General features: G+C 43.0%; 1 protein-coding gene across 1 annotated transcript; it reads right to left on the bottom strand.

The window, feature by feature from the left end:
* Positions 1-86,232: 86,232 nt before the first annotated feature.
* Positions 86,233-141,539, bottom strand: CRLF2 (cytokine receptor like factor 2; the record flags this gene model as incomplete). Its single annotated transcript, XM_083362558.1, has 13 exons — positions 141,409-141,539; positions 140,238-140,291; positions 132,697-132,823; positions 129,580-129,746; positions 127,669-127,802; positions 126,741-126,894; positions 124,952-125,069; positions 121,789-121,873; positions 107,723-107,843; positions 104,724-105,092; positions 102,512-102,636; positions 86,626-86,782; positions 86,233-86,273 (listed from the first exon to the last, which is right to left on the bottom strand). The coding sequence occupies exons 1-13, from the start codon at positions 141,482-141,484 to the stop codon at positions 86,233-86,235; spliced, it is 1,728 nt and encodes a 575-aa protein (XP_083218684.1). The 5' UTR covers positions 141,485-141,539.
* Positions 141,540-144,179: the final 2,640 nt, after the last annotated feature.

The raw sequence follows: 144,179 nt of genomic DNA, 5'->3' as shown, positions 1-144,179 counted from the left end.
GGACCAAGATTCCCTACGCACAGTCACCCATGCGCTCGTGACCTTCCGGTTGGACTACTGCAATGCCCTCTATATGGGGCTGCCCTCAAGGACCACTCGGAGGCTTCAGCTGGTGCAGAATGCTGCTGCGCGAGTTGTGATGGGGGTTTCCCGATACTCCCATGTAACACCTCTACTCTGTGAGCTACATTGGCTTCCGGTTGCCCTCCGGGTGAGATTCAAGGTGCTGGTGATGACCTATAAAGCCCTAAATGGCTTGGGTCTGAGATATCTGAGGGAACACCTGCTGCCAGCATCAAGTTCCCTTCGTCCTGTGCGCTCCCACTAGGAGGGCCTTCTCAGGGTGCCGCCGGTAAAAGACTGCCGGGGGAGTCACGAGGGGGAGGGCCTTCTCAGTGGGTGCGCCTGCCTTTTGGAACCAGCTGCCCATGGAGCTTAGGACTTCCCCTGACCTTCAGTCATTCCGCCGGGACCTGAAGACCTGGCTCTTTGAGCTTTCCAGCCCAGGCTGAGAGTTTTTTAATTGGGGTTTTATATTTTTCAGGAATCAAATTTAATTATTTGTAACTGTTTTTAACTCTTGTATTGTATTGACGTTTTAAAATACTTTGTAAACCGCCCTGAGTCCTATGGGGAAAGGGCAGTATATAAATTCAATAAACTTAAACTTAAACATGTTCCATGTATATGCTTATGCCCAAAGACCACCCAAATTATACATTCATTAAATGTAAATTATGTGAACTACTAGAGGAAAAAGTAAGGGACTTTTTGGAAGCTCTAGCCCAACTCCAACCTACTCAGGAAAACTATACCCAAACCGAACCAAATAATGAACAAATAACTCCCAGAGGATTTAACCCTAGTGATAAACCCTTGGAGGAAAACAAATGGAGGTATGTCACACATAGAAGGAAACACAAAAATCAAAGAGAGAATCAGCATACATCTAATAAACCCCTACTGCCCAATCTAACTCAATCAAAAGCAGCCCCATTAAAACTGAGCAATCACAACCTCCCCCTTAAAGAAAACATGTGGACACCTAGCAAAGAAACAACACCAAATATCCCTTAAAAGGTCACATCAACACACATACCTTAGAAAACAGAAAAGTGCCCCAGACTCCACCCCCCCTAAAAAAGGAAGGCAAGTGTTAGTAATAGGAGATTCTATCCTCAAAGGAACAGAATCAGCCATCTTCAGACTGGACATATAATCCAGGGAGTTATGTTGTCTCCCTGGAGCAAAAATCAAAGATGTGGCCAAGAACCAAAATAATTAGGCTCACAGATTACTACCCTTTCCTCCTCCTTCACATTGGGACAAATGACACAACAAAGAACCTGAGTACAATATTGAGAGATTATAAGCAACTAGGCAATAAAGTTAAGGAACTAGGAGCACAAGTAGTGTTCTCATCAACACTCCCAATGAAAGGTCAACACCCACTGAGGGAAAAAAGAATTCTAGAAATAAACCACTGTCTACAGAGTTGGTGTCGGCAAGAAAAATTTGGTTTCCTGGACCATGGATTGCATTTCCTATGCAACAGACTCTTGGCAAGGAATGGGCTGCACCCCACAAAAATAGGGAAAATGTACTTGGGAAAAGATTGGCCCAACTCATCAGGAGGGCTTTAAACTAAAAGTGAGGGGGAAGGGTGACCAATCTCTAGAATCTCTAGAACACAAAACCAATCATAAATCCCAGAAAACTAATCAAACAATGAGGTAGGGAGTGATGAGAAAAAAGAAAAACTCAAACAACAATCAGGAGATGGAAAAAATATACTCATAAAGCATAAAAGTCTTCAATGCTTATATACAATGCTCAAAGGGTGAACTAGAAGCAATAGTACATGAGGGTGGGTATGATATAGTTGGCCTTACAGAAACCTGGTGGGACGAAACCCATGACTGGAATGTATTGATGGAATGATACAAATTGTTCAAAAGAAATAGATCTACAAACAGAGAAAGAGGAGTTGCAATTTATGTAAGAGAACACTACATATCTACAGAAATGCACATGATCAAAGATAAAATCCCTCCAGAATGTATATGGGTCAATATAAAAGGGGGGAAAAGTGACATTGCCATACGTGTGTATTACAGGTCATCCAACCAATCAGAAGAAATAGATGAATTCTTTGACAACCAGTTAACAAATGTTGTAGGGAGCATACAACAGTAATAATGGGAGATTTCAACTATCCAGATATCAACTGGGAGACCAACTCTTCAGCGAGTGGGAAATCAAACAGATTCCTAACCAACCTAGCTGATAACTTCATCATCCAAAAAGTGGAGGAGGGAACTAGAAGTAAAGCTATACTGGACCTAATTCTTACTAATAGAGAAGAAGTGATAGAAGGAAAAGTGACCATGTCATACTGGAATTCAATATAACGCAAACACAAGCAATAGAAAATAATACAACCAGTGTCTTAAACTTCAAAAGAACTAATTTTAACAAACTCAGAGAGAAGCTAGGAAAGATTCAATGGATGAAAATCCTAAAGGGGAAAACAAAAAGCATGGAAAACACTAAAAAATGCAATCATAAATGACTAATCCAGCACAATACCACTGAAAAAGAAAAACAAGACATTCAAGAAGAAGCCAGCATGGCTGCACAAAATCTCTCTGACAAACTGAATGATAAAAAGTACACATACAAAAAAATAGAAAAAGGGACAAATAACTAAAGCTGATTATCAGCAGACAGCCAGAACATGCAAAAATGAATTCAGGAAAGAAAACCTCAGAATGAAAAAAAGACTTGCAGCAGAAATCAAGGACAATAAAAAAAGTTTCTTTCAATATATTAATAACAAGAAAAAAATCAAGGAAATTGTAGGTCCACTAAAGAGAGAATATAGCAAGGAAATAACAGACAGTTAGGAAAAAGCAGAGTTGCTTAACTCATTCTTTGCATCAGTCTTCACACAAAAAGAAATTACAGGTAATCCCCAAGTTACGAGCGTTCACATAATGCTTGTTCGAAGTTACATAAGTGCCCCCTAGTGCTTATGAGCAAGTCCCAAAATTACAAATATTGCAGCACCAAGACAGTCATTCGTCCTTACGAGTGACCACAGAGGCTCTGCAACATGCAACCTGGTTATTCCCTCCCTCCCAACCCCCGCCCCAGCTCCCCCTAGGCACCAGGCCTTTAATACTCACACTGCAAAGATTAAGATCCTTTGTTTTCTTGGCTATTTTAGGCTTTCAAGTGCATTTGCAGAGAATGAAGGCCTAAAGTAATGCAAGATCACACAAGATCACTGGGGCAAGATCTCACACTACTGATCTTGTGTGAACTCATGGTACTTTTGGCCTCTGTTCTCTGCAATAGAGAATTGAACTGAAGCTGGGAGATGCTTCTGCATGCCTCCAAGGCTGTTATGCACTCCTGGCTACTTTCCTTTGTGACCAGAGGCAAGCTCGTCTGACCAATAACCAGCCAAGACACAGTGAAGGCCTTTTGTTTCATTTATTGCAATAAGCAGGGAGAAAAGCTATCAAAGCTTGGTTCTCTCCAAAGTTCCAACCCAAAATATTTCCTTCTTTATACATCCCTGTCCCGGCTGCCACATCCCTCCTCTTTCCCCATTGGCTGAGGTACTATGAGGTTACACCGCCTCCTACATATTTCCTGCTACATACTAAATCATACATCACATGTACATTAAAATTAAAAGTTAATTTATGCAAGGTGTGTCAGTTAATATTAATCAACTAATTGCACATGCTCAGTTGCCTGAGTTCTGCTCCCCATTTTTATGACTTCTTAGAAAAATAGATATTTTCCTGATTTACTAGTTATCTTCTCTTACATCTGTTTTTATAGCTTGTCTTCTTCCTTTCCTACTCTAAGACCCAGCTAATTTTTGCCTACGTGTTTCTCTTACATCCTTTTTTATGCTCTCCTTTCCTGGTTCCCATATATTATAGTTGCTTCTCCACTCAGTAAATTTCTACTGCAACAAATTCAATTTTAAATTTCTCTTTCAGTATTAAATTTTTGAAGACCTTTCCTTTACTTCTATCAATAGAGACAGGTCCATGCTCCTTTAGGATGCCACAATAAATTAAAAAACCTAAGACAGAGAAAATACTTAGCTATTCCATAAAATGATAAAAATGCATACATGTACCTTCTGAACAAGTGGTAATGAAGAACAACTAATAATTTGATAAACCTTTACAATATGTGTTGTATGAAGGAACCATGGAAAAATCACGTAATGAGCCATTTTGATACAAAATAAATAAAGTGTCAGAATCCATTTATATTCCATTCCTAAATCCCTATCTGTGGACCCCTAAATCTCACCCCTCACTGGATTCTGCCATTCCCAAGGAGGAGAAGAGAAGATGTTAATTGGCCATCCCTATCCATTAGATAGGGACGCGGTGGCTCAGTGGGTTAGGATGCTGAGCTTGTTGATCAGAAGATTGGCAGTTTGGAGGGGCGAATCCCGAATGCTGCGTAGCAGAGTGAGCACCTGTTACTCATCCCAGCTTCTGCCAACCTAGCAGTTCGAAAGCACGTAAAAATGTAAGTAGAAAAATAGGGACCACTACGGTGGGAAGGTAACAGCGTTCCGTGCGCCTTTGGCATCTAGTCATGCCAGCCACATGACCACGGAGATGTCCTCGGACAAGCGCTAGCTCTTCGGCTTTGAAACGGAGATGAGCACCGGCCCCTAGAGTTGGAAACAACTAGCACGCATGTGCGGGGAAACCTTTACCTTTACCTTTATCCATTAGATGCAAGGTTGTTTATTCAGCCTGCCTGGAGGCCATCATCAAAGACCAAGGGAAGAATCTTTGAACTGAGAAGAACAAAGAAAGAGGGGGGGGACAGATTCTGGTTTGTATCTTCAATTGGATTCTGAAGGGGAGGAAGTAAATGTCGTAAAGGCATGGAAGATCTGTTTTCCCATGGAAGGTTTTGACACCTGAACCTTAATTGATCTGGGACTGACCAAATGGACTGAGGGGAGGTTTTTTTACTTGGGGACACTTTAAAGGTATCAATCTGCAACACAGTTTCCAGATCCTGTCTAGATTATCCACTGACAATCATGTTTTAGTAAAAGTTCCTGCTTGGACAATCCTGTCTCCAAGAGTTCTTTTTTCCTAAGACATGGATTGGGGTGGGTCCTGACTTTAGACAGGATCTCCAGTAAGAGTCAACCTAGAAGGAAAAACCTTACCGGGGGACTTTGCAAAAAATACAATGTCTAACGATGAAGCAAAGGAGGAGGAAAGCCCCATAGAAAGGGAGTTTTACCCCCAAACAAAACCCCACCAACGATCTGAAGCTGAAGCATCATATTCCTCCGGGGAAGAGGTGGTGGAGACGCACAACTGCAAACCGTGGTGGTCAATGGGCGTTGGAATGAAAAGCAAGTGGGAAAAGGCATGAAGGAAAGTGAGCCTGAGGTGGGGCAGCCCCCAAACTGAATGGAGGCAAGAGATGGAGAGATCCCTGCACGTCAGTGAAGAGGAGCGGATCCTAGAGAAAGCTATTGATGTGATGAAGAAAACCCTTAGCTCACTAAGAGAGGAGAAAGCTGAATACTGCAGCCACAGCAGCACCTGGGGCTGCAACTGGAGAGACAGTGGGGGAGATCCGGTACCTGCAACACTGGGGCCATTTGCTGGACCAGGAGCTGCTGCCTCAGTAGCACCCATCCACCCCCAAAACCACAGACAAGGATCAGGATGAGTTGCAATACTGCCTACTACACAGACAATGATCCATTCAAAGACTACTGCCCCTGGAAGCAAAATTCAGGGGAGAGCCACCACACTTGGGGTTTTTCCTAACCCAAGTCCTCAGCTATATGGAAGAATATGGATGGGACATCCCCAGTGACAAAGCCCACATCTGTATTGTGCAATCCACCCTGGACGGACCGGTTGCAGACTGGGTGGTGAACCTGCATTACTCCAATGCCCCAGAACTCAACAACTTCAACCATTTCATGTCATCCTTGAGGAGGTGGTTCGAGGACCCTTTGGCTGATCGTAAGGCCCGGGAGAGAATCAAAATGGTGAGGCAGGGCAGATGGCCAGTGGCTAAATATACCGAAGAATTCTGAGCCATTGCCAGCAAGCTGAACTGGCCGGAAGACATCCTCCTTAGCCATTTCAAAGACGGGCTAAACTACGACCTGTATGATGCTTGCCTGCCTCAAGGAGACCCACGCCATCTTGACGACTGGTATGTCCTGGCAGAGGAGGCAGAGATAGACCTACTGAAGAGGCACTGCCAGGGAAACCCATGGGGCCGCCCGCCACCCGAGCAAACATGCGAGGGGGAATAACCACCATCCACAGCTAAGAAATCAACAGGCTGTTTCAAATGCAGGAGAGAGGGCCACCGCGCCACTCAAATGCTGCTCAAAAGCCCCTCAGCGTAAACCAGAGGCATCACGCTCTGGGAGACCAGGGAAGTCCCAAGGCAACCCAAAAGAATCTTTCATGAAGGGGACAGAGGCTGTAGAGTCCACAACCCCTGCCAATGACTGGGATTGGATTCTGGCCTACACCGCAGGGGCAGTGGACACCTCAGAAGACAGTTTGGATGGAGAACCATTGGTAAGTGGATCCATTCTACCCATCCTTAAGACAGTGACTATATAAGATTCCTCTATGCCTGAAGCCATCAAAGTAAAAGCACTAATAGAATCTGGTTGCACCCGCTGCCTCAACAGCCAGACGCTGGTGGGGAATTTGGGCATCCCAGTGAGGAGACTAAAACAACCAATCTCCTTTGGCCAATTAGATGGGTCAATAGCAGGGGGGGTCCCAGCTACCCTAGCCACTTTACCAAATCACCTGTCCCTGGGGACTCACAAGGAAGACATAACGTTTGTAGTGGCCCCAGGCATGGAATGCCCAATGATTTTAAGACTGGAATGGCTGAAGAAATGGAATCTCAGGATAAATTGGAGGACAGCAGAACTCAACTTTCCATAGGGGAAGCATAGGAGCTTAAAGCCCCAAAGCATCCCCCCAACCCAAAGAGAGGAGTCAGCATCAGTGGGGGAAGAGAAGGGGCTACCAGAAATACCGAAGGAATACAGGGATCTTGCTGAAGTTTTCAGTGAGGAACGAGCAGATGAGTTCCCCCCCCCACACCGCCTCACAGACTGTGCTATAGAATTCAAAGCCAGGGGAAAACTCCCAAAGTCCAGGATGTATGCCATGAGCCCAAAGGAAACAGCAGAGATGGAAAGATTCATAAAGAAAAACTTAGAAAGAGGATTTACTGAGCCTGCCAAATCCAAAGTGGCCACCCCGGTCCTGTTCAGGGAGAAGAAGGATGGTTCTTTTCACTTGTGCATGGACTATAGGTCCCTTAATGTAATTAGTGAATGTAATCTGTATCCCCTACCCCTAATGAAGGATATGCTATCCCACGTATCGAAAGGAAAGATTTTTACCAAACTAGACCTGAGAGAAGCATACTACCGCATTAGGATTAAGGAAGGAGACGAATGGAAGGGTGTGTTCAATTGCCCAATGGGTTGCTACCAGTTCAGAGTACTGCCATTTGGACTGCAAGGGCCCCCCCCACAGTTTTTATGCAATTAATTAATGAAGTGGTAAGAGAGCACCTGTATAAGGGGGTCCTGGTTTACCTAGATGACATCCTTATCTTCACTGAGACCAAAGAGGAACATATTAACCTAGTCAGAGCAGTCCTGAAAAAGTTGCGGGCTGCCCACCTATATGCTAAACTATTGAAATGTGAATTCCACAAGGAAAGAATAGACTATCTGGGGTATCGCATATACCCAGAGGGCATCAAAATGGACCCTGAGAAAGTCATGGAAAAAAATAGCCATGGATTTTATAGTGGAATTACCAGAAAGCAATGGGAACACTGTAGTCTGGATGGTCTCAGATTTGTTTTGTAAACAGGTGCACTTCATACCTTGCCAAAAGATCCCCACCGCAAAAGCCTTAGCAAAACTTTTCGTGCAGCATATTTACAGATTGCATGGGGCACTACAACACATCATATCTGATAGGGGGGTGCAGTTTACATCAGCATTTTGGAAGGAATTTCTGTCCCTCTTAGGAACCACCCAAGGACTGTCATCTAGTCATCATCCTCAGACAGATGAATCGGCTGAATGGTTGAACTCAGTACTTGTGCAATATTTAAGATGCTTTATTAATTTCCAGCAAACAAATTGGATGGACCTACTGCCTTTCGCAGAAGTAGCATATAATAATGCAGTCCACTCCAGCACAGGTTACACTCCTTTTCAAGTAGCTACCGGTCAATGTTTCAACCCCATGCGAGAACTAACCCCAAATGAACCGGTCATTCCCGAACTGAAGAAATGGATTGCTCAATTACAAAACATCTGGCCAATCATTAGGAAAGCTTTAGATGAAGCTAGACAAGCATACAAGACACAGGCGGACAAAAAAAGAGTTGATCCCAAACCATTCAGGGTGGGAGAGATGGTATATTTATCCACAAAATACCTTAAATCAATAAAACCCTGTAAAAAACTCAGACCAAAATATATTGGACCTTTTCCAATTAAAAAAAATCATAAACCCAGTAACAGTTGAATTAGAACTACCCAAAAATCTTAGGCAGATACACCCAATTTTTCACTGCAGTTTACTAAAAAGAGAACAGTCACCCCTACGAACAAAAACCATACCACCACCACCTCCCATCATGGTGGAAGGAGAACAACACTTTGAGGTGAAGGAAATCCTAGATTCCAGGAAACCCCATGGAGCAATTCAATATCTAGTAGCTTGGAAACACTTCCCCTCCTCAGAAAATGAGTGGGTCAATAAATACCACATTAGAGCACCAAAGTTGCTTAAGAGGTTTTATACAGAATATCCTAACAAACCGGGCTAACATTTACATTTTATTTCCTCTACAGATGGGCCTATCTTTCTTTTAAGGAGAGCAGATTGTCAGAATCCATTTATATTCCATTCCTAAATCCCTATCTGTGCACCCCCAAATCTCACCCCTCACTGGATTCTGCCATTCCCAAGGAGGAGAAGAGAAGATGTTAATTGGCCATCCCTATCCATTAGATGCAAGGTTGTTTATTCAGCCTGCCTGGAGGCCATCATCAAAGACCAGGGAAAGAACCTCTGAACTGAGAAGAACAAACAAAGAGGTGGGGGGGGACAGATTCTGGTTTGTATCTCTGATTGGATTCTGAAGGGGAGGAAATAAATGTCGTAAAGGCATGGAAGTTCCCTTTTCCCATGGAAGGTTTTGACATCTGAACCTTAATTGATCCGGGACTGACCAAATGGACTGAAGGGAGGGGTTTTTACTCAGGGACACTTTAAAAGTATCAATCTGCAACACAGTTTCCAGATCCTGTCTAGATTCTTCACTGACAATCATGTTTTAGTAAAAGTTCCTGCTTGGACAATCCTGTCTCCAAGAGTTCTTCTTTCCTAGGATGTGGATTGGGGTGGGTCCTGAGATAAGGTCACCCAGCTGGTTTCTATATCCAAGGTAATACATATCCTGCCCCAAACTGGCTCTCTGCTGCATTAATGGCCAAACAGTAGAATGTAACATCTTTAAGAGGCAAATCTGCAAGGGCTTAACTTCTCTTTCTCAGGTGTACTAAGCTGTATTTTTAGAAGGATATCTCGAGAAGTTTTACCAGCAGCAGCAATTCAAGGAAAGATACTAGCAAAGCCATAAGTCAAAGTCTATTAGTCTTTATGATATGCAAACTCTTAAGATTGTCTTACAGTCTTACATATGAAAATAATACCCTTTGCCAAACAGGAGAACTGCTTAAAGAAGTATGTAGTAGCATATCCAGAATTAACCCTAATTGATTAGCCATTTCTGTGCACTTGCTTCATGATGAAGAAATGGGGGTCTAACTCCTTAATCATGAAAGGAATAAAAGTATTATTCAGAAATTTCTAATGAGTCTAAAGGTTGAGGCAGAAGCCAACTGAAGATCAGAAATAATATTTTATCTAAGTACAAATACAAAAAAACAGAAGTTACAAATTGTAAGGGGCAGCCTGTGGTAACAGAAAATCAGATGGTAAAAGTTAGGCTATGGACAAAGGGGCTTCCTGGGACATGGGAGGGACAATGGGTTTAGGCGGTCTGGAAAGTTTATCAGATGATTAGGGAAGGGGTGTTGAGTGCGATAGGGGAGGTGGAATCTGTGTCGGGGATAAGATATAAAAATGTGTTAAACAGCTCTGTAAGGTGTGGCTGAACTCCTGTATGTATTTCAGTCCACCAAGCCTTTGCAAACACATTTTTTGTTTGTTTGTTTGTTTGTTTGTTTGTTTGTTTTTGAAATAAAAAACTTTGTTGCTGGAATTCCAAGTGAGTTTGTTTTGTTTTGGATCTTGAGCCATGTTCCAAACAGCTTGGGGGCTCATCCGGGATATTCAAACAGTCCCTGGATAACCGGGAGTGGCCACCGCTAAGGGGACAGGCACCACGTCTATTTTGACAGTTTCCTGAAAGGTGACCACCCCCAGCCCAGTACTCGTGAAGAACCGGGCGCTAAATAGTGGATTCCAGGAACAAAGGAAGTCAGGTCAAATTTTTTTTTGGATGTCCCAACGGTCTGAAGGACTGACAAGGCAGGAAGGTGGGTGAAGTACCAACTGCTGGGAAACTCTGTGCACAGTCCCAGGTAAGAAAATCAGGGCATTTTTAGTTACCTGGGTGGCTGGGTGGGTAGGCTGGTGTGAATCTGAGACCTGTGAGAGTGTGACTGAGACACCCTGAGAGCTATAAGGGCTGGCAAGGTGAAGTGAGTGCAGACTCTTGAGTACCTGATTTCCATACCTCCGCGAGGAGATTGGTGGGGAAAAAGAGGAAGTGACTTGGTGGAGCATAAGGTGGTCTCATTAGGTTGGTAAGGATAAGAGAACCAGACAGTAACCACTGATGGGTAATAGATTTTCCAAGAGGCCACAAAAGGATCAAAGACGGGACTCCCAAGACCAGGGAAAAGGAGATAAAGATGTGGGAAAGGGAGATAATGTTTTCATCCCTCCTCACAGTCCCCTGGGAAAGATCCTGGCTGGATGGAATCATCCTCCTTATAGTAGAATGGTAAAAGATTTAGATAAAGACCTGATGATTCAATAGTGTTATTTTACTTGGGGACAAGAACAAATAGATGAGGGAACTCAGTGGCCACAGTTAGGTAGTTTTAATTATTTTATGTGCCAATCCTTATATGAATATGTATTTGCCAAAAAGGAAAAAGGCCCTAGAGAAATGGAATATGTTGTGATCTGGACACCAGATAAATGGCCTCCAGAGAAACTCAATCATTCCTTAGTTTTGATGAAAACCAAACAGAAAATAAAATTCCATTTATTGAGGAGGAGGAGAGGGAAAGAGAAAAAAATAAATATAATCTACCACCTCCCTATAATCCTCAAATGAATCAACCCCCTGTTAATCAATATGGGAGATTGAGGAGAGAACTTGAACAATGTAGACAAGATCTGTCGCGGAACAATTAACAGTCCGACCAGAGGTGGATGGACCGTGGTTCATCTGCATGGTCAATATCAAAGAAAAGAAATCCAAGACATATTCTATAGTAAAACTTTTAATGAGAAAACAAAAGACCTAGACTGACCACATTCTCACATCAGGCAGAAGGAGGAAAGTAAAACTGAAACTGAACCTTATTTTAGGCCTGCGCACAAAACAGTTTAAAACCAAAACATTGGCTGGACATAGCTGGAGTCACTATGGTTACAAGATAAGATAAGGTGCAGAGCAGAAAGAGATGTACAATTAGAAATAAGCGAAGCTGGCAAAACTAAAAAACATGCAGTGACAAGATCTAGTTAATTTGCCTCTGAGAGATGGTAAAATAGAAACTGAATGAGATCACAGGCAACAACGAAGAGAAAATCTAAAAGAAATAGAACAGGAAAAAGAAGAAGATAAATTATTCCCTCTAAGAGAGGTAGCAAGTGGCTTGGGGGCAGGCAATGTTCCCATATTGGGATATGCGCAAGACCCCCTAAGGAGTAGTGAAGTAAGAACATTTTCAAAAAAACCTCAAGAAATTAATAGAAGATCCCATAGGGGTATCAGAAAAACTAGATCACTTGTTGGGACCAAATATTTACACCTGGGATGAAATAAACTCTATCATGACCACATTATTTATTATTATTATTATTATTATTATTATTATTATTATTATTATTATTATTATTATTATTATTATTATTATTATTATTATTATTATTATTATTATTGTAATTCCAGGAACCACTTTAATACAATATGTGGATGACCTTTTGGTGTCAGGAGAAAAGAAAGATGAGGTAAAACAGGCCACTGATAACTTACTACAATTTTTGTGTGATAATGGATTAAGAGTATCTAAAAATAAATTACAATATGTAGAACAAGAGGTGAAATATTTAGGACATTTAATAAGTAAAGGTAAAAAGAGAATCACTCCAGAAAGAATTGAAGGAATCATAACCACTCCTTTGCCCCAAACCAAAAGGGAACTAAGGAAATTCTTAGGTCTCATAGGATATTGTAGGCTATGGATAGATAATTATGTACAACAAACTAAGTCCTTGTATAGTAAATTATTAGATGAACAACCATGGAAAATAGTCTGGACATCAGAAGAGGAACAAACTTTTCAGAGACTAAAAGAAAATTTGGCTAAATCACCAGTTCTGGCTCTGCCAGAACTGAACAAACCCTTTCATTTATATGTAAATATAGATGAAGGTACAGCACTGGGTGTATTAACTCAAAGAAAACGGGGACAACAACAACCAGTAGCCTTCCTATCTAAACTAATGGACCCTATAATTAGAGGATGGCCAGTTTGTATCCAAGCCATAGCAGCCACTGCTATTTTAGTGCAAGAAAGTAGGAAATTGACTTTTGGAGGCGCCTTGATTGTCAGCACACCTCATCAGGTAAAAGCAAAGAGCTGAAAGATGGCTCACTGATTCTAGAATCTTAAAATATGAAGCAATATTGCTGGAACAATCAGACCTAGTTTTAACTACAGATTCAAATTTGAATCCTGCGCAATTTTTAGAAGGGAAAAAAGATTCAAATGTAGAAATAGAACATTTCTGCATAGATATTATAGACTTACAAACTAAAATAAGAAGTGATTTGCAGGATTCTCCACTAGAAAAAGGACTACATTGGTTTATAGATGGATCATCTCGAGTAATACAAGGAAAGAGGCAAAATGGCTATGCAATTGTGGATGGGATTAACAAGACTCTGGTGGAGGCTGGAAGCCTGCCTAAATCTTGGTCGGCTCAAGCCTGTGAATTATACGCCCTTAGACAAAGTTTGAAATTATTGAAAGGAATATCTGGCACTGTTTACACTGACTCTAAATATGCCTGTGGAGTGGTCCATATATTTGGAAAAATTTGGTTAGAAAGAGGATTGGTGAATTCAAAAGGAAAAGGATTAATACATGAGGATTTAGTTAAAGAAGTAATGGAAGCTTTAAAACAGACATGTCAAACACAAGGCCCGGGGGCCAGATCCGGCCCTCAAAGTGGTTTCATGTGGCCCACGAAGCCATCCTGGAAACAGTGAGGGAACGGCCCCCACTGCCTTGGCCCTGGCCCAGAGACCCTCCTCCTGCCAGAGACCCCCAGATCTGTCCCACTCCAGCCCAGGCCCCCATAGGCACCCTTGATGCGAACGATGTAGAGCTGGCCACGCCCACCCAGTAAGCCATACGCACTCTAGCCACGCCCACCCAGTAGGCCACGCCCACCCTGGCCACACCCACCCGGCCCCCTGAGGGCAACCGCAATGCTGATGCGGCCCTCAATGAAATTGAGTTTGACACCCCTGCTTTAAAACTACCTAAACACATTGCTGTAGTACATGTAGCTGGACATCAGACAAGGGCAAGCTTCGAAGCTACAGGAAACAATTTGGCTGACCACGAGGCTAAGGCAGCAGGAAGCCAAAAGCTAGAAAAGTTTCTAGTTACAATTCCAATTTTAAAAGGAGAATTAGCCCCAATTTTTAGTGAAGATGAAGAAAAGGTGTTGTCAGAAATGGGGGCAGAAAGGAATACAGAAGGAAAATGGATATTACCTAATGGAAGGCAGATGTTGAATAAAGCCATAACACGTGAAGTAATCCAAAGTCTCCATGAAGGATCTCATTGGGGAGCTCAGGCTTTAGTGGATGTGTTTCTAAAGAAGTATGGGTGTAGGGGAGTTTACACTGTTGCAAAGCAAGTAATGGCCAGATGTCTCATTTGCAAGAAAGTTAATAGGCAAGCTCTGAGAGCAACGGAAATGGGGGGGAGGCCTCCTGCATTAAGACCCTTTGAACACATACAAATAGATTATACTGAGTTACCACCTAGTGGACAAATGAGGTATTTACTGGTCATACTTGACCACTTAACTGGATGGCTGGAGGCTTATCCAACTTCAGTAGCCACAGCCAACACAGTGATCAGAATCTTATTGGAACATATTATACCCAGATATGGGGTAGTAAATGTGATTGACAGTGATCAAGGCACACATTTCACAGCTAAGATACTACAAGGGTAATGAGAACATTAGGAATAAGATGGGAACATCACGTTCCATGGAAACCTATATCATCGGGCTGCGTGGAATCCCGGAATGGCTTATTAAAAGAACTAACCAAGTTAATGATTGAGTTAAAACTCCCTTGGACCAAATGTCTAACCCTTGCACTTCTTAGATTATGAACAAAACCTAGGAAGGATATAGGTTTATCACCCTATGAGATGTTGTTTGGACTACCCTACCTGGGCAGTCTGGAAAAAGAGGAAGGAATAGAATTAAGGGACAGAAATGTGAGAAATATGTCAGTGATCTGTCCAGATATTTATCCATTCTCAGGACAAAAGGACTGTTGGCACAACGCCCTCCACTTGACTTTGTGGTTCATCCTTTCCAACCAGGGCAGTGGGTGTTGATCAAAACCTGGAAAGAGGAAAAACTCCAACCCAAGTGGGAAGGACCATTCCAAGTACTACTTATCACAGAAACTGCAGTCCGCACAAAAGAGAAGGGGTGGACTCACCATACCAGAGTGAAAGCCAGTACTGAACCAGTTTGGACTATTGAACCCAGTGAGAACCCTCTGAAATTCAAAATTTACCAGTGTTCTAATTAATATTAACTGCAATTGAAATAGTAAGATGTATGGTCACTGGAGGAGTATTTGTTGTATGGTTGTTTGTAATGTTCTTCTTTTGCAGGGAAAATTGAATGTCTATACTGATATTTGGTATCCCACAGCCAGAGGAAATTGAAGTATCAATTCAGAAGACTAAACAACTACCTGATGTGTTGGTTATGTAATTGTAGGTGTTGGTATAATTGCTGTTGTTGTACAAATTGTTGTGATTGTGCCCCAGTTCATGGAAATTGTGTAGAAGAGTGTGATATAGTTATAATTGAGGATATCTTAGGATAGTCTAGTGAAGAAGAGGAGGATTGGGATGACCCCTGGGATAACTTGGTAATAATTGAGTGGTACTGTCAGTACTCTTACTGAGGAATACAGTTTGTTTATCCATATTACTGAATATATTGTCTTATACAATAACTGTCAGAAGAACATTGGGGTTGGGTATTTTGGGCATCTCTGATAATCTTTAGAATCCTGGGATATATCCTACTTAACAGGAAACTGTATTGTGAAAAATCTCATCCCAACACAGGACCCCAACCAATATCACATGTGTAAAATCTGTGATTGCCTTACTCAAATTGTTGTTGTAACCACTGCCATAATTGTAGGCACACCCATGATTTTTGTGCCTTTTTCAATGGGTTGTATGATGATACCCCCAAGCATAAAGAAATTGCCAATCCTCTTGAAGGTGATATGTGTTTTGATGATGAGATCAGGGACAGCTCATAGTGGAGACCTCCAATGCTGTAGGCCAATAACTAGGCACCTTAAGTATTCTGAAGTCCCACAGATTATACCATCCATAGTCTCTATAGGAATCCCAGCCTCAAAAATTGGTGGACCAATGATAAAAGGAACTTGTAATGGTGTTAGAGTTTATCAAGTTATACTGACAGAAGATCATAGACAGCATGAGAAAGGTGAGAAAGTTTGTATTCAGGGACTTCCCAGCAATGTAGCCTTATGGCAACAAATGGAAAAGGAAAGAATAAGGCAGGCAGTGCAACCACCTAAATCTAAACCAGCACCTAAAACAACCTTTACAAAATCACATAGAACAACTCCCAAAGTGACAAAACCAGTTATCCCAAGACATAGAAAAAAGGTATCTAAATACTTGGTTAGAATGGGTCAAATATACAGTCAGAAGTTTAAATCAATCTGATTGTTAGGGAGGCCTATAGGGAATGTAATACCTCCTCCATTGGAACAAGTAACCTGGGAATGTTTTCTAGCTTTATTCCAGCACAAAACTGCATGGGAACAACCTGGATGTCAAAGAGCTGTCCATCGATTTCCCTGGAAAAGAGGACATACCTTCCTGGAAGCCCCTTATTTTAGTGGGCCAGGGAATATAACCTTTCCCTATTGTTTAAGTAAACCTGGGAATAAATATATGGGGACAGTGAAACAGTGCAAAGAGACTATCAGTTGTAATAACACTGATAGCTTGTTCATTAACTTGACAAGGCTAAGCATTCCCAGAGTAGAAATCTGGTGGTACTGTGGGACTGATATCCCTACTTTACCAGCAGATTGGGCGGGGACATGCACAATAGTTATGTTAGGAACCCCAGTCTTAATTGCCTCCCTACGATCCCCTAGTACAAACGTCTCTAGCCCAAGAAGGATGAAAAGAGCACTGGAAACCTCCTTTGATGATAGAATATACTGTATAGATTCCATTGGAGTTCCTAGGGGAGTGCCTAGGATAGAATATAGTGTATAGATTCCATTGGAGTTCCTAGGGGAGTGCCAGATGAATACAAAGCAAGAAACCAGGTGCTAGCTGGTTTTGAGTCCTTTTTCTTTTGGTGTGTAACTATAAATAAGAATGTGGATTGGATCAATTACATTTATTACAACCAACAAAGATTCATAAACTATACTAGAGATGCAGTTAAGGGCATAGCTGAACAACTGGATGCTACAAGTTGAATGGCCTGGGAGAACCGATTAGCATTAGACATGCTGTTGGCAGAAAAAGGAGGGGTGTGTGTAATGTTGGCAGAAAAAGGATGCTCTACTTTCATTCCCAATAACACAGCTCCTGATGGAACCATAACTAGGGCTTTACAAGGGTTAACTACTTTATCAGATGAATTGGCTACCAATTCTGGAGTGGACACTTCAATAACAGGAATCTTAGTATTATGGTTTGGGAAATGGAAGAATATACTGGTGCCACTTATCACTTTGGAGTTTTAGTAGCTTTGGGCTGTTGCATAATCCCTTGTATCAGAGGACTGGTGCAAAGATTAATAGAAACTGCCATTACTAAAAGAATGCCTTTAAGAGAACCCGCACCATATAAAAATGAGGAAATGATGTGTTTGAGGGATAATGAGGAGAAAGAACATCATTCCAGAGAAGTAGAACAAGAACTACCAGAATGGATGTGAAATTTTCTTTATAACCTGAATCATTATAGCTTAAGCTTGCTTGCTAACATATAAGTATATAACATAGCTCGTATATACAAAGTGTATTTTTGTTTGTTTGTTTGTTTATAAATTTCTGAAAGGATAAAGAAAAGAAAGGGTGGATTGAAAGGAATAAAAGTATTCAGAAATTTCTAATGAGTCTAAAGGTTGAAGCAGAAGCCAACTGAAGATCAGAAATAATATTTTATCTAAGTAAAAATACAAAAAAAACAGAAGTTACAAATTGTAAGGGGCGGCCTGTGGTAACAGAAAATCAGATGGTGAAAGTTAGGCTATGGACAAAGGGGCTTCCTGGAACATGGGAGGGACAATGGGTTTAGGCGGTCTGGAAAGTTTATCAGATGATTAGGGAAGGGGTGTTGAGGTGATAGGGGAGGTGGAATCTGTGTCGGGGATAGGGTATAAAAATGTGTTAAACAGCTCTGTAAGGTGTGGCTGAACTCCTGTGTGTGTTTCAGTCCACCAAGCCTTTGCAAACATTTTTGTTGTTGTTTGTTTGTTTTTGAAATAAAAAACTTTGTTGCTGGAATGGGCCTCTGAAGCCTAGAACGGAGTTCCGAAAGTGGCATCATGCACTTCCAGTGGGCTGTTCTAGGCCTGGGAGGCCTCCTCCAGGCCTCCGACGCCTAGAACGGACTTTTGGAAGTGGTATCCATGCACTTCCAGTGGGCCATTCTAGGCCTGGGAGGTCTCCAAGGCCTAGACTGGACTTCCAGAAGCCAACCGGTTCTCTGAATTCAGGTAAATTTAGGTACTGGTTCTCCCGAACTGGTGTGAATCAGCTGAATCCCACCACTGATCAAATCTGATGGTTTGTGAGTTGAAAATGGAGAATGCCAATCTTCCTTTATCAGTGGGTATTCAGACATATTGATAGGCCTTCATTCTTGAAGAACCAGGAATTTAGCTTTTTATCCCTAGTGCTTATAAGATCCAATGTGTCCATGGTTGTTTCATTACTGCCACAGAAGCTTCCAGAGTCATCATTTAAAAAAATATTAATTTTAGAAAACTGCCATTCTGCAAAATGGCAGCATTCAGCATTCTTTCTAGTAATGGAAATGTTGTTGCAGGCTATGAGTACCTTAGACATCTTTAGAAAAACTTTTTCTTAAAATAAAATGGATGCACTCCAGTGCTTTGTTTGGTCCAATTACTTTCCTATATAGATGCACAAAGGGCAAATGGTAAGTTGTAATAATAAGTCTTTATTGATTAGCCCTTGGGCCATATTAAAGTGCAAAGTTCCAGCAACAAATTGTTACTAAAATTTGATAAAAGCAATTTAAAATGTAATTTGATAAAATACAATTTAAAATGGAATTAGAATAAAATACGATTTAAAATGAAATCGGAATAAAATACAATCTAAAATGGAATTGTAATAGTGTACAATAATTTAAAATATAGATAAAATATGATAAAATTATATTTTGGAGTTGCCCTTGCAATCTACCCCAATCAGTCCCACATATGCAGATCTCAACCAAACCATTTTGTTAAAGTACTGTGCTGTGTTAAATGTTATTTTCAAGTTCTGGCCGGACATTAGGTAAGTTGTTTTGATATGGGGATCCCAATGGGTCATTTGTTTGGTATATAGACCAAGATACCTATCTCTCACCCTCTTATACAGGCAACAGTCAAATAGGATGTGAGCCTCTGCCTCTACCTCTGCCACTCAGAGACGCTCATTGTAGGGTATACATGAAATCTCCCATATCTGATCATTGTGTCAAGTTGTTCGAATCTCGCTCATGTAAATATCTCCCTAAGATGTATTGGCAGTTGTAACTTCAAATAACTGTCTACTTGAAAAGTACATTTGTATTTACTCAGCCATTTGAAGTTACCCACCTTACCAAGGATAGCTATATCATTTTGTGCTTCTATATCCTTAATTCTTTGGACAACTCTTCTTTTGGGTTGTTCTCCTGTTACACAAGAGACAGGAAGGCCACAGCTTCTTACCAAATTTGTTAGTGATCCAGGAGATTTGTGATTGTAGTTTTATTTGCTCTAGTAGGCATAACTTGGGAAGTCTATCAGTCTCTATTTCATTAACTTTGCACCAGTAGTTATAAGCTCTAATTTTGGATAATGCATGAATTGTATCAATTCCCAATTCAGCTCTAACTGCTGCAGCAGATGTTCTTGGATCTACACCCAAAATACATCTTAAATGCTGGGACTGTGTTTGTTCTAGGACTGTGGTTGAGTAAAGACCCCAAATTTCTGCTCCATACAAGAGCATTGTGGTAACCTTAGCCTTATAAATCTTAATTAATTGGGCTATGGACCCTGGGTAACTATGGTTCTTTAGTTTGAGCAGTAAATTCAAACAGGCTTTTGCTCTAAAAGTACTCCGTTGATGATGGCAGGCCCAAGATCCAGTCTTGGAAAAAGTTACGCCCAAATATACAAAGGTGTTAACCTGTTAAATTGGTTCACTATCTAATTGCCGCTTATGTCTCTGATGGTGTCTTCCAAACACCATTATTTTTTATTTAGATTTGCTAATGATTAGGGAGTTATCCTGGCAATAAGAGCTGAATCTTCTTAATAACCTATGTAATCCTACTTGTGAGTATGATAATAAAATCATATCATCAGCATAAAGCAAGCTGCTACAGTAAGAATTTAGGATCATTGGCATGTGTACCATGGGATCATTAACCCTGGCAAGTCATTGATATATAAACTAAATAACAATGGGGCCAGGATACACCCTTGCCTTATATCTTTATTTGTGTGAATCCTGTTAGTCAGAGCCCCATTAACCCCATACCGCACCCTCAAACAGGTACTTGTGTAAAGGGCTTTAATCAAAGCCAGGAGTCTGGGTTCTATTTTAAGAGATGTCAATTTACTCCATAGTACTTCTCTATTTACCATATCAAATACTGCTGTAAGGTCTATGAAAGCAGCAAACAGGGGTCTCCTCTTATAGGCATATTTGGCAATTAGATGGTTCAAGACAAAGCAGTTATCAATAGTAGATCTGCTTTGTCTAAAACCTGCTTGTTCTTCTGTGAGGATATTGTTTTCCTCTACCAAGATTTCACTTCTGTCCAAAAGGTACCTAGCATATGTTTTTGCTACAATGTCAATCAGGCTGATGGGCCTTCTAATTACTAGGATCCTTTTTATTCCCTGTTTTATATATGGGGACAACTATTCCCATCTTCCACCCATCTGGTATATAGCAGGTGTTATTTACGTGTGTAAAAAGACCTGCTAATACAATGCCCCACCAATTAGGAAATTTCTTGAATAATTCTGCTGGTAAAAAATCCTTACCTGGGGCTTTATTGCTCTTTAAGCTTTTAATGATGGACTGTATCTCCTTTTCTGAGACTGGTGGCCAAGGGTGGGGAGAGTTCTAGGATTTATTAAATCACTATTTAAAGACAGTTTCTTTACCGGTTCCATGGGAGCAAACAAGCACTGATAATAATTCTCCCAGTCCTCAGCAGAGATTGGTATGTCAAATGCAAATCTCCATTCCTTCAGGATACCTGCTACAGAGTGCCAAAATAACACTGAGTTATGACTTCTGGCAGCCAACTCAAGTTCTAACGAGACTGAAATGGCAAAACTTTTTTTCTTTAATGTTATAGGTTTTTTTATATATTCCCTTCTTGTGTGCAGCATAGACTTGTATATGAGCAGTAGGATTCCTCTGGGCAAGCCTCATGGCTGCCTTCAATTTCTTTTTCAGTTGCTGGCAATCAGGATCAAACCAGCAAAGTCTACCCACTCGGGCTCTTTTTGTAGCAGGTTTAGCTGTTACGTGTTTCTTCAGTATATTACAGAGATTGGAGAGTGCATTGAAGGCTGACATCCAGTCAGTAGTAGATGACTGGATTGTTCTAGCCCACTTAGTAGCATTCTCTGTTTCAAGGCAATCTAATATTGCCTTAGTATCAACTTTGGCCCAAATTAACCTTTTATTTTGGGTCACCTCTACCTTTTTGGTGAGCCATCTGTCAGCCATGTTTTATGGTCTTAAATCTGAGCGGGCTCGCAATGTCACGCTTACAGGCTGATAGTTGCTATTGTCGCTAAGGTGTACTGTGACCTCCAAAAAGAGGTCAGCTTTATCTTTAGACACACAAAAGAGATCCAGTATGCTGCTTGAATTGGCTGAGTGGTATGTAATGTGGTATGTGTAATTCTTATCCTTACCTCCCAGAATTTGGAGATTACCCTTAAAAATGAAGGAGACTAGGAGCAGGCCAGTGGCATTACTTTCGCAGTCTCTCGAGCACTGAGGATGGTTATCAAAGAACTCCCCTGGAATTCCCTTCTTCTGGGCAAGCTCATACAAAGAGGGACCCAGCCTAACCTTCAGATCTTCTAGTAATACCATTATGGACTGAGGCTACAGTACAGATATATCTTTTAGGATAACTTCCAAGCCCATCCAGTATTATAGTGCTGGGATGTGATTGGAGGAATATACACATTTATCAATATTAACTCAAACTGGTTATATTCAAATTTGACAGCTAGGAAGTACAGATACTTATCTTTGTTATATAGTTTCTCCCCCTGCCATTGCAACTCTTGCTTTATAAGAATGCATAGCCCACCAGAGGGTCTTCCTTTGTTCTTTGTTTTTTGGGCTGGGGAAGCCCATCCCTGAAAGCCTGGCAGTTGTACTGGTTCATCCACTTAGGTTAACCAGGTTTCTTGAAAGGCTATTACGTCAAATCTAGAGAGAAAGCTCATTAGTCCACTATCAACCATCCCTTTCCAGCCAGCTACATTCCAGGTCCTCATCTGTATGGGGTTCTCGGAGGCAAGGTGGTCTGGCTTGGTTGGTTGGCTAGATGGTAAAAATGCCAGATGTCAACTTGACGTTGAAGCTGGGTCGATATCATCTATGCTTCCCATATAAACACAGTTGTTGTGAGGTTTGATATTTCTCCTCGTAGGTTGCAGAACTTGTTGTTGCTCCTCTATATCTCGGTTGCCAATGTTCCTCTGCTCTTGCTCCAAGAATGATTTTTTTCCCAATGGGCAGGTACTCTGGCTTAAGTCTATAAATGTAGGTTTATGTCCATTTTGGGAGGGGCCTAGCTGAGGATATAATAGCTTCTATTTCCTTCAAACACTGGAAGTTTTTAAGAAGAGACTGGACAGCCATTTGTCTGAAATAGTATAGGGTTTCCTGCCTGAGCAGGGGGTTGGACTAGATGACCTCCAAGGTCCCCTCCAACTTTATTATTATAAAACTTTCATTCATAAAACATGAAACTCAGTCAACTGAACACTCAAATTGACTGGCACTAACGGTTGACACAGGTTGCTGCCATCATCCTAGGTATCAACCAGGTATCTCTTTAAAATGTAAGATGTTCCGAGTAGCACAGTTTTTTGTAGCTTTGCTGGAGTTATTGCAGGAAGCTGCAATTTCTTGATGTATTTTGCAGTTTTTGGACATAGTTTCCAGTGCCCCGATGACAATGGGTATCACTGTTACACGTTTCATCCATAATTGCTCAGTTTCAATGGCCAGTTCTTTTTCTTCGACTCTGGCATCTCCTGGTACAGCAATATCAATCAACTGTACACTTTGGTTCTCTATGACTGTGATATCTGGCATGTTGTGTTCCAAATGGCGATCTGTCTGTAATCGGAAGTCCCCCAAGATCTTCACCCTCTCATTCTCGACAACTTTTTCCACCCTATGTTCCCATGACTTTTCGAACACAGGCAAGTTGTATTTTTTACACAATACCCAGTGGATTAGTTTAGCAACTCGGTCATGTCTAGCTTTGTAATCAGTTTGCGCGATTTTGCTGCACTCACATATTAAATGTAAAACAGTTTCAACTTTGTCATTGCAAAGTCGGCAATTTGGATTGTCAGTAGATTTTTGTATCTTCACTTTCATGGAATTAGTTTATTTATTTATTTATTTTATTAAATTTCTATACCGCCCTTCTCCCAAAGGACTCAGGGCGGTGTACAGGGCAATAAAATGCAACATACAAAGTTTAAAAAGAAAATTAAATTAATTAGCCCTAACTATAAATAGTTAAAATAAACTCAAAACCTTAGTCCAGGCCGGCCTGTTCAAACAACCAAGTATTCAGGTCACGGCGGAAAGAGCGAAGGTCGGGAGCCATCCGGAGCTCAACAGGCAGTTGATTCCAAAAGACTGGTGTGCTCACAGAGAATTTCCCCCTGGGGGCCGCCAGCCGGCAATCACTGACCAATGGCACCCTGAGGAGGCCCTCTCTGTGGGAGCGCACAGGACGAAGGGAAGTTGATGCCGGCAGCAGGTGCTCCCGTAGGTAGTCCAGACCCATGCCATTTAGGGCTTTATAGGTCATCACCAGCATCTTGAATCTCACCCGGAGGGCAACTGGAAGCCAATGCAGCTCACGGAGGAGAGGTGTTACATGGGAGTATCGGGAAACCCCCATCACAACTCGCGCGGCTGCATTCTGCACCAGTTGAAGCCTCTGAGTGGTCCTCAAGGGCAGCCCCATGTAGAGAGCATTGCAGTAGTCTATTCAAGAGGTCACAAGTGCATGAGTGACTATACGCAGGGCATCCCGGTCCAGATAGGGCCGCAACTGGTGCACCAGGCGAACCTGGGCAAAAGCACCCCTGGCCACAGCTCCTACATGGTCTTCCAAACTGAGCTGTGAGCCAAGGAGGACACCCAAGTTGTGAGCCCTATCTACGGGGGGTAACACCTCACCCCCCCCATAGTTAAAGATGGAATGAACTGAATTTCCCGAGATGCCGGTACATACAACCACTCAGTCTTGTTGGGATTAAGCTGAAGCCTGTTCCTCTCCATCCAGACCCAGACCGCCTCCAGGCAATGGGACATCACATCGAGGGCATCACTGGGGTGGATTGGGGTAGAGATAAAAAGCTGGGTATCATCAGCATACTGATGATACCCCACTTCAAAACCATGAATGATCTCACCCAGTGGCTTCATATAGATGTTGAACAGGAGAGGCAAGAGGACCGACCCCTGAGGAATTCCACAAATGAGAGGCCTCGGGGCCGACCTCTGCCCTCCTGCCAACACCGACTGTGAACGACCCAGGAGGTAGGAGGAGAACCACTGCAAGACAGTGCCACCCACTCCCAATCCCCTGAGGCGCCGCAGTAAGATACCATGGTCGATGGTATCAAAAGCCGCTGAGAGATCTAATAGGACTAGGACAGAGGAGCAACCCCTGTCCCGAGCCCGCCAGAGATCATTCACCAGCGTGACCAATGCTGTCTCCATGCTGTACCCGGGCCTAAAGCCCGATTGGTACAGGTCCAAGTAATCAGCTTCCTCCAGGAACAGAGGGAGCTGATGCTCCACCACGCTCTCAACAACCTTCGCAAGAAAGTGAAGGTTGGAGACCGGACAGTAGTTGTTTAAAATAGCCGGGTCCAGAGCAGGCTTCTTGAGGAGGGGCCTCACCACCGCCTCCTTCAAGGCGGCAGGAAAGCTACCCTCCCTCAAAGAAGCAGTTATTACTGCCTGGAGCCATCCTCGTGTCCCCTCCTGAGCCGCATACACCAGCCAGGAGGGGCACGGGTCCAATAAACACGTGGTGGAGCTCAGCCTCCCCATGATCCTGTCCACATCTTCCGGAGTCACAGGGTCAAACTCTTCCCAGATAAGATCACCAAGACCGCTCGTGTCTCCTCTGTCAGACTCTGCCCAGTCAGAGTCCAGACCGGCCCGAATCCAAGCGATTTTGTCTGCCAGATGTTGGCTAAACTCCTCAGCACGACCCTGCAAGGGCTCCCCCCTCACCTCCTGATTAAGGAGTGAGAGGGTCACCCTAAACAGGGCGGCCGGGAGATTATCTGTGGACGCGATGAGGGCAGCAAAGTGGTTAGACTTCGCCATCCTCATCGCCACAAAATAAGACCTGGTGAAGGTTCTTAATCGCAATCGGTCAGATTCAGACCAGCTGGATCTCCAACAGCTCTCTAGGCCCTGTCTATGACGCTTCATCTCCCGGAGCTCCGCGGAAAACCACGGAGCCCACTGGGATCTGCACTGGGTCAGGGGCTGCATGGGCACAATGCGGTCAAGTGCCTCTGTGGCTGCCCTTTCCCAGGCTTCCAGCAAGGCATTGGCTGGGCTGTGAGCAAAGGCGGCAGGAGGAGACCCAAGTGCCACCTGAAACCGCTCTGGGTCCATTAGGCGCCTAGGATGGAACCATCTGGTTGGTTCCATGGCCCGATGATGGGGGGTGGCAAAATGGAAGGCCAGCCACAGGAGATGATGATCGGTCCATGACAGGGGCATAATAGTTGGAAATCCCCCACCCAGATCATCTAACCACCGTCCAGATAAAAAAACAAAATCGAGCGTGTGACCCCCCCATGAGTCAGGCCCTGAATAACTTGCATCAGGTCCATGGCCATCATGGAAGCCATGAACTCCTGAGCCAACTCTGATGATCCCCCCAGGGATGGCAGATTAAAGTCCCCCAAAATCATAAGCTTGGGGAACTCAATCACCAACCCCGAGAGGACGTTGAGAAGTTCAGGCAGGGCTGCTGCTACACGACTAGGCGAAAGGTACACCAGCAGCAAGCCCAACTGAGCCCTAGGGCAACATCTCAGGAGGAGTGACTCACACCCGAGTATCTGGACAACAGTGGCCTCCCGTGGACATAAGGCCTCCCTCACAATCACCGCCACACCCCCGCCCCAACCCTGAGCCCGAGGCCGGTGGAGCACCCGGAAACCTGGTGTGCAGAGTTCAGTCAGAGGAACACCGCCCTCTAGGCCCAACCAGGTCTCTGTAATGCAAGCCAGGTCCGCACGCTCCTCCTCAACCAAATCTCGGATGAGAGGAGCCTTATTAACTATGGACCTAGCATTAAAATACACAAGCCTAAGCTCAGGTGACTGCTCACCCTCGCTCCCGGAACCACGGGTCGAAACCGGAGAGTCAGAGCACATCACCACTTGAAGATAGTGGGGACATGCTCCTGGATGTCGATGCGGCCCTCTGTAGAAGCGCCTGCTACCATTCCCAAACGTTGTAGGGATCTGCAATGCCACACCCTGCTCCGGAGCTCCGGAGGCACCCGACCTAGGCCCCATCCCACCGTGATCTGTCCCAAGCCTGGACTGAACAGCGGTTGGTGGACACCCCCCAAGTTCCAACCAAGACCGCGATCTCTCCCCCCTCTCTAACCCTTTAAAATATATGGATAAAAAACAAACCAGGGGCCTCTTCCTAAATTTATACCAGAGGCTCCTATCCCTGCCCAACCATCTCTCAGGGTCCCAACAATTGGGCCTGCCATCAAGAGGAGAGGTGAAAAAGAAGGCAGGTCGCACCCAGGAAGGGGGGGCACCCCTGAGAGTGAATAAATCCATGCTAGAATAAGATAGGTGAACCATAATTGTCCATGTGAGTCCAGCAAAGGCAGTCCCATGATCGATAAAGATGGTCCAGAATCAGAAGGTAGATAGACATCCAATCTGCCAAACCAGCTCCACTCTCACTCGAGCTGGATAACCTCTGAAGCAGGTCAGCCACTGTCCTTTCACAACCGTAACAGGCCTGATTGGGGAAGCAGAACGGAATAAACGTCCAGGGGAAGGCATACCCCCCATAGAACTCTCACCTCCAGGGAGGGTAGCGATGGTAGTGATGGTACATCTGAGCCACCCTCTCACAGTGACTCAGCTCCCGGGTCCTTCAGAATCCCTTGGGGTCGCGGAAGACAGAGGCACTAAGCAGCAATTGGCATAAAAGCCATCTGATAACATAATAGAAAAGATGTCCCGGCTGCAAAAAGTCCTTCTCCGTAGCAGGAAAAGGGTCAGGCAACAAGCGGGTCCAACACTGGCCAATGGAATACAACAGGCCTGAATCCAGCATAACACACCACACCAAGGGGAGCCATGGAAAACCATAGCTCCAAAACGCAATTGAATCTTCCGCAGGCCACAAACTTGGTCTGGCTGGCTTCACAGAATGCAGGCAACACGAAGATGGTCTGTGCCGCCCAAAAGCCAGCAACACAGACCGTTAACAATCCAACTCCAGGCCATAGGTCCCCATGCCGGAACGGCCGTGGGACTCCGACTCACCTCCCTGCCGGCCGTTCCTGCTGTTCCTGCCATTCTTCCGTTCTTGCCGTTCCTGCCATTCTTCCACCATCCTTAGATAAGCAATTTTAAGCCGTGGCTCTATCAGCTCCGAAAATCAGCTGGTCGGAGCCATGCAAGCCGCGGCTCTTCCGGCCTCAGCCGGGGCCTCTCAGACAGTCGCAGGAACACAGGAACACAGGACCCGTTTTCTGATACGGAGGGTGTCAAGGTATAAATCACCTTAGTAGAGGGCGAAGGACCGTGCTTCAGAGGATGCATGATGTGCATGAAGGAAGGAAATAAAACACGACGCATAATCTTACTAAATACCTTTTAATTACGAAAACTAAATATATATTATAAAGAAAGCTAGCTGACTACATCCTAACATAACAGACAGTAACAGCAAAGTGAAAGACAATAAAAGAATAACTGTGAGAAACTTTTTCTAGGCATGCGCACAAAACAGTCTGAAACCATAACATAGCTGGACATATAAGAGTCACTATGGTTACCAGATAAGCTATCACCACAGGTGCAGAGAGCAGGGGAAATGTACAGTTAGAAATGAACTTTTCTGACGAACTAAAAAAACAACGTGCAGTGACATTCCCCTTCTTTCGTCAGCAAAGTGAAGACTCAGGTAAGGCACATCTTCTCATACAGATACTCATGCTGGACCACAGGTAGTGGTTTGTTCAACATATCAACAATTTGATCATGTGTAGGCACATACTGTAATGTCACAAAACCTTGTTTAACCAGTTGCCTTATGTTTTGATATCGGATGTCAATGTGTCTGGACCTTGAACCTGTAAAATGTGTTTCAGAAATATAAACCACAGATTCATTATCTTCCACCACAGCGATCAGTCGAATCAGATGTGACTAAAGCATGACTAAAGATGTGACTAAAGATGTGACTAAAGCATCAAACCAGGTTAAAGAATTGCATGCATCAGACACACAAGCATACTCAGCTTCTGTGGAGGAACAAGAAACAAAATTCTGTTTACGCACATGCCAGTAAACAGGACATCCATTTAAGAACATCATGTAACCTGAAGTACTTTTCCGTGACTTCTTATCACTCGCCCAATCTGAATCTGCATAACAACATAACACTGCATAATCAGTATGTGTTGGTTCCAACAACAACTTCATGTCTTTTGTGTGTTTTAGATACCTCAATAACTTCTTAACACATGTCCAATGAAACTGTTTTGCCTTACCTACATGTCGCGATAAAAGATTAACGCTAAGTGTAATGTCGGGTCTAGTCCAACTACTAATAAACAGCAGTGACCCAATGACTGAGCGATATAGTGTTTGATCTTTGAACTCAGGACTTGGTTCATGTGCCAAATTGTGAAAATTGGTTTTCATGGGTATACTCACAGGCTTAGCGTCCTCCATGTTGCAGTGATGTAACAGTTGTTCAATCTTCTCTTCTTGTGTGAGACTAAACCCCTTCTGAGTTTTGACAACTTGAACACCTAAATAAGTGTTAATACATCCTAAAGACTTCAATGTGAAAAACATTTGTAAAGCTTTAGCAAAAAAACTCACTCATCTGCTTATTTGGACCAATATAAACAATATCATTGACATAAACAAGAATTATCTCATACCTATTACCGGATCTTTTAGTAAACATGCATTCATCTGTTTCGGACTTAATAAAGCCCATTGAATATAGTTTGTTAGAAAGCCATAAGTACCACATTAAACCAGACTGTTTCAGACCATAAAGACTTTTGTGTAGAAACCAGGTATCACCTTCTTGCTGTCGAAAACCTGGAGGACCTTTGACATAAATTTCTTCATCTAGATCAGCGTGTAGATAAGCCGTTTCAACGTTGAACTGGAAAACCTCTAAATCAAGGATGGTTGCAGTGGCTAAAGCAATTTTCACACTCTCAGTCCGTACTGTGGGTGAGTATGTATTTTTATAGTCCTCAGGATAACGTTGAGCGAAACCCTGGGCTACAAGTCTAGCCTTGTACAACGACTCACCATTCGGCTTCTTTTTGATCCTGTAGACCCATCGAGTACCAATAACGTTCTTGTTTGCTGGAGGGCTTGCAGGCATAAACACTTGAAGTTTCTTTAGACTGTCCATTTCAGCCTGCATTGCCTCAAACCATTTATCTTGCTCTGATTCAGGAAGATGTTTGATCTGTGTGAACTTCTCAGGTGGAAGTGTAACATTACAAATCAAAGGTACAGGTGTTTTTGTTACTTGCCACGAATAACGTTTTGGAGGGATTCCCTTTGTGGACCTCTTGGAACATCTCGGAACAACCGTCCATTCTTCTTCCGTGTCGTCCTCGTCTTCATTATCGTCGCCAGCGGCAGCATCGGCAGCTTCCGAAGACGGAAGAGTAGGTTGAGAAGAACTCGTGGGAGGGACAACCTCCTGTGGATCTTGATCATCAGGCTGCATGGCATCAGCAGCATTATCTCTAGGAAAATAAACTCCAGAATCGTTAGAATGAATCCTGGACCAGTCAGCGTCTTCCTCAAAAGTAGCACATTGTGAAACTACAATAACATGATGAGAGTCAATGTATTTGCTCCATTTTGAATTATCATCAATACCCATAAATCTCATCCTTTTTGCTGCAGGACCCCCTTTCTTTCTTTGGGCTAAGGGAATATTCACCATAGCATATGAACCAAAAATATGGAGATGTGAGAGATCAGGCTTGTGTCCATAGAACATGAAATAAGGGGTCTGATTTATCACACTACTCCAAATACGGTTGATGATATGGTTAGCATATTTGACAGCTTCACCCCAGTATGGAAGACCAAGTTTGGCATCTTCAAGAAGGCAACGCATCATGGTTTGCAAAACCCCATTTCTGCATTCTGCCACTCCATTTTCAGGTGGAGTATAAGGAGCAGATGTCTGATGTACTATCCCATTCTCACGCATCCAGTCCTGGAAACGCTGAGACATGAATTCAGCACCGCGATCACTCTGGATTCTGGCAATGTTGACCTCAAATTGGGTATAGACAAGACTAGCAAAGTCTTTAAAGATCTGAAAGGTCTCAGATTTTTTTTTCATAGGATATACATATCCATATCTAGAATAATTATCAACGATTGTCAAGAAATATCTTTTACCACCAAGGGTTGGTGCAAAAGGACCCACTATGTCAGTGTGTACCAAATCAAAAATGCGTGTTGACAGGCGTGTAGCGCGTTTTGGAATTGCTGCTGCTTTGGATTTGGCTTTCTTGCAGACAGCACAGTCCAAGAACACCTTACACCCCTTTAGATCCAAACCTCTTGCGAACTCTGGCATCTTCTTCAGAACACGGAAACTGGCATGACCCAATCTTCTATGCCACTTATGGATACACCTGGAATGCAAAGGTTTTCCTCTTAGTGAATTCTCAACATTAGCATTTTTATCAGGAACCCCAGGCTTGTCATGAGCAACCTGTGTCTTTTTTGTATTTTTATTATCTTTAGGGACCTTTGGAGTAGCAACAGGATCTTTCTCTGTGGCATCTCTCTCTGGGCCTGTGCTTTTTGGAACGTGTATACCTGCCTGCTCTTGCTGCTTAGACTTTGGTTTTATGTAATAAACACCACCAATCACCATGGTTTCAGCAACAATTTCTCCATCTTTGACTATATAACTTGCTTTTTCCAGATGATGGACCTGAAAATGAGAAAACCTAGACAAATGACTCTGACTAAGCAAATTACTTCTGGCAGACGGAACGTAGTAAACATCATGAATGAGAGCACCGAGCTCTTCAATATAAACAGTTCCTTTTCCCATGACCTGAACAGGATGATTTGAAAAAGAGTAAAGTTCACGAAGTTCAGGTTCAGGCTTGTGCATCTCTGTATAAAGCTCTTTTCTGTAGGTAACATGTAATGCTGCTCCACTGTCCAAAGTCCAAAGTAGTTGTCTGTCGTACTCTGGTTGAGACTGTGGATCGTTGGTCACAACCAATGTGACAAGTGGAGCTTGTGGATCACGCCTGGAACCATGACCATGACCTTGTCGTCCGCCTCTACCTCTGCCTCCTCTGGAATCTGTTCCTCTGGGCTTGTACGTGACAGGCGCTGGAACTCATTGGGGACAATCCTGGCTGGCATGTCCCACACGATTGCAGATGTAGCATCTTGGCATCCTTGGAACGTAGGCCCTTCCACAGAAGGTACGCCTCACTGGAGCTCTTGATGCTGGTGGTCCCCTTAAATGTGGCGCAGCTTGCATAAGTGCCTCTTCTTCAGTTAAAATTCTGCATACATGATCCACTGTGCATTGAGCAATAGGCACTTGATTAATCTTGGAAATAGCATCTTTCCACTCATGATTCAAAGAATTGATGATAATGCTGATCATTTGAAAATCATCAATAGGATAGCCTTTTTCACCCAGTTCTTTTCTAATACCTTTCATTTTAGTCAAATGTGCTCCAATATGTTCACCAGGTTTTAATCTGGAACCATGGAACTTAGACAAAAGTAAACAAGTAGACTCAATTGATGTAGGACGATAACATGTCTCTAACTGAGTCCAAATTTGTTGGGCAGTTGCATCTTGAGAAAACATGAGCTGCAATTCAGTGTCCATTGACATCAATAATGTTGTGCATGCTCTATTATCCAAGTCCAATATGTCAGGAGTCCATGGCTGGGCAGGAGGATTAAACACCATCATGTGAGTACCTTCTCTGCGTAGCAAAAGTCAAACCTCACTGACCCATGCCCTGTAATTCTGTCCTGACTTCTTTAATTTTGAGTCACCAGCCAGTGGTACAATAGAAGGTGTTTGATGAGGAATATACAATTGAGGTACTGGCTGTGCAGGTTGTGCTATCCGACCATAACCTGCAAGGGGCACCAGTGGCTTCTGTGCCTGTGCCTGGACATGCAGCAGTTGCATTGAAGCTGCTGGTAGTATTGGTGCTGGCTGTGACTGTCTTTGAGCTGCTATTCCACCCTGGCCAGCAGGAGGCGCTGGTGCTGGTGCATTAGCATAACCTGCACTGGCCTTCGTATATGAGAACCCAGTGGCAATTGCATGTGGGCTAAATATGGCTGTGCTCTGTCAGGTAAAGGGACATGCATAGAAGCAATACTAACAGGAATTGTATCACCATCAGGGGCTGGAGCCTCAGACAACGGCAGAAATCTTGCATCTCTGAGAAAAGATTCCTGCATGGACAATTGCGAGAGTGAGAGATCTAATTCATGTCTTAATGCAGCTTCACCAGTAGATGGTGCTATAACATTTGCTTCAGGCATCACTGTGGCTCTGTATGTCCTTTGGAACAGCCCATAATCATGTGACATAGGAGCCTCCAGTTCCCATTCGTCTGGCATGGCACTCAATGATGGGCGTGACTTTGGCTTTGGGAAAGAAGGATGCAATATGGCTTCTTCTTGTGGGTGTGGCAATATGGCCGGTTCTTGCTCATAACTCCTCTCATATTGCTGAACCATTAATACATATTCCTTTGCATGCTGCAAACGCTTTTCAAACACCCCAATTTGTTCACAGTAGCCTTGCACAGCCCTATCTCGCATAGTTCGCTTGGGACTTGAAGGAGCAGAAGGAATTTTCTTCAGCTGAACTTTAGGTTTCACTCCAAGCCTTTGAAATTCATCTTGAGCCCCTGGAGTGTGAACATTTTCATGGGCAGCTGCCAGGGAGCTTGGAAAAATAGAAAAAAGAGTGACTGACCTTGCATCGTAGACAGGAGCAGGTGCGTCTTCTCCAAGGCGTGTGGCTGAAGCGATCGGAGTTTGTAAAGTTGAAGGGAGATGCCCCACAGACAGGCTGCTAGCCTCCCTTTTCATCCATGGCTTCCTTCCTGACATGTTTCAGCAATTAATCACTGCCGCCTCGCTAGAACTAACTGATAACAGCCGCAGAAACATGCATCTCTAAAAACATAAATCAAACCATCCTCTGCTACCAAATGTCAAGGTATAAATCACCTTAGTAGAGGGCGAAGGACCGTGCTTCAGAGGATGCATGATGTGCATGAAGGAAGGAAATAAAACAGGGCGCATAATCTTACTAAATACCTTTTAATTACAAAAAGTAAATATATATTATAAAGAGAGCAAGCAGACTACAACCTAACATAACAGACAGTAACAGCAAAGTGAAAGAATAACTGTGAGAAACTTTTTCTAGGCATGCGCACAAAACAGTCTGAAACCATAACATAGCTGGACATATAAGAGTCACTATGGTTACCAGATAAGCTATCACCACAGGTGCAGAGAGCAGGGGAAATGTACAGTTAGAAATGAACTTTTCTGATGAACTAAAATAAACGTGCAGTGACAGAGGGCTATGCCACCACAAGAAAACGACGACATGGAGCCATCCGTCCGTCCCAGCCCTAACATGGAGAGCAAAAACGCTGCCGTAGGGCTCCCAGGGCTGCAACAATAGCTGGAACTCCTCACAGAGCTCAACCGAGCACATCCACCATCTTGGGCATGCGCATTTGTAGTGCTACTTCCTGAGCAGCCAGAATTAAGCCTTCCATTTCTTTCTTGATGGTTCCCATCTTAAGCCATGCCCATGTCAAGTTGTTATCACATTTTCCTTCAATATTTTTCAAATGTTGTCCATGCAAACCTTTGGTTTTCCATCTGTTTAATCTGTCATCCAGCTGTTATTCCTTATATTCTGCCTTTGTTTCTGTTATTTTTATAATGCTCTCTGTTTTCAGAGCCTTCAGCAATTTTTCAGTACTTTGATTTACATATTCATTCAAACTTCGTTTTTCTTCTTCTACAGTTTAGTGTATTTGCAGTAGCACTCTGCCCCCTATTCTTCTTGGTAGGTACAACCTGTCAATGTCACTTCGTGGATGTAAAGCGTGGTGCATATTCAAAAGTTTACACGTTTTCTGGTCTAGGTGTTCCAATTCAGCCAAAGTCCAGTTGATAATTCCAGCTGGGTAGCGTATCACTGGGACTGCCCATGTATTAATGGCTTTAATTATATTTCCAGCATTCAGCTTTGATTTTAGTATTTTGCGGACTCTCCTGATGTATTCCTTTTGTGTTGACTCTGACTTTTCCATTCAAGATGTTATCTGCTTCCAATATGTCTAGGTATTTGTAACCGTCATCCTTTGCTAGTGCTTTCATAATACTTCCATTTCCCAGTTCTGTTCCTTCTATTTTTCCCATTTTTCATCGCTGCATGGATAATATAGCAACCTCCAACTTTATTATTATTATTATTATTATTATTATTATTATTATTATTATTATTATTATTATTATTATTATTATTATTATTATTATTCATCGCACAGTCAGCCAAATGTTCACACTGGATTTCGCATTTTTGTCTACCTATCGAGTCCTTAGAAAGGACCTGGGATAGGCAGATGTGGATGTTTGATGGTATTATAGATATTGTCGCAGGATGGAAGCAGTTCCTAGTGAGGCCGCCTTTTGCAATTGACTAATGGTGAATTTGTCAATGCCAATGGTGTTCATGTGGTGCTCCAGTTGTTTTGGGATTGCACCCAAGGCGCCTATTACTATTGGTACTACCCTTGCTTGCCTTTGCTATTTCTATTTGTAGGTCTTTGTATTTTGTTATCTTCTCCAGTTCTTTCTCGTATATTCTGCTGTCTCCAGGCACTGCCATGTCCACTATCCAGACTTTTTGGCTTTCTTATCGACAATTGTTAAGTCTGGGATGTTATGTTACAGGTGCTTGTCTGTTTGAATTCTGAAGTCCCAGAGCAGTTTAACTTTATCATTTTCTATGACTTTCTCTATTTTATTATCCCACCAGTTCTCGCTTACAGGCAAATGATATTTCTTGCAGATCTTCCAGTGCACCATTGTTGCTACTTTGTCATTGTGCTGTTTGTAGTCAGTCTGTGCGATCTTATTGCAGCAGCTTAACAGGTGGTCCACTGTTTCTTCAGCTTCTTTGCATAGGTGGCACTTACTGTCTGTTGCTGTCTTCTCAATTTTGACTTTGTATGCATTTGTCCTTAAGGCTTGGTCTTGTGCAGCCAGAATTAGTCCCTCAGTCATTTTCTTCAACTTTCCTGCTCTTAGCTATTGCCAGTTCTTGTTATTATCTGCTTTCCCAGATATTTTTTAAAGTACTGGCCATGTAGTGCTTTGTCTTCCCATGCCTCTATTCTGTTCTTAATTTGATCTTTCTTGTAGGCCAGTTTGGTCTCTCCAGTAGTCAATAAGCCTTCCTGATATACTAATTTCAGTGCATCTTCATAATTATCCTTCAGATATTCTTTCAAAGCCATTTTTTCTTCTTCAACCATCTGATGTACTTGCAGCATTCCACATACACCTATTTGCCTTTGTAGATAAAGTCTGTCAATATCACTGCGTGGATGAAGGGCATGGTGCCTTGTCATTATTTTTCTGGTATTCCTATCCATTGCTTTTAGTTCTGCTTGAGTCCAGTCCACTATTATTATTATTATTATTATTATTATTATTATTATTATTATTATTATTATTATTATTATTATTATTATTATTGTTGTTGTTGTTGTTGTTGTTGTTGTTGTTGTTGTTGTTGTTGTTGCTGTTGTTGTTGCTGCTGCTGCTGCTGCTGCTGTTGTGATAAATGGGAATTTGTAACTGATTCATTGTTGTTGTCCAAATTCTAGGACAATACAGAGAACATGCTTTCAAAACTCCAAACCTGACCATTGGGATTGGGCCCAAAGCAGTGGAGATGCCCAAATAATAAGAAAGAAAGCTTGGACATCATTGTTGTTGTTGTTAGCTGCGAAGTCGTGTCCAACCCATCACGACCTATGGACAACGTTCCTCCAGGCCTTCCTGTCCTCTGCCATTTTCTGGAGTCCATTTAAGCTCACGCCTACTGCTTCAGTGACTCCATCCAGCCACCTCATTCTCTGTCGTCCCCTTCTTCTATTGCCCTCAATCTTCCCCAGCATTAGGCTCTTCTCCAATGAGTCCTTCCTTCTCACTAGGTGGCCAAAGTATTTGAGTTTTAGCTTCAGGATCTGGCCTTCTAAAAAGCAGTCAGGGTTGATCTCCTCTGGGACTGACCGGTTTGATCGCCTTGCAGTCCAAGGGACTCGCAGGAGTCTTCTCCAGCACCACAGTTCAAAGGCCTCAATTCTTTGGCACTCAGCTTTTTTAATGGTCCAACTTTCACTGCCATACATTGCAACTGGGAAGACCATAGCCTTGACTATATGCACTTTTGTTGACAGGGTGATATCTCTGCTTTTTAGTGTGCTGTCTAGATTTGCCATGGCTTTCCTCCCCAGGAGCAAATGTCTTTTAATTTCTTGGCTACAGTCCCCATCTGCAGTGATCTTGGAGCCCAGGAAAATAAAATCTGTCACTACCTCCATTTCTTCCCCATCTATTTGCCAGGAATTGAGAGGGCCAGATGCCATGATCTTGATTTTCTTAATGTTTAGTTTCAACCCAAGTTTTGCACTCTCCTTCTTAACCCGCAACAAGAGGCTCTTTAGTTCTTCTTCACTTTCTGACATTAGAGTGGTATCATCTGCATATCTTTAGTTGTTGATATTTCTTCCTGCAATCTTAATTCCAACTTTTGATTCATCTAGCCCTGCCTTTCTCATGATGTGCTCTGCATATAAGTTAAATAGGCAGGGCGACAGTATACAGCCTTGCCGGACTCCTTTCCCAATTTTGAACCAATCAGTGGTTTTGTGTCCAGTTCTCACTGTTGCCTCTTGGCCCACATATAGGTTTCTTCAAGAGACAAATAAGATGGTCTGGTACGCCCATTTCTTTAAGAATTTGCCACAGTTTGTTATGATCCACACAATCAAAGGCTTTAGCATAGTCAATGAAGCACAAGTAGATGTTTTTCTGGAACTCTGTAGCTTTCTCCATGATCCAGCATATGTTGGCAATTTGATCTCTAGTTCCTCTGCCTCTTCAAAATCCTGCCTGTACTTCTGGTAGTTCTCGATCCACATGCTTCTGGAGTCTAGCTTGTAGGATTTTAATCATAACTTTACTAGCATTAGAAATGAGTGCAATGGTGCGATAGTTTGAACATTCTTTGGCGCTGCCTTTCTTTGGACTTGGAATGTAAACTCATATTTTCCAATCCTGTGGCCACTGTTGAGTTTTCCAAATTTGCTGGCAAATTGAGTGTAGCACTTTTACTGCATCATCTTTTAAGATTTTGAATAGCTCAGCTGGAATACTTTCACCTCCACTAGCTTTGTTGTTGCTCAACTTTTCTAAGGCCCACTTCACTTCACATTCTAGGATGTCTGGCTCAAGGTCAGTGACCACCTCACTGTGGTTATCAGGGATGTTAAGCTCATTCTTGTATAGTTCTTCTGTGTAATTTTGCCACCTCTTAATCTCTTCTGCCTCTGTTAGATCCCTGCCATTTTGGTCTTTTATCATGCCCATTTTTGCATTAAACGTTCCCTTCAACTCTCCAATTTTCTTGAAAAGATCTCTGGTCCTCCCTATTCTATTGTTTTCTTCTATTTCTTTGCACTGTTCATTTAAGAAGGCATTCTTCCCTCTTCTAGCTATTCTCTGGATTTCTGCATTCAGTTGGGCATAGCTTTCTTTTTCTCCCTTGCCTTTCACTTCCCCCCTGTCCTCAGCTATTTGCAAAGCTTCATCAGACAGCCATTTTGCTTTTTTGTATATGTTTTTCTTTGGGATGGTTTTGGTTGCTACATGTTCTACAATGTTGCGAACCTCTGTCCATAGTTCTTCAGGCACTCTGTCTATCAGATCTAATTCCTTAAATCTATTTGTCACCTCTACTGTATATTCAACAGTGATATGATTTAATTCATACCTGACTGGCCTAGTGCTTTTCCCTACTTTCTTTAATTTAAGCCTAAACTTTGCAACAAGCTCATGGTCTGAGCCACAGTCAGCTCCTGGTCTTGTTTTTACTGACTGTATAGAGCTTTTCCATCTTTGGCTGCAGAGCATATAGTCAATCTGATTTCTGTGTTGACCGTCTGGTGATGTCCTTGTGTAAAGCCATCTCTTGGGTTGTTGGAAAAGAATGTTTGCTATGACCATCGTATTCTCTTGACAAAATTCTATCAGCCTGTGCCCTGCTTCATTTTGTACTCCAAGGCCAAACTTGCCTGTTATTCCGGTTATCTTTTGGCTTCCTACTTTAGCATTCCAATCCCCCATGATGATAAGGACATCATTTTTTTGGTGTTAGTTCTATAAGGTGCTGTAGGGCTTCATAGAACCAGTTAATTTCATCCTCTTCACCACCGGTGGTTGGGGCATAGACTTGGACTACTGTGATATTGAATGGTTTGCCTTGCATTCGAACTGAGATCATTCTGTCATTTTGAGGATTGTATCCCAGTATTGCTTTTCCTACTCTTTTATTGACAATGAAGGCTACTCCATTTCTTCTGAGGGATTCTTGCCGGCAGTAGTATACCTGATGGTCATCTGAATTAAATTCACCCATTCCTGTCCATTTTAGTTCGCTGATACCTAAGATGTCGATGTTCAGTCTTGTCATCTCTTTTTTGACCATGTCCAGCTTTCCTTGATTCATGGATCTTACATTCCAGGTTCCTATGGAGAAAAAATCTTTACAACATCGGACTTTCCTTTTACCACCAGACACATCCACAGCTGAGCGTCCTTTTGGCTTTGGCCCAGTCGCTTCATTCTTTCTGGCGCTACTAGTACTAGCCCTCTGCTCTTCCCCAGTAGCATATTGGACACCTTCCGACCTGAGGGGCTCAACTTCCTGCGTCATATCGTTTTGCCTTTTGGTACTGTCCATAGGGTTTTCATGGCAAAGATACTGGAGTGGGTTGCCATTTCCTTCACCAGTGGATCACGTTTTGTCAGAACTCTCTGCTATGACCTTTCCGTCTTGGGTGGCCCTGCACGGCATAGCTCATAGCTTCATTGAATTGTGCAAGCCCCTTCGCCACGACAAGGCATTAATCCATGAAGGGGATCATTACATCATTATTCATTTCTAAACAACAAAATGAAGGTGGATCCAAAGTTCATTCTTAATTTTCAAAAATATTGAAGCTTCCCAAAGTCAATAAAGTAGGGAAAGTATACAGTAGTCCAATATCCTTAGAATGAAGCAGCTAATTTTTATATTAGCACTTTTATATTAGCAAGAAAAATAATAATAATTCCAGCTAGCAATGAACCATTGTGGGATTGCATACAGAAGGAAATAAAATATATTTGTATCTCATTATGTGAAATGGGAGTGAAATATTGTAATCAAAAGGAAAAGCTCGAGAACATATTCACTAGAGACAAGATTCCTAAAATTCAGTGGTTTCCAGGGGTGGTTTGCTTTTGCTTTTTTTTTTTTTTTGTATTCATGAAACTTGCTTTAAATATATCAGTATAACATTTTAATGTCACGACTTTCCTGAATAATATTGGCTCTGCTGGGTGCCATGAGGCTTTTTGTCATCATTTTGGCCCCCGTTCAGTCGGTGGAGCTGCTGGCGGAGCGTTAGCTCCCTCCCCTGTCGGTATATGTCTTGGAATGGCTGAGGACGGGGGAGGAGAAGCTGGAGAAGCCGACTTTCTAACTCACTGGTGAGAGGACGCTGGTGGCTTGGCAGGGCTGACTCGACTGTTTCCCTGCTCATCCAAGCCTAGCAGAGCTGTGAAAAGTGATCTTTGTTGGAATTTCTGGGCTCTGCTTGTGCCTGTTTGTTTTATCAAGACCAGGGTTGTGGCAGGGGGAAGGGAGCTTCGATGTTGTTTTCCCCCTCCCCCTCTGCCACTCGATGAGTTCGGCTCCATGAGTGCAGTGGACCTGGTCCTGCTGGTGCTGTGGCTGTGGCTGTGGGGTCTGTTGTTGTTGCTGCTTTCCCTGCCGCTGCAGAGGTTGCAGCCGCCCTTTATGGCTGTCTTTGAATCTTGCTGTTTTGGGTTCTTTGCCATTGTCATCAGGCCGCCCTCCCTCCTTTTTTTGGACCTGTCATCACCACCTGTTATGGCTTTTCCTGTTGCCACCATAGACTACTCCACTGTTACCATGATTGTGGCTTTGGGACCTGCCACATGTCAACTGAATTTTCCATTGACTTCATCTGCTCACCCTTCATTGTCGGATACCACCGCTTTCCTTTGTATGCCAGCGTACACCTTTGGAGATCTTTACTTGCTGCGAGATTCCCCCCTCTCACAGGAATGCCCATCTGTCCTACATAAGAACTTTCTTGATGACAGGTTGTGGGACCATGAGAGATGGCATGCTTCAAAGAAGAGGCTGAGGGGATTTTTATTAAGATTTTTATATAAAATTTTAAGGGGACCCGGGAGGGGGGAGGCTCTAGGGATCCGGAATGAACTTGGGGGTGTTTGACCTGGACAGCAGTCCAGACCATCAGATGGTCATGGAGGGGGGAGTAGGGGTTTGGGGGCAGACTCAGCTCTGAGTGCGGAGGGTCTCCCTATCCTGATGGTGATTGGGAGGGGCAGAGAGTGTGGGAGCAAAGGGCTCTATCACTATCGGGGAACAGGCCACTGCTGTCTTCAAGCGGTTCCTGTTCTCACCCTCGTTGCTCTTCTCGCCTCCCTGGGGGCATTGGATTGCAGGACCCTGGGCTCAGGTTGGTTTATTTCAACGCCAGGTCTGTGGTGAACAAGGCTCCCCTCATACATGATTGTATTGAGGAGGAGAACGCGGACCTGGCCTGCATCATGGAGACCTGGTTGGGCCAAGAGGGGGGTGTGCCCCTCTCAGAACTATGCCCACCGGGCTTCCGGGTGCTTCACCAGCCGTGGACCCAGGGCAGGAGTGGGGGGTGGCGGTTATTATTAGGGAGAGTCTTTGTCTGTGAGTGGCCAATGTCCCTCAGATAGGCAGGTGTGAGTCTCTCCTTTTGAAGTTGGGTCTTAGAGTTCAGTTGGGCCTATTGATTACGTACCTGTCTCCCAGATGCGTGTCATTGGCCCTGCACAAGCTCCTCGATGTCTTGCCCAGGTTGGCGATTGAGTTCCCCAAGCTTATAGTTCTGGGGGATTTCAATCTGCCCTCCACGGGTGAGGCATCTGAGTTGGCCCAGCAGTTCATGGCCTCCATGATGGCCATGGACCTGACTCAAATAATTCAAGACCCGGCCCATAATGGAGGGCACACACTCGACCTGGTTTTTATCTCTGGGCAGTAGATTAATGATCTGGTTAGGGGGGATTTAACTATCCAACCCCTGTCATGGTCCGATCATTTTCTTCTCTGGCTAGACTTTCTGTATGCCACCCCCTGCCACTGGAAGGCGGAACCGACCAGGTGGTTCCACCCCAGGTGCCTGATGGACCCTGAGAGGTTCCAGATGGAGCTTGGGACATTTCCTGCTTCCCTTGCCCACGACTCTGCCGAGGCCCTAGTGGTAGCCTGGGATAGGGCTGCTGCTGGGGCCGTGGATCGAGTTGTGCCTTTGCAGCCTCTGACCCAGCGCAATTTCTGGGTGGCCCCCTGGTTTACTGAGGGACTCCGAGAGATGAAGCGCCAGAAAAGATGCCTAGAGAGCTGTTGGAGGTCCAGCAGATCCGAATCTGATCAAACATGGCTAAGAACTTATCTTAAGTCTTACCTAGTGGCAATGGAAGCAGCAAAGCATGCTTACTTTTCCACTCTCATTGCGTCTGCAGATAACCACCCAGCCACCCTGTTTAGAGTGACCTGCTCACTGCTCAACCAGTGACGGAGGGATGACCCCTTGCAGGGTAGGGCTGAGGAATTTGTACAGTATCTGCAGGACAAAATAGCTCAGATCCGGACTGGTTTGGACTCCGACTGGGCAGAATCTGGCGGAGTGGAGAGGGCAGGTCTTGGTTACACCATTTGGGGTGAGTTTGACCATGTGTCTTTGGATGATGTGGACAGGATTATGCGTAGATTGAGCGCTACAACTTGTCTATTGGACCCATGTCCCTCCTGGCTGGTTTTGGCCGCCAGGGAGATGACAGGGGGCTGGCTCCAGGCAGTTGTCAATGCTTCATTGACAGAGGGTGTCTTCCCCTCCACCTTAAAGGAGGTGGTGGTGAGACCCGGCCTCCTTGAATAACTATCATCCTGTCTCCAACCTTCGCTTTGTAGCGAAGGTTGTTGAGAGTGTTGTGGTGCATCAGCTTCCACAATTCCTGGATGAAGCGGACTATCTGGACCCATACCAGTCTGGTTTCAGACCCGGTTACAGCATGGAAACGGCATTGGTCGCACTGGTAGATGATCTCTGGCAGGCCCGGGACAGAGGTTGCTCCTCTGTCCTGGTCCTACTTGACCTTTCAGTGGCTTTTGATACCATCGACCATGGTATCCTGCTGCGACAGCTCGAGGGGTTGGGAGAGGGACGCACTGTTTTATGGTGGCTCTCCTCCTACCTCTTTGGCCGTTCACAGTTCATAGTGGCAGGGGGGCAGAGATCTACCCCAAGGCCCCTTTCTTCTGGGGTACCTCAGGGATCGGTTCTCTCTCCCCTCCTTTTTAACATCTATATGAAGCCAATGGGTGAGATCATCCATGGCTTTGGGGTGAGGTATCACCAATATGCCGATGATACCCAGTTGTTTATCTCCACCCCGAGCCAACCCAGTGATGCCCTTGATGTGATGTCCCAGTGCCAGGAGGTGGTGCGGGTCTGGATGGGAAGGAACAGGCTCAGGCTGAACCCCTCCAAGACCGAGTGGCTGTGGATACTGTTGTGACTCAGGGCCAGCCTGTGGGTCCGACAGCCGGCTCCGATGTATCGGATGACTCAGATGAGGGGGAGGGAAACGAACCGGCTGATGATGGTTTGGAGGCTTTGCAGAGCCCTCAGCCGGGGACCTCTTCTCAGCTGCGTGAGCCCGAGAGTGCGGAGGAAGATGACCCACAGCTGGCCCTGTTCAAGGACGCCCGACGCAGGAGGCAGTCGAGCAGGAACAAACAAAGAAAGGCTGTGGGACTCCTCGGGAGGAGGCACAGGGAGACCACGCCCTGAGCTCTCTATAAAAGGAGTGTTTGGGGAGGGGCTGGTTGCTGAAAGCAACTTTTCCGCTTGAGAAGACAAGCTCTTGTGTTTTTGTTAACTGCGTAATTAAATCTTGGCAGATGCCTTTTAGCCTTGGAAGCTCTCCAGTCTCTTCTTTCTGAATAGGGGTTTGCCTTACTACAAGGCCAGAAGAGGGCTGGTTCAGAACAGATACCGGCATCACGTATTGTCCAACATGTTCCATCTCTTTTGATGGGGGGGAGCTATTGCCCTCCTCAGAAAGGGCCCGCAACTTGGGTGTCCTCCTGGATCCACGGCTTAATTTGGAGGATCATCTAACTGCTGTGACCAGTGGGGCCTTTGCACAGGTTCACCTGGTGTGCAGTTGCGCCCCTTTTTGGACTGAGATGCCCTATGCATGGTCACCCATGCCTTTGTCACTTCTCGCCTGGTTTACTGCAATGCTCTCTACATGGGGCTGCCCTTGAGGTGCACCTGGAGGCTTCAACTGGTGCAAAATTTGGCCGCATGGGTGCTTATGGGAGTATCTTGATACTCCCATGTTACACCACTCCTGCGCGAGCTGCATTGGCTTCCGGTTGCCCTCCGGGTGCGTTTCAAGGTGCTGGTAATTACCTTTAAAGCCCTACATGGCTTAGGCCCAGGGTACTTGCGAGACCACCTACTGCCAATATCAACCTCCCATCGCCTGGTTCGCTCCCACAGAGTCGGCCTCCTCAGGGTTCCATCAGCCAGGCAATGCCGGCTGGTGACCCCCAGGGGGAGAGCCTTCTCTGTGGGTGCGCCGACTCTCTGGAATGAACTGCCTCTGGAGCTGCAGACGGCCCCTGACCTTCGATCCTTCCACCATGACCTGAAGACATGGTTGTTCCAACAAGCGGGCCTGGACTGATCATGGTTTTTAAATTTGGTTTTTATCGGCTTAAATTGTCCTTTTTCTTTATTTATTGTTTAATTCTTTTTTAATCTTTGTATTCTATGTTTTTTAATTTTTATTGTTGTGAGCCACCCTGAGTCCTTAGGGAGAAGGGCAGCATATAAATTTTAATCATCATCATCATCATCATCATCATCATCATCATCATCATCCCTCTTAGGAAACACTCAGCGACTGTCATCTAGTCATCATGCTCAGGGGAATGGCCAATCAGAACGCTCAAACTCAGTACTTGAGCAATACTTAAGATGCTTTATTAATTTCCAGCAAACAAACTGGAAATTTTGCAGAAGTTGCTTTCAATAATGCAGTCCACTCTAGCACAGGCTACACTCCTTTTCAAATAGCTACCGGTCAAAGTTTCAACCCTATGCCAGAACTAATCCCAAACAAACTGGAAATCCCATCGCTGAAAGAATGGATTAGACAATTGCAGAACACCTGGCCAATTGTTAGGAAAGCTTTAGACAAAGCTAGGCAAGCATACAAAGCACAAGCAGACAAAAAGAGAGTCGAACCCACACCATTCAGTGTAGTAGAAACGGTATATTTATTTACAAAATACCTAAAATTCCTACAGGCCTGTAAAAAACTTGGACCAAAATATATAAGGACTTTTCCAATTAAAAGAATCATAAACTCAGTAACAGTAGAATTAGAACTACCCAAAAATCTTAGGCAAATACACCCAATTTTTCTCTGCAGCTTGCTGAAAAGGGAACAACAATCACCCTTACGGCCAAAACCTCCTCCACCACCACCTCCAATCATGGTTGAAGGAGAACAACACTTCAAGGGAAAAGAAACCCTAGATTCTAGAAAGTATCACAGAGTAATTAAATACCTAGTAGCTTGGAAACACCTTCCCTCCTCAGAAAACGAGTGGGTCCATAAACATCACATCGGAGCACTGAAGCTGCTAAAGAAGTTTCATACAGAAGATCCCAGCAAACCAGGCTAACATCTATATTTTTGTTTCCTCTACAGGTGGATCTCTCCTATTTTTAGGGGGGGGCAGGATGTCAAAATCCATTTATATTTCATTTCTAACTATCACCTCTGGATTCTGCCATTCCCAAGAAGGAGAGGGAACAAACATGGGGTTTTATTGCTTTCACTTCCTTCATTAAATGTAACCTTTTATTTATTCCACCTGTCTGCTATCCATTACAATGTAACCAATTGCTTTCTTACTAGGCATTATCTTTGAACTTACTGGGTAACTAGAAAAGGGCGGGGAAAAAGAATTACGACCCTCCAGGATCTGGTTTGTTTCTCCGAAGGAAGTGTGAGAAGCTGGCGAAATGATCCTTCTGCAAACAGATTGTTATCTTTCTTTTCCCACAATGGACTTACCACCTGGAGATTGGCTGATCTGGAACTGACCCAATGAACTGTGGGGGGAGTTTGCTTGGGGGCACTTTAAAATTATTGAGATGTAACGGAATGACTCATATCATGTCTATTATGCCTGCTATCTCCTATTTCTAAGTAAAAGATCCTGCTCGGAATGCCCTGTCTCCAAGAGTGCTGCTTTCTTAAGAAGTGGGAAGAGTTGGGTTCTGACACTGTCTGAGGGATATGACAGTTGGAATCTTTAGCTCACTTGAACCGTTTGTACATAACTGACTGCCTTGCCTTCTGTATGTTCCCTGAATGTTGTTGTTTCATGTTGTATATTAAACGACAGTTCTTTTGATAAACCACTCTCAGATGTTTGTGCTCCTGTGTTATCTCACCAAGAAAAAGAAAGGAAAAAGGCTGTCATAATTTATATTTTGAAACAACAGGTTATGGGCCCAGTTTGAAGAATAGCCCAATGTGAAGCAAAACCCAGAGTGAAGGAAAGCCAAAAAAAAAAAAAAAACAAGTGAGAAGCTGACCAGAGTCAGAGGGACTGGGCATTGTGGTTTTAAGTGTGGTGTGTGGTTATTCAAAGTAGAAAAATGGCCTCTGTCAGTGGCTTTGTGGTATCCCAGCTGAATAAAATGAACTACCTCTCCTGGAGTTTAAAAATTGAAATGTGACTTCCAGGTGGCAAGGCGTCGCCGGAGACAGCCATTTCCAGGCTGTCAGCCCCGTGGCTTTGTAAAATCGACAGTGACTTGATCTTGGTGCTGTATCACGAGATGGAGTTTGCTGTGAGGATCAGGGGCTTAAAAGAGAATCCTAAAGAAAATTTGAAGGAAATAGTCTCTGAGGCTCTGGAAGGGGTGCTGGGGCGGCCAGCAGATGGAATTGTGGAAGACATAGATAAAATTTTTCGTGTCAATTCGTGGATTGCAAGACAAAGGAAACTACCCAGAGACGTGGTGGTTTATTTTACAAAGAGAGCAATCAGAAATGAAGTCATTCAAGCCTCTTACAACACTAAGTTTGTAATTGTTGAGCAAGAAGTCCTGGTTTTAAAAGAGATCCCTCCAAGAATTTTAAGGAGAAGAAAGGAGTTTGCTTTTTTAGCACAAGAGCTCAGGCGACGTGATATCAAGTTCAGATGGGGGATACCAGTGGGTATGGTGGTGATGCATGAAGGCACGAGACATCGTCTTACTACAGTGATGCAGGCACATGATTTTTATAGTAATGTTTTAAAAGCAACCCCCATACCACTTTTGGAATCTACAAAGAAGAATGGCGAGGGAGAGCCTCAAGGTGCTGAAGGAACAACGCAGACAGATGAGAAAGCTACAGGAGTGGATCAAATTTCAGTATCATCGGAAGAAGCTAGAGACCAGAGGATGACACGTGCTGCTTTGAGACGAATGAGATGAGAGCAAGAACAAGACCAGCAGAAAGTCATGGAACCTCCAAAGCGTACCTATAGCGAAGTTGTGGGAGGGGCGCGACCTAAGAATGTCAAGGGGATTCTGGAAGAAGCGCTCCAAAAGCTTCAGGTCGCTAAGGATGGCGACTAAGCTTCTAACTTGGAATGTTAATGGCTTAAATTCACCACAGAAGAGAAAGAAAATCTTTCAATATTTAAAACAATTTAAGATTGATGTTATTTGTTTACAAGAAACACATATTAGAGTTACGGACCAAAAGTACTTATTAAATTCAAGACTGGGTACACAATTTATTGCTTCTGCAATGAATAAGAAGAATGGAGTGGTTGTTTATATTAAGAATACTATGATAGCGGAGTTAATTGAAGCAGATAAACATGGAAGATATGTTATAATAGACTTGTTAATAGAAGGCAAAAAAATGCTTCTGGTTGGATTATATGCTCCTAATCAACAACAAGCAGACTTTTATAGTTTACTACACAACATGATTACTCAGCTGGATTATAAATCTTTTATTTTTATGGGAGACTGGAATGGTGTCTTGGATGTACAAATGGACAAGAGTGGTTCTTTTAGAAGTACTCCAAGTCATGCTAAACTGCCTAAATCTTTTTTTCAGATGAAGGATGATTTGGAGCTGCGAGATATTTGGAGAGAAAGAAATTTGCAAGAAAAGGATTATACTTTTTTTCTGATAGACATCAATCTTTTTCTAGGATTTGTTAAGGAATTTGTTGTGCAGAGGTCTCCTTGTGCTACCAAAGAGTTGCACAGACAAGGAATGGTACTGAGAGCAGTAAAAGTCACACAAGAATACACTGAGTTATAAAAACAAAAAGTAGTTTACTTTTGAGGTGGTGTAAGAACAAAAATGCACAGTCAAAAAATAAACAGTCCAGGTCATAAACGATAGCAACAGTCCAAAGAGTAATTCAAACTACAAAGTCTTCTTACCGGTCCAGAGGTCAATACACAGTTCAGGTTTACAACAGTAGTAAACCAACAGCAGAGCAAAACAGTAATAGTAGAGATCAGTGAATTCAGAGAGAGAGAGAAGCTACATTCCTAGCTTCCTCTTATGGCCATGAGAACACTTACACACCCATTGGCCAATTAACTTCTTAAAGACATAGCATTATGGTTAATATATTTTCAACCCAACATTGTAGGCTAACACCATATGCCTAACATTCTCCCCTTTGGGTAGAATAATATATAACTCTTACAATCTTATGCACATCCTTTCACAATTAGCATTGTATTTCACAGCACTTTGTACCTTCGTAAAATGGTCTGCAATATTTACATCAGATGGGCAATACTCTAGCTGTATTAATTTATCCTTGATACATTGTCTGACATTTAAATAACGAAGATCAGTATGTTTAGATCTTGTTCTTACTGCAGCATTATTAGCCATCTTTATTGCAGCTTGATTGTCCTCATACACAATAAATGGATCATTTACATTTAAACCCATATCTAACAATAATTGTTTGTACACTAGCAGTTCTGTACATAACACTGACAGACATGAAAATTCAGCCTCCATTGTAGATAAGCTTATGTGTTTTTGTCTAATGGACTTCCATCCAATCAAAGAATCACCCAACATTACAGCCAACCCTGAAGTAGATTTACGAGTGCTTGTATCAGAGGCAAAACTCGCATCTGCATATGCAGTGAGGATTAAATCACGATTTGACTCTAAATACGAGTAGTGAATAGTTTGCTTCAAATACCTTAAAACTCGTTTAGCTGATTGCCAGTGTCTAACAGTAGGATTATTGTTGTACCTAGCCAATTGGTTTACACAGTAAGAAATATCAGGTCTAGTCCAATTACTCAGATACATAAGACTTCCTATCAAAGATTGGTACATAGCCTTATCAAATACAGGACTCTCAACATTAGTGTCCTTAAAATCCATAGCCATCGGAGTTTTTGCTGGTTTACACATTTCCATATTGTATCTCTTTAATAACTGAGATATTTTACTGGCTTGCGACACCTTAAAACCCCTATTTGTTTTCACAATATCTAACCCCAAATAGTGGCTTATTTTCCCAAGATTTCTAATTGTGAATTTATTTTCCAATCTTGAAATGATAGTTTGTGCTTCTAACTCAGTTTTTGTTATTATTGCAATATCATCTATGAATAATAAAAGAAAAGATAACACTCCATTCTCTTCTAAACAAACAAGGATCAGCATTACTGGCTACAAAACCTATTGCACTTAACTCATTAACTAAACATGTATTCCACTCATAGCCTGATTGTTTCAATCCATAAAGGCTTTTCTTTAATTCCCAACAATCATGGTCTCTATCACTGGTCAATCCTGGTGGTATTCTTAAATAAATAGTATGTTGCAATGGAGCATGTAAATATGCAGTTTCAACATCTACATGGGTAACCATATATTGGTTTTTAGCTGCCCATACTAAAGCTGCTCTTAAAGTAGTTGCCCTCAGACTGGGTGCAAACACCTCGTCATAATCCTCAGTAGTTTGGACAAAACCCTGTGCAACCAAACGTGCCTTATGGGTTATAGTTCCATCTACTCCTTTCTTTATTTTATATATCCATTTACAACCTATAGCTTGCTCACCAGGTGGCAGTTTTGCTTTCTCATAGACCTTAAGATCCTGCAAAGACTTCAACTCCCTGTTCATTGCAGCTTTCCATGATGCCTGTTCCTTTTCAGGATATATCCTGATCTCATCATAGCTAGATGGCTCTACACTAACTTGACATATTACACTTGCTTAATAGCGATCAGGTGGACGTCTGATGCACGTTGAATGCCAAGAAATTACAGAGCTTTGAGTTTCTGACTCCTTTCCTTCCTCTGTTTCATCTATTATCTCCCCTATCTCCTCTTCATCTTTTATATTTGCAGGAGAAGTATTATCATTACTAGTTACATTATCAGAGGAGTCCTCAAACACTAGAGGATCAGTATTAACAGTTTCTTGCTCTAACCTATCCCAACCAACGTGCTCAAGGAATTTTGCACTAGTACTGTTATATACATTAGTTGTGCCCTGTTCCCAGAAACGATAGGACTATGGTTAGCTTCATAACCTACAAAGTATAATAGCCTAGCCCTATGTTGGCCTTTACTCCTGAGTTGTGCAGGAATGTGGACCCAAGCTGGGGTGCCAAATGTGTGCAGGTAATCAAGGTTTGGTTTTCTACCACGCCATATTGTGTATGGTATTTTACCAGTAGAAGTATTAACAACTATGTTCATAACATGGTTTGCACATTTTGCTGCCTCCCCCCACAGTCTATCTGTCAAGCCAGAATCTTTTAACATGGTTCTCATCATGGCTTGTAACGTTTGCCCACGTCTCTCAACAAATGCATTATGTTGAGGCCTATAAGGGGCTGAACATTTATGCTCAATGCCAGCAGATTCTAGCATATCAACAAAGCGCTTATTTGTAAATTCTGTGCCATTATCAGTAATTATACACTGAACCTTTCTCTTTGTTTTTCTCTCCACAAACTTCAGCCAGTTTGCAAATTGTTGGAAAGTGTCTGCCTTTGACTTAAGCAGATAACAAAATCCATAACGAGAGTAGTGGTCCAATATACTTAAAATATAACATGACCCTCCTAAACTTGGCTTCATGGGTCCAATTAAATCAGCAAACACAACTTCCAAAGGTACAGTTGTTTTGAAGCTGTTTAACCTGTTTGCAGGAGTTGCCTTACTCTTTTCCTGATTACAGGCATTGCAATTCAAATATTTACTACATGGCTTCAGTTTAATTCCTTGTACTAACTCAACTGTTTTGCGTAGTGAGTTAAAGTTTACATGCCCTAACTGCCTATGCAATAAATGTATACATTCGTCATGTGGCTTCTTGTACTCACATATCGAGTTAGCTTTAACTGTACTAACCGGGTTACCTGTAAGAACAAATAAACCATTTTTCAAATTAGCAGTTACACAGGTTCCATTCCTCTCAATAGTGCATTGCTCCCCTCTGAATGTTACCACAAACCCAACTTTAACCAATTCCCTTACAGATAACAGGTTGAATCTTAGTTTAGGTATATATAACAGGTAACTGTTCATCAATGCATGGACAATAGGAATTACCTTCACCAGAGGCCTTCATTCTCCAACCATTGGCCAGTGAAACATGTTGGTTGCTGTTTTTCATATTAATAAACCTCTTTTTCACTTTAGTAATGCATTGTGAAGCCCCACTATCAACAACCCACAATTCATTATTTCTGGATATTGGTTCACCAGAAACAGCCAAACCAATGCCCTTCTTAGGCTTCCCACTGCTATTCACATTCTGTTTTCTTCCCTTTCTACAGAATTTGGCTATATGCCCTCTAGCCCCACAAGAATAACATTTCTTGACGTTGTAAGCAGTGGTAAATGGCTGCTCCTCTCGTAGCTGTGTATCTCTCAGCTGGTCTCTGTCACGCCGCCTTCTGGACTCTTCCAGCAGTCTCCCAGTAATGTTAGTCAATGTCAGTTCCTCTCTGGTCAGGACTTCCAAAGAAGAAACATACTCATCATAACTCTCATCCAAAGATGACAGAATAATGTAGACCTGATGCAACTCTGAAAAAATCAGCTCCTTTTCATGAAGCTCTTGAAAAGTTGCCTTCATGTAATTTAAATGGGTCAGCATATCTCCATTCTTCTGCAGACGAGCCCTAAACAGCTTACGTGTAAGGTGTATATGTGCACCCACACTGTCTCGAACATAAAGCCTTCGCAAAACGCCCCAACACCTAGCAGCAGACTCCTCACCATGAATATGGACAAGCTGCTGGTCATTCAGTGTTAGCCCAATAATGCAAAGAGCTTTCTCATTGCTACGTTTAAAGTCATCTAACTTCTTTGCATCCTCTTCGTCATCTGGATCCCAAGCAGTAGTATCTGGTGGGTTATTTACAACAGTCCATAGTCCTTCCTTGCGCAAAAGCAAGCAGCATTTCTTGGACCAGGAAACATAATTTGTCCCATCCAACCGGGCCATCCAGGAGATGCCTGACAACAGTTCCTGTGCCATTTTACACCAAATAACTAACACAAACTCAGCTAGGAATACTGTGTGAACTAACTCTCAGTACAGGCCTGGGCCCATAACCAGTGTTAAGGAATTTGTTGTGCAGAGGTCTCCTTGTGCTACCAAAGAGTTGCACAGACAAGGAATGGTACTGAGAGCAGTAAAAGTCACACAAGAATACACTGAGTTATAAAAACAAAAAGTAGTTTACTTTTGAGGTGGTGTAAGAACAAAAATGCACAGTCAAAAAATAAACAGTCCAGGTCATAAACGATAGCAACAGTCCAAAGAGTAATTCAAACTACAAAGTCTTCTTACCGGTCCAGAGGTCAATACACAGTTCAGGTTTACAACAGTAGTAAACCAACAGCAGAGCAAAACAGTAATAGTAGAGATCAGTGAATTCAGAGAGAGAGAGAAGCTACATTCCTAGCTTCCTCTTATGGCCATGAGAACACTTACACACCCATTGGCCAATTAACTTCTTAAAGACATAGCATTATGGTTAATATATTTTCAACCCAACATTGTAGGCTAACACCATATGCCTAACAGGATTGACTTTATATTAATTACCAATGATTTCTTCTCTAGGACTAAGAAGATAAAGATCTGTCCAAGAACTATGTCTGACCATAGCCCAGTCTGGCTAGAGATTGATAAGGATAACAGAGATAGGCGCTCCTGGCGTTTAAATGAGAACCTGTTTAGAAATCAGGAAAATGTGGAAGAATGTAAAAAACAGATGAAGGTTTTTTTTTTAAACTAATATGAATAAGGGTACTTCTATGGAAATGGTTTGGGATGCTAGTAAGGCTTACATGAGAGGTGTGTTAATATATTTGAATAATAAATACAGACATAATTTGGAATTTAGGAGGAAAGAATTAGGGAATGAAATTAGGGAAAAAGAAAAGGCCTTAATTTTGAATCCATCGGATGTGAAGATTAAAGAGGTTATTAATTTATTAAGGGGACAGTTTGATAAGTTGATGGCTGATCAGGTGGCAACTAATCTATGGTTTGCTAGACATAATACTTTTTGTAATGCCAATAAACCAGGTAGATGATTAGCTTATATGTTAAGGAAGAAGCAAAGGGCTTCTAATATAGATAAAATAGAACACAAGGGTAAGGTAGTGTATCAACAGAACCTTATTAAGGAAACTTTTGTTGATTTTTATTCTAAATTATATGCTAAAGATAAGATTAACGAAGCAGATATTGATGTATATTTGAGGAATGCTAGTATTCCGGTTCTTACACAAGAACAAAAGGAAGAGATGAATCAACTGATAACTGAGGAAGAAATTCTTTTAGCAATTAAACAATTGAAAGTGGGTAAAGCGCCAGGGACAGATGGATTGACTGCTGTGTATTATAAAAATTTACAGTTTGAGATGATAAAGCCATTAAGGGAATTGTTTCAGACAATTCAAATGGGAGGAGGGGTGCCTCCGTCTTGGAAAACTGCTTTTATTTCTTTGATTCCGAAGGAAGATCAGAATGTCATTCAAGCAAGAAATTATAGACCAATATCACTTTTGAATACGGACTACAAGATATTTGCTAAGGTTTTAGCTAACAGATTAATGAGGGTACTGCAACAGGTAATTCATGGTGACCAAACTGGGTTTATAAGTGGTAGACAAATGAAAAATAACGTGAGGCATATAGTTGATTTGTTGGAATTTCTGGAAAGAAACAACCAGATCTCTGCTGCGCTGATCTTTTTGGATGCTGAAAAAGCCTTTGATCAATTGGATTGGCAATTTTCTATGAAAGTATTAGATAAAATGAATTTTGGGGATCAATTTTTACAACCAATTAGGGCATTATATCAAAAGCAAACAGCCCGTATAATAGTAAATAACAGTTTGACCAAAGTATGTAATATTGAAAAGGGCACAAGGCAGGGGTGTCCGTTATCACCTCTATTATTTGTTTTAACATTGGAGATATTATTGATTAAAATACGGGATTCGGAAAAAATTAAGGGAATTCAAATAAGAGATCAGGATTACAGATTGAGGGTGTTTGCAGACGATCTGGTTGTTACGGTGACCCAGCCAGAAAATTCTGTTGTAGGATTGATGGAGATAATAATGCAATATGGGAAAGTTTCTGGATTCAAGGTTAATGTACAAAAAACTAAAATGCTGTCTAAGAACATGACAGTATCACAAAAGGCTGTTTTAGAAGGGTTAACTGGATTTGAAATTGTCAAAAGGGTTAAATATTTGGGGGTATATTTGTCACCCTCAAATGCAAAGTTATATAAAAATAATTATGAAAAGTTATGGGGAAAAGTTCAAAAAGAATTGGATAGCTGGAAAAAATTACAATTGTCTTTATTGGGAAGAATTGCAGCAATGAAAATGAATGTCTTGCCGAAATTTCTATTTTTATTTCAAATGATACCTATTCTTAAAAAGGATTCAAACTTGGAGGAATGGCAAAAGGGTATTAATAAATTTGTCTGGCCAGGGAAAAGGCCACGAGTCAAATTTAAGATCATGCAGGATACGCGTGAGAGAGGTGGTCTCAAAATGCCCAACTTTAAATTATACTGCTGCTTTGTCAGCGATAAGTGATTGGATTAATTTAACACAAGGAAGATTATTAAATCTTGAAGGTCATGATTTGTTATTTGGCTGGCATGCATATCTATTGTATGATAAGAAGGTGGATAATGTGTTTAAGGTGCATATTTTAAGACATGCTCTGTTGCGAGTTTGGAAAAAGTATAGACACAAGTTAAACTATAGGATACCTTTATGGGCAATACCGAAACACGCAATAGAAAATATAAATGTTGGGTTTAAACATGATGTGACTACGTATAAGGAAATTTTAAGTTTAGAAAGGAATGTATGGCATTTGAAGCCGTATAACCTCTTACGAGGAGAAAAGATTGTTCAAACCTGGTTTCAGTATGGGCAACTACAGGCCAGGTGGAAAGAAGATCAGAAAATTGGTTTTTCAATGACTGATAAAAATTTGGTAAAGCAAATGAGAAATCAGGGTCAAGCACATATCAAACGGATATATCTTGCATTGATAGAAATTGATTCAGAGACAGAACTTGTTAAAGATTGTATGATAAAGTGGGCTCAGAATTTTCAAGAAGTTATTACAATGGATACTTGGGAAAAGATTTGGGTGATAAATGTAAAATTTACATAAGCTCAAAATTTAAGAGAAAATTTTTATAAAATGTTTTATAGATGGCATTTAGATCCCAAAAAATTAGCAAGTATGTATCCGAACTACCAGCCTAAATGTTGGAGGTGTGGTGGTGAAGATGCAACGTATTTTCATATATGGTGGACCTGTAAAAAGGTTAAAGCTTTCTGGATCAAAATTTGGTGGAATATGCAGAAGATATTTAAGAGAATGATAAAGTTTTCTCCGCAATTGTTCTTACTGGGTATTATTACTGACACTACTGTTGTGGACACTAAGGTGATGTTGAATTTAATTACGGCAGCAAGACTTTTAGTAGGGCAATATTGGAAGAAGGAAGAACTGCCGGCTATAGAAGAATGGACTCTAAAAGTTTCCAACCTGGCGGAAATGGCAAAGATTTTGGCGTATTTGAAATACCATTCGCAACAGAGATATATTGTGGAGTGGAAAAAATGGATTGATTACATCCAGAATAAATATGGGACTAAAAAGTTTCATTTAGCATTTGAATAAGTATTGATGTGATATTTTTATAGCTTGTAGTCATCCTACAAGCGTTAAAGTGTGATAGACTTAATAATTCATTGTTGTTAGCATATTTATTTATTTATTTATTTTATTTTAATTCCATTTATATCCCGCCCTTCTCCGAAGACTCAGGGCGGCTTACAAGCTTAGCAATAGCCTTCATTCTATGTATATGCCTGCTTATTAGGGCTTCCACACACCCCCAAGCGGCATTATTACAAAGTCAGCTTAATTGCCCCCAACAATCTGGGTCCTCATTTTACCTACCTCGGAAGGATGGAAGGCTGAGTCAACCTTGAGCCTGGTGGGATGTGAACCTGCACTAATTGCAGGCTGCTGGTGTTACTTAAGGAGGCATCAGCCCACTGCTCCACCAAGGCTCATATGGTAGATTATGATTGTTTTTACTTTTATACCTTGCATTTAGCTCTGGGAAGTCGGGGAGGGGGGAAGGGGAGGGAGGGAGGGTTGGACTGGGTTGGGGTGGGTGGGTTGGGAGGGGTTTTGTTTTGTTAAAGATAAAATGTATTGAAAAAACTTTTCAATAAAAATTGAAATGTATCTACGAAGAGCGGAGCTGTGAATAATAGTTACTAATCCTCCAACAGAACTGGATGAAGGGAACCAAAGAAAAAATGAGAATGCATTAGTTAACATTATCCTGAGCTTGGAGGATAACCAACTGATACATGTAAGAGGTTTCCAATCTACAAAAGAGTGCGAGAGGTTTTGTGCAGTGTTTATGTAAGAGACTGCAGGCAGCAAACTAATGTTGAAAAGGAGACTGTATGAAGCACAACTTAAACAGGGAGAGAGCATGTCCAAGCATTTGCAGGACATGAGAAAAACATTCCTAGAATTAGAGGAAAAAAGAATGACCTTTACTGAGGCACACAAAGTATATGTTATCCTCAGTTCATTGCACAATTCATGGGATGTTCTAGTAACAAGTTTAGAATCCATGAATGAACAGGATTTAATTATGACCAGTTACTGGAGGAAGAACGGTTGGATAGGCACAGAGGAAAGGGAGGAGAAAATGCCCAAACCAGACATATCACAGCAACATCAGAAAAAGAAAAAAGAGGAGCTGAGACCATTTGCACTGTAAAATGTTGCTACATGTGTGGTTCTACAGAACATCTCCAAAGACTCTTTTCCAGAGAGGAAAAACAGAGGTACAGCAAGTCAAGGATATAGAACTACGCAAACCAACCAAAGATGGGACATTATTTACCCTGGCAGCAACAAAGAAAAACATGCGCAACAAGTGGCTACTAGACAGTGGGGCAAGCCAGCATGTTGCAGCAAATCCACATGCATTTACTGGTTTAAGACCAACAGGACCTTGCCAGCCTGGCTAATGGACAATGACCAGGAGTTAAAGGGGAAGGAAAAGTCTATGTACTTGAACTAGGGTGGTGTCATATGTGCCAGATATAGACCATAATTTACTAAGTGTTGCATGTCTAGATAGTGAGGATATGAAGTAATGTTTGCTAGAGGGCAATATACTATCAAGAAAGATGGGAGGATTTGTGCACAGGGCATTGGACAGAATGGTTTATACATATTAGGAGAACAGAAGGATGTTTGTGCAAGTACTCTGACAAACACACCCACACATGATAATTGTATGCATCTATTACATAGGAGATTAGATCATGCCAACTTTAGAGTGCTACAGAAAATGCCAGAAATAGCAGAAGGACTGAAAGTGAAGAACTGTGATGCATACCTAGATTGTGCCATGTGTAAGGAGTCAAAATATAGGGTTCATCCTGTAAGCAAGAAAAGCTTAAGAAAGACAAACAAATTTTTACAGTTAGTACATGCTGACTTAGTAGGTCCTATGGGACCATCTATTGGAGGAGCAAGATATGTTCTGCTAATTGTAGATGATTATACCAGATATGGATTTTGTTATTTACTCAAACACAAAACAGAGGTATTGCAACAATTTAAACAATGGGTGATATTTGTGGAACACAGATATAGTGATAAAATATGCCAACTGCAGACAGACAGGGGAGCAGAATTTATGTCCAACAATTTTCAACATTGGCTTAGGAGTCTAGGTATTAGACACAGATGAACAAACCCATATACACCAGCTGAACATGGAGTAGCTGCAAGGAGAAATGGCATATTACAGACAATGAAGGACTCACTACTTGCAGATGCAGGCAATAGTAGAGGGTATTAGGGAGAAGCCATAAATATGGCTAACTATTTAATAAATAAATTATGGAGTTCTGCTGTGAACGAAACTCCATATTTCTTGTTATATGGTAAGAAATCCTCATTGGCTCACCTAAGAACTTTTGGTAGTTATGCCTGGGTCCATAATCCTAAGAGCACTAGAAGGAAGGAACAGAAAAAGACCAAAAACTGAGGCTTATAGGATATGAGCCAGCATCCAAGAAATATAGGTTTACTGATGGAACTCTGAAAGTTGTGATTTCACATTCTGCCAGCTTTGCAGAGCATAATAATTGGGATAGGGTACGTGCCAACACAGAGATATTTATTCCATCACATAGTAATAGATTTCAGGGAGGAGAAGCTACAGAAGACCCATCATCAGAGAAAATGGGTAGCAGGTCAGAAACTGTAAACATAAAGGAAGACAGACCTAACATGAAAAGTGAAGACACAGAAACACAGGAACAGATGCTACCAAGGAGGTTGGAATGAATTAATAAAGGAGTACCTCCTGATAGATACAAGGCAACTGAGGTTAGAGTATGTAGTGTGCATTATGAATTTTGCAATTATCAAGAAATGATGTCCTTACCGAAAACAGAATGAGAAAAATAGAAAGAAGCCATGAACAGGGAAATGGAATCTATGGATGTGCATCAAGTGTTCTCGCCCATGAGATTACCAGAAGGGAAAAAGGCCAAGGGATGTAAATGGGAATATAAAAAGAAGTTGTTATAAAAATAATGAACTGCAATATAAGGCAAGACTAGTAGCACAGGGATTCACACAAAGAAAATAATTTGGCTGATATATTAAGAAGCCTTTGAGTTCAGACAAGTATCAAAACTGAGTAAAGGCATTCTGACTAGCAGCCATTCAACTCTAAATGGGAGGAGTGTCAAGGTAATGATAATTTAGTAGCTGACTGGCAGAGATGATATATAGAGAGTGAGTCAGTGAAGTATTTTGTGGGTAGTATCCCTTTAAGAGACTGTGTGAGGGAAGTGATAGTTGGAATCTTTAGCTCACTTGAACCGTTTGTACATAACTGGCTGCCTTGCCTTCTGTATGCTCCTTGAATGTTGTTGTTTCATGTTGTATATTAAACCACAGTTCTTTTGATAAAGCATTGTCAGATATTTGTGCTCCTGTATTATCACACCAAGAAAAAGAAAGGAAAAAGGCGTGATAATTTATATTTTAAAACAACAAAATCTTTGCTTATTTTTCTATGAAGATATCTATTAGAAGTAGGGCTTACATTAACTCATTCTTTTCAAGAAACAGACCAAGAGTTTACTCATCTTCCACAAAATATTCCATATAGAGAAATGGTGTTAGTTAAGAACAGGACATCAAATGGACGAATTTAGCCTGGAAGTATTGCATCTACCCAGCTGAGATTTATTCTGGAATAGTGATGAGATTTTTGTCACCATTCCAGATGAAAAAGCATGTGTTTAATTACTGAAATATGGATACCATGTCAATGAAGAGGAATCCCAAAAGCAGATGAAGAAGTCCAGTAAATTTTCACTTTAATCTCTTCTGAATATCAATAATATTAAGAACCAAACAGTTGAGGTACACATGAATTGACAGAGTATTCAAGTTCAAAATTACAGCAGAAAGTTATAATTACAAAGGAACAGTTGATTAGAACATCATAAATTCTTTAACAAAAGAAAAAATGTATATTCGTGTTACAATGATTTTCTGTGTTCTGAACTGATAAAAAGAACAAATCATTAAAAATATACACCTACTAATTATTATTTGCATTTCCAGAGCCAAAAAACATTTGCTAAACTTCCAAAGCAAATTGTATATCATCTGGGTGAGTCCATAGTGAGCTTTTTCTTTAATTTTACAAATAATAGCAGTTCTAGGGAACTGCATACCTGGAGAAAGTAGGAAATCCTCTTAAAACCACTGGTTGATGAATGTTACTTATAAAATTAAATGTAGCATATGAATATCTAATAGCAGTTCAGGAGAAAATATAAAATGACTGAAAAATATAATTTAGGACAACTGTGATAATTGTTGTGCTTATTACAATTGTAATCTTTATGGATATTTGGCACATATAATGTAACATTCTGAAACTTCCAGGCATAAAATTCACAAAGTGGAATGACAAACAGCCTACATAGAAGAAACTTTAGAAACAAAACTGAAATGATTGCAATTGAGTCAAAGTTTCTTGTTGGTTCAACAGAAATTGTGAGACTCATTCTATCATGTATTAAACAATTAAGCACCATGATGCAAATTATACTTCTTGATTCTTAACACCAGAATGCTGTGGAGAAAAAATATCAACAAAAATTAGTAATTAATTGTCTGAGTTCAGTTCAAGCAGTTTACAAAGTATGTACTCAAATGTAGGACAAGGCCTAAAGTTGAGAGGCAAGAGCCAGCCCTGTTCAGGCTAGGGAAGACCACTCAGAAGTCACATCCAAACCTCAAGATTAGTATTACAAGCAGTCCCCAGGTCAAGAACACTTTTTCATTCCCAATTCTATCTTTAACTCAAATTTGTAGGTAAGTCAGAAAATCAGCTGCCATTTTACTGCCTGTCAGGTCCCCAAAACCTTATTGTCTTCCTTCCATATATATATTCTGTGAGGTGGGAAGGCGGGAAGGCTTGCATGTCCTAGCCTTCTGTGCATGAGGTGGACGCACTTATTGTGAATTGGCTTCCCCATTGACACTCTCTTGGCTCTGGTTGCCTTGAGTGGTGCTGTAGGTGCCTGCTGAGATTCAGGCTCCTTGCCCACACTGCCCTTGGAAAGCCTTGGGGCAGGCTGTGGTGGCTTGGGAGAAAAATATGGTAAGCCATTTATTATGGTAATATTTCCAATGACCCTCTGGTCCCGGGTGACATGACCTCCCCCCTTGCGAAATAAGACTTCCACTTTGTCATCGTCACACAATTTGGTAATGCTTAAAAGGTTGTTGGCTATGGAGGAGGCGTGTAAGACACCTTCAACTTTCCTAAGTCCAGGTACAGAAACAAACCCCCAACAACTGAAGCAGTATCACCGTTTGCCACTTTGACAGATGAGTTAATTATCTTTAACCTTTTAAAACCTTGACTCATATTAGTAATGTGAGAAGAAGCTCCAGAGTCCAGTAACCATAAGTCAGTGGAGCTATCAGCCTTTGTTGTTGGGGTGAGGGAACAAGTATGCAGAGAATTTCCCTTGCCCCTGCCACGCCCCCTTCCTTGCCCCTTGCCCCTTACTTGATTGGGACCACGTTTAGGGGCTTGATGTTGATGGGGGCAGTCTTTCTTGAGGTGCTCCTCAGAGCCACAGATGAAACACTTAAGTAGAGCATTAATTTGCTCTGAGTTGTGGCGCCCCTTTCTGGCTTGCTGAGTGGTGACTCTGGCGTATTCTCCAGCATCCCGTCTCCTTCTATCTTCTTCGATCAGTCTCCCTGTGAGGTAGGACAGATTTAAGTCTTCCCTCTTGACTGCTTCGAGTGAAACAATGAAATTTCTCCAACTCCTGTCTAGAGAAGTAAAAATTATGGAGAGCATGTTCACATCAGTTACGGGAAAATCTCGGGAAATCAATTCTGCCCTGAGTGCCTTTAATTTTGCAAGATGTTCAGGCATGCTGGCACCAAACTTCAGTTTGGTTGTATAAAGCTCAGTTGTATATCTGGTGATGGAACCAATGGTATCGCTGTTGAATAAATTGTATAATAATTCCCAGACCTGAGCAGCTCTGAGACCTTCTGGGATGCTGGGGAACAAGTTATTGTCCAGCGAACTGAGCAGAGCAGAATAAGCCTGCAAGTGTCACTGCTCTTCTTGACGTCCCCATGGGGGAGGGGGTGGTTTTCGAACCATTAGTAGAATCCCATTCTTTAAGAGATATAGCTGTATATCTTTACTCCAACTGCTGTAATTTTCTCCCCCCAGTTGTAGTTTTTTAAAATCGCTAGGAAGATTTGTGGCTAGAAACTCAGACCCATATTCAAAGAAATCTGAGATGTCCATTGACGTGAAAGGGAGAGGGAAAGTGGATCCTATAGTGAAAGGGGTCCCTCTAGTGGTTGAGGAGGGAATCCTTTCTTGACTATTTATTAGCTCCAGATGGGCGTGCCCGGGAACCATGTGATCCAGGGGAGGGCATTGTTCAGGATTTCTCCCTTCTTCCCATGAGGCATTGGGGGGGGCGGAGCCCAGATTTGCCAGCTCAGAATTGCCTCAATGAATCCTCTCGAGGTTTGCAGGCAAATGGATGTTCATCATTGCCTGGTTTGCCTGGCTGGTCCTGGAGACCTGAAGAGAAGGTGGGAGGCCACGGGGGCTGATTGTTGGGAGGCTGCAGGCTGGATTCCCCCTGGCAGTTGGGCCCTGGGGAGAAGATGGGAGGCCTTGGGGGGGTGTGGGCACCCCTGATGCTGGGGCCGCTGTCTTGCTGGCCTCTAAGGCAGTGGCCAGGGCTTGCATGGCTGTCTGGAGAGCCGTTGTAACAGTTTTGGCTGGACAGACATCATTGTCATCATAGCACTTTAGGCTTTGTGGTGGGGAGAACTCAGGAATTAACATGCTGCTTTGGCTGGACGCCAGGGATTGCATGTTATTTCTGCTGTATGCCAGGGACTGCTGGCTTTCCAGACTTAAAAAAATTCTTGTCTTTGTTAGACCGTGTGGGCTTACAGGGGGCCGCCATCTTGTCTCCTGTGCCAGACCACGTGGGCGGAGCCATCTTGTTTCCGCTTGCCCCAGGAAGCTGTACCTCACAGTTGGGCGGGGGGGTTCGCACCAAAAGCCCTGGGGTCCCGGGGTCACTAAGGGTGGCGGGCACCATATTTGGAGGCCTCGTGGCCGCTAGGGAAAGACTCACCGCGTGTTCGGAGGCTTCCCGCGTGGTTTCCTGGGCTGCCCCCCCTTTTCCCTGCATTGCAAAGATCTCTTTAAGCAGCTCTTCACGTTCCTGTGCAGTCAGCTTACTCATGCGGCATTTGGCTTCAGCCAGGTCCGTCTCTGCAGCATCTGAGCAGCCTTGGGCAGTCTGCAAACCTTCTATGCTCTCCTCTGTGGCGTTCAGTTGTAAAGAGGCATGTGAAGGGGTCCTAGACACTCTGCTGGACCCTCTGATGGGATGAAGGCCATTTGCGCTTTCATCTGCAGCTGAGGTTGCTTCAGGGACTGAAGTCTTGGATGTAGGCAGGGACACCGTCTTTGATCGATGACTCCTGGTCACGATAGTAGAAGTCCTGTCATCTGTTATAAGTGGATTTGTGTCGGGTTTTCCAGACATCTTGTTGGATAGGTCCTAGGCTGGCTTGGAAGCTTTCCTTTAAACCATCCTCTGCTACCAACTTGTGAGGTGTTCTCACAATGAATCGTTAAAGGAGCTTCCAAGCAAAGGCATCACGCAGAGATGCAATCATATTAGCTTTATTCATGATAGATCAAAGAGAAAGAAATACTTGGCATGAAAGCATTCATGCCTGCATGTGAGAGAGAAATAAAATAAAACAAGCTAGCATTACATGACTAAAAGAAGGACTAAGAGCTAGGAGAGGAGAACTGGAATTAGAAGGAGAAGTGGAGACTAGAAGCTAGAACAAAGAGCAGCCCCTCGTGCAGAGGTATTTATGGGGGGTCTTGGTCCCTCCCTGACCATAAAACTCTCTTGCCAATGGGGCTGTCGGGGTCAGAGACCCTTGGCTCATCAGTGGAAGCAAAGAAGCCTCTTTGCCTCCATCTGATGACCCTTTTGGGGAACTGCCAATGGCTGGCACTAATCATCTAACATATTCTAGTGCTCTGCTTTGGGGCCTGCCATTTTGCTGGGGGGAGGGGGATGTTTGCTTTTGCTTGTGATAACTTTTGCTTTCTGCTTTCCTTCTTCCACCTCTATCCACTTGAGAAAGGAATGTGTCTCCCTTATCAGGGAGACAGTTACAGAGAAATGAAAGCTGGAGAAGACCTTGAGATGTGCGCCAACTGTATCAGTTACCTGCTCATTGTGCCACCTGTGGATTGGCTGGATTTCAAATGGACATTATGACTTTGGTGGAAGGAGGAATATTGCTTGTTTAATTATACTGTTCAAGCAGGATTTTCTCCAGCTCTTGCTTTGATTTCCTTACTGTCACTAGTCATTACACTGCCATTACTAAAAATGGCAGATGGCTTCATTCTTCCTTAAGCTGGCAAACCACTGGATCTTTTCAGGAATGCTGAAGACTGATGAAACCATGTTGTTTTTTAAGAATATGCAGCCACAGCAGTTTCTGAAAGCAAATTATTTACATGATATATATTGTGTAGTGGGTTCTAGACCTCATGGAAGATGCCAGGCCACAGGGTACAGCATAGCAGCTCTTTATTGTGGGTAGAACTGTACTGGGGAATTGGGGTTACCTGAGTCCTTATATATACCTGGCCAGGTATTCACCTGGCCAATCCATTTGAACCTGGTATTCCTGCCAAAAAATAGCCCAATCCGCATCCGTCCCAGTACAGCACCACCTGGTGGTATAAGTAATGCTGTTGCTATGTTGTAACCCAAAACCATACACAACACCCCTCCCCTTTTAAGAATAAACAATAATGATTCACACAACTACACACTAAAATACATTGAGTACAATGTAACCATTACACGTCAATCCTACCATGCCCTTCCACCCCCTCATGACCTAACATAGTCAGCCAGATAGGCTGGAGGCCTATTTGCCCATGATGACCGCTTAGGGTTTCCTCTTTGACGTGGACAGCAGGGTCAGTGGATATGGCTTGGTTGGGCTTCTCGTGTTGACTCGTCCCCTGGTCAGACCCTGTGGCTGGATTGTCCTGAACGTCCTAAGGTGGTTGTTGTCTGTGCTGACCCAGTCTCTCCAGGGTCCCTGAAGTCCTCCACCAGCTCAGGTTCTTCATGTTGGTCTGTTGGTTGCGAGGAATGGCTCTCCTGTTGATTTTTTTCCAGTGGCCTTTCAGGAACCCATCTCCTAACTTGGTCTATGTGTCATCGGATCTGATGGTCCCCCTCCACCCCTACAATGTAGGACAAGGGCCCTGTTCTGTCAACCACCATGCCATGAATCCACGCATGTCCCGGCCCATGGTTCCTGGCCCAGACCAGTTCACCTGTGTTTAGTTCCCTAGTTGGGTTGGGTTGCACTGTCTCTGCAGCCACCCTGTCGGGGTGTAACTTGTCAAGCTTGGTGATGAGCCGTCTGCCCCAATGCAGTTCCGCTGGGCTCTTCCCTGTTGCTGTGCAAGGTGTGGAATGTTGAGCCAGTAGGAACTGAGCCAACCTATGATGCCAGTCCTCGCTGATGATGTGCTTCAAAGCATCTTTTGTTGTTCTTACCATATGTTCTGCTAATCCATTGGTTGATGGGTGAAAGGGCATAGATGTGATGTGCCTAATCAAGTTGGCCTTCATGAAATCCTGGAATTCAACAGAGGTGAATTGTGGGCCGTTATCCGAGACCAACACATCAGGAAGGCCATGTGTGGCAAAGAGACCCCTGAGCACTTGGATTGTCCTGGCCGAGGTCATGCTAGTGACTGGTACTACCTCTAACCATTTGGAATGGCTATCTACCACCACTAGGAATATTTGACCCTGGAATGGACCAGCGTAATCGATGTGGATCCTGGACCATGGAGTGTGTGTTGCCTCCCATTTGTGGACAGGCACGTGTGGCAGTTCAGGCCTGGACCTTTGGCATACATAGAAACTGTGCACCTGTTCCTCTATGGCCTTGTCTAGGCCTGGCCACCACAGGTAACTCTTAGCTAACGCCTTCATCCTCACTATACCCGGGTGCCCTTCATGTAATGAATCTAAGACCCTGTCCCTTAGTCTTTCAGGGACGATGACCCTGCTACTCCACAAAAGGCATCCCTTATGGCATACCCCCGGAATGCCCTTCAGAGTCCTCTGCATCACCTCCTGAAAAATTCCTGGAGCTACAGAGACACCAAACTGTAAACGGTTAACTCTGAAAGCTCCTCTGTGTGTTACAATTGTCTGAGCATCAGCTGTCTCCCTGGTAACCGGGAGTTGGTGGTATGCCTGTGCGAGGTCTAGCTTTGCAAAGATGGCACCGCCCTGTAATGAGGAGATAATGTGGCTGATCGTTGGAACCGGGTAAGCGTGCAGATTGAGGGCCCGGTTTACCGAAGCCTTATAATCCACACAAATTCTCACTTCCCCATTAGATTTCAGTGGGGTGACAATGGGGGTCTCCCACTCTCCCCCTTCTACCAGTTCTAACACCCCCTGCTCTACTAACTTATCCAATTCGCTCTCAATCTTGTGTTTGAGGGCGAAGGGAACTCTCCGGGGTTTAATTCTCACAGGTAGCACATTTGGGTTCAATTTAAATTTAATGGGGGGCCTGTTGTACCTGCCTAATTTTCTGTCGAATACGTCTGCAAACGTTTTACAGATGGATTCGAGGCTTCTGGCCTGGGTGCTATGGATTCCTGAGATTCCTATGCCCAGAGCCACAAACCAATCTAACCCCACTAAACTAGTCTTCCGGCCCTCAGTCACAAAAACATCCAAATGCCCAGAGAAGTCCCTAAAACCCACCGATAGAGTAGTCTCCCCCCTAATTTTTACCGAGGCATGTTGAAAATCAGTTAACTTTAAACTGGTAGGTCTCAGTCGAGGCCACTGCTTGCTCCGGCCGCAAACAGTTTTAAACGTCTCATAAGAAATTATTGAGACAGCGGAGCCAGAGTCAAGCTCCATCTTGCAAGGTACACCTTCCAAACGGACCTCTAGTTTAATTTTGGGGGTGATCAGCTGGTTGATTCCCATGTGGGAAACGGCCCTCTGGGTCTCAAAAAAATTGGTGGTGATGTGCTGTGGGGTCTTAATACCTGTCGGCGACATAACCATCGGTTGCAGTTCATGCAGGCTGTCCCAGGAGCGATTCCGGCAATCGGCTGCGATGTGTCCCGTCTTGCCGCATGCCCGACATTCCGCAGCTTGGAATTTGCACACCGCCCTCACATGATTCCCCCCGCAGCCAGCACATTTTGGGGCAGAATCTCTGCAACTGCATTTGTTGCATTTGCTGGCCATTGTTAGTTTCCACTGATTTCCTTGATTGTCGCGCCGTGGTTGTCTTTGATGTACAGCATCAATCTCTGCCTCCTCACTCGCTTCACTGCTCCCGCCATTCGCAGCTTCCCCACAATGGATGGCTCCTCCTGGGCTGCTGGGTCGGGAATGATGGGTCGCATGAACTGCTCCTGTGGCGGCCTTGTTAGCCAAGATCTCATCTTGAGCATCTTGGAGTGTGATGTCAGGTCTGGCTTATAGGTGTTGTTGTAGTTTTTTGTCTCGGAGACCACACACCAGGCAATCGCGAAGCCATTCTTCTAAGTTGCTGAATTTGCACAGGTGAGCGGCCTCTCTCAGGGCTGCAATGAATTCAGTGGCTGACTCCCCCGGCCGTTGAAAACTCTGTTCGAACTGGCCTCACCAAGCCAGCTCTGACATTCACAGTTTGAAATGTGCATTTAGCTTCTCTGTGAGGTCCTTATACTTTACAGTTTCGATCGCTTCTGGCGCGAACAGGCTGATGGCCAGATCATGGATTGCTGGCCCACTCATACAGGTCAGAAATGCTGCTTTTTGATTGTCGTCAGTGATCCGGTTGGCCCGTAGGAACTCTTCGACCTAGCTCAGGTGTGAAGCCCATCTCTCGGGATGGCGAATGTCAAACGCCAGAATTTGGCTGAACTGTGCCATGGCGTGTCTGGTCCTGTGGAATCTGCTTCGGTGAAGGAGTTGGGGAAAGATGCCTCTTTCTCTGACCCTAGTGACTTCAGCTCTGAGAGAAGCAGAATCCCACCTTCATCGCCACTATTGTGTAGTGGGTTCTAGACCGCATGGAAGACGCCAGGCCACAGGGTACAGCATAGCAGCTCTTTATTGTGGGTAGAATTGTACTGGGGATTTGGGGTTACCTGAGTCCTTATATATACCTGGCCAGGTATTCACCAGGCCAATCCATTTGAACCTGGTATTCCCGCCGAAAAATAGCCCAATCCGCATCAGTCCCAGTACAGCGCCACCTGGTGGTATAAGTAATGCTGTTGCTATGTTGTAACCCAAAACCATACACAACAATATATGTAATGTACAGTATTGGGCCTAGTTTGCTTAAAACTGGGTTTTGAATGCTGTGAGATTGCTTAAGCAGGTAATTGGGTAACAGTCACTGGCTCCTCAGACAGACCGTCTCCAGGACCACTATTGGTTGGCTCTAGGGTGGCAATAGGTTCCTTTAAACCTATTGGCCACTGCCTAGTGGCCAAAGTATAAATAGCTGCATAGCAGCCTTGGTTCTCAGTTCAGTTCCTGCATTCAATAAAGCATGTTCCTGCCTGAACTGTCTCGCCTCCTCTCATTCTTCCAGCAAAGAACCCAGTACACAACACTGGCAACGAAGGTGGGTTCGATTTCCTGGGTCATCGCATTTCTCCTGAGAGTATCACCATGAAGCCAAGTAAGGTTGAGTCTTTGCAGAGTTGGCAACCCCCACGTCATGTGAAGGATGTTCAGCGACTTCTTGGGTTCACCAACTATTATCGAACTTTCATCCCTGGGTTTGCTGCCTTGACAGCCCCCCTCACCCGGCTCCTGCAGAAGAAGACTCGGTTTCAGTGGAACGCTCCAGAACAACAGGCTTTCCAGACTTTGAAGGAAGCCTTCATAAAGGAGCCCATCTTGAAGCATCCTGACCCGCAACGGCCGTTTGTCGTGGAGGCGGACGCCTCCGACATTGCCATTGGGGCGATGTTACTCCAGGCAATGACACCCAGCAGTACCCTCTTCCCTTGCACATACAATTCATGAAAACTGAACCTTTCAGAGCGCAATTATACCAGTGCTTTTTTTGTAAAAGAAAAATGTGCCGGAACTCTCACATGTCATACAACCCGCCTTGCCTATCCTACAAGGTTCCATCCAAAAATGGTGCCGGAACTCTGTTCTGAGCGTTCTATGAGAAAAAAAGCCCTGAATATACAATGTAAGAGAAGGAGCTGCTGGACATCAAATTGGTGTTCAAGGCCTGGAGGCATCATCTGGAGGGAGCGTGGCATCAAATCGAGGTCCAGACGGACCATAAGAATTTGGAAAGCCTGCAGACCGCACAGAATTTGAACCAATGCCAGATCCGGTGGTCTCTTTTCTTTGCGAGGTTCAACTTCTGAGTTAAGTACATACCTAGTGGGCACAATCCAAGAGCGGATGCTCTGTCCAGGAAGCCTGAATAATCCTGAGTGGAAGACAAGCTTCTGCCCAGGACAGTGATCCCCATCGAGTCTTTTGCTGCAGTGCAGGAGCCGGTTGATATATGGGCTCGGATCCCGGAGGCACAGCAGCAGGATGTGTGGGTGGCTCAGCGGAAGGAGGAGGTGGGGCCAGATTCTCCTTGGACGGTCACGGATGGACTCTTGTATTATCGTGACTGGCTCTATGTTCCGGGAGGGCCACTCAGGGGACTCATCCTCAGCCAGTGTCATGATAACCTGGTGGCGGGGCATTTTGGCCTGTTCAAGACCCTGAACCTGGTCTCCCGTACCTTCTGGTCGCCCCGAGTCCGACACAACGTCCAGATCTATGTCACTTCCTGTATCCCATGCAGGCAGGCCAAGTCAGCAACAGGGGCCCCACCTGGATTACTGCAGCCCTTGCAGACACCCAAAAGACCCTGGGGGGCTGTGTCCATGGACTTTCTGATGGATTTACCCCCGTCTTCTGGTTTTACGACAGTGTATGTGGTGGTGGACATGCTGACCAAGATGGTGCATTTCATCCCTTGTCGTGGCTTACCGTCAGCCTGCACCACTAGTCGTATGTTCATTCAGCAGGTGTTTCAGCTGCACGGCCTCCCTGATAGAGTCGTCTCTGATAGGGGGGCCCAGTTTACAGCCCGTTTCTGGCAGGAGTTGATGCATGCATTGTATATCAAGATTTGCCTCTCATCCGCGCATCATCCTCAAACTGACGGAGGAACCAAGAAGGTCATCGGTATTCTGGAACAATATCTGCACTGCTACGTCAATCTGCAGCAAAACAATTGGGTGGACTATCTGGCCATAGTTGAGTTTGCATTCAACAATTTGCAGCACACCACACAGATGACACCGTTCTTGGCCAATGTGGGATATCACCCCGGTTTTTCCCCCTTTCTCCCATGGACTCATGGGAGCCAGCAGCGAATAACTACATGGCAGAGTTACAGGCGATCCATCGATTGGTGCAACGACAGTTAGAGAAGGCCAAGGCCGATTACAAAAGGTTTGCTGATTGGTCAAGGCAGGATACGCCTCCACTATTGGTGGGAGATCAGGTCTGGTTGTCCACCAGGAACCTACTGTCAACACGGCCAGTGAGAAAGTAAAATCACTGATATTTAGGACCGTTCCCAATCGAGGCTGTCATCAATCCTGTCACCTATCGCTTAACTCTGCCACGTTCCCTGCATGTGCATCCAGTCTTTCATTGGTCTCTGCTGGTCCCCGAGCAACCGGCCTGTCCACTCCACAGAGCGGAACCTCCCCCATCAGGACCTTGTGATGGAGACAGCACCCCCGAGTACAAGGTCACCAGCATCAGGGACTCCCGTTGGCTGAAAGGTCGTTTCCAGTACCTGATTGAATGGAAAGGCTACGGACCGGAGAAGTTCACCTGGGAGGATGCGACCACCGTTCATGCTCCTGCTTTGGTGTCTGCTTTTCATGAACAATTTCCATTCCGACCGCATCCGGATCGGCAGACCCACGGGAAGGGCCCTACGGTGCGGGATAGTGTTGTGATTCAGGGTCAGCCTGTGGGTTTGGCAGTTGGGTCAGACAATTCAGAGGAGGAGGAGGGGTTTGGAGAGCCTGCAGAGGACAGTTCTGAGGCTTCACAGAGCTCTGAGCCAGGCCCCTCCCATCTGGTTACTACTCAGACCCAGCTGTGTGAGCCTGACAGCATGGATGAAGATGACCCACAGCTGGCCCTGTTCAAGGACATCCGACGCAGGAGGCAGTCAATCAGGAGTAAACAGAGGAAGGCAATGGGGCACCTCAGAAGGAGGCAGAGAGAAGCCACACCTTGAACTGTTTAAAAGGGGAATGTGTGGGAGGGCTGGTTGCTGAAGGCAACTGTTTGAGAAGCTTCTGTTTTAGTGGTTCATATTTTGTTTTGCTCAGTTTGCTCTGTTTTGGATCTGTTTTGTGTAAATAAATTTGGCGGGCATACTTCCAGCCTGTTGCCTTTTGTAAAGGGGTTGTCCCTGGCTTTTCTGCAGGGCCGGTAGTAGGCTGGAACAGAACACCCAGAGAGATGTTCATTGTACATCTTGAGGGTTGAAAACCACCTCCGCACCAACCAAGTCGCTGAAGACGGCCTGAAGGCTGCAACACTCCTGTGCGTCTGCAGGCCTGCAACGTTCGATATCGTGGAGAATTTGGTTGCACCAGCACAGCTGGAGTCTCTAATGTTCGCGGACTTGAAGAAATGGCTCGGTAACCATTTCCAGCCCAAGCTTTCGGTAATAGCTTGGAGGCATGCATTCAAACACAGGGTTCAGCAGCCGGGTGAAACAGCCACCAAATTCATCTTGGCTTTGAGGCAAGCTTCATGCCTGTCCCAGTTCACTGATTTAGAAGAGAGGCTTTGAGACCGACTGGTCTGTGGACGTCGGAGCAGAGAACTGCAGCAGAAACTCTTTGCGAAAGAGACTCTCTTGCTCCAAGAAGCATTGAAGGAAATGATGGTGGACAAAGCCACCGCCGGGGCCATGAAAGCCATGCGGCCCACCAAAAGCACACAGCCGAACTCACAGAAGACTCCGACAGCAGCCATGAAGTGGACAAGCTGCAATGGCACAATCACCAACAACGACGCAATGACCAACAACAAGTCCCTTCTCTCGAAGTCCAGGTTGTGGCAGCCACCACCAAAGCATGGACTGCAGGTTCCAGACAGCCACATGTCGGGCCTGCAAAAAGACCAGCCACATTGCTTCAGTCTGCAAAGGTCACCAGAAGGACCACCAATCGGACCAGCAATTGGAATCTGATCAGGAGAGGTACCAGGGCCCTGGGGCAGTTTAGCATAGGATTTTGCTCCAGCTGCTGGATCGTTTGCCACACGGGAACTCGCCGCCCCCTTAAGCCAAAATTCTGACTTCAGGTCGAGCTGCAAGGCGTCCCTTGCAAGAGGGGGTTAGTGTATCCCCTGGCATTTTTCAAGGAGTTATGGAGCATACGCTCAAGGCATTCCAGGGGTTTGCCCCTATTTCGATGATGTGCTCATTGCCGGTGAGTCCACTGAGATGCTTGCATGGAGGCTCAAAGCCATCCTTCAATGGTTCCGCGAAGCGGGCCTTAAACTTAAAAGAAATAAGTGTAACATTGGGGTCTCTTCTACTGAGTTCCTGGGTTTCTGTATTGATGCTGAAGGCATCCACCCTGCCAAGTCAAAGCTGAAGGCCATTCAGCTGGCACCTAGCCCCAGGACAAAGGGAGAACTTCAGGTATTCCTGGACCTCCTTAATTTTTACCATGTGTTCCTTCCTAACAAGGCCACAGTGGCAAAGCCATTACACCGGCTCTTAGAAAAAAAAACAACCCATGGAAGTGGACCAAGGTTCACAAAAACAGTTTTAAGGCAGTAAAGACACTATTGTCTTCCAATTCATTGCCTTGCTTGTGACACATCCCCTTATGTGGTAGGGGCTGTTTTAAGTCATTTGGAAAGTGATTGGACCCAAGTCCCAATTGCCCATTACTCTAGGACATTGTCCTCTGCTGAGTGCAATTATGCACAAATTGACAAAGAGGCTTTGGCCATTGTGACCGGGGTGAAGAAATTCCATGATTACTTGTATGGCAGGGAATTCACGGTCTTCACTGACCACAAGCCACTATTGGGGTTATTTACTGCAGATAGGCAGATGCCCCAAATTCTGTCCCCGAGGATGTTAAGATGGTCCATCTTCTTGTCAGCCTACAGCTTCAGGCTGGTTCAAAAACTGGGCAAAGACATGGGCCATGCAGATGGCCTTAGCAGGTTGCCATTGCCACAGATCGAACCAGATCCGGCTCCAGCAACTTCCATTTTGTCAATTTGGGATTTGCCTGAGTTTCCCCTTCATGCTGGGGATATGGCTGCAGAAATTCCTGCAGACAAGGTTCTAAGCAGGGTGCTGTCCTGGATTCACACAGGGTGGCTTGAAAAGAGTCCTGGACCTGAGTTCCAGAGCTACTTCACACATAGACATGAGCTTTCAGCTCACAAAGGCTGCATTTTATGGGGGAGCAGGGTCATTGTCCCCAGTTCTTTAAGAGAGAGGGTACTTCAATCTTTACATGAGGGACATAGTCCGGATGAAGGCATTGGCATGAAGCTACCTATGGTGGCTGTGGTTAGATAAGGCTATCAAGGCTCAAGTACATGGGTGTTACATGTGTCAACAATCCAGACCAGAAATGCCACACGCTCTGGTCCATAGATGGGAGGGGAGACATACTCCTTGGTCAAGGATTCACATCAACTTCGCTGGGCCCTTTCAGGGACAGCGATTTTTGATAGTGGTCAACAGCCACTCTAAATGGCTGGAAGTTATTCCTATTCCAAATATGACTACTGCTAGGACCATCCAGGTGCTTAGAAAGATTTTTGCAACACACAGGCTACCGGACATCATAGTATCTGATAATGGGGTCCAGTTCACAGTGGCAGAGTTTCAAGCCTTCTTCAGGACTAACCTCATAAGGCATGCTACGTTGGCTCCCTTTTACCCCTCGACTAATGGGCAGACCGAACGGTTGGTGTACACAACAAAGGAGTCACTCAAGTGCATAGTGACTGGAGATTGGCACCATAGGCTAGCTGACTTCTTGCTTTGCCAGCACACTTCACCTTGCACAGCAACAGGCAAGAGCCCAGCAGAGCTTTGCTGGGGGAGAAGGTTCATCACAAAACTGGACAGATTGCATCCAGACCAGGTGGCAGCAGACACCTCTAACCCAAAGCCTCCATGGGGGTTGCAAGTGGGTGATGGGGTGTGGGCCCGGAACAATGGGCATGGGAACTTGTGGGTGCTGGGTAAAATTGCCAAAGTCTCAGGCCCCCTCTCGTACAACGTGGCTCTGGATGGTGGGCGAGTCGTTCACTGCCATATTGATCAGCTGCGGAAGCAGTTCCAAGAATGGCCACAAAGCAAAGATCTCTTGACGGGTCCGCTGCTAGAGCCAGAAACTGGCAGCCAAGCGGGGCAGTTCACATGTTCCGAGGACTCTATCAGTCAGTACAATGGGAAGGTGGTCGTAGATGGGCAAAGCCCGGGAATGCAACATGGGTCCCCTGACGGGGAAAGTCAACCCGATCAAGACAGCAGTTGTGCTAACTCTGTTTCTTCATTGGACTTTGGTCTGGGCCAACCTGGAATGGCCAGCCAAAGGGACTCGAATCAATCCGACTCTTGTGAACACATTAGTCCTGGTCTACCCAGCCCGGTGGGCAAGCTGGTAGACCGGGAGTTGCCTGGATCCCCCGGGCGATCTGCAAGATCACGCAGACCACCAACCTACTTTCAAGATTTTGTTCTGAAGTGATTGTGTAATTGCAAATAATTGTATTACTGCTGTATTTTATTTTTCAAATATTTTTACAAAGTTTGTACATTCTAGCAAGGAGGGGTGTAATGAAGTGGGCCTGTTTTACTTGAACTTTACCACGTGTCTTTGAATACTGTTTGAGACTGCTTAATCAAGGAGTCTGTGTAATGGTCACTGGCTCCTCAGACAGGCAGTCTCCAGGACGACCATTGGTTGGCTCTAGGGAGGGAATAGGTTCCTTCAAACCTATTGGCCACCGCCTAGTGGCCAGCAGTATAAATAGCTGCGTAGAAGCCTTAGTTACTAGTTCAGTTCCTGTTATTCAATAAAGCATGTTCCTGCCTGAACTCTCTCTCCTCGTCTCCTGCTTGCAAAGAACCCATACCTGTACTGTAATACCTTATATTCTGAATCTGTAATATGCTGGTTTGGAGATATAGCTATTGTTATTATATTAAACCAGCATAACATGTTAATGGAACAGAATGAATCCTGTTTCTCTGCCACACAGATTACCACTCTGAACAATGGAATTCCAGTTTGTATAATTAATTCAATAAAAAGGGAGTTAGGAGAATTCTATAATGTAGATTTCCCAAATACAAAGTACAATTAAATAAATACTGAAAAACAATCCCTACCAGGTCTAGTCTACAAGGATAAATGAACACAAATAACTAGAGAGCTTGGTAAACCTTCCAAAAATGTCAATTAGGAGACATCAATTAGTTTAGTTTAATTTAGTTTAATTTTATTAGTTTAAGGATAAGTATTCTTCTCAAACTGAACTTTTTAATTCTGACAAGATAATCCTGTGGGTTCAGAATATATTTAAGTAAGTTATACCAAGGGACTAACTTTATGGCCCTAAGCAAAACAAAATCATTCTGCAGAGATGCATCTATAATATGAATTTTAAGCTCCTTTTTAATCATAATGATGTCTCTGGTAAAAATAGATCTCTGAAGACCCCATTTCTGGAGTAAACAAAGTATTATTTGAACCAATGTATCTCACCATAATAGTATACTAAATTCCTGTTTCAAATGCCCTGAGACATTTTAGCCAATAAATAAAATTATGCTGGACTCTCTGCAAAAGTAAGAACAGAGTTGTAGCTTTCACAGAGGCCATGAAATTAGTCTTTAGCATATTCTTCTATATATAATCAAATTAGTGACATCGAAATACTAAATAACTAATTAAAAAGTGATTTAGTGAAGAACCCTCTGTAGTTTCTTCAATATGCAAAATAACATGTGAAAGTTTATTTATTTATTTATTTATTTATTTATTTATTTATTTATTTATTTATTTATTTATTTATTTATTTATTTATTTATTTATTTAGATTTATATACCGCCCTTTCCCGAAGGACTCAGGGCGGTTTACAGGGCATTTAAAAGAAAGTCAATACAAACGTTAAAACAAATTAAAAAAGATTAAATAGAACCCTGAGAAAATTAAAACCCAGTTAAAATTAAGATTAAAAAATTCTCAGCCTGGGCCAGAGAGCTCGAAGAGCCAGGTCTTCAGGTCCCGGCGGAATGAACGGAGGTTGGGGGCAGTCCTAAGCTCTGCAGGCAGCTGGTTCCACAGGGCAGGTGCACCCACTGAGAAGGCCCTACCCCTGGGTGTTACCTGCCGGCAATCTTTAACCGGCGGCACCCTGAGGAGACCCTCCCTGTGGGAGCACACTGGACGAAGGGAACTTGATGCTGGCAGCAGGTGTTCCCTCAAATATCCCAGACCCTCACCATTTAGGGCTTTATAGGTCATCACCAGCACCTTGAATCTCACCCGAAGGGCAACTGGAAGCCAATGCAGCTCACGGAGTAGAGGTGTTACATGGGAGTATCGGGAGACCCCCATCACAACTTGCGCGGCTGCATTCTGCACCAGCTGAAGCCTCCGGGTGGTCCTCAAGGGCAGCCCCATGTAGAGAGCATTGCAGTAGTCTAAACGGGAGGTCACGAGCGCATGAGTGACTGTGCGTAGGGCATCTCGGTCCAGGTAGGGTCGCAACTGGCGCACCAGGCGAACCTGGGCAAAAGCCCCCCTGGTCACGGCTCCTATATGGTCTTCAAAAGTGAGCTGCGAATCCAGGAGGACGCCCAAGTTGCGAGCCCTATCAATGGGGGGTAACACCCCACCCCCCCATCGTTAGAGATGGAATAGTCTGGTTGACCCGAGATGCTGGTATGCACAGCCACTCAGTCTTGGCAGGATTGAGATGAAGCCTGTTTCTCCCCATCCAGACCTGGACTGCTTCCAGGCAACGGGACATCACGGCAAGGGCATCGCTGGGTTGGTTTGGGGTGGAGAAAAAAAGTTGGGTATCATCAGCATACTGATGATACCCCACCCCAAAACCACAAATGATCTCGCCCAGCGGCTTCATATAGATGTTGAACAGGAGGGGCGAGAGAACCAACCCCTGAGGAACTCCACAAACAAGAGGCCTCGGGGCGGACCTCTGCCCTCCCGTCAACACCAACTGCGAGCGGCCCAGGAGATAGGAGGAGAACCACCGCAAAACAGTGCCTCCCACTCCCAACCCCCTGAGACACCGCAGTAGGATACCATGGTCGATGGTATCGAAAGCCGCTGAGAGGTCTAATAGGACTAGGACAGAGGAACAACCCCTTTCCCGAGCCCGCCAGAGATCATTCACCAGCGCGACCAATGCCATCTCCGTGCTGTGCCCAGGCCTGAAACCCGATTGGTACGGGTCCAGATAATCAGTTTCCTCCAGGAACAGAGGAAGCTGATGGGCCACCACAGTTTGTGTTGCTTCAGAAGAAGCTGGACTTACATAGTCCTTTAATCTCTATGTACTCACTAGTTCTACTCCAGTTTATTAAAACTTGGAGGAAAGTTGTTTTCCTACGTAGTGCTGTGTCTCTGTAAAAAGTGTATGGTGTGATGTGACAGCAGCTGGTATCTCACTTTATCTCTTGGCTCAAGGCATCTTTCCCCATCCACAGCTTTGATTCTCAAGCACTCAAAATGCATCCTTTCACTATTTTAACTCACAGGGGTTCTTGAATGCCATAGAGAAAACATGGCTTTATGACTTTGCAGCTCTGTTTTACAGTTGCTCAGTGTCAGAATCCATTTATATTCCATTCCTAACTCCCTATCTGTGCAAAGCTAAATCTCACCCCCTTACTGGATTCTGCCATTCCCAAGGAGGGAAAGAGAAGATGTTAATTGGCCATCCCTATTCTTTAGATGCAACATTGTTTATTCAGCCTGCCTGGAGGCCATCATCAAAGACCAGGGAAAGAATCTTTGAACTAAGAAGAACAAAGTAAGGGGGGATTCTGGTTTGTATCTCCAACTGGAATGTGAAGGGGAGGAAGTAATGATGTTGTAAATGCATGGAGGTTCTCTTTTCCCATGAAGGGTTTTGACACATGAAACTTAACTGACCAAATGGACTGAGGGGAGGGGTTTTTACTTGAGGACACTTTTGATCTGTGACACAGTTTCCAGATCCTGTCTAGATTATCCACTGCCAACTATGTTTTAGTAAAAGTTCCTGTTTGGACAATCCTGTCTCCGAGAGTTCTTCTTTCCTAAGATATGGATTGGGGTGGGTTCTGACACTCAGTTTTTTTTTCTTGAAAAATATGCACAGGGCAAATGTACACCAAATGTATTGAAAATATAAATGGGTAAGCAAATGGGTCAACAGCTTCTTTTGGCTTTTTATGAAGTAAAAGAGTGAAGGACTTCTTATAACTTCAGACAGTGTGGCAACTCAGGAAATAGAGAGCTGTCTGGATGACTTTTTTGGCAATCTGGACAGCTACTGATAGTTTGTAAGACATGTATGCCTACCCATTTTTTTCTTCAATGTCATCTGTGAAAGTATTTGTGTAGTGATTTTGAATAGCTTTGGAGAAATTAGAGCAGGAGTGTCAAATTTCATTGAGAGCTGCATCAGCATTGAAGTTGCCCTCCGGGGGCCAGGTGGGTGTGGCTGGGATGGGCGTGGCCTACTGGGTGGGCATGAATGACAAGGGCATGGTCTACTGGATGGACATGGCCAGCTCAATGTCACTCATGTCAGGGGCACCTGAGTGTGCCTGGGCAGGACTGGGGCAGATCTGAGAGTCTCCAGCCGAAGGTGGGTGGGACCAGGATGAGCACCAGGGCATGGTCCACTGGAGGAGCCTGAGTCTCAGGCTGTGCAGGGAGCCCCTGGACAGTGGCACGGACTGCCCGGAGCCCTGGGCAGCAGAGGTCAAGTGCCCAGCCTGGCCCTTGAGCTCCCATAGTACAGGAACCCCACAGCCCTGCCTAGCCTAGCCGCACTTCCCTAAGGGGGCACCCAGCTGTGCTTACCTCCTTGAGGCTGCTGCTGCTGTGCTCGCTCTCCTTGGCCAGGTTGCTCATGATGCGTGCAGGAGGGCAGTGTGTGGGTCAGAGGGAGGCCCACTCCCTCTCCATGCAAGGAGACCTGGCTTTGTAACCAAAGCATCCTCAGCAATAGGATGGGAGACCACCAGGGAATGGCAAAAGGGCAACAGGGCTGCTGGTGGCCAAGTGCTAATGCAGGACTTCCCTCAGACCCTCTCTCCCTCCCTCTCATTCCAATCTCCTTCCTTCCTTCCTTCCTTCCTTCCTTCCTTCCTTCCTTCCTTCCTTCCTTCCTTCCTTCCTTCCTTCCTTCTCTCCTTCCTTCCCCCCTCTCTCCTTTTCATTCCCATCTCCTTCCTTCTTTCCTTCTCTTTCTTCCTATTTCCCTCCCCTCCTTCCTTCCTTCCCTCCCTCTCTCTGTGCCAAGGAAGGGATGAGGGGAGGGGGAGAGGTTGGCATCACTTCTTTCAAAGAATAAGAGAGTTGGAAGAGACCTTTGAGGTCTTTAGTCCAAACCCTTGCTCAAACAGAGACCTATACCATTCCAGACAATGGAATATCTAATCTCTTCTTAAAAGCATCCAGTGATGAAGCATCCACAACTGGCTGGTTTCTTCTTGATTAGTTTCCATCTATTATTGCCTTCTGATGCTTTGGAAAATAGGTTGACCCCTTCTTCTCTGTGGCAGCCCATCAAATATTAGAACACTGCTATCATGTCACCACCCCTAGTCCTTTTCACTAAACTAGACACACCCAATTCCCACAAATATTTGTCATATGTTTTAGCCTCCAGTTCCCTAATCATCTTTGTTTGCCATCCATTTAGACCAGATGGTCCCCCTGGTTTGGTTTATAGAACAGTGGCCATGAGCAGAGCCTTCTCAGAGAGCACCCCAATTATAGAACTTTCTCCCAAAGAAAATATGAACAGTGAATCCCTCACGCATTTAGAGACAACTCCAAACACACTGTTCAGCCAGGCATATGTAGAACAACACCACATTTTATGGTCAAAAAGCATTAAGTCAATTACTACTAACATTTTTCTTTCTTAAAATACATACATTTAATATTGTTTTAAGCAGTGTTGGTAATGCTTTACAATAGCTGTCTTTGAGAGTTTTCTTGTAAACCACCCTGGATTTCTGAGAAACATTTAATTTTGAATTAGACTTTATTTAATAAATTAGGCAGAAAAAACAAATGTTTAAATGAATGAATGAATGAACCTTTATTGTCAAAATACAACTATGTATACATTGAGATTGCCTAAGCCAATGAAATCCCACAGACCTACTGCCTCCTAGGCGCACACTGCAGAGAAAATAAGGCATAGCATTTCTAGCCAGCATAGCCACAGGATGATGGGAACTGTGGTCTATGACACCCAAAAGACATTAGTTTGGGTAAGGCTGGATTAAATTATAAAAGAGCAGATGAGAGGAAGTAGAAGCAAGAAACACTTTCCACGTCTCTGACAAAATAATTGGGGGGTGGGTGTTGACTTAGCCTTTTAATTTCAACTCACGCCAATTCCTCTTAACTTCCCATTCAATCCAAAGAGTTCTATTATTGCCTGGATTTTAGGGAGGGGAGGAAGCAAGAATAGACCACAAAGCCAATCTGCAGGTTTGCTCTCTCGCCTACCTGCACACCAGCTCCCCAACACAGCACGTGTGTGTGTGAGAGACAGAGACAGAGACAGAGAGAGAGAGAGATCCCCTTTTGTAAGTTTGCTTACCCTGCAATGCTTCCTGTTTCCCACACTTTCACTTCCCTGCTGGCTCAATCTCTGTCTCTCTGTCTCTGTCTCTCTCTCTCTCACACACACAGAGAAATCCTTCCTGCTTTCTCCTCCTTCTCACCCTTTCTCTCCAGCCACCACAGAGGTTGACACATTGCCGGCCACTGGCAGTTCCAGGCTGTGGCTCGGCAAGAGTGCTGTGTTCCCCTCTTGAGCCCTGCCACATGGTAGAGAGGGTGACTGGGAGCTGGCCGATGCTCGGCTTGTGCCATCGTATGCTCCCATTTCCACGCCTTTCATCCCACAGGCCGGGCATGTCCTGTGGTGCTAGGCTTACAGAATGCCATGGCTCAAGCGAGGAAAGGCACAGCGCAGCAAAGCAGAGCTGGATGAGGAGAGGCCTGGCAAAGCAGGGCATGGCTGGGCATGATGGGGTTAGGATGGGAGGGGTGGTGGGCTGAGGAAAATGAGCTGCAGCTGCTGCTGGACCTCCAGCCCCTGAGGACTCACAGTTTCCTGTGCATGCACTGGGAGGGCGCCCAGGCCAGGGCTGGGGCAGGAGGGGCCAGTCCCTTGCCATTTCTGACATGTCTGAATTAGAGAGTGGAATTGGTGGCAGTAAGAAGTACACATACACACACACACACACATACATATACACATACACATACACATATACATACATACATACATACATACATACATATATATATATATATATATATATATATATATATATATATATATATGTAGATTTTCAAGGGTACAGGTATGTAGGTCTTGGCATATTCGGGTCTTTTCCTGTGTAAGATTGAGAGTGTCTTGGCAATGTTTCTACGAGGTCCCACTCATCATCTTCAGGCTGGTGTCTTCGGCTTCATGCTTGTGCGAGCAAAGTGTGATCGGAGCTGCCGTCTCTCTATAAATATTGGTGGGGTTGTGTGTGGTGCCGGCTTTGTTGCTGTAAGCGGGTTGGTTGGCTGTGTTGTTACATCCTGATTGGATGACAGAGTTATTGTTTGCAGCTTAGTCGGCTGTTTTGTAACATCCTGTGTGGCTGAGGTGTTGGCTTTGTGCCCATTAGACTTTTGTGTTGTAACGACTTGGGTGATGGGCTGTGTGATAACATCCTGAGCTCTAGTGTAGTGATATCTTGAGTTCTGGGCCGCAACATCCTGGGTGGTTGGCTGTGTTGTGACATCCGGAGCTTTAGTATTGTAACCTCCTGAGTTCTGTGATGTAATGTCCTGAGCAGAAGGCTATCTGTAGTAAATAACCCCAATAATGGCTTATGATTAACCCCAGATTGGAGGTGCTTGACTTTAAAAGCCCCCCTGTGCATTACAATGGTTTGTGCAGCTGCTCTGGCCTCATCCACAGGTAGCTGCTGATAAGTCTGTGCCAAATTTAACTTTGCAAAAACCGTACCCTATTGCAGTGATGCCAAGATGTGGCTAACGACTGGCACCAGGTACGCATGCTGCTTAAGTGCCAGATTTTTTTTTATCCCATTTATATCCCACCCTTCTCCGAAGACTCAGGGCGGCTTACAATTTAAGCACAAACCAATGTGCTTGCACTTGTAATCAGTGCAAATCCTGACCTCCTCATTGGCCTTAAGTGGTGTGACAATTGGTGCTTTAAAGAGCAGGCGAGACAGCGAAGTTAAGCAAACTTAACTTTATTAGGAACCAGGCAAACAACAGAAGAACAACGCTCTTATTTATACTAGCAGCTGTCAACGTTTGTCCAATCAGGGCTGAGCCGGTTTCCCGCGCCGTCTGCTTCGCCAATCAGAGCCGGCTGGTTTTGACAGCTCGGAGCTGTCATCGGTAGCGCATGCTGTTGCCAGGTGATTCTGACAGCCGAGAGTTGTCAGACGGTGGGCGCCTGCGTAGTTCTGTCCGGCAGCTTTTGACAGCTGTCAAAAGCTGCCGCGGCTTTACCTCAGCCCTGTATATTATTAATGTTAACTTAATAAACATTAAATACATAACACCCCTTACCCCTCCCTCTGATTGAGTTGCCGTTTTCCCGATTGTTTCTTTTTGTGGTTACCCCATTCAAAGTCTTCCAAATAGGTGGGGGGTCTTTTTATTCTTTCGGACCATCGGGGGATTGTTTCTTCAGTTTGTTCCTTTTCTTCAAATGTATTGGGATCTGGCTCGGGGGGCGGGGGGCTTGACTCCCTTGTTTCAGAGTTCCTTTGAGGAAAGAAGTCATTTTGTGCGGGGTTTTGTTGTGGTGTCATTTGTTCGGGGGGGTCTTGGTATGCAGGTGCCTGCGGCGGCGGTTCTGACTGCATTTCAAAGTTCCCCCTTTCCCCCATATTTTGTGGGCTGCGTCGCCGTAGTTGATCAATGTGTCTGCGGATATGGGAATTGTTCCCTGTGTCAATGATGTATGATAGAGGACCTGTTTGTTCTAGGACGACCCCCTGTGTCCACTTATTGCCGCCTCCGTAGTTCTTAGCCCAGACAGCTTGCCAGGTGCTGAGAGTTCTGTACTGGAGGGGAAGCTCTGGGTCTGGTGGGGATCTGTCAGGATGTAAATGGTCCAGCCTGGTAGTCAATCGTTTGCCCCAGCGTAGTTCTGCTGGAGACTTCCCAGTAGTTGTGCAGGGGGTGGTGTGTTGTGATAAAAGGAATTGAGCAAGTCTGTGGTGCCAGTTGCCGGTGATGATTTTCCACAGTGCCTCTTTGGTTGATTTCACCATCACCTCAGCCAAGCCGTTCGTCGAGGGGTGAAACGGAGCCGTGGTGGTGTGCCTAATAGAGTTCGCCGTTGTGAAACTCTGGAATTCGTGGGAAGTAAATTGGGGGCCGTTATCAGAGACTAATACATCCGGAAGCCCATGTGTGGCAAACAACCCCCTTAAAACTTGTATTGTGGCTGCCGAAGTTGTGCTCGTAACTGGGGCCACCTCTAGCCACCTAGAATAGCTATCTACGACGATTAGGAACATTTGTCCCTGGAATGGACCCGCAAAGTCTATGTGGACGCGTGACCAGGGTGTCTTGGTTGTTTCCCATCTGTGTATGGGAGCTTGGGGCTGAGCTGCTCTGACAAGTTGGCAGGGGTAACACCCAGCTACATGTGATTCTATTTGCCTGTCCAGGCCGGGCCACCAAACGTAGCTTCTGGCCAAAGCTTTCATCTTGACCTTGCCTGGGTGACCTTCGTGGAGGCTTTCCAAGACTTTTAATCTGCGTTTTTCGGGTATTATTACCCTGCTGCCCCATAATAAACATCCCTGATGGGAGGATAATTCTTTTTGTTTCAAAATGTAAGGTTGGAATTCTGGGTCTGGGGGCGTGTATTGCCAGCCTGAAGTGACGTAGCCTAAGACTCTGCCCAGGATTTTGTCTGCAGCTGTGGCTGCAGAAATGTCCTTGACTGATAATGGGCATTCTGGCAGTTCGGAAATAGCTAGGATCTTTCCAGCTGGTGCAGGGTCAGGGTCAATTACTGGTAGGGGAAGTCTGCTAAGCCCATCTGCATGACCCATGCTTTTCCCTGGTTTGTATTCCAAAGTGAATGAATAGGCTGACAAAAAGGTGGACCATCTGAGGATGCGGGGGGATAATATTTGGGGCGTTTGTTTGTTTACTGTAAAGATTCCTAATAGGGGCTTATGATCCGTAAAAATGGTAAATTGGCGACCATAGAGGTAGTCATGAAACTTTTTTACGCTAGCAACTATGGCTAGAGCCTCTTTATCTATTTGAGCGTAATTGCGCTCAGGTTTTGACAGTGTTCTGGAATAGAACGCTACAGGGGTTTGTGTTCCCTCCTTAGTTAAGTGGCTTAGGACTGCTCCAATGCCGTAGGGCGAGGCATCACATGCCAGACATAAGGGTAGCTGTTCGTTGAACAGTGCCACCGTAGCGTTGCTAGTCAATAAGTTTTTTAAAAGTTTAAAACTTTTGTCATGCTGAGCGGACCAAACCCAGGGGTTGCCTTTGTCTAATAGCCTGTGGAGGGGTTCAGTGATTGAGGCTTTGTGAGGCAGGAAGGTATGGTAGAAATTAACTAACCCTAGAAAGGCTTGCAGTTCCTGTTTATTCTTGGGGATGGGTGCTGTTTTGATGGCTTTTATTTTAGATTCAGTGGGGTGAATCCCCTTTGCGTCAATTTTAAACCCTAGGAACTCTGTTGAGGGCACCCCTATGGAGCATTTGTCTCTTCTTAATTTGAGGCCAGCCTTCCTGAACCTAAGGAGCACCTTTGTTAGTTTGTCCGCTAAGTCGTTTTCTGATTCCCCTGCAATTAGGATGTCATCGAAATATGGGCAGACCCCAGGGATCCCTTTTAGTGTTTTTTCCATGATTTCTTGGAAGATCCCTGGGGCTGCGGAGATGCCGAATTGAAGGCGGTTAATTTTGAACGCTCCCTTGTGCGTGACAATTGTCTGAGCTAAGGCGGTGTCAGGGGTGACAGGCAGCTGTAAATATGCCTGCACCAAGTCTAACTTAGCGAAAATGGCGCCTGACTTAATGGCCGCGAGGATGTCTTTGACAGCCGGGACCGGGTAGGCATGGGCGTTTAATGCGCGGTTCAGGGTCGCCTTATAATCAGCGCATAATCTGATTTGGCCATTGGGCTTAATTGGGGTCACTATGGGTTTTTCCCATTCGGCCCCTTCCACTGGTTCTAAAACCCCCAAAGTAACTAGCCGATCTAGTTCATTTTCTATTTTTTCTCTCAAGGCGAAGGGAACTCTTCTAGCCTTGATTCTGATAGGCATTACATTAGGGTTCAGTTTTAGTGATACTGGGGGTCCTGTGTATTTTCCCAGTGAGCTGTCAAAAACGTCCGCGAATTGAAGGCAGACGGATTCCAAGTTTGACAGCTGAGTGGCGTTGACGCCTGTCAGTGCTATCCCTAGTGCCTCGAACCAGTCCAGCCCTAGCAGGCTGGTCCTGTTTTCCTGGGTAACTAGTATAGTAAGGGGTCCCTTAAATTGTCTAAACTCTGTTGGGACTGAGGCCTTTCCCCGGAGTTTAATGGGTGTTTTTTGAAAATCCGCTAGGCGGAGTTTAGTGGGGCGTAAGGCAGGCCGTTGCCGGCTGCGATTACAAGTTTGCCAAGAAATGAGAGAGACTGAGGACCCAGAGTCCACTTCCATCTCACAGGGGATTCCGTGAATTAGGACGTCCACCTTGACTTTGGGCTTAAGGGTGCTGTGGACCATGTGCTCTCTCACTTTTCCCTTCACATTTTGCACTAGGGGTTTGGATTTGTGCCTGTCCCTGGGTGTGGGTTGGTTCGTACCTGCAGACGTCACCTCCAATTCATGTAGGTTTTCTCGGCTCCGGCTACGGCACACAGCTTTGAGGTGGCCTGTTTTTCCGCATCCATGACACTTGGCACTGCGGAACCGGCATGATGCTCTCGGGTGGCTTCCGCCGCAGCTGGCACATTTAGCTCTGTTCGGCTGGTAGCTAGTGCTCTTGTTGTTGTTGGAAGGGCCCCCTCGGTTCTTGCGCTGAAGCCTGAGCCTCTCGAATCGCCGCTGCATGGCATCGATGTCCATGGAGATGTCGTCATCCTCTGGCCCGCTGAAGGCGCCGTCCTCCTGGTGCACGGACCCACTGGGCCCGCTATCAGGGGGACGTTGGTTGTCACCGTGGCTGTCTTCGTAGGCGATGACTTCCATCGCCACTTCAGCCAGCGTCAGAGCGGGTTTGGCGATCAGCTTCCTCCTCAGCCGTTCATCTTTAAGCCCTATGACGATTTGGTCCCGGATTCGGTCCTCTAAATCGGGGAACTGACATCGCCGCGCAGCGTGTCTGACCCGGGTTATAAAGTCATTAGCGGGCTCGTCAGGAAGTTGTACTCGTCGGGCGAAATTTACCCTCCAGAAGAGCTCTGACTTCGTGGGCATGAAGTGTTTACTCAGCCCCTCGGTGAGTTCAGCATAGGAGATTGTTGCGATGGGTTCTGGACTGAAGAGTCCCACAGCGGCATCGTAGACGGCGGGCCCACTGAGCCAGAGGAGGGCGGCTGCTTTAGCCCGATCGTCAGTAATCTTCTTCACCACCAGGTACCCTTCTACCTGGCCAAGATGTGATTCCCAGCATTCTGGGTGGCGAGTGTTGAACTCGCGAATATGGCCATGGTTCGTCATGCTGTCCGGTCATGGGTGCTGCTGCTTGCGTTGTGTGGAAGCTAGGCTTCCCTTAGTGACTTCAGCGAGTGACTAGCTCTGGCTAAGGGAAAAAATCTCTTCTCCCCTTAGGCGGTGACTTCAGCTATGCAAGCAGGCATCCCACCTTCGTCGCCAGTGCTTTAAAGAGCAGGCGAGACAGCGAAGTTAAGCAAACTTAACTTTATTAGCCCCTTCATGGATTACTGCCTTGTCGTGGCGAAGGGGCTTGCGTAATTCAATGAAGCTATGGGCTATGCCGTGCAGGGCCACCCAAGACGGACAGGTCATAGCAGAGAGTTCTGACAAAACGTGATCCACTGGAGAAGGAAATGGCAACCCACTCCAGTATCTTTGCCATGAAAACCCTATGGACAGTACCAAAAGGCAAAACGATATGACGCTGGAAGATGAGCCCCTCAGGTCGGAAGGCGTCCAACATGCTACTGGGGAAGAGCAGAGGGCTAGTACTAGTAGCGCCAGAAAGAATGAAGCGACTGGGCCAAAGCCGAAAGGACGCTCAGCTGTGGATGTGTCTGGTGGTGAAAGGAAAGTCCGATGCTGTAAAGATTTTTTCTCCATAGGAACCTGGAATGTAAGATCCATGAATCAAGGAAAGCTGGACGTGGTCAAACAAGAGATGACAAGACTAAACATTGACATCTTAGGTATCAGCGAACTAAAATGGACAGGAATGGGTGAATTTAATTCAGATGACCATCAGGTATACTACTGTGGGCAAGAATCCCTCAGAAGAAATGGAGTAGCCTTCATAGTCAATAAAAAAATAGGAAAAGCAATACTGGGATACAATCCTCAAAATGACAGAATGATCTCAGTTCGAATCCAAGGCAAACCATTCAATATCACAGTAGTCCAAGTCTATGCCCCAACCACCAGTGCTGAAGAGGATGAAATTGACCGGTTCTATGAAGCCCTACAGCACCTTATAGAACTAACACCCAGAAATGATGTCCTTATCATCATGGGGGATTGGAATGCTAAAGTAGGAAGCCAAAAGATAACTGGAATAACAGGCAAGTTTGGCCTTGGAGTACAAAATGAAGCAGGGCACAGGCTGATAGAATTTTGTCAACAGAATACGATGGTCATAGCAAACACTCTTTTCCAACAACCCAAGAGACGGCTTTACACATGGACATCACCAGACAGTCAACACAGAAATCAGATTGACTATATGCTCTGCAGCCAAAGATGGAGAAGCTCTATACAGTCAGTAAAAACAAGACCAGGAGCTGACTGTGGCTCAGACCATGAGCTTCTTGTTGCAAAGTTTAGGCTTAAATTAAAGAAAGTAGGGAAAAGCGCTAGGCCAGTCAGGTATGAATTAAATCATATTCCTGTTGAATATACAGTAGAGGTGACAAATAGATTTAAGGAATTAGATCTGATAGACAGAGTGCCTGAAGAACTATGGACAGAGGTTCGCAACATTGTACAAGAGGTAGCAACCAAAACCATCCCAAAGAAAAAGAAATGCAAGAAAGCAAAATGGCTGTCTGAGGAAGCTTTGCAAATAGCTGAGGAAAGGAGGGAAGCGAAAGGCAAGGGAGAAAAAGAAAGATATGCCCAATTGAATGCAGAATTCCAAAGAATAGCTAGAAGAGATAAGAATGCCTTCTTAAATGAACAATGCAAAGAAATAGAAGAAAACAATAGAATAGGGAGGACCAGAGATCTTTTCAAGAAAATTGGAGAGATGAAAGGAACGTTTCATGCAAAAATGGGCATGATAAAGGACCAAAATGGCAGGGACCTAACAGAGGCAGAAGAGATTAAGAAGAGGTGGCAAAATTACACAGAAGAATTATACAAGAATGAGCTTAACGTCCCTGATAATCACAATGAGGTGGTCACTGACCTCGAGCCAGACATCCTAGAATGTGAAGTGAAGTGGGCCTTAGAAAAGCTGAGCAACAACAAAGCTAGTGGAGGTGACAGTATTCCAGCTGAGCTATTCAAAATCTTAAAAGACGATGCAGTAAAAGTGCTACACTCAATTTGCCAGCAAATTTGGAAAACTCAACAGTGGCCACAGGATTGGAAAAGATCAGTTTACATTCCAATTCCAAAGAAAGGCAGTGCCAAAGAATGTTCAAACTATCGCACCATTGCACTCATTTCTCATGCTAGTAAAGTTATGCTTAAAATTCTACAAGCTAGACTCCAGCAGTATGTGGATCGAGAACTACCAGAAGTACAGGCAGGATTTCGAAGAGGCAGAGGAACTAGAGATCAAATTGCTAACATACGCTGGATCATGGAGAAAGCTAGAGAGTTCCAGAAAAACATCTACTTCTGCTTCATTGACTATGCTAAAGCCTTTGATTGTGTGGATCATAACAAACTGTGGCAAGTCCTTAAAGAGATGGGCATACCAGACCATCTTATTTGTCTCTTGAGAAATCTATATGCGGGCCAAGAAGCAACAGTGAGAACTGGACACGGAACCACTGATTGGTTCAAAATTGGGAAAGGAGTCCGGCAAGGCTGTATACTGTCGCCTTGCCTATTTAACTTATATGCAGAGCACATCATGAGAAAGGCAGGGCTAGATGAATCAAAAGTTGGAATTAAGATTGCCGGAAGAAACATCAACAACCTAAGATATGCAGATGATACCACTCTAATGGCAGAAAGTGAAGAAGAACTAAAGAGCCTGGTGTTGCGGGTGAAGAAGGAGAGTGCAAAACTTGGGTTGAAACTAAACATTAAGAAAACCAAGATCATGGCATCTGGCCCTCTCAATTCCTGGCAAATAGATGGGGAAGAAATGGAGGTAGTGACAGATTTTATTTTCCTTGGCTCCAAGATCACTGCAGATGGGGACTGTAGCCAAGAAATTAAAAGACGCTTGCTCCTTGGGAGGAAAGCCATGGCAAATCTAGACAGCACACTAAAAAGCAGAGACATCACCCTGTCAACAAAAATCCGTATAGTCAAGGCTATGGTCTTCCCAGTTGCAATGTATGGCAGTGAAAGCTGGACCATAAGAAAGGCTGAGCGCCAAAGAATTGAAGCCTTTGAACTCTGGTGCTGGAGAAGACTCCTGCGAGTTCCTTGGACTGCAAGGCGATCAAACCGGTCAGTCCTAGAGGAGATCAACCCTGACTGCTCTTTAGAAGGCCAGATCCTGAAGCTAAAACTCAAATACTTTGGCCACCTAATGAGAAGGAAGGACTCACTGGAGAAGAGCCTAATGCTGGGAAAGATTGAGGGCAATAGAAGAAGGGGACGACAGAGAATGAGGTGGCTGGATGGAGTCACTGAAGCAGTAGGCGTGAGCTTAGATGGACTCCAGAAGATGGTAGAGGACAGGAAGGCCTGGAGGAACATTGTCCATAGGGTCGCGATGGGTCGGACACGACTTCGCAACTAACAACAACAACAACAAACTTTATTAGGAACCAGGCAAACAACAGAAGAACAACGCTCTTATTTATACTAGCAGCTGTCAACGTTTGTCCAATCAGGGCTGAGCCGGTTTCCCGCGCCATCTGCTTCGCCAATCAGAGCCGGCTGGTTTTGACAGCTCGGAGCTGTCATCGGTAGCGCGTGCTGTTGCCAGGTGATTCTGACAGCCGAGAGCTGTCAGACGGTGTCCGCCTGCGTAGTTCTGTCCGGCAGCTTTTGACAGCTGTCAAAAGCTGCCGCGGCTTTACCTCAGCCCTGTATATTATTAATGTTAACTTAATAAACATGTAAATACATAACAATTGGGGTTTCCCATTCACCCCCATCTATGGGCTGTAGTACGCCCTGTTCAACTAGAATATCCAGCTCTGCATCAATCTTATGTTTAAGCACAAATGGCACTCTTTGGGGTTTGATCCTGATAGGCATTACGGCAGGATCAAGTTTAAAGGCTATCGGAGGACCCTTGTATGTTCCTAGGCTAGTGTCAAAAATGTCCACGAACTCCGTGCATACTGATGCCAAGTTCACTGCTTGTGTACAGGGGATTCCGGTGACCTGGATGCCCAGAGCATCAAACCATTCTAGCCCAATCAAGCTCGTTTGCTGGCCCTCCTCCACAATCACATCTAGGGGCCCTGAAAACCTTTTGAACTTAACGGCCAATGTGGCCTCACCTTTGATGGCAACTCGAGAGTTTTGGAAGTCAGTCAGGATAATGTCAGATGGCCTAAGCTTGGCCCACCTCTTGCTGCCATTGCAGATGAAGCAGAAGGTTTCGAGAGATATGATGGACATGGCTGAACCAGTGTCCAGTTCCATCTTGCAAGGGACACCTTGCAGCTCAACTTGAAGTCGCAACTTGGGCTTAAGGGGGTGGCGAGTTCCTGTGCGGCAAACGCTACAACAGCTGGAGCAAAACCCTACATTAAGCTGCCCTGGGGCCCCAGTACCTCTCCAGATCAGAATGTCTGATTGGCGGTCCTTCTGTTGAACTCTGCAGACTGAAGCGATGTAGCCAGTCTTCCTGCAGGCCCAACACATGACTGTATGGAACCTGCAGTCCATGCATTGGTGGCAGCCGCCACAGCCTGGACACCAAAGAAAGGGAACTGCCTTGTAAGTAGTCCTTTGTTCTTTGTCATTGTGCCATTGAAGTTTGTCCACTTCGTGGTTGCAGTCAACGTCTTCTGGGAGTTTGGCATCCTCGTGGTGGACAGCCTCCTCATGCTGAGTGCTTTAGGCGGGCCGCATGGCTTTCACGGCCCCACTGGTGGCTTTATCCGCCATGATATCTTTCAAGACTTCCTGGAGTGAGAGAGTCTCTTTCGCAAAGAGTTTCTGCTGCAGCTCTCTGCTCTGAAGTCCACAGACCAGTCGGCCTCAAAGCCTTTCTTCTAAGTCCGATATTCTCAATGTAATATGTCTAATTTAGCTGATGCTAGAAAAATAGTATCTTTTGTAAACTCTTGAAAACTATTTTGAATCTAAACAATTCTTAAGAATGAAATTTTCTTAATTTGGACTTTACTTTTACTGTTTGGACTGTTGTGTGTTTTGAAAAATAGATTATTTAGAATCTAGTTATGTTGCACTTCAGTCTTTAAATAATTAACCTAGTATATATATAACAATATATGATGTTTTCCCTGGTGAGCTTAACATCAATAACAACATTAATTAAACAGGCAAAAATAATTTCTGGTGGTACTATCTGTATAGTAAAATTTTGGACAAGCAGTGATCATGTTACATATGTGCATAACTCAGTAGCATATGCCTTTTTAAAAATATCAAACATGCAAAGAAACAAAAATAAGACCAAAATATCTGTATTACATCCAGAAATGCCAACTTTGCAACCAATATTTCTCATCCATAACTATGGCACCCTAAGGGTACCTGCATACATGCAAATGTTTCTCTGGGATCAGTAACACAACAGGGATTGCTTTTTGCTTCCAGTAACATATACCTAAAATCAGTTTATTGCATTTGGCAATTGTACTAAAAAAATCTCATTCATTTAATTTGAAATCAAGTGAAAAATTGATTTAAATTATTTTATTAAAACAAATTAATGGCAATTCTTTCATAAAAAGTTGCCTCAAACAAAATGAGTTTGACATGCCTGCTCTAGATAGTTGAATGCTCCAAAATAAATTCTAGACCAGGCCTGTACATGCAGCCTACCAAACATCCTTGGACAGAGCACAGACTTTTTTTTAAGTAGTAAAATCACCACCACTGCCCTGAAAGTCATGTTGCCTAGTGCCTCCATGGCTTACCATGACCACAAGCTCCAACACTGTAGATGCTCCTCTAGTCTCCAAATCAAGAAGAAGAAGAAGAAGAAGAAGAAGAAGAAGAAGAAGAAGAAGAAGAAGAAGAAGAAGAAGAAGAAGAAGAAGAAGAAGAAGAAGAAGAAGAAGAAGAAGAAGAAGAAGAAGAAGTTGGAAGGGACCTTGGAGGTCATCTAGTCCAACCCCCTGCTCAGGCAGGAAACCCTATACCATTTCAGACAAATGGCTGGCCAGTCTCTTCTTAAAAACTTCCAGTGTTGGAGCATTCACCACTTCTGGAGGCAGGTTGTTCCACTGGTTAGTTGTTCTAACTGTCAGGAAATTTCTCCTTACTTCTAGGTTGCTTCTCTCCTTGATTAGTTTCCATCCATTGCTTCTTGTCCTGCTTTCAGGCGGTTTGGAGAATAGCTTGACTCCCTCTTCTTTGTGGCAGCCCCTGAGATAGTGGAACACTGCTATCATGTCACCCCTCACCCTTCTCTTCGTTAAACTACACATACCCAATTCCAGCAACCGTTCCCTATATGTTTTAGCCTCCAGTCCCCCAATCATCTTTGTTGCTCTTCTCTGTACTCTTTCTAGAGTCTCAACATCTTTTTTACATCGTGGTGACCAAAACTGGGTGCAATATTGCAGGTGTGGCCTTACCAAGGCATTGTAAAGTACTTCACGTGATCTTGATTCTATCCCTCTGTTAATGCAGCCTAGCACTGTGTTGGCTTTTTTGGCAGCTGCAGCACACTGCTGGCTCATATTGAAGTGATTGTCCACTAGGACTCCGAGATCTCTCTCACAGTTACTACTATTGAGCAAGGTACCACCTATACTATATCTGTGCATTTGATTTTTCCTGCCTAAATGTAGAACTTTACTTTTTTCACCATTGAATTTCATTTTGTTAGATAGTGCCCAGTGTTCAAGTCTGTCCAGATCCTCCTGTATCTTAAGCCTATCTTCTGGAATATTGGCTATTCCTGCCAGCTTGGTGTTGTCTGCAAATTTGATGAGTTCCCCATCTATCCCCTCATCCAAATCATTGATGAAGATTTTGAAGAGCTGCACAAACCTGTTCTAGATTTTCCTCTTGCCTTTCCGAGTTAACTCCTTGGTCTGTCATTGTGTAAGAATTGACTTTGTAGGGAAGCATATTATCATTTGATGTATATTTAACATATGTTCTACCTTTATTTACCAATTATATAATATTTGTATGCAATCCACATGGCGAGGTTTGGGGAAACTTACAATAGAAAAAATATATTTTTAAAATCATAAGATTAAAACATCGTCTGGCCCGCACCACCTCCGTTGCCCGCATTGTGCAGCCCCGCCATATAGAGTGGGCTCTGCTGCTCCCACAGCACCAGCTGTGCCAGCTCCGGCCCCAGGGAGGGGAGCCCACCACCAACACCCTTTGCACCTGTGACTGCAGCAGCACCGCCCCCCCCACCCCCCCACCTCCTGTGCCCGCCAAGATGAGAGTTCCGGCACCTTTATTTTTTAGAAAAAAAGCACTGACAGTAACTAATTTATTTTTAGAAAAAGGTCTTCACAATTCAGGTTGATTGATCTTGGATTCTATTATTGTAAAGGAAGAAAAAGAACATATTTCTATACTTTTTTTCTGTGTTGTGGCTACTTTGTGGAGTCCTTGGTGCTCTTTCAGATTGGTTATTTTCTTGCAGATGTTTCTGTCAAATGTCCAACTACTGAATCCAAGAAAGAAACTCCTGGGACATTGTTTATTCCCAAAAGTAACACTTTTATTGAATACACTACATTGGCACAAAAGAAGCAAAACCACATCTGAATTTCCCACTCAAAATCCACATAGTTAAACTTGAATTCCCCTTTGGCTGTTCCTCTCAGTCCATTGCATCATCCAATCGAATATGCTCCTTTTGTTATGAGAACTGCCTGGATCATTCAAACAGCTGCACAGCATGGCCTTGAAGGGAGAAACAGGGTCTCATGGTCTGCAGACAGAGTCTTGGCATTCCATTTCCACCCCAGAGATTACAACCACCACCCCTCCCAATTGTTGTCAAGTTGACAGTGCAAAAGAAACTAGGTGAAAAAGCTAATCACTCTTGACAGTTTCATTATCCAGCTAGGTAACATCAGCAGTGCTAGAAGGGATGAGGTTTGCTCTGTTTATATACAAGTAGTTATATACTGTCAGCGTCGGTGAGAGTGTTCTTGGTAGTACCTTGATTAGGGTATTGTTTACTGCTTGATTGTGGATCTGATATTAATCCTGATATTAATATCTGCTTAGCTGGGTGTTGATTGTTGGTGAGGAAATGTTTGGTCTTTTTGTTTCCTTTTTAGCTTTTTGACTCTCTTTTGAATGATGTGTAGATATTGTTTATGTACCTGTTGATGACTGATTTGTCAGAGTGTCAGGCTTCCAGGAATTCTCTAGCTTTTTTGGACTTAGCTCAGTCTAGGATGCTCACAGTTTCCTAGTTGAAACTATGGTTAACTCTGTCCAAGTGTTGCACAATTAATGATGTTTCATCATGTTTTCTGATTGCCAGTTGGATCATGTATGCCCTTTGTCTATCCTATATAGTGGTTGTTGCAGTATTTACACATAGGAGATGACTCCTATTTTTTCTTCTTGGGGTACTGAGTCTTTTGGTTTGGGAGGACTGTAGCTGATTTGACTACTACAATGATGCCATGTTGTTGCAATATTCTATTGGTTGTTTCTGAGATGTTTTTAATGTATGGCAGTGTTATATTTTTCATAGTGTGTTGGTTGTACTATAGTGGGTTGAGTGATCAGGCACTTTTTGATAAAGTTGTGTGGATATCCATTTTGTTGGAAGATGTGGTATAGATTTGTTTCTTTTTCCTGATGTTCAGGATTGCTCCAGTGAGGCAGGGACTCTTGTAAATAGTGTTCTTACACAGCTACTCTTGGGGGTTGGATTGTTACTGTGGTAGTGGAATATTTGATTAGTACAGGTTTTATGAACAAACTAGAAGTACAGCCTAGTTTGTCTTATCTCTGTTGATGATGTCTAGGAATGGTAGTGTGTTGTTGTTTTTTCTTCTATTGCAATTTTATTCCTTTGAAAATGTTGTTGATGGTTTCATATGTGTCTTCTCTACTTGACCCTTTTTTATTATGAAAAAGGTTTTGTCTACTTACCAGATCCATATTTTTGGTTATATGCGTAGGAGCACAATGGTTTCTAGACATTGCTATGAGTCCTGAAAGTGGTGTTCCTCTGATTTGTTGGTATATTTGTTCACCATATTGAAAGTAGATAGCAAGGCCCATGATGAGGTCCATGATTCTGGCAATTTCAGTCTTAGTATATTCCTTATCAGCAATCAACAGCTAAAGAAGCAGAGCTTACAACATGATTAATAATAGACCAACAATCAAGCAGTAATAGCCCAATCAAGGAACTACCTAAAACACAATCAATCAATCAATTAGAATAGAGCTGAAAGGGACCTTGGAAGTCTTCTAGTTCAACCCCCTGCTCAAGCAAGAGAGTTTATACCATTTCAGATAGGTGGTTGTCCAGTCTTTTCTTAAAAACTTGATGTCATAGTTCTGATAAAAGACACAGTTTCAAACAAAATGCAAGCATTGTTTATCTAAAAAGTCTTAATAATGAAACGAAACATTGGCACTCATGGAGGGATGCCAGAATCTGAAATCTCTTCCCCCCAAACCCATCATAACACACAATCCCCACCCTTATCTACATGTCATAAATCACATTATCCAATTAGTTTTACATATGAGGTTTCACTTCCCATTCTATATGTGGGCTTTCCTAATCTTCTCACAACATCCAGGTAGATTTCCTCCCCCCCCCCCCGAAATGAAGCAATTAAAGTAACAGGCTGTCTCTTATATTGTCAGTGCAAAAACATGTCAATGTTTGCAGCATTGACATCTGGCCCCCTTTACAAAAGAACAGATCCTGTAGTATAAAACACAAGTTAGGAGCTGGCTTTTGGTTTGTTGGAGTGTTTCTCATAAAACTTTTTGACAAGTCTGTTAGATTTCACATCACTAGATTTCACCCAAATGGCTTCAGACAATGGGTATCCCTTCCATTGTGCTAGGTACTGCAATTTTACTTTAAAGATTCTAGAGTCAAGAATACATTTCACTTCTTAATGGGTCTGACCCGCTACTATGAGGGGTCCAGGTGCTTTCTTAGGGGGAGGTCTTAAAGGTCAAAAAGGTTTCAGTAAGCTATAATGAAACACCGGGTGAATTTTCCCCAAAAGTCTGGGGAGTTTCAATTTTACTGTGACCGGGTTGATGATTTTCACAATGGGGAAAGGCCCCAAGAATTTTGGTCCCAATTTCTTGCTGGGTAATTTGAGACATAAATATTTAGTTGACAGATAAACCTTTCCCCCCACTTGGAATGTTCTTTGGGGAGCCGTCTTTTTATCAGCTTGTTTTTTATAAGTCTCAGAAGTCTTTTTTAATGCTGTTTTTGGGTTTCTACAAATCTCTTCCTAACCCCTCACCCATTGATCAAGTGTCTGGGAAGCAGAGGGCACCTGAGGATAGTCAGGCATCGGGCTGAACTCTTTTCCTGTGGCTATTCTGAAAGCTGTGTAGCCAGTGCTGCTGTGAACAGAATTATTGTAGGCCACCTCGGTGAAAGGGAGGAGGTCAGTCCAGTTTGTCTGTTGGTAGGAAACATAGCATCTGAGGTATTGCTCCACAGTTTTGTTAGCGGATTCTGCAGCCCCATTGGTAGCTGGATGAAAAGCAGATAAGCCTTGAGATGATCCAATTAATTTAAGGAAATTCCTCCAAATTTTTGCTGTGAACTGCACTCCTCTATCTTGAAATTATTCGTTTAGAGGTGCTATACAGTCGGTAGATATGTTTCAGGGACAATTTAGTCAGTCATTGTGCAGATGGGAGTCCTTTACAGGAGATAAAGTGAGCCTGCTTCAAAAACAGATCTATCACAGTCCAGATGACAGTATTTTCTCTACTTTCAGGTAGGTCTACAATAAAGTCCATAGCTATTTCTTCCCATGGTTGAGAAGGGTCTGCTACCAACTGCAGTAGTCCAGGGGTTTTCCCTGGAATTCTTTTCATGGTGGCACATATGATACAACTCTTGACATAGTTTTCCACATCTCGTTTTAGCCCCGGCAGATGAGGTGTAGAGTTTTTAAATATCTGAAGTGTCCAGCCTGTTTTACATCATGGCTGTGCCTAGTCTCAAGACACATGACAGGCTAATGATGCATCGGGAGCAGCCAGTATTGAGTAGCACTTTCAGGTCTATTTGTGCCCCTGACTTAGGGATTATGAGTTTAGGAGGCAATAAAAAAGGTAGGATGCATCGACTCACCATCGGGTCATTCTCCCCTTCATCATCGCTGTCAAAAGAGGGTAGAACTGGAGTGGATCCAGTCTGAGTTCCGGTGTCCTCCTATGTGGGGGAAGTGACCTGGACAACAGGTTCCTGTGTTGGATTTCTCTGCCTTTAGCTGCTGTGCAGGTTTCTTTCTCACTGCTGGTCCTGGTCTGTTCTGCTGTTGGGGGAAGGGGACTGGGCATTTCGCTGCTCGATGTCCCTGCTGTCCGCATCGGAAACACTTAATTGCTGGGTCTACAGGTGGCTTGGGTCTTTCAGCCCTCACAGTAGTTGGAGATCTTCATCAGAGTGATTGCCATTCAGGTTGTTCTGACCTTGGCTTGGGTTCAGGTAGGAGAGGCTTCTTATAGTGGGCGAGCTGAAGATCTAATTTCACTGCTGCCTGGTACCATTCATGCAGTTGGTCAGGCAAAACTTGGTAGATACATGCTAGAGAAAGGTAGTCATCTAACCCTTCTCTAAAAAGATGAATTATGGATTGCTCAGGCCATCTCTCTATCTGACCGGCCAGCTTTCGAAACTCCCGCATGTACTCCAGGGCAGGCCAGCCAGCTTGTTTTATCTTGTGGATTTGCTCTTCCGCTTTGAGGGCAATTGATGGGTCCTCAAATATTTCCCTCAGCCCTAGGAGGAAAAGGAGGGGGTCCTCCAAGTCAGGGGCTTGCTCGTTATAGAAATTGTTCAACCATTCGGATGCTTCTCCCTCTAGGCTGGATGTAATCACATTGACCATAGCACCTGGGTCCAGGTAGAGATGGGCCCAGCTATTCAAATGAGAGTGTACGTGGTTGAGGAAGAAAATCAGTTTCTTTGGGTCCCCATCGAAGGTTGCTCTGAAGGGTGGGTTCATCATTGGTTACTGGGGCCCCCATTGCTGCTGGCCCCACCATGATTGTTGGTTAAATAGTTGCTGGGGGCCCCACTGTGGTTGTTGTATCTCCAGTCTTCCCACAGCATTCTATCTATTAATTCCTGCTCTGGATTGTCAGCAGCCACCAGGTTTCTGTCCAAGATGTTTTTGGAACCTGAGCTTGTCTTCTGGGATGTTGGCTATTCCTGTCATTGGCAAATTTTATGTTCCCCTTCTATTCCATCATCTAAGTCATTTATGAAGATATTGAATTTAACCCGGCGCGGGTTAAAGACCCATTTATTTGAACAAGCTGGCCTGGCCTGATGGGGAATCACTTAGGGTTTTAATATTTATACATATTTTTTTATTGTTTTTTATTGTGGGCAATAATTTAATTCTTTTTTAACTTTTGTACTTTTGTAGTTTTAAGATATGCCCTGTTCACCACCCTGAGTCCTTCGGGAGAAGGGCGGTATAAAAATTTAATTAAATAAATAAATAAATAAATATTGAGACTAAGACAGAACCTTGTGGTATCCCACTGCTTACTTCCCTCCATGTAGATGTAGTACCATTAAGGACGACTCATTGAGTACAGTCTGTCAGCCAGTTACAAATCCATCTGTTGGTGATGCTGTCTATCTCACATTTTTCTACTTTACCAAGAAGTAGGTTGTGGTCTACTTTGCCAAATGCCCTGCTGAAGTCTAAATATACAATGTCCACAGCATTTCACTAGTCTACTAATTTAGTTACTTTGTCAAAGAATAAAATAAGATTGGTTTGACATGATTTGTTTTTAACAAAACTGTGCTGACTACTCATTATTACTTTATTTTTTTCTAGATGTTCACAGATCTGTTTTCTGATTCTCTTTTCCAGTATCTTTCCATATATTTATTAGGCTGATTGGTCTGTTGCTTCCTGAGTCTGTTCCCCCCGCTTTTTTTCTTTTTTTTTTTTGAGATGGGAACTACATCGGCTCTTTTCCAATCCTCTGGTAGTTTTCTGGTGCTCCAGGATTTTTGAAAGATATAGTGCAATGGTTCTGAGATAACATCTGCCAGCTCCTTCAGAACTCTAGAATGTAATCTGTCAGGTCCTGGTGATTTATATTCATTAAGATCGGACAATTGTAGTCTTACCATTTTCTTGCTTATTTTAATTTTTGTTTCTAGTCTTTCTTTTATACATGTTTTTGGTAGGTTGGGCTATAATTTCTTTTTTCATAAAGATGATGCAAAGAATGAGTTAAGCAGCTTTGCTTTCTCTCTACTGCCTGTTACTTCCTTGTCATCTTCTTTCTTTAGTGGACCGACTGTTTCCTTGACTTTTTTCTTGTTATTTATATGATGAAAGAAACTTTTATTTTTATTATCCTTGACTTTTGTTGCAAGTCTTTGTTCATTCTGAGCCTTTGCTTTCCTGACTTCATCTTTGCAGATTCTGGCTATCTGCTGATATTCTTCTGCCTTGGTTATGTGTCCCTCTTTCCATTTTTTGTACTTATCCTTTTTGTCTTTCAGTTTAGCAGAGAAGTCCTTGTGTAGCCATGCTGATTTATTCTTGGATTTCTTGTTTTTCTTTTTCAGTGGTATTGTGTTGGACTGAGCTTTTATGATTATATTTTTCAGAGTTTTCCACACTTCTTGAGTTGTTTTCCCCTTTAGGATTTTCATCCATGGAATCTTTCTTACGTTCTCTCTAAGTTTGTTAAAATCTGCTCTTTTAAAGTTTAAGACATTGGTTGGATTATATTACATTGCATTATATTGAATTCCAATATGATATCAGGGAAGTTATAGTCTTCCATTACTACTGTGGTATATTTCCTACAAAATCTGTTAATTGGTTAGCAAAGAGTTTGTCTATTTCTTCAGCTTGCTTGGATAGCCCATTTTCCCCCTTTTATACTGACCCATATGGATTATAAGAGGTTTTCATCCTTGGTTTCATATATTTCTGTAGAGATGTAGTGATCTTTTATGTATAATGCAGTTCCACCTCCTCTTTTGTTAGGTCTGTTTCTTTTGAATAGTTTATATCCTTCTATCAATACATTCCAGTCATGAGTTTCATCCCACCAAGTTTCAGTAATAGCAACTATATCATATCTATCTTTCATGTACTAATGCTTCAAATTCACTCAAAACTGTTAGTGTAAGTGTATAGGCATTTGAGTCCTTTATTTGTCTTGGGTATGTTTCTTATGTGAGCTGGTCAACATGTCTCCTCCATTTGAGGCCCCCCTACACCCTTACAATGTATGACAATGGGCCTGTTCTCTCAACCACTTCCCCCTGCACCCATACATGACCAGAGCCGTAGTTCCTTGCCCATATGGATTCCCCCTTAGAGAATTCTCTGGGGGTCTTTGGGTTTTCAGCGTCTGCTGCCACTCTGTCTGGGTGTAATCTGTCAACAGTGGTTATAAGACACCTGCCCCACCAAAGTTCTGCTGGGCTTTTTCTGGTAGAGGTGCAGGGTGTGGTGTGTTGGTGTAGTAAGAACTTGGCCAACCATTGTTTCCAGTCCCCTTGGATGATGCACTTCAGTGCATCCTTTGTGGTGCACACCATGCGTTCAGCCAAGCCATTGGTCGAAGGATGAAAGGGAGCGGATGTGACGTGTCTAATTCAATTGGTCTTCAGGAATGCCTGGAATTCTGAAGAAGTAAATTGTGAACCATTATCAGAGATCAATACATTGGGGAGGCCATGTGTGGCAAAGAGTCCCCTGAGCACCTGGACAGTCCCTGTTGTGGTCATGCTACTCACAGGTACCACCTCCAACCATTTGGAGTGGCTGTCCACCACTACCAAGAATGATTAGCCATTAACAGCATAGTCAATGTGGACTTGGGACCAGGGTGTGTGGGTTTCCTCCCACTTGTGGACTGGGGCGTGAGGCAGTTCTGGCTGAGATCTTTGGCAGGTGTAGCTACCTGTCCCTCAATGTCCTTGTCAAGGCCTGGCCACCGGTAGCTCCTTGCCAACACCTTCATTCGTACCACCCCTGGGTGTCCCTTGTGTAGTTAGTGAATGACCCTGTCTCTCAGTTCCTCTGGTATGATAACCCGGCATCCCCACAACAGGCAACCCTTGTGTGTGGACAACTCGTGCCTCCTGGTGAAGAATGCCATGAATTCTGGCCCTGGGGATTTGTCTTGCCACCCCATGTTTACCCATGTCTGGACCCTATTCAAGTTCTTGTCTGTTGGTGTTCTGGCTGCAATGTCCCTGGCACTGAGGGGACATTCTGGCAGATCTTGGATGGCTAATATTTGGGCTGCTGGTGTGGGATCTGGTTCTGTGTGGTTTAAAGGAAGTCTGTTTAGACCGTCAGCATGGCTCATTTCCTTGCCTGGCTTGTGCACTAATTTGCATGAGTAAGCCGATAGAAAAATGGACCATTGGAGCATTCTGGGTGACAGAATTTGCGGGGTCTGTTTGTCTGTTGTAAACAGGCCTAGTAATGGTTTATGGTCTGTGAAAATGGTGAAATTCCTACCATACAAATAGTCATGGAATTTCTTTACTCCAGCAACTATTGCCAGGGCTTCCTTGTCTATTTGGGCATAGTTACGCTCAGCCCCAGACAATGTCCTGGAGTAATATGCAATAGGGACTTGTTTGCCATCCCCCTCTAAGTAGCTTAACACAGCCCCCACCCCATAAGGGGACGCAGCACATGCAATGCAAATTGGTTTGTTTTCTATGAAATGAGTGATTGTAGCATTGCTTGTTAGCAGATCTTTAAGGGCCTGGAAACTGGTGTCATGTACCTTGGTCCAGTTCCATGTGGTGTGCTTGTCCAGTAGTCTGTGCAAAGGTTCAGCAATGGATGCTTTGTGGGGTAAAAAGGCATGATAGAAATTGAGTAACCCCAGAAAAGCTTGCAGCTCCACCTTATTTTTAGGCATGGGAGCCTCCTTGATTGCTTGCACCTTAGATGCTGTGGGGTGAACCTCCTGAGCATCAATTCTAAACCCCAAAAATTCCGTTTCTGGCACCCCAATGCTGCACTTTTCCCTTTTGAGCTTTAGGCCAGCAGCACGAAATCTCCCTAAAACAGCCTGCAGTCATTCTGCCAGAATCTCCTCAGAGTCCCCTGCAATGAGAACATCATCGAAGTACGGGCATACCCCCGGTATACCCTTAAGCGTTCGCTCCATCACCTCCTGAAAGATGCCTGGAGCTACGCTAACTCTGAACTGCAACCGGTCTACCTGGAACACCCCATTGTGGGTTACTATAGTCTGTGCATCGGCGGTCTCTGGGTTGACCAGGAGTTGCAGATAAGCCTGAGCGAGGTCCAGTTTGGTGAAGATAGAGCCTCCCTGGAGCTATGCGAGGATGCTGCTGACCGTGGGCACTGGGTACGTGTGCAGGTTTAACGCTTTATTGATTGTGCATTTATAATCAGCGCAGATCCTCATCTCACTGTTTGCTTTGAGTGGGGTCACTATGGGGGTTCCCCACTCAGCTCCCTTGACCGGCTGCAAAACTCCCTGCGCAACTAGCTTGTCGAGTTTTAATGTGAACGGTACTCTCCGGGGTTTGATTTGGATGGGCTGGATGTTGGGGTTTAATTTGAATGCGATTGGTGGTCCCATGTATTTTCCCAGCATTTCATCGAACACGTCTGCAAATGCCTTGCACATGGACTCGATGCTGAGAATCTGGGTCTGGTGGATTCCGATAATGCAGATTCCCAGCACTTGAAACCAGTTTAACCCTAACAGGCTGGTCCTTTGTCCCTTGACCACTAGGACGTCCAAGGGCCCCTAGAACTCCCTGTACCACACAGAAAAGGTAGCCTCCCCCTGGACTTGTATTGGGGTGTTCTGAAAATCAGTTAGGGTGATGCTAGATGACCTCAAGGGAACCCGCTTGCCACTCCGGCTGCAAATTAACTTATAAGTCTCGAAAGAAAGGACAGAGACTGATGAGCCGGAGTCCAGCTCCATTTTACAGTGAACCCCTTGAAGATGCACATCTAGCTTGATTTTGGGGGTGAGGAATTGTCGAGCCCCCATGTTACAAACTGCCCATCTGCTCTTGGTGTAGCTGATGGCCATGATATGATTTGGAGCCCCACTACCTGTCAGCAGGTGAATCTCAGTGTCCACTTTGTGCAGATTGTCGCGGTTTCAGTTCCAGCAGACAGATGTGATGTGTCCTGTCTTGCCACATGCTCTGCATTTGGCTGGCCTGAATTTGCAGGTGGCTCGGTTATGATTTCCTCCACACCCTGCACATCGTTGTTTAGACCCCCCCGCACTTGTATCTGGAGCATTTCTTCTCCTGGCAGGTGGTGGTGGCTGCCGACCGTTGACCGCTTGGGCTATCCCGCTGCCCCGATGCTTGGTTTGCCTTCAGGTGTAGCGCATCTACCTCTGCCACAAGTCCATCCTTGCTGCTTCCTCTGGATCCGCTCAACCATCTCTGTTTTCTCCGCTAGCTCCCAGGCCAGGACTTCTTCCTGGACTATCTTGAGGGTCAGGCTCGGTTTGGCGAACAATTTCTGCCGCAACCTCCAGTCTCTGAGTCCGAAAATGATTCGATCATGCAGCCTATTCTCTAGATTTTCGAAGTTGCATAGACAAGCCACCTGCTGGACTATGGCTATGAATGTGGATGCCGATTCACCCGGCTGCTGGTCTCTTTTTACGAACTGATACCTCCACGCTACTTCCGACATGTGCAGGTTGAAGTGTTGGTTCAGTTTGGCAATGAGGTCGCCGTAAGTCACAGCACCGATGGCTGTCAGTGAGCACAACCCCACTGCCAGGTTTTAAATGTCCTTTCTGCAAGTACTGAGCAGTGCAGCAACTTTCATGCTGTCCTCAGTAATGTGGTTAACCTTTATGAAGAATTCCAGCTGCCCCACGAATGCTTCCCACTCTTCTGGCTGAGCGATGTTAAAAACAGGAGCCTGACTGACCTGAGCCATTGCGTCCGATCCGACCGGTCCTGCTTCAACTTCAGGTGAGTTACCTGGCAATGCGGCTGACTGCAGGTGTCTTACCGCTAATCGAAACAGGATCCCACCTTCATCGCCACTGTTAAGTCGGTTTTGCGGATTGATGAGACGCAGGCGTAGGTGTGTGTATAATCTTTATTGGTGGTAGCATGGTCTGAACTGCCAGACAACGGTTACCTGGGCATGCTTTATACCTGCCCAGGTGAATGCCTGACCAATAGGTTTGAACCCTGGTTTCCCGCCGGCCAGGCAGCCAATCCCTTTAAATCTGGCTTTCCCGCCGAACGTAGTTCCTGCACGGAGCTGTCCAGCTCCGCTCTTCCTGATGCGGCTGCTACACGTGTATGCCAGCCCAGCATACACTAAAAATACATTCCAGTCATGAGTTTCATCCCACCAAGTTTCAGTAATAGCAACTATATCATATCTATCTTTCATGTACTAATGCTTCAAATTCACTCAAAACTGTGAGTGTAAGTGTATAGGCATTTGAGTCCTTTATGTGTCTTGGGTATGTTTCTTATGTCTCCTACTTTGAATCTGGGTTTTCCATCCTTTCCATCACTCTCTATTTCATTATGTTTTTCTTTTTTCTCTTTACTCTCTACCTCCTTATGTGATTGGGTATCTACTGGTTTTTGTTTGGAATTAGTTTCTAAAGGTTGTGAATATTGCCCCCCCTTCCCCCTCAATTCTAGTTTAAAGCCCTTTTGATAAGATGATCCTGTTGTTTTCTGAATATATTCTTTCCAGTTCTTGTGAGGTGCAGTCTATCCCTTGCCAGTAGCCCTTCCTCTAGATCAGTGCCTTTCAACCCATGAACCACTTATGGTATTTTGGCACCTGGCAGGTGGTATGTGTACGAAGGGTTGAAAATCACTGTAAAAAAAGTGTAAAAAAGTGTAAAAGTGTAGTAGGGGATGAGTTGAAGTAATGGCAGCACTGCACAGGAATGTGGGAGAGTCTGCTGGAGCTGCAGTGTTGCTGGGGCTCTGCTGAGCACCCAGGATTGGCATGGGCTGATTGGAACTTCCTCGAGCAGCGTGCAGCCTGGGGGAGAGGAGACAGCTGGAAATGCACTGAAGAGAAAAGAAATATGAGGGGGAAGAAAGGAGAGGATATAAAAGGAGGAGGTTTTGGAGGGAAAGGGAGAGGGGAAAAAGTCGACAGGGAAAGAGAAGGGGATGGAGAAAGAGAGACAGACAAGAGGAGAGGTTTCTTTGAGACAAGCAGAGGGAGAGAAGGGGATAGAACAGTGCAAAGATTAATGTCAGAGAAACAGGCACAAGTTTACCATTAAAAGTGTGGTAAGTGGGTTTACAGTTAGTCCTCAGACTATGACCACAATTAAGCCTAAAATTTATGTTGCTAAGTAAAAAAATTGTTAAATGAGTTTTGTCCCATTTTACAACTTTTCTTGCCACATTTGTTAAGTGAATCGCTGCAGTTGTTAAATTAGTAACACAGTTGTTAAGTGAATCTGGTTTCCCCATTGACTTTGCTTGTCAGAAGGTTGCAAAAGGGGATCACATGACCCTGGGACACTGTGACTATCATAAATATGAATCAGTTGCCAAGCATCCAAATATAAATCACGTGACCCTGAAGATGCTGCAATGGTCATAAGTGTGAAAAATGGTCATAAGTTATTTTTTTCAGTGCCACTGTAACTTCGAACAGTTACTAAGTGAATTATTGTAAGCTGGGGACTACCTGTACTTTATCACTTTTTTCCTTTCTTTTTTTTTTTGGTCATCAAAGTTTTTGACACCTTGCTAGGATACTGGTGGTACTCTAATATTGCCAAATCCTAAATGTGGTACAAAGGTTGAAAAGCACTGCTCTAGGTAATGTAGACCATGGTCTAGAAAGCAGAAGTTCTGTTGAAGACACCAATTTTTAAGCCAGTGGTTCATTTCTAAAATCCTCTGCTCCCTTATTGGATGTTGGCCTTTTGTTCCAACACTGACAGGGCCGACCACTTGTATATAAACAGTGCAAACTCCACTCTCTTCTAGCACTTATGATCTTACTTAATTGTGTAATAATATGTCTGCACAAAAATAACCAAGCTCAGAGAGCACCAAGAACCCCACAAATTATCCCTGAGCTACAAATGTTCTCTTCTATTGTTACATGGATACTTATATATACCTATATCATATCTGTATTTTTATTCCTTTTAATAAGCCCAGATAAGGAATTTGTTACAGCTACTGTTTATGTGAGTTGTTCTCTTCTGCAACTTTCCCATTTTTGAAACACCAGCATAGCTTCACTGACTGGTGTAATTTGGCATTATAAATCACTATGTTCAGTTCAAAAGTTTAATTTCAAACAAAAGCTGTAATGTAAGTTGGAAAAGGGCAATACAGCCTCTATATTCAAAGACTGGATTTTAAAAACATACCTTTGGCTTCCATTTTAGCTTTTTGGAGATCTTCCTCTTTTTCGTCTTCAATTATACATTCTTTTTGTACACATTCCACCTGTATTGCAGGCAGCACATTCTCAGTTTTAGTAATCCACTCCTTTAAAAAAATCACCAACTGATTACTGTGATTTCTTAAAAGGTATCTTCCAGGCATGTTACCTGGTAATAGAAAGTAAAGTCTTCTTTGGAACTAATATTTGATTTCTAGTGATGCCATGCCAATGTCTATGTAGATGGAAGTGATTTGTCTTTCTTTGTCTTCTTCCAAGATGTATTTTTGACTTCTTGATTGAACTTACATCCTTTGTATGTCTATCAATCTATCACTCAAAGTCTAACCAGATCTGATTCAGCTTAGCATTTTTAGACCAGTCATGATCTGCAAGGTGCTGCTACTACGTGGAATATTAAGATAGCACAGCCTTCCCTAATCTTTGATTATTTTTGTATGTATGTATTTTTATCCTGCCTTTACTGTTTTTATAAACAACTTAAGGTGACAAACATGCTCCTAACTACTATTTTCCCCACAACAATAACCCTGGGTTGGACTGAGAGACAGTGACTTGCCCAAAACCACCCAGATGGCTTTAGCATTTGACTACAATTCTTAACAATTGTGATCATTGGACCTAAGGCAGATTATGGGAATTGCAGTCCAAAATGTTTGGAATAATCACAATCTGGTAGCTATGGTAAAAGTAATGAGATCTCCTTGGTCAGAGGAAATAGCAACAGATTGGAAAGTGACATATTAAATATATCTTACTTATATTAAACAAAATATTAATATTATGTATATATATATTCGAACACTGGGATGGATAAAAAAGAGTTGTTTATTGCTAAAAGATCACAATAAGCAATAAAAAGTAACCGTTTAAAGCATATCTAAGCTTTCACTGGTCCTATGCCAGCATCATCAGAGAAAGCATTGAAGGTTTGAAAAACCGTTGTGAATTGTGGGATTGATTTCATGAGACAACTAAATTCAATATTTCCAGTTTACAGCAGAGGAGGAATCCAATGGCACCTTAGCTTTCCTTGATGTGTCAATCAGTCGCCAAACAAACGGCACCCTCCACACATCCATTTACAGAAAAGGGACACAAACAGATTGGATGCTAAATTATAAAAGTAATCACCCCACATCCCACAAGATCTCCTGCATCTGAACATTATTCAAACGTTTAGACACACACTGTAACATGAAAAGAGCCAGGGACAAGGAACGTGATCATCTATATCGGGTATGCAGACAAAATGGCTACCCAACAAATTTTATTTGGCATTACAGTAGGCACCAAGAACCACATTTGACACAAATGGCTTGGCAAATACAACTTGGATGACAATTCCATACATAAATGGAGTTTCAGAGGAAACGGCAAGAAATTGGCACCACACAACATTAATGTAGCACACCAGCCAAACCAGACACTCCGTACCAAGTTGATGCACCCAAAAGAACAACTATCTGAAAAAGGAAAATCATCAGTAATTTATAGGGTGAGATGCAATGAGTGCCAATATAGCTATATTGGAGAAACATCCAAACAACTAAAGACAAGAATCCATGAACATAAGCTTGCCATAAAAAGACATGAACAATATTCACAAATATGGACACATATGATGGATAATAACCACTCCTTCGACTTTGCAGGGGCACAGACCATTGCCCAAGACACCTCCAAAGGAGGCAGATTACTTAAGGAAGCCTGGCTCTCAGATAAATTTACAATTAATCGCCACATAGAATTGCCACCTGCCTACCAGGCATTAAAAGTTCATCAACAGCAACAGAAAGGTCTACCCACGATAAAAAGGAGAGAAATCAAAAGAAATCAAAGCTGGACAACCAGGACACTGGAAGAGATATCTAAAACACAACAACCCACCGAGCCTGGAAAACAGGAACAGACGACAAACAATCATGCAATAACTCCCAAAGATCGGAGGTGGATAGAGCGAGGGAAGAGAAGACAATGTCACACGCACGCACAAACAGATGGAGAGCACCCGGAAGACAGGAGCTTAACAGGATGGACAGACAAGCACAATGAACAGATGAAAGTGACCATCCCAAAGCCAGGAAAACAACCAGTCAATGTGTGACCCATCGAAAGAAATACAGCAAATAGAGGATAACACGATTCATATGAAAAAGAAGATACCGATCATGCAACAACTAGCTGAGAAGACAAGGAATGATCTGAAGACAACCCCAATTGAACAGATATGGGCGAACCAAGGAAAGAGAACACCGCAACACACATACACACCAAGACACAAAGAACGTCCAAATACAGCAAGTTCAACTAAATCAAATAGCAGAAAGCAAGGGCGGCCTATAAATAAACAAAAAACATTGGGGTGGCTAGTATAGGGATCAGATAAAGATCAGTGGATAAGCATTGAAAGGAAGACATACGTCAAGTGAATCGGGGCCGGGAGCTGTTTGCAGAAATCATGGAAGGGAGTCAAGAGGGAAACCCGGGCATAGCACAGAATAGCCAATCATAAGCAAGGAGGGTAGAGAAGGAAGACACAGAGAACAAGGAAATACAAATACCGACAGCTATGACATTGGATGAGGAACAACAAAAGAAAACAAGATCAGTTAAGGTAGTCAAACCAAAACACAAAGGGAGGAGAAAGATAAAAAAAAGGGGGACAGTAAGACCAGATTGCAAGGGAAGCGATGCGAGACAGAACAATCACGATTGGCTAGAGCAAGGTCCATTATGCTGCCAATGAGCAGAGCGCAGAACCAAACAGGCTTACCAACGATTTTTCAAACCTTCAATGCTTTCTCTGATGACGCTGGCAGAGGACCAGCGAAAGCTTAGATTAGGTAGATATGCTTTAAACGGTTACTTTTTATTGCTTATTATGATCTTTTAGCAATAAGCGACTGTTTTATATATATATATATACATACATACAATGCATATATGAAAACATATATATACAACTGCCTAATGTGCAATCAGCCCAGGTTCGAATCTCAGAAGGGTATGGCTGACTGATGAAAACTAATAAATTTGAAATGCATATCAGTCTCCCTTAATTCTTTGTTAGCAATTTAAATTTTACACAAATATGAGCTGTCACCGGTGTGACTACTGCCTGTCGATGGCCTTCAGGTTAGGCTGACACAGGAAATAAAGATTTGTCCCATGTTTGGGGCCTAGCAAGGTAATCTAAAAATAGTTAACAAGCATTTGACACACACACACATATATATATTGTTAGATGTTTTGTGCCAGCCATTGGCAGTTCCCCAAAAAGGTCATCAGATGGAGGCAAAGAGGCTTCTTTGCTTCCACTGATGAGCCAAGGGTCTCAGACCCGGCAGCCCCATTGGCGAGAGAGTTTTATGGTCAGGGAGGGTCCCCCCATAAATACCTCTGCACGAGGGGCTGCTCTTTGTTCTAGTTTCTAGTCTCCATTTCCTAGCTTCTAGTTCCAGTTCTCCTCTCCTAGCTTTTAGTCCTTCTTTTAGTTATGTAATGCTAGCTTGTTTTATTTTATTTCTCTCTCACATGCAGGCATGAATGCTTTCATGCCAAGTATTTCTTTCTCTTTGATCTATCATTGAATAAAGCTAATATGATTGCATCTCTGCGTGATGCCTTTACTTGGAAGCTCCTTTAACGATTCATCGTGAGATCACCTCACAAGTTGGTAGCAGAGGATGGTTTAAAGGAACGCTTCCAAGCCAGCAAGGATCTATCCAACAAGATGTCTGGAAGACCCGGCTCAAATCCATTTATAACAGATGGCAGGACTTCTCCTATCATGACCAGAAGTCATCGATCGCAGACGGCATCCCTGCCTACATCCAAGACTTCAGTTCCTGAAGCAACCCCAGCTACAGATGAAAGCACAAATGGCCTTCATCCCGTCAGAGGATCCAGCAGAGTGTCTAGGACCCCTTCACATGCCTCTTTACAACTGAACGCCACAGAGGAGAGCATAGAAGGCTTGCAGACTGCCCAAGACTGCTCAGATGCTGCAGAGACGGACCTGGCTGAAGCCAAACGCCGCGTGAGTAAGCTGACTGCACAGGAACGTGAAGAGCTACTTAAAGAGATCTTTGCAATGCAGGGGAGGGAGAAGGCAGCCCAGGAAACCGCGCAGGAAGCCTCCGAACACCTGGTGAGTCTTTCCCTAGTGACCACGAGGCCTCCAAATATGGCGCCCGCCACCCTTAGTGACCCCGGGACCCCAGGGTTTTTGGCGCGAACCCACCCACCCAGCTGTGAGCTACAGCTTCCTGGGGCAAGCGGAAACAAGATGGCTCCACCCACATGGTCCGGCACAGGAAACAAGATGGCGGCCCCCTGTAACCCCACACGGTCTAACAAAGACAACCCTTTTTTAAGCCTGGAAAGCCAGCAGTCTCTGGCATCCAGCAGAAATGGCATGTAATCCCTGGCATCTGGCCAAAATAGCATGCAAATTCCTGAGTTCTCCCCACCACAAAGCCTAAAGTTCAATGATGACAATGAGGTCTGTCCAGCCAAGACTCCTACAAATGCTGCAGCCATTCGGGCCGCCATCCAGCTCCTAACTATGGCCCTGGGGGCCAAGCAGACGTCGGGGGTGCCCACACCCCCCCAAGGCCTCCTTCCCTCTCCCCAGGGCCCAACTGCTGGGGGGAATCCAGCCTGCAGCCTCCCAACAATCAACCCCCGCGGCCTCCCACCTTCTCTTCAGGTCTTCAGGGCCAGCCAGGCAAACCAGGCAATGCTGAAAATCCATGTGCCTGCAATTCTCGGGAGGATTCATTGCAGCAACTGCGAGCTGGCAAATCTGGGCTCCGCCCCCCCAATGCCTCATGGGAAGAAGGGAGAAATCCTGAACAACGCCCTCCCCCGGATCACATGGTTTCCGGGCACGCCCATCTGGAGTTACTAAATAGTCAAGAAAGGATTCCCTCCTCAACCACTAGAGGGACCCCTTTCACTGTAGGATCACCTTTCCCTCTCCCTTTTATGTCAATGGACATTTCAGAGATTTTTGAAAATGGGTGTGAGAAGGACTATCTTCCAGCAGCAAATCTTCCAAGCGACTTTAAAAAGCTGCAACTGGGAGGAGAAAATTATAACAGTTGGAGTAAAGATATACAGCTATATCTCTTAAAGAATGGGACTCTACAAATGGTTCAGAAACCACCCCCTCCCCCATGGGGATGTCAAGAAGAGTGGCGACATTTGCAAGCTTACTCTGCTCTGCTCAGTTCGCTGGATAATAACTTGTTCTCCAGCATCCCAGCAGGTCTCAGAGCTGCTCAAGTCTGGCAACTATTATACAATTTATTCAACAGCGATACCATTGGTTCCATCACCAGATATACAACTGAGCTTTATACAACCAAACTGAAGTTTGGTGCCAGCATGCCTGAGCATCTTGCAAAATTAAAGGCACTCAGGGCAGAATTGATATCCAGAGATTTTCCCGTAACTGATGTGAACATGCTCTCGATCATTTTTACTTCCCTAGACAGGAGTTGGAGCAATTTCATTGTTTCACTCGAAGCGGTCAAGAGGGAAGACATAAATCTGGCCTACCTCACAGGGAGACTCATCGAGGAAGATAGAAGGAGACGAGATGCAGGGGAATACGCCAGAGTCACCACTCAGCAAGCCAGAAGGGGGCGCCACAACTCAGAGCAAATTAATGCTCTACTTAAGTGTTTCATCTGTGGCTCTGAGGAGCACCTCAAGAAAGACTGCCCCATCAACATCAAGCCCCTAAACGTGGTCCCAATCAAGTAAGGGGCAAGGGGCAAGGAAGGGGGCGTGGTAGGGGCAAAAGAAATTCTCTGCATACTTGTTCCCTCACCCCCACAACAAAGGCTGATAGCTCCACTGACTTATGGTTACTGGACTCTGGAGCTTCTTCTCACATTACTAATATGAGTCAAGGTTTTAAAAGGTTAAAGAAAATTAACTCATCTGTCAAAGTGGCAAACGGTGATACTGCTTCAATTGTTGGGGAGGGGTTTGTTTCTGTACCTGGTCTCGGGAAAGTTGAAGGTGTTTTACACGCCTCTTCCATAGCCAACAACCTATTAAGCATTACCAAATTGTGTGACGATGACAAAGTGGAAGTCTTATTTCGCAAGGGGGGAGGTCATGTCACCCGGAACCAGAAGGTCATTGGAAATATAGCCATCATAAATGGCTTACCATATTTTTCTCCCAAGCCACCACAGCCTGCCCCAAGGCTTTCCAAGGGCAGTGTGGGCAAGGAGCCTGAATCTCAGCAGGCACCTACAGCACCACTCAAAGCAACTATAGCCAAGAGGGTGTCAGTGGGGAAGCCGCTTCACGATAAGTGTGCCCACCTCCTCCACAGGAGGCTAGGTCATTCAAGCTTCCCTGTAGTTAAAAAGATGGGAGAATTTGCTGAGGGAGTCCAGCTCAAGGACTGTGACATGTTTCTGGACTGTGCCATTTGCAAGAAAACAAAGAGGAAGGCTGCTCCTATCCCAAAGGTGTCATCCTGTAAAACTCAATACCCATACCAACTAATACATGTTGACCTAGTTGGGCCTTTCACACCATCCCTAGGAAAGAAAAAATATTTTCTCACTGCCGTTGATGATTTTTCACGATACGGCCACGTGTATACCCTCACAGAAAAATCTGAAGCCTTTGATGCCATAAAGTCACTGTACAACTTCGTAGAGACCCAGTACAAGACCAAGATCGCACAATTGCAGAGCGATCGCGGGGCTGAGTTCATGTCTCAGAAGTTCCAGTACTGGGTAAGGCGTAAGGGCATCCGCCATTTTCTTACTGCACCATTCACCCCTTCGCAAAATGGTGTAGCTGAGAAAAGAAATGGAATCCTGCAAACCATGATGCGTAGTCTGATTGCAGACGCTAATGTCGTAGAATCATACTGGGGGGAGGCAATTCATTATGCCAATTACACCTTAAACCGCACCTGGAGCAGTGTTGTGAACCAGACCCCATATTTCCTGGTTCACGGTAGGAAACCAAATCTGGGATATTTGCGTGTGTTTGGTTCCTATGCATGGGTGCACATCCCCAAGCAGCTGCGGAAGAAGGGGAGATCTGTTTCCCAGAGACTAAGGTTCTTGGGCTATGCCCCTGGCTCCAAGGCCTATCGTTTCCTGGGAGAAGGGGGCAGGCCTGTGACTTCCCAATCTGCCTCTTTCGAAGAGGATTCCAATTGGACCCAGATCCACTCAAATGATCTGAGCCCATATACCAACCGACCCAGCAAGGACAGACCGACCGCAACATCACCAGAGGCGACCACGTACCCTGCCACCGACGAAAGTGAGGAACAAGACGAAGATGCGTCCAGTCCCACAGAGGAAGACACGCCGTCTTCACCCCCAGCGACGCCTCAGAGACCCACGGAAGAAAAGAGCGGTGAGTGGCAGAAGGTGAGGAGGTCAAAGCGGTCCAACAAAGGGGTCCCGCCAAAGAGAATTGACACTGGCCACATCGCGTCTGTCAACAGCATTGTGGTCACCCCAAAATCCTTCTCTGACATCCAGGAGCTGCCCATCAAAGAGCAGGAGAAATGGCAGCTCGCGATGGAGAAGGAGATGCAGAGCTTAAAGAAACTCAAAGTCTTCACCCCCCAGCAACCACCAAAGGAGAGGAAAGTCATTGGCACAAGGTGGGTTTATAAGGCCAAACCACTTGCCAATGGCCTCTACCTATATAAGGCCCGTTTGGTAGCCCAGGGCTTCGCTCAGCGTTACATGGAGGACTACTCGGAGACTTACTCTCCAACCGTCCAGGCAGAGAGCGTCAAGGCCGCCCTCGTGACTGCAGCCGCTCTGGGAGAAGAAGTCTTCCAATTCGACATCCAGACGGCTTACCTCCATGCCAACTTGGACCGGCATATCTACGTGAGGGCCCCTCCTGGCTACCAGCAAGAAGGGGGAAATACATGGTTGCTCCACAAAGGGTTATATGGTCTCAAGCAGTCAGGGAAATTATGGTATGACTGTCTTAGAAAGAGTTTAGAACGAGTTGGTTTCTCAGCATCCCGTGCAGATGAATGTGTTTTCACACGCAATTCCAAAGGAACCACAGAACGGGTGTTAGTTTATGTGGACGATCTATTATATGTAGGGCCTAACAAGAAAGGGTGTGATGAATTTGCCAAGGCCCTGGAAGAAAAGTTTACTCTGAAGTCTTTGGGGCGGGTTGACAAGTACTTGGGTGTGCATATTTTGGCCACTAAAGTGGGGTTCGCTCTATCTCAGAAAGAAAAGATAGAGGAATTACTGGCCAAATGCAAAATGACAGAATCTAATCCTACGCATAGTCCAATGCAAAGCGACTTTTACAACCACACCCATAAGGACGGTCCTGAGTTCACAGATAACACGCTTTACAGATCTGTGATTGGCTCCTTGCTATTCATCAGCAATTGGAGCAGACCTGACATAGCTTTAGCTGTGAATCTATTATCCAGGCACGTGGAACACCCAAAGGAATTCCACTGGACTGCTGTTAAAAGGGTGCTTAGATACCTTAAGGGCACAGCTGATGCCCTCCTTATGCTAGAACCAGAGAAGGGGAAGACGGCCCAGCTCTCCGCTTACTCAGACGCAGACTGGGCTGGCGACACCAAAAGTAGACGGAGCACTTCTGGTTTCCTCATATTGCTAAATGGCTGCCCAATACATTGGCATGTTAGGCAGCAAAAATTTATTTCTTGCTCCACGGCCGAGGCTGAATATGCCAGCCTGTCAGACACGGCCAATGATTTGACTTGGTTCAATGAGCTGATAACAAGCATCTGGGCATCTCCTCCTCTGCCCATCCAAATTATAGAGGACAACACTGCCGTAATTGCAATCTCGGGCGCTTATGCAGTAGGATCTAGATCTCGCCATATAGACATATGCTATAAAAATGTCAGGCAGCTTACCAAAAAGGGTTTTATACATGTAGAGCACTGTAATACAGCTGACCAGATAGCTGATCTGTTTACCAAGCCTGTTCCCATTGACCGGCACAACCTTCTGTGTAAGCGTTTGTGTTTGGCCTTCTGAATGTTTTTATGCATGTCTATGACACCTGCTCGCCCCTCACATACATTCACTGGTCCCTGTCATTGGCTGGCAAGAAGGGGAATTGTTAGATGTTTTGTGCCAGCCATTGGCAGTTCCCCAAAAAGGTCATCAGATGGGAGCAAAGAGGCTTCTTTGCTTCCACTGATGAGCCAAGGGTCTCAGACCCGGCAGCCCCATTGGCGAGAGAGTTTTTTGGTCAGGGAGGGACCAAGACCCCCCATGAATACCTCTGCACGAGGGGCTGCTCTTTGTTCTAGTCTCCAGTTCTCCTTCTAGTTCCAGTTCTCCTCTCCTAGCTCTTAGTCCTTCTGTTTTAGTTATGTAATGCTATCTTTTATTTTATTTCTCTCTCACATGCAGGCATGAATGCTTTCATGCCAAGTATTTCTTTCTCTTTGATCTATCATTGAATAAAGATAATATGATTGCATCTCTGCGTGATGCCTTTACTTGGAAGCACCTTTCTGGTTTCCTCATATTGCTAAATGGCTGCCCAATACATTGGCATGTTAGGCAGCAAAAATTTATTTCTTGCTCCACGGCCGAGGCTGAATATGCCAGCCTGTCAGACACGGCCAATGATTTGACTTGGTTCAATGAGCTGATAACAAGCATCTGGGCATCTCCCCCTCTGCCCATCCAAATTCTAGAGGACAACACTGCCGTAATTGCAATCTCGGGCGCTTATGCAGTAGGATCTAGATCTCGCCATATAGACATATGCTATAAAAATGTCAGGCAGCTTACCAAAAAGGGTTTTATACATGTAGAGCACTGTAATACAGCTGACCAGATAGCTGATCTGTTTACCAAGCCTGTTCCCATTGACCGGCACAACCTTCTGTGTAAGCGTTTGTGTTTGGCCTTCTGAATGTTTTTATGCATGTCTATGACACCTGCTCGCCCCTCACATACATTCACTGGTCCCTGTCATTGGCTGGCAAGAAGGGGAATTGTTAGATGTTTTGTGCCAGCCATTGGCAGTTCCCCAAAAAGGTCATCAGATGGGAGCAAAGAGGCTTCTTTGCTTCCACTGATGAGCCAAGGGTCTCAGACCCGGCAGCCCCATTGGCGAGAGAGTTTTTTGGTCAGGGAGGGACCAAGACCCCCCATGAATACCTCTGCACGAGGGGCTGCTCTTTGTTCTAGTCTCCAGTTCTCCTTCTAGTTCCAGTTCTCCTCTCCTAGCTCTTAGTCCTTCTGTTTTAGTTATGTAATGCTATCTTTTATTTTATTTCTCTCTCACATGCAGGCATGAATGCTTTCATGCCAAGTATTTCTTTCTCTTTGATCTATCATTGAATAAAGATAATATGATTGCATCTCTGCGTGATGCCTTTACTTGGAAGCACCTTTCTGGTTTCCTCATATTGCTAAATGGCTGCCCAATACATTGGCATGTTAGGCAGCAAAAATTTATTTCTTGCTCCACGGCCGAGGCTGAATATGCCAGCCTGTCAGACACGGCCAATGATTTGACTTGGTTCAATGAGCTGATAACAAGCATCTGGGCATCTCCCCCTCTGCCCATCCAAATTCTAGAGGACAACACTGCCGTAATTGCAATCTCGGGCGCTTATGCAGTAGGATCTAGATCTCGCCATATAGACATACGCTATAAAAATGTCAGGCAGCTTACCAAAAAGGGTTTTATACATGTAGAGCACTGTAATACAGCTGACCAGATAGCTGATCTGTTTACCAAGCCTGTTCCCATTGACCGGCACAACCTTCTGTGTAAGCGTTTGTGTTTGGCCTTCTGAATGTTTTTATGCATGTCTATGACACCTGCTCGCCCCTCACATACATTCACTGGTCCCTGTCATTGGCTGGCAAGAAGGGGAATTGTTAGATGTTTTGTGCCAGCCATTTGGCAGTTTCCCAAAAAGGTCATCAGATGGGAGCAAAGAGGCTTCTTTGCTTCCACTGATGAGCCAAGGGTCTCAGACCCGGCAGCCCCATTGGCGAGAGTGTTTTATGGTCAGGGAGGGACCAAGACCCCCCATAAATACCTCTGCACGAGGGGCTGCTCTTTGTTCTAGTCTCCAGTTCTCCTTCTAGTTCCAGTTCTCCTCTCCTAGCTCTTAGTCCTTCTGTTTTAGTTATGTAATGCTATCTTTTATTTTATTTCTCTCTCGCATGCAGGCATGAATGCTTTCATGCCAAGTATTTCTTTCTCTTTGATCTATCATTGAATAAAGCTAATATGATTGCATCTCTGCGTGATGCCTTTACTTGGAAGCACCTTTAACGATTCATCGTGAGATCACCTCATATATATATATATATATTTGTTTTCGTATATACTGTGTATATATATACTGTATATCTATCTATCTATCTATCTATCTATCTATCTATCTATCTATATATATATATATATATATATATACTGCTCAAAAAAATAAAGGGAACACTTCAACAACACAATGTACTGTATTTAATAGTAGGATGTCTTATTCTGTGTCCCCTTTATTTATAGATAGATAGATAGATAGATATATAGATATATAGATATATACAGTATATATATACACAGTATACATATACACAGTATATATATATATATATATATATATATATATATATATATATATATATATATATACACAGTATATATATATACACAGTATATATATACACCGTATATACGAAAACAAATATATACATATATATATATATATATATATATATAAGGATGTGGTGGCTCAGTGGGTTAGGACGCTGAGCTTGTCGATCGGAAGGTCGGCAGTTTGGCGGGTCGAATCCCGAGTGCCGCATAACAGAGTGAGCGCCTGTTACTCGTCCCAGCTTCTGCCAACCTAGCAGTTCGAAAGCACGTAAAAATGCAAGTAGAAAAATAGGGACCACTACGGTGGGAAGGTAACAGTGTTCCGTGCGCCTTTGGCGTCTAGTCATGCTGGCCCCATGACCACGGAGACGTCCTCGGACAAGCGCTGGCTCTTCGGCTTTGAAACGGAGATGAGCACCGGCCCCTAGAGTCGGAAACGACTAGCACGCATGTGCGGGGGAACCTTTACCTTTACCTTTTATATATATATATATATATATATATATATATATATATATATATATATATATATATATATATATATATATATATATGTTTCAAATGTTAACTATTTAGATTACCTTGCTAGGCCCCAAACATGGGGCAAATCTTTATTTCCTGTTTTCAGCCTATCTTGAAGGCTATCGAACAGGCAGTAGTCACACCGGACAATTCATATATTTGTGTAAATTACTAACAAAGAATTAAAGGGAAACTGAGATGCATTTCTGACTTGTTAGTCGTCATCAGATGGGTATAGCTGGCTGATGACGACTAACAAGTCAGAAATGCATCTCAGTTTCCCTTTAATTCTTTGTTAGTAATTTACACACACACACACACACACACACACACACATATGTGTGTGTGTGTGTGTTTAAATTTTAAATTGCTAACAAAGAATTAAGGGAGACTGATATGCATTTCAAACTTATTAGTTTTCATCAGTCAGCCATACCCTTCCGAGATTCGAACCTGGGCTGATTACACATTAGGCAGTTGTTTTCACCTCTAGGCCACAGGATCTCTCTCGCTTTGTTAGCAGAGAAGCAAGGGGAGATATATGACAAATGCTTGTTAACTATTAGATTACCTTGTTAGGCCCCAAACATGGGACGAATCTTTATCTCCTGTGTCAGCCTATCCTGAAGGCCATCGACAGGCAGTAGTCACACTGGTGACAGCTCATATTTGTGTAAATTTTAAATTGCTAACAATTTAAACTGATATGCATTTAGACTGATATGCATTTCAAACTTAATTCTTTGTTAGCAATTTGAATAATTTACACACACACACACACACACACACACATATATATATACATATATATACATATATATACATATATATACATATATACACATATATACACATATACACATATACACATATACATATATACATATATACATATATACATATATACATATATACATATATATATATATGTTTTCATATATGCATTGTTTTATTGGATTATCATATGCTGCCAAGAGTTACCTTAGGTGAGCTGGATGGCCATATAAATCTAATTAGTAAATGTTAAATAAAAATAAAATGAATTAATTTATTGTCCACAACAGCTTGCCAATACTGCCAGTTACTTAGGATGAGAAGTTGGATTATCATTAACTAAAATGAATAATAAATTTAAGGATCTCCTTTAACCGTGAACCTTTCCCCTACTCCCAAGTTTTTAAGGGACATTTTGATATCTTGTCATTGAAATTGTTATTCTCTGTATTTCTACTTTCCCTTAAAAATTATGAAAAATTTCACCTTCGTCCTCTCATGTGGTGCAGCGGTTATGAAGCAGTTTGGAAAAACAGCTGCATGCAATCTAGTAGCTGAAGTGGAATAAATTCAGATCAAACCATCCAAACAAAATAAACAAAAGTCTGTTCTGAATTAATTTTCTCTACCTTATGATCTCTGAAACCATTCTGTTGCACACCCTCTATTTTTTATCTATTGAGATATATCATTTGGCCCAGTAAATGGTGCATATTATTAAGAATATGATATAGTTTAATAAATATTTTTGGTATGAGGTTACCAAGGCTAGAAAACAGTGGTGGTACATAATCAATTTACTTTTATCTATTTTACATATTTTAATTCTACTTGTCATAAATTGGTGATATTTGTTTTGATTAGGTCATGGTTTTAGTTGCTTTGATTGATATTATGAACTACCTAGAATGCTTCAAGAAAGGAACAATCAATAAATAGTTGTAAAAATAAATAATCTCTGGCCATTACAAAATAAGTGCAAAATAGCTTGGAGATACCTAATGAATCAACGTTTAAATAGACTTATAAAAAGTTGATTGTCAGGGCAATCAAAAATTAGGAAGAGGACTTCAATATTCTATGATAACTCACCTGGAAGTTTCCATTATGATCCCTGAACAAATCAGAATATATATTTTTAGGGTCTGGTATAGCTGGCATCAGCGTTTTTCTAATTCTGTAACCATTTAAAAGATAAAGCTTGATTAAGAAAAGTGATTAGAGAAAATGTAACTAATATATTCCAAAAACAGACTTCTTGTGATAAATTTACAGCCATTAATATTTGTGTTAATTTCCTGCAGAAATTCTTTTTTAATTAAAAAACCTCTACACATATTTCTACAGTTTTACAGTAAGAAGAAAAGGAAGTACAACTTTCAGCTGAAAGAGTGAAAACATAAAAAAGTGAAGATTCAAAGTCTAAAGCTAGTAACTTTAATAAGATTTGGAATATCTAGCCATTCACTGAATAATTTAAAGGTCTGGGACAGAGTTGGTTGATAAATTCAGAACTGATGTTGTTAGCATAGTTGTGGCAATCATATTTGAAACTGAACACGACATAAATGAATTTCTATAAATAAATGAATCTCTTTGTTGTTGTTGTTGTTGTTGTTAGTTGCGAAGTCGTGTCTGACACATCGCGACCCTATGGACAATGTTCCTCCAGGCCTTCCTGTCCTCTACCATCTTCTGGAGTCCATCTAAGCTCACGCCTACTGCTTCAGTGACTCCATCCAGCCACCTCATTCTCTGTCGTCCCCTTCTTCTATTGCCCTCAATCTTTCCCAGCATTAGGCTCTTCTCCAGTGAGTCCTTCCTTCTCATTAGGTGGCCAAAGTATTTGAGTTTTAGCTTCAGGATCTGGCCTTCTAAAGAGCAGTCAGGGTTGATCTCCTCTAGGACTGACCGGTTTGATCGCCTTTTAAGCATAACTTTACTAGCATGAGAAATGAGTGCAATGGTGCGATAGTTTGAACATTCTTTGGCACAGCCTTTCTTTGGAATTGGAATGTAAACTGATCTTTTCCAATCCTGTGGCCACTATTGAGTTTTCCAAATTTGCTGGCAAATTGAGTGTAGCACTTTTACTGCATCGTCTTTTAAGATTTTGAATAGCTCAGCTGGAATACTGTCACCTCTACTAGCTTTGTTGTTGCTCAGCTTTTCTAAGGCCCACTTCACTTCACATTCTAGGATGTCTGGCTCGAGGTCAGTGACCACCTCATTGTGATTATCAGGGACGTTAAGCTCATTCTTGTATAGTTCTTCTGTGTAATTTTGCCACCTCTTCTTAATCTCTTCTGCCTCTGTTAGGTCCCTGCCATTTTGGTCCTTTATCATGCCCATTTTTGAATGAAACGTTCCTTTCATCTCTCCAATTTTCTTGAAAAGATCTGTGGTCCTCCCTATTCTATTGTTTTCTTCTATTTCTTTGCATTGTTCATTTAAGAAGGCATTCTAGCTATTCTTTGGAATTCTGCATTTAATTGGGCATATCTTTCTTTTTCTCCCTTGCCTTTCACTTCCCTCCTTTCCTCAGCTATTTGCAAAGCTTCCTCAGACAGCCATTTTGCTTTCTTGCATTTCTTTTTTTTTGGGATGGTTTTGGTTGCTACGTGTTGTACAATGTTGTGAACCTCTGTCCATAGTTCTTCAGGTACTCTGTCTATCAGATCTAATTCCTTAAATCTATTTGTCACCTCTACTGTATATTCAACAGGGATATGATTTAATTCATACCTGACTGTCCTAGCGCTTTTCCCTACTTTCTTTAATTTAAGCCTAAACTTTGCAACAAGAAGCTCATGGTCTGAGCCATAGTCAGCTCCTGGTCTTGTTTTTACTGACTGTATAGAGCTTCTCCATCTTTGGCTGCAGAGCATATAGTCAATCTGATTTCTGTTGAATCTCTTTAGAAATACTTAATCATAATAAGTATGTTACTGTAGAAAATTGCAACATGTTTACCATGATAAAGTACTGTATTACCAATAAAAGAGACAGTATCCCACTGATAATTTAAACAGAGATTATTTTCAATTCTTCAGTTTAGCTTTAAGAAAAAAGTTTAATCTGACTTTAAAGTATGACAGTAAAAACTTCTCTATATGCTATTCTTGTTTAAAATAAACTTATCTTTCACTTCTGTTTTAGTTCTTTGGAAACTTTTAAGTATCTATCATTGGAGGCTGAGCCAATGGAGGTTTATAATGATGGGAAATACAATATTTTAATTTTATCCAGTAAGAATGAATGAAAGTCACATCAGGTACTAATTAGCTACAAGGATTTGTATAAATTCCCTGCTTTTGTCAGTACATAAATTGTGAAAAAATCTGTCTGTGCTTGATTTGCAAATATTATAACACTTTCTTTGAACTTTCTTTAGAAGTCTCCTCTCACCCACTCCAATTTCTTCACTTTTCCAACCAACTTCCTCTTTTTGCACTACGTTGAAAATAATTCCTCTTTCAATAATCACTTTATTTCATCAGGGAACACCTGCTGCCGGCATCAAGCTCCCTTCGTCCAGTGCGCTCCCACAGGGAGGGTCTTCTCAGGGTACCGCCGGTAAGAGACTGCCGGCGGACAACACCCAGGGATAGGGCCTTCTCAGTGGGTGCGCCTGCCCTTTGGAACCAGCTGCCAGTGGAGCTTAGGACCGCCCCCGACCTCCGTTCGTTCCGCCGGGACCTGAAGACCTGGCTCTTCGAGCTCTCTGGCCCAGGCTGAGAATTTTAATTTTAATTTTAACTGGGGTTTTATTTGTTCAGGGACAGATATAATTTTTTTTATCTGTTTTTAACTTTTGTATTTTTTGTTTTAACCACCCTGTAAACCACCCTGAGTCCTTCGGGAAAGGGCGGTATATAAATATAAATAAATAAATAAATAAATAAATAAATAAATAAATAAATAAATAAATAAATAAATAAATAAATAAATAAATGTTTTTGAGCAAACTGGCCTAATTACTGGTTCCTAGCCTAATATGGATCTTGGGACATGTTTATCCTTCAAATGTTTATCATCCAAAATATGCATACCACAATGGGTATCTTAGTGGAGTAATGGATTCAGTTTAAAAGTGACATTTAATGCAAAAGGAAGAATCAAGATGGTGCAACATACCAGAATAAAAAAAACTTTGCTCCCAATTGATCTCAATAATTGCTTAGGTTTTATAATCATAATAACGGGCATTGTTACAAAGAGTTGACAAAGAATTATAAAAATAAGCATCACATACTTCTTCAGCCTGCAGATATAAAGCAGAAGGGCTGTCATGATTAGGAGGCCAGCCATCATCAAACTTGATTGGAGAACAATATTTAAATCTGGATTGAACTCATCAGTTTCACAGGAATCTTAAAGAAATCACAAACAGATGCAGACACAGGCACACAGAGACAAAAAGTTGGAAGTATTCTTTAAGGGATTAATAAAAGAAACATCATTTCTGCTTAGGTATATTTTTTGCAAATATTGTCTTCTAAAAAGGAATAAAGTCTGAAAAGGCTTTATGGAGGATCTTCAATATACAGTACACCAGTCTTAATATTATTGCCATGTTTCATGGTAATACATTTTATATTTCACTAGAAATATTCTGGTAAAGATACCTGATAGAAAAGCCACCTGAGGTGACCATAATGATGCCTCATCACAGCTGTTACCACACTTAGCAAGGTCTCAACCTAAAAGCATTTGATCTTAGTTAATATTTGAATTGTTTTTTCCCCAAATAACACAAGTATATATTCAACCCCATTTTATTACTAGTTTGCAGTTGGGTATTGAGACTTGTAAAGTGATTTTCCAAACTGAGAACAGGAGGCAACTCATTCTTTATAGAATATGGCTCAGAGTAAATCTTACATGTGTTTCTACAATTAATTTTGTTTAAAAGAGAGAGCGAGATCCACCCTTTTTCTCTCTGGAATAAGGCCCTCTGGCACACAGAAAAGCCAGTTAAGATAGAACAAGTAAGAAGACTAAGAAGCAGCAGATATGCAGTCTATCCTCAAAATTTTTAATACATCTCAATTTCCCAGCAGTCCAGATTAGCATTTACATGAATTGAAAGCTTGAAGAAAGCAATGGACACCTTAAAAGGCTACAGCAACATCCTATCCCTAACCCTCCTTAACCTTAAATCTATTTTACTACTACAAGAGGATTAAATTGGAAGAGACTAGCTTCTCCCCTTTCTCCACCTGGCTCTTATATACTATCTCAGCCTTTAATCCAGAGGTCTCCAAACTTGACCATTTTAAGACTTATGGACTTCAACTCTCAGAATTCCCCAGCTAGTCATGGGAATTGAAGTCTACAAGTCTTAAAGTTGCCAAATTTGGAAAGTCCTGCTCTAATCCATAGTTAAATTAGAGATAAATCAGGTTTTATTCTGGATTGTCCTCACGTTCAGTATCAGCATGAACAGACCTGGGAAAGAGGCAGAAGAGCATTATTCTTCTATCTAAGATCAAACCATCTGGGACATCCTGATTCTCTACAGGATTAACTAGTGAGACCTATAATATAATAATATAACCTGCCAAACCCAGATTTAGTGCTATTACTGCTGAGGCTGCATCAGTGGAAGACGATCTAAATGGAATGATAAGTGTGAATGGCTTTCAGATGCATGTAGAATTCCTGCAGACAAAAAAAGGGTCAGACTGAGCCAACAGAAGGAACATGATTTTGTTAGTCTAACCTTACAACAGGGGTGTCAAACTGCCGGCCTGCAGGCCAGTTTCATCATACTGAAGCTGCACCCACCCCATTGCCGGCAATGTAAAAAGAGTCATGATACATTGTGACATGTCACATGATGTGGCAAGTTTGACACCCGTGCCTTACAATAATGTTGAGAGCAGTACTTCTATGTGTGCTTGTTGTCCAGAGTACCTCACAGGGCTGAGACTATGAGCCTGGTAATTATACATATGCGTACATAAATAAATATTAAACATCAGAGAATTAATGATGTTGTTGATGATGATGATAGGGAAATAATATTTAGCAGTTTTTACCTATAGAACTGCCATTTTTCCAGTGTATTTTTGGTCCCCATTCACTCGGGTAAGAAGAACTACTGCATCTGAATCTCGCCCTAAACTGGAAGGAATAGCACTTCACTGGATCCAAACCTTGTATTTCAAACTTGCAGCTTTCATTTTTCCTAAACTGAATGGCAAGAGTGGCAGTCATTATTAATTTTGTTCACTATGAATATTTCCCCTTCCAGTTTATCCTAGTAGATATAGGAAAAAACAAGATTAGATAGCAAAGGTTTTTGAAATACACAAATCTATTAGAAAGATCAACTCTTTCTGTCAGATATCAGTAATGTAAAATGTTAAATTCATCAGTCTCATTTATAATGCAATCACCTGCACCACAATTCAGAACATAATGGGAACCATAGACCATAAAGCAATTAAGCACAAATCATTCTTTTAAGTTCCCATCTTTCTATTTTTACATTGGCAATTAAGAAAAAATATCTGAGTGTTTGCAAGCCTATGTTTTTTGTGATTACTGTAATCACCAGGAAAAATAATCATTATGAGATTCATCACGTTAGCCTGAAACCTCATAGAATATTGGAACATATAAACTGGAAGGAACCATGTAATCTTCTAGTCACACACACATCCAACCATTTGAATTCCAATCCATTTGAAATTCTTCAAAAAGTGGGTGTCCACCAGTGTCCTAGGCAAACTGTTCTGCTTGTACAGAACCTTTACCATCATGAAATTCCTCCTAATGTTCATCCTTAATGCATCTTTGCATTTTATTTCAACCTGTTGTTCCACATCCCACTCTATTTTAACAGAGAACAGTTCTATAACTGTTACATATGACAGGCTTTTAAACATAGTTAACTGCCTTTTCAACATTCCCATCCCCTTTACCTTTGAATCTATGTAACAAAAAATTCCATCGGACACATACCCAATCTTCAGCAAAGTCACTTTTGTACTGATATTCCAATATAAAACAACGTAGAGAGAAAGGTGGCTTATATTCTATGATCACTTTGTCATGTTCCCAGAGGAAGGTTAAATTTTGAGGAGATTTGGGCTTCACTGGAAAAAATGGAAATAAATCAGTACAGATTGAAACTTTTCTAGATGCCCACAAATTTGCTTTTCATTTTCTAATACTTATTACATTGCAAGAATCTAAATGTTTAATAATTTTTCTAAAAGTCCTTTTTCTAAATGTTTAATAATTTTTCTAAAAGTCCTTTAATTACTGTACATTTTTATGTACAGTAATTAAAATGATCTTTTAAATATGTAAGGCATTAGGTTTTACTATAAAATTTTAAAATCCAGAATATTGCAGGTGATCTGATAGGGCAGTACTACGTCTACTGGGAATAAAAGGTAGGAGCAAAACTAGGTTAATAATATTTGTAGCTCATTAACTTTTTTAAATTGATGGCTTCTATGTGTTTATATGCTCTTGGTTATGTTTCTTTTTTTAGGAAGCCCTGATGCTGCAGCAGGATGTTATACAACTGCTGAGAAATTAGTATTTTTCAGGTATTGTAAGGAAATATATAATGAAGAAACCATATTTTGTTCTCTGTAGGGTATGGGTAGGCCACAGGTTCAAATGATTGGAGACTAGAGGGAGTCAGGGAACATATTCATTATTAGATTTCTCTCCCAGTTTTTCCTTCAAAATTGTATTTCAGGTGACTGGTAATCCTTTCTTCCCATTTTGTCTCACTTAGGAATATCTTTCTGCAGTCAAGAATTAAATCTTTTTTTTTCCCTTGTAGTTCATGACTCAAGAGCTCTACATTACTAGGAACTTGAGCTGCTTCTTTGGGTTACAGCCCCTGAAAAATTTAGCTACTGGGAAAAGATATTATCCAGATTTCAGTTTTACTTATTGTGAAAGAACAGAACTAGCAATTTCTCAGGTCAGGTTTATCATTTTTGGCAGTCCTTTTGCAAGGCAGTTCAGTCACGAGAATAGATTTTTCTATATTAAATATGTAATCTGCAACTTGCAGTAGAAAATTCAGCACTCTTTTCAAGATAAAAGAAAGAACTAAAATGATGCTAGTGTTAGAGTCTCTAATCTTTCTGTAGTCTGAAAGCAAACTATTCTAGACTGATCCCAAGTAAAGTTGAGAGAAAAACCAGCTGAAACTCTACAAAGCTAATAGTGAGATGGAACAATGTCTAACTTGGAATAAGACAGTTTCCTATGGCTCCAATTTAAAACAGCGAGATATTTTCTTAACAAAAATGTCAAATCAGCATGTTTATGGCAAAGGTTGTTAAAAATAACCTTTGTCTGGAAATTAAATACTTAATTATTTAGAGCAGGGGTCTTCCAACCTCTAGTCCCTATTGGTCCACAGCCCATTGGGAACTGGACCATGCAAGCAGTGGACAAGCACACAAATCTCCATTCGTGTATGCACGGGATTAGGTTGCACACACAAAACCAATCCCTTCCCCCCACATTGCCACCACTGCTCACCACTGCCCCTGCTCGTCCGCAGAGCCAGAAAGGTTGAGGACCACTGTGTTATAGAGAGAAAAGGTGATTTTAATAAATTTTCTCACACTTCCTGTTGAGTAACAAGGACTCATTAAAATCTCAATCAACTGAAATTTCCAACTCAGTGAAGAGCTGAAAAAATTTTAAGACAAGAAGTCTGGAATTAATCCAGCAATTAAGTCATATTCTTATGACTGCTTACCATGTTTTTGCTATGAAATATGATATCAAATTACAAATGCTATTATTCATGCAGTTACAATTATATTAAATACCAAGTACCCCATAATTATATTTGTCACTTGAATAGATTTCTAATATATAAAAATATAGACTTACAGAATTTTATGCTTTCTAGTTTAAAATCCTGGTAAAGTTTTTGTGTCCCATTTGTATCTCTGATGGAAATATCAAATTCACGTCCTTCATTTTTAAAAACACAACCAATTATATATCCACGATCATGGACATACTGGACACACTGCTTCCAATTCTGTTCCTCAAATCTAAAGTTGAAATAGCAATATTAAATAGTGATATGATTGCAGTTTGTGTGTGACCACAAGAAAGAGAGGATTTTGGTCCTGGTTGTCCTCTGGTATCATACAAAATTATCTTTTGAGAATCATAGAAATGAATATTTTTAGAATATTCCTATTTTGATAATACTCTGTTTCCTATCCTACAAAATATTCCTATTATTTTCCAGAAAATGCTGATTACTTTATTGTCCCAGGAATAAACATAAGAAATTCCATGCCATGTGAAACAATTAGCTTTCTCCCACCCTGAAAAATTATGACTTTCTAATAAACTCTCTCTGTTTTTGTAGGCCAAGTAGGCTTTGTAGGTTTTGTAGGCCAAGTGAATACTAAGCAATTCATTGGGAATTTGTTTGTGTGTTTGTGTTTCTATCTATATCCATATCTCTGTTTCTCTCTCTCTCTCTCTCTTTCTCTCTTTCTCTCTCTGGTGTGTGTGTGTGTGTGTGTGTGGAAGGTGTTGCATATTCACTCCTACTTAAAGGAACTAATATTAAAATCTTCGTTCAGTTTGGTATGCTCACATCATATAAAAATCAGCAATTTAATCAACATAAATTCAGTTTCTACAGTGAAATAATATAGATTTAACAATATTAACTTGAAAAAAGGAAAAGAAAAGACAGGGGAAAAATAAACCCAACTCCTTGTGCTAATGTCAGTCTTTCTGCAATATAAAAAGTCAATGCAGACTGGCTTAAATGTTTGACAAGGATGGACAGACACTTCTTAGATTCATAACAGACTCCATCTGTTTTCTCCTTTAAAAAATGGTAATAACAGCAAAACATAAAATGCCAGGGAGGCACAATGATAGTAAAGTGTTCTGCAGATATTCTGGTTGTTACAGCTGGCACTGTTAGTTTTCTCTGCCAATGAGATATTTACTGCTCAGCAGCATTATATAAGAATGTTTCAGAAATTAGGTTTGAATGTGGTAACCTTTTGAACCACATACTGCATGATGCATAATGTCTCCGGTGTAGTGGGAAAAACCCACACAACCACAGGACTGCAATCACCACCAATTCCTTTTACTACATACCATTCTTACACCCAAACTCCTAACCTTTGTCCTTAGAATAAGATCCTACAGAGAGGAGTGGAAGTGGAAAACAAAAATCCAATATTGTGTTTCCAACTGTCAGGGCAGTTTACATTTCTGTACTACAATAAACATGTGAAGGCAAAATCAGTGGGATTAACAGCTACTTCATCCATTTTCTAAGGTGACAAGGATTCAGTCATAACTGAATTTCAATTTAAGTGCAAAAATAATACATAAAGTGCAACTACCGGGGATGTCCACAAGGAGACCAAAATAGTCAACATAGTGTTGGCTTTGACTCTGTAAAGGAAGCCCAGTCCTCAAGCCATCTGAATATATTTTGACCTGCATTCTTCTGGATACCTTGTGAAAAACCAATGCAATCATTAGGTTGCATTAAAGATATAATAATAGCCCCAGTAGATAAACGATTATTTTTTCCACTGCCTCTCAGCAGCATTTACAGTTCCCTTAACTTAATCTAAATAACTCTGTACTTTCATTCCTCCAATAGAAGGCTATATAGGTAGTCTTCAGTTTACAACCACAACTGAGACCAGAATTTCCGTTGCTAAGCAAAGTGGTTGTTAAGTGAGTTGCATCTGATTTTATGACCTTTTTGCCATGGTTGTTAAGAAAATCAATGCAATTGTTATGTGAAGCAAGGGGTTGTTAAGTGAATCCAGCTTTTTCCATTGGCTTTGCTTGTTAGAAGCCAACTGGAAAGGTCTCAAATGGCAATCACATGATCCTGGGATGCTGCAACAGTCATAAATACAAGATACTTGCCAAGTGCTCAAGTTTTGATCAAATAATTGTGGAGATCTGTGACAGTTGTAAATACAAAGACCAGTTGTAAGTCACTTTTTTCACTGTTGTTGTAACTTTGAATGATGCTAAAAGAGTGGTTGTAAGTAAAGGACTACCTGTATGCAAATCTTCATTCTTTTTTCCCCACAGGATGGGTGTTTGCAAGAAAAATCAGCACTGATTTTTCATCTCACACTTCTGATGCCCCACTTGTAGCTTTTGTTTTCAGCATCTACTGTATTTGCCTACCATTGGTATAAAATATCATGCTCTCATTAGGTTGTAGGTTAGTTCCACAAAAATATATCTTCAGATAATTCTGAACAGAGTGTTAGAACTGTGCATTAAAGAAGGTTCAGTGAGATCAATGGTAATTGGTCTCCTCATACTTAGGTTTTAGGTTAGTGAAAGTATCAAAAATATAGAATGTTTAACCAATGAGATAAAAATTGTATCTGGATTTTTCAAAGTAGAATTAACAATGGATATTTGTGGAAGTCAGATTGGTATTCGCCAGTTAGAGTCACAATTCAGAGAGGATTTTTTTAAAGGCACATTTATTTCTTTATTTATTTCATTTAGTTCCACTTACATCAAAGTCAGCCTTCTGTGGTCCTAGCCCAAAACTATGTCACTGAAATTCAATTAATGATGTGTTTGCTGCTCAATTTTTTCTTTTAAGTAAAATGTACAGTAAATCTCTGACAGTTTCTTCATATCAATGTCATTGTTTAAAAGCTCTCAAGGATTTAAAAGAATGAAAAAGGGAGGCCTATTGTAGTAGTAAAAATATTCTTCCAGACAAAACAAAAGAATGAGGAAAAATGATGAACAACACCATTTATGTTGTTTGTAAAACTGTGTTACTTATTCAAAGGAACTTTTAGTATTAAAACTTAATTGTTCAAAGGAAGTAAAATTTATTTATTTATTTATTTATTTATTTATTTATTTATTTATTTATTTATTTATTTATTTATTTATTTATTTATTTATTTATTTATTAAATTTGTATGCCTCCCATATAACTGAGTACAGTCTTTCAATAATACTTACCTATAAAACACCGTAAATTTCCCTCCAGTAAACCTTTCTATAGGATCCCACAAGATCTTCATCTGCTCATTGTGGATATTTTTTATTATATAATTTATACACAATTCGTCTTCATTGTATGAAGAATCTGGTCAATCATAATGAAAAATAAAACATGACATTTGTATAATGAAATCTGTCTGAATATTTTGTTTAGAGATTCTCTTGCCTGACATGCTACTATAGTGAAACATTTGTGAATTTTTAAAACTCAATATTTATAGTTATGAAAAGCCAAAATGTAGGGTCAGGCTACAAAAGGTTGTTTATGGATTCAACCAAATTTGCAAATCATCTTTCAAATTACAGTCCTTATGTGTTCTAACAATGTTATAACCAAGTAACTTTGAACAAGGACTACCATACCGCACGAAAATGATAGTGATTGGAAAATAATTAACAAATAAGGAATGAGTGCGTTGCTGGTTGGGGAATTCTGGGAGTTGAAGTCCACAGATCTTAAAATGGCTGAAGTTGAGAAATACTGATTTACACTGATCATTTGTTTGCAGTAAATGAACACATATAATTTACAAAAAGTCATTCACAAAAGTTTCTCTCCTCTTTTCGTAGCCACTAGTGCTACCGAAAATTCTCATTGGAGAGATAAAAAGAGATGGGGTAAAAATATTATTGTTTATACTGACTTTATTTGTATTGTAGCAGTGGGTTCCCGGTCGAAAAAAGGACAGCAGGCTTGAGTGAGATCAGCTGTTTATTCGTCTCCTCAGGATCAATGTTAGTGCGTTTTAAACCCCCTTATATAGTCCCGCTGGCAGACTCCTGGCCAATCCCTGTTCGGGGATTCTCCCGCTGCTTCCGCTCGACTAATCCCTGCCGACCGCATGTGGAGCTGTCAGGTCGCAGCTGTTATCGGTAGCTGTCAGCGGTAACCACGTGTGGAGCTGTCAGCAGTAGCCGCGTGTGGAGCTGTCAGCTGTCAAAGAACTGTCAAACCTGCGAACTTATGTTTATAACTATTAAATCCCTTTAACAACATATATTACACCCCTTCCCCCCAATAATTAAACAGTTAACAATATTTAAACAACTTGTTGCCTGCTTATTGGCCGCCTGGCCATACGTAATCCCTTAAATAAACAGGTGGTCTTTCAGCTCTTGGTGGAGCATCTGGGGGGATTGCCAACCGGGCTTTCTTGGGTAGATGAGGATGTAGGAGCTGGGGGGTTCCAGGTCGTGGGGACCTGGCTGCTCTGGGGATTTAGGGTGGTGCAGGGATTTTCCCCTAGGCCAGAGGTTTCTACTGGGTCTGGGAGGTTTTCGAATTCTGCCTGAGGGTCGGGGCTAAAGCTGCCTGGCTCCCAAGTTGCTGGATGTTCTGCTGGTGCTGGGGTTTGGATGCTAGGTCCCCTTTTCCTCAGCTGGTCAATATGACATCTCAATTGCTGACCCCCTTCCTCTTCAACAAGATATGATATTGGCCCTGTGTGAAAGATGACTACCCCAGGCAGCCATTTGTTTCTGAGTCCAAAGTTCCTTGCCCACACATGGTCCCCTATGTCGAATTGTCTGGAGGGGACTGGCAATTCTGTCTCAGCTGCCATTCTGTCTGGATGTAGCCTGTCTAGTCTGGTGACTAGGCGGCGGCCCCAACGCAATTCAGCTGGGCTTTTGCCTGTGGTTGAGCAAGGGGTCGAGTGGTGGGCCAGAAGGAACTGAGCCAATCGTTGGTGCCAATTTCTGGCAATGATGCATCATAAGACGTCCTTGGTTGTCCGGACCATGACTTCAGCCAGGCCGTTAGTGGATGGCCAGAAGGGAGCCGAGGTGATATGTTTAATCAAGTTGGCCCTGGTGAAATTCTGGAAATCAGCACAAGTGAATTGTCTGAAACTATAATATTGGGGAGACCGTGCGTGGTGAAGAGCCCCCTAAGCACTTGTACTGTGCTGGCTGTAGTCAGGCTTCTAACTGGGATGACCTCTAGCCACCTGGAATAGCTGTCAACTATGATAAGGAACAGTTGCCCCTGGAAGGGTCCTGCAAAATCTAAGTGGATCCTTGACCAGGGTTTGCGGGCTGACTCCCACTTGTGTAGGGGTGCGTGTAGTGGCCCTGGTCTGGATTGTTGGCATGGCTGGCATCTGGCAACATGCTCCTCTATGTGTTTATCCAACCCCGGCCACCAAAGGTAGCTGCGAGCTAAGGCCTTCATTTTTACCACCCCTGGGTGTCCCTCATGCAGGGCTAAGAGGGCTCTTTGTCTGTGTTTTTCAGGGATGACTACTTGGCTTCCCCATAAGATGCACCCTTGGTGGGTGGATAATTCATTTCTCCTATTAAAGTAGGCCTGGAATTCAGGCCCTGGGCTATGGGCCTGCCAGCCAGAGGTTACCCAACCCAGTACCCTGCTGAGGAGCCTGTCTGTGGTTGTTGCAGAAGCTATGTCTTTCACTTGCAGGGGGCAATCTGGCAATTCTTCGATGGCCAAGATCTGTCCCCCTGGGGCTGGGGCTGGATCAATGTCTGCTAAAGGCAGTCTGCTAAGCCCATCAGCATGACACATGTCTTTGCCGGGCTTGTGAAGTAATTTGAACGTATATGCTGATAAAAAAGTGGACCAGCGCAGAACCCTAGGGGACAGAATTTGGGGGGCTTGTTTGTCCATGGTGAAAAGCCCCAGCAAGGGCTTGTGATCTGTAAAGATCATAAATTCTCTGCCATATAGGTAATCGTGGAATTTTTTAACCCCTGCAACAATGGTTAATGCTTCTTTATCTATTTGGGCATAATTCCTCTCCGCCCTTGTGAATGTCTGTGAGTAATATGCTATTGGGTTCTGGACCCCTCCTTCCTCCAGATGGCTTAGCACGGTGCCAACCCCATAAGGGGATGCGTCACATGCGATACAAATTGGTTTATGCTCATTATAATGGGTGATGGTAGAATTGCTGGATAGCAGCTCTTTTAGGTTCCTGAAACAGTTTTCATGGAGTGTGGTCCACTTCCATGGGGCATTTTTATCTAGTAATCTATGTAAAGGTTCTGCTCTTGCAGCTTTCTGGGGAAGGAAGGTATGGTAGAAATTTAAGAGCCCCAAGAAGGTTTGAAGCTCTGCTTTATTTTTTGGAGTAGGGGCTCTTTTAATAGCTCTTACCTTGGACTCTGTTGGATGGATCCCCTGTGCATCTATCCTGTAGCCCAAGAATTCTGTGGATGTCACCCCAATTGAACATTTTTCTCTTTTTAGTTTTAACCCAGCAGTACGAAATCTGCTAAGTACTGTTTGTAGTCTCTCTGCTAGTGTCTCTTCATTTTCCACAGCAATTAGGATGTCATCGAAGTAAGAACACACCCCCGGAATGCCTTTCAAAGTTCGCTCCATGACTTCCTGGAAAATCCCAGGCGCGGCAGAAATGCCAAACTGCAGTCTGTGAACTTTGAAAGCCCCGCGGTGTTTGCGCGTCTGCTGTCTCCCTGGTAACAGGGAGCTGCAAGTAAGCATGCGTGAGATCTAGCTTGGAGAAGATGGCGCCAGACTGAAAGGCAGAGAGGACATGCTTCACCGAAGGAACAGGGTAAGCATGTGGGTTGAGAGCGTGGTTGAGGGTGGCTTTATAGTCAGCGCATATGCGCACGTCCCCGTTAGGTTTCACGGGGGTGACTATAGGGGTTTCCCAGGTCCCTCCTTCCACGGGTTCTAGCACCCCTAGTTTTACTAAGCATTCCAGTTTGTCCTCGATTTTTTGTTTGTGGGTAAAGGGAACTCTTCTGGCCTTAATTCTAACAGGAAGGACATCAGGTTTAAATTTTAGGGAGATTGGGGGGGCCGTGTACCCTCCTAGGGAACCATTGAATACGTCTGCAAATTGTTTGCAGACGGATTCGAGGCTTTTGGCCTGGGTAAGGTAGACTCCCCCTAACCAAATACCCAAGGCCTTGAACCAGTTGAGTCCCACTAAGCTGGCCCCCTTTCCCTGGGTGACTAATACTTCAAGTGGGCCCTGGAATCCCCTGAATCTAACGTTTAGGGTGGCTATTCCCTTAAGCTTAATTGGGGCCTGTTGGAAGTCAGCCAATCTCATTTTAGTAGATTTTAGGGGAATTTGCTGTTTGCTAAGGCCACAGATTGTGTTATAGGTCTCCATAGAAATTATGGAGACCGAGGAGCCTGAATCCACCTCCATTTCACAGGGGATTCCCTGTAAATGGACTTTGATTCTAATTTTGGGCCTTAGCAACTGATGAACATTTAAACGGTTATTAGGTGTTCCTCTCCAGTTAGTAATCTGAACTGAGGGCCAGGGGGGCTCTGTGCGTGGGGTGTAGGGGTTTGTCATACCTGGTAGGGCTGAATCCAGGTCATTGACATTCTCTCAGTTCCGGCTGCGACAGACAGTGCGGATGTGCCCGGTTTTGCCACACTCATGGCATTTGGCATTTCTGAATTTGCAGGATGCCCGTGGGTGGGCTGCTTCGCAGCTGGTGCATCTCTGACCATTGTTCAGTGTGCGGGGGTCTTGGTAGGTCAACGCCAGTGGTTTGTTTGGAGGCCTTGCGGCACCTCGCTGTGACAGAGGTTTCTTGTAGCTTTGTTGAATTACATCGATTCTGATGTTGAGGTCTGTTATTTCTTCTTTGTTGTCGGCTGAGTTGCAAAGATGTATTGACCCCTGGAGTCCGTTGGAGGGCTGGTCTAGGTTTTCCTCACGAGTCATTTCATATGCCCGGATCTCACTGACGACCTCGGCAAGGCTCATAGTTGGTTTGGCAACTATTTTCCTTTGGAGCCGCTTGTCGAGGAGTCCTAGGATGATCTGGTCCCGGATCTTATCTTCTAAGTCCGGGAAATGGCACCAGCGAGCGGTGTGTCTGACAGCAGCAACAAAGTCTGTTGCAGCTTCTCCTGGCTGCTGAGTCTGCTGGGCGAACCATAGTCGCCAGTGTAGCTCTGAATGAGCTGGTATGAAATGCTTGTTCAATAGGTCAGTCAGGACCACATAAGGGACAGTGTTGACTGGGCCCGGGTTGCAAAGGCCGGCAGCAACATCATAGACGGCAGGTCCACTGAGGCATAGTAATGCTGCAGCCTTCAGGCAGTCTTCAGTAATTTTGTTGAATAGAAGGTACCCTTCTACCTGCCCGAAGTGTGATTCCCATCGCTTGGGGTATTTGATGTCAAATTCTCTTATTTGTCCCAATGATGTCATGCTGTCCTGGTGCCTGCTGCTTCACGGGTCTTGTGGGGCTATTTTCCCCCAGTGACTTTGCTCTGTATTTGCTCCGTGAAGCAGTACCACCTTCGTTGCCAGATGTATTGTAGCGGCGGGTTCCCAGTCAAAAAAAGGACAGCAGGCTTGAGTGAGATCAGCTGTTTATTCATCTCCTCAGGAACAATGTTAGCACATTTTAAACCCCCTTATATAGTCCCGCTGGCAGACTTCTGGCCAATCCCTGTTCGGGGATTCTCCCGCTGCTTCTGCTCGACCAATCCCTGCTGACCGCATGTGGAGCTGTCAGGTCGCAGCTGTTATCGGTAGCTGTCAGCGGTAACCGTGTGTGGAGCTGTCAGCGGTAGCCGCGTGTGGAACTGTCAGCTGTCAAAGAACTGTCAAACCTGCGAACTTATGTTTATAACTATTAAATCCCTTTAACAACATATATTACATTATTTATGCATATATTTGGCTCAGACAGTTTACCTGTTCTCCACCAGCTTCACTTCTCACTCTACATTATTTAGTTCTCACTGGAAAATAGTTGGACAACTTAGGATTCAAGGCAAGGTTGTTATAATTTCCATTTGTGCCACTTTATATATTTAATTTATCCTCAGTTATGATGTGCAATCATGTATAAAAGATTTCCATAAATTTCACCATAGAATCCTTGATGCTCTCCGATAATGGTTATCCCACCATGTACTTTTTAAAAGAAATTTTTACTGACTGTTTATTTTACAGAGCAAAAACAATATAAACTTAGAGAAGAAAAAAAGAGAAAATTGAAAAATAAGTTTGAAAATAATAAAAGAAAGAAAAAAGAAAAGATATAAAGGACAGCTTCAGATTTTCTATATAGCAATTATAAATACATTTATCTTTTATAGACCTTTGTTACCCTTCAAACTGATCATGTTTGTGAGTGGAGTTAATTTATTCCTGACCTATTGAAGACATAGATGAGAATGCGATAAAGTCTTTGTATCTGTGAAACTTTTGGATAGCTATATTTTCCACTTGTCTTCCTATGCCTCCTTATTTATTTATTTTATTTGTTCAATTTCTATGGCCACCCACCTGAGCCAATGACTCTGGCTGGCTTACAGTTCATAAAATATATTACAATTCAAAATTAACATTTTTAAAACAATAAAAACATCACACAGCAAGATATTTGACTTGTTAGCAATATAGCTAGGGAATAGGTCCATTGTCATGTTCGACGCCCCAAGTTTGAAAAGGTAGCCAGGCTTTTAAGGCCTTATGAAAAGCTAACAGGGTTGGGTACAGAAGGGAACATGGTCCTTAGAGCAATGGCCACTGCAAAAAAAGCTTGCCTTCTGGCTTTTAGCAGCCGGCATTTTTTGGCTGACGGGATCTGCAGCATGCCCCTTTTCCTTGACCTTGTTGGATGGGTAGAGACTTTTGGAAAAGGCAATCACTCAGGTAAACTGGTCCCAAGTCATATAGTATTTTATAGGTAACTACCAGTGCCTTAAATTAGACCCCCAAACACCCCATAACTAGTGCAGATGGAAGAACCTTGTCTCAGGAGGATGTCAATTATTCCTCAATTTCAGTTTCTTTGAAGGAGAAAAACACTTTGACATGTTTCAGGTCCATTTCACAGAAACTGCTCAGAATTGTTCTGCATTTGATCAAACCATATAACATGGCTTGAGTGACTTAGCCCTTATTTATAGTTTTCTGAGATCAAATACTTCGAAGACAATTGTAAGTAGTCTTCAGGGTACTTTCTGTCAGTCTCCACCACTTTCCACCATTCAAATACAATCAGAAGAAGGCAGCAAAATAAATTCCAAATCAACCTGAATTTAAGATAAAACATTCTCTTCCTTGGGACAAAGCATTTGGGAAGTTGGAAAAAGATTTTTATGAAGTATAGTGCAGAACTGAAAAGACTGTGAGTACATATTTGTGGATGAATTTTGGTGTTGATGAAGAGTTCTGAGAATATTGTAGATGGCCAAGAAAACAAACCAATGGATCAACCAAGAAATAAACCAGAGTTCTAACTTGAGACACAAATAGCCAATATCAAATTATCGTACTCCAGATACATTATGCAAAAACCCAGCATTCTAGAAACATTTCTAATTCTAGGAAGGGGAAAAGAAAGAGAAGAGGACAACCCACAGCAAGGTGAATGGACTCAGTTACAATAGAGAAGAATGCACAGTTGGAAGACTTGGAAGAATAGATTAGGAATAGACTGCCAGGAAGAAAATCTATGTGGTCACTAGGAGTCAAAAATGACTTGATGGCAAATAATGAATCAATCAATCTTTAAAATACTACCTGTTTCTTCTGAGGTGTCTTCCTCATCAGAATATTCACTGGGGGGACATAAATCTTCAAAAGAAATAAGTAAGAGTGATTGAAAAAAGAAAAATCCTGTGCAACTACCATATAAATGGTTCAATATTCCTAACACATATTAATAGATTATTCTTCCTGTCTATAATAATTTTTGCTTTGTAAAATGGATTTTATAATAAAGTAACAAGAGAATGTTGATGTAACTTCAAATTTCTTGAGATATTCCAGGAAATCAAGGATACCAGTCACTACAATTTTATATCTGTCTTTTAATTATAAGCAATGCATTAATCCAAATTTAATTATAGTACAGTAGATTGATCGAATTATCGTACTAATTTAAATCCATTGGTTTTAGCAGGTTTATTCTGTATAAAGACAAAAAATATTTTATGTATTTATTTTTAATTAACTTATAGGCTGTCATAATTATTAAGTATGTAATAATATAATAGATACAAATAAAACACAATTGGGCAATAACTAAAATATTAATAATCCATTTTGGAGAGATAACGGACATGTTTATGCAATCTGTGAAAGATAACTCAGCCAAAATTAAAATCAATATATAATATTAATAAACAAAATCTGCTGGAAAAGAATTATTAAAATGACAAATAAATAAATAAAATGATAAAATAAATAAAATGCAAACAAAATTATATTGGAATTAAACTGCTTTAGTAAAAGTTCATTAAATCCTATTCAAAACATTTTTTAAATTATATCTTCTTTATGTATTAACACTGTCCAAAAAGAAGAGAGAAGTTCCATGAAAATGGGCTCCAGCACAACTCAAAAAGCTCAGAAGACAAAACCTTTGGTCCCAGTGACTAACCTAGATTGGATATTGTCCAAAAAGTTGTAGTATAGTCTATATTGTTGTTGGTTGTTTTCTTTAGCTTATGCTAAACATTACAATATTTATCTGTATTATTTACCTTGAAACCTAAATTTTTGTTAAATTTCATTTTTTTGTACATAAACAATCTAAAATCATTGTACATCAACATTAAAGTAGCCTGGCAAACAGTGTAATGTTGAAGACTGATTTAGCTCTGACTTTTATCCCAGTTCTTATATACATTTTAAAAAGAAAAATACACCATTTCTGTTCCAAATGCATGTTTTTTAAATTGCAACTTACTTTGTGCCAATAACTGGGAAATTAGCAAGTAGATCCAAAGTAGTACAGCAACATAATCTTGAATAGTCCATCCCATAATGTTAATTGAAACTGTAATAAAAATTCATCAGTGTAAATTGCACCAATATTTCTCTACAACTATTTTTTGCTCAATATCTTTATATCAATCAATCAAACTAGAGGAAATGACTATAGGAAATCATTATAATAGTTGTGAAGTTCTTAAAAGAATTGCGCACCTCACCTTCTGTTTTAGAGAGTGACAAAGGGCTTCAAACATTTTTCATAACCAGAATCCCTATCTTTGTCAACTGAGAGTTGGTTGGCACTAAGGTGTCTATCTGAACTGACATCTAAAAGGCTTCTTTGAACTACTGTTGTTGGACTTTTGCCTCACTTTTGCTGTTCTTTGGCAGCATTTGCATTTAAAATTGAGATTTTGCAAGCTTAAGAGTTCTTTTAACATTTTAAATGTTATGGAAACAGGTCTTTAATGAAGTTTAGACTAAACTCAAATCATCCTTGCAGAATATCTACTTTAGTTAATGATAAACATTGTCTTGTGCTTACCCTGAGATGATTTTTGAACTTTTAAACTTGTTGGGTATTTTTATCAAATTGATTTTAGATTTAACATAATCATAGACTTCATCAGTTAGATTACAGATGCCAAGTTTCAAGCCTTATAGCTAAGTCAATATCTCTTTTACTATATAAGCAAAAAAATTGTTTAACCCTATAATAAACGAAACTGTTTTTGTGGTTCAGCTTAAAAAACACCAGCAAGCACTTCTGTTTCTTACCATATCTTCCCCAGAAATCAATGCAAAACAGGCTATTATGTGCTGCAAATTGAAAAGAAACCTTCTGCAATGTGTAATTGTAAGTATAGGTAGGTATGCTCAGGATGAAAAATATTTCTGATGCAAACTTATCTCAAAGCCTCTATGCTTATCATTCATCAGATAACTTTAACATTATATGGTTATTTGCCTATTAGTCAAATTTGTTAAAACAGAGTAGTCTCATATCTATAAAAATAAGAAAAAGCTATACTACCTTCTCAAGACATATTAGAAATAAGATTACTTATATTAGTTTAGCTATGTTATTTCTAAAATGAATATGGCAACCACCTTATAGATTAATTCTTTGTACAATTATTGTGTTTTGTGATTTCTACTGGATCACTCAACAACTATAAACAAGAGCAAACAAAGTGACTATAGCAATACTCATCATAATTGTTCCCTCCCTGAAATCCCCAGAGATAAGAAATTGCTTGCCACTTTTTCCATACTTCAAGAGAAAAACCTACACAGAAAAATACTGTTTTGCTGAACTACACATTCTTTTCATCTTTTCCACAGGCACCCTGCTTTCATTTGTCATTTGTCTCTGCACTATTACTGTGATGCGATCAAGTATCTCAGTGCCTGCAAGTCTTTTTTCATCACTTGTAACTACTTTCCAGTGAAGAAGTGACAAAAAGGTTGAATAAGAGACTTTCAGAGAATGCTTCTTTTCGATCGGAAGAATCTTAATTGCATTTCTGGATAGGATTTTCAAAATGAAGGATGAAACCTGCAAATACATACAGAATATGATGATGATAACTTTATTGTCACTTTGAATGTACACCAATCGGCATACATCAAAATGAAATTTCGTTGCATACCGCTCTCAAAGGGTCACCACCTCCGATATATACTCCTTGTTCGGGGCCCGCTCAAATTTCACATTGTCCATTTTAGTCTCTAGGGAGTGAACGATGGCAAACAGGACAGATGGAAATGGGGCTCCATGTGAATTAGCCCTCAAGTTAGCTTGTATTCTGACAACCTTGCCTTCTTTCCTTTTTCTGATCCTGACTCTTCTACCTTTTCCTTAAAGAGGCCTTGCTTCTTTTCACCCCTGGAGCACGCTGCCGCTGCCACCAACTCCTCCAAAAGCCTCTCTCTCTTCCTCTGGGCCTGCTGACAGCCTCATCCAGTTCCTTCGCTCCATAAGCTAAAGGTCCTCTCCTCCTCTGCCTCCTCTGGAAACAGCCCTGATTTGCAATACAATCCATCACTAGGCCAGCAGTCAGATCTTGTTGCTGGTAGAACAGATTCAAACAGCGCCAACAACTTTTAACGGTCTCACCAACAGTTCCAAAACAACTAGAAACTTGCCAGGCCAGCAAAGATTGTCGGTCGTATGTCATATGTTACCTTAGTTCCACCATGTTGCATATTAATAAAATGCTTTGGAATTTTTTTTAAAAAAAATAGAACATTGAAGCTAAATCATGTAATGTTGACAATACAGAAAATACCTGTTATTATGTAAAACAGCAAAATAAAATATGTATTATTGAAACATAGTGTCAAAACCCATTCCTATTTCATTTCTTTTCTATTTCATTCCATATTTTCCTGGGTTTTGCCATACTTCCAAGGGGGAGGGGGAATGTGCCTGCAGGGCTATTACTTTCACTTCCTCTATTCACTACAATGACAATCTTTGCTAGGTTTGTTGGGTCTGTATCCTGTTTCCTACATTATCTCTCTCTCTGAACTCTATCTTTTAAACTGTCAGTTAAGAACAAAGGAGGAAATAAGGAATGTAACCTCAGTGCCTGGTTTATGTCTACACTCTCAGAGAAAGATGTGAAGAAGCCGCCGACCCTTGCTGCATGAGCTGGAGATGAGCTGATGTTATCTCTCCAGTTCCCACAATGGACTTAACACTTGGGGATTGGCTATCCCACATCGAGCGGTCGATCTATG

This window comes from Vipera ursinii (assembly GCF_947247035.1).
Source record: "Vipera ursinii genome assembly, chromosome: 4".
NCBI lineage: Eukaryota > Metazoa > Chordata > Lepidosauria > Squamata > Viperidae > Vipera > Vipera ursinii.
The sequence above is the reverse complement of the archived record's forward strand: the minus strand, read 5'-3'. Positions and strand labels throughout refer to the sequence as shown.